This window comes from Patagioenas fasciata, chromosome 2 (genome assembly GCF_037038585.1).
Source record: "Patagioenas fasciata isolate bPatFas1 chromosome 2, bPatFas1.hap1, whole genome shotgun sequence".
Classification (NCBI taxonomy): Eukaryota; Metazoa; Chordata; class Aves; order Columbiformes; family Columbidae; genus Patagioenas; species Patagioenas fasciata.
In genome coordinates, this window is record NC_092521.1 from 118,951,465 (window position 1) to 119,095,643 (window position 144,179).

General features: G+C 41.2%; 1 protein-coding gene across 2 annotated transcripts; it reads right to left on the reverse strand.

Moving 5' to 3' along the window:
* Positions 1–50,650: 50,650 nt before the first annotated feature.
* Positions 50,651–112,899, reverse strand: SEPTIN7 (septin 7). 2 transcript variants are annotated; one of them, XM_065829950.2, is made up of 13 exons: positions 112,797–112,899; positions 78,640–78,746; positions 71,355–71,455; positions 70,631–70,765; positions 67,588–67,705; positions 65,698–65,790; positions 64,390–64,486; positions 62,216–62,267; positions 61,191–61,316; positions 57,288–57,308; positions 54,385–54,520; positions 52,238–52,377; positions 50,651–51,685 (listed from the first exon to the last, which is right to left on the reverse strand). In XM_065829950.2, exons 1-13 carry the CDS (start codon positions 112,804–112,806, stop codon positions 51,646–51,648), a joined length of 1,176 nt encoding a protein of 391 aa, XP_065686022.1. In that variant the 5' UTR covers positions 112,807–112,899; the 3' UTR covers positions 50,651–51,645. The 2 variants fall into 2 exon arrangements, with proteins under 2 accessions (XP_065686022.1, XP_065686023.1); XM_065829951.2 differs by lacking the exon at positions 57,288–57,308.
* Between the last annotated feature and the right edge of the window lie 31,280 nt (positions 112,900–144,179).

The window sequence follows — 144,179 nt, forward strand, 5'->3', positions numbered from 1 at the left end:
ATCTTTCTTCATAGCACCTCTGCTACAGCTGGAAGTGCCATTAACCTCTTTTTACAGTTGAAAAACTAGGGAATAAAATTAAATCCTTGAAATCGCAGACCCCTATCTGTCGCAGGTTTTCTCCTTGCCCCTGGAGCTACTCATCACATATGTGACATAGAGAGGATTCTGTAAAGTCAAGCCAGACAGAATAGGAAATTGGGAGAGCAATTTGTTTTAAGAAACATCATCCAGATGCTGCATTTATCCTGCATGTGTCCAAGCAAATATTTTCTTCCTTCAATACCCTCTCCTGCCAGCTCCCCAGTTTTATAAGGCATTATCCATAGGCTGGAATTTCTGTATGGACATAAAAAGGAAACATGACTGTACTGAAATGGCTTTTGGCATGGACATGTATTGCATTTGAATCATTGCTCATTATGTTTTTATTTCTGAACTGTGAAATCTTGGCCACCTGACTCTGAGATTAATATATTAACAAGATAAATCTATATACCATAAGGTTTCTCAGATAAAAAGCTTAGCTATGCCAGCATTTCCTATTATCCTTTTTATCCTTCACTATGTCAGAGCAAAATGTAGCATCTAATTCTTCAGCTAAAACCCCCATTCAATACTTAATGCTCAACAATAGGGTAATATTTATCTTAGTTTGGAGTTTAATTTTAGATTAGGTGACATACAACAAAATGGAACACAGACTGGAAAGTGGTCTCCTGCAGTGTGATAAATGACAGACTACAACTGAGTAACATAGTGGCAATTAAAAAGGGAATATACCCCTTCACCTTGGCATCCTATAACCCCATGACTAGGTAGCCAAGCAACCAAGTGAATGCCAACATCCTCAGCTATGTTTATGCAGTATGCTGCTCACAGGTAACCGTACTGCAGAGCAGGAGGGGGAGTACTCCCAATGAGGAGAACTTTCGTCTGGTTCTCTGGCAGCAGTTACTTTTATGTACCCTGCAAAGGGACCCTCTACACACCAGCCCTCCTTTTCTGTGTGATTATCCACAAAGTCATTCAACATCATGCAGTGCAGCTGAATAAGTTGGAAGACCTTGTCTTAGATGAGACATCACTCTTGATGCAATAAAGCTTTCAAGCAGCTGCTCCTCTTGCAGAGCAGGCACTGTCCCATTGGCTTTCCTGGCTTAGTGGTCCTGCATGTCCCCTTGTGCTGCTTCTGCTGCAAGAAGTCCTCTTCAGAGGTCTTCATTTGCCTGGCTTTTAAGAGGCTGCATGACCTGAGCAACATGACCTACCGAGTTACAGGAGCTGGGACTTTCACCAGTGTACTTTATAAGCCCAGCAACGCATGCAACAGTTGTTGGCACTGTCCTCTGGGACAGATGGTCTACGCTGCAGCTATGAAAGGCAGTGAGAGCTGAGAAACAGATGGATTTAAATAAATAAGTAATAATTTGTAAATGGCCACGATGATAGAGCAGGGAAAATGTTAAATCTCCTCCTAGCTTAGACTGCAGGGTGGAAAAGACATTGGGCAAAGTCCATTTCAGAAACACAAAAAGAGCCAGGACAGACCTAAATCTGAGTTTCAAATCTGTTACTAAGTTATTGTATAGTCTTAACTGTGACAGCACCTAAGTTATCACAACCAAGCACTGAAATCAGCCATAAAACAGAGCACTATAATTAATACTGTCAAAGCTATTTTTGTTCCCTTGAAGCTGTTTTTACAGACTGACATAATTGGACAACAGGTATGACAAGACTTTAGTGTGATGTTACCTTCACAGAGCTAGAGACCTTGTTGTAGGAGAGGATGAAAAACAGGGCTCTGCCAAACAACACAGCACAGAGAAGGCCTACCTAACCTGGGGAAATCAGGAGGCTGCATTTTTCTTTCTCTGAAACTAATACTAGTCCCACCAAAGCTACCTCGTTGTAAGACTCAAGAACTGTAGTGGTGTTTCATGCTGGTGATCTGCTAAAAACCAGTTCTAAACAGAAGACATGAGCAACAGGGGAGAGAAAAGAAATAAAAAGGAAAGGAAAAAGAATATATTTTTGATCTAAATAGATACCTTTTAGCAAGCTCCTGCCCTAGACAGATGGGCTTTGTTTCCACATTCCCCTGCACAATCTCACATGCAGACCTGACCATACACAGCTGCACATCTCCAGAGCACATGGGGCATTAAGTGTCAGCATAATGGAATGCATTCATCCATTTAGTTTCTCACCCAAGGAGAACGTATGTGGTAGTCCACACAGCTCATCTTCAGTGAGCCAAGCAACACCCCAGAAGAACAAGAACTTGTCTGTGCTTCATCAGTATTAGTATGTTTTAGTTGCAACTTTTTCATAGTGCTTCCCCCCTTCCAAATAGACTGGCTTCTTGTATTGCCCTCGTCATGTAAATAGTCAATCATCTTCTTCTTCATCTCACCAAATGGGCAGCTCTGGCAGAGAAACTAAGCTAGAACTCTGTGACCACACAAGGCCACAACCTCTGCTGCTTGGCCCACCAGACTCTGTCTCAGCAAAGTAGCACCTACAGAGGCAGAAGACAACCAAAACAAAATGAAATATTTACCTCCTCCTGACTCCAACCTGCTCTGTGCAGAAAACAAACGAACAAAATAAACCTTTACAAACCCCTCCCAGCTGTGCTCTCAGAGGATCTGCACAAAAGCGGCTGACACTGAGGCTTAAAAACTACATTTATTAGAGATGGCTTGTGCTGAGAAAACCTGGTGCTTAAATAAAGGCAGCAAGTAGTTAGCATCCCATATCATTAGGAGATGCTTTTCCCTAATGAGCTGGCACAGAATTGGCCTTCAGTGGGAGTTTCTCATCTTGCTGAGATAGGCTGACAAGCTTCCTCAAGCACAGGCTACTTTGTCATCCTTCCTGGGGTGTTTAGCCCTGGCTAGGAATAACAGAGGCTGCTATAATATGAATAAGAAAAAAAAAATCCCACTGTGTAGCTGACACTGGGAGAGCTCATTGCCTTGTGGCAAACAAGGTAGTAATAATCCTTCCAGTTCTGATGGGGATCACTGAACATCAGGGCTGGTAGTTGCCCTTTCCCTTCTGACAGGATAGTTAGCCCCTGGGAAGAAAATAAATTACCAAGCCAATTAACTCCTCACTAGGAGTTAAAACTCTACATTCAGCATCTCCAGCTAGATTTTTAAAGCAGCTTGGGTTAAACAGCAAGTTGTGAAGTTAGTGCTGACGGTATACAGCACCATTTCCTTAAAGCAAGCTTTTCCTCTAAAGGACTCAAAATTCCAGGCAAATAATTGTTTCCATTCTCCCTGCTTAGCCGTCCTGCTTTGGGTTGTATAGTCTGTCTGTATTTATAAATAACCCACTTTGTTTACAATTATTTTAAGTATTTTCAGGAAAGGGAAGGAAGAAAACTCTGGGAATATGGCAATTGCCTGTCTGCCCTCATTAGCCCAGTAATTATTTCACTGTAATTCAATTGTTTCTTCTACTCAGTTCAAGATAAAAAGACTGCAGCAGCAATAATAGCTCAAGAAGTTCCTTTTTTGTTTGTTTGTTTGTGCTTCTTTCTCTAAAGCTGTTCATCCCTACCCCTGCATCACTCATCCTTCTTATCCCTCTTAGTTATGGTATATAGCAGGCTTGCCACTGCACATTGAATCAGAGCTAAAAATATTAATCTTTCTTTTTTTGCAGGTTTTGATTGGTTTTAAACCCAGATTAGTTGGCATTTGCATGGTGGGCACATTGTGAAAGCTAAACAAGATTTTATTCAAGTTAGTAAAATCTGCAAACATGGTGTGACCTGTAACTGAAAAATAAGGTACTTTAATCCATGCAGAATCAAAACTGCGTCAAAGCAAATGCTTTGAATGGTACACAAGCTTTTGATGCTCTTTACTGTAGCAATGGAAGTAAGAAGCAGAAATGTAGATCCTATGTTAATAAGTTGTCCTATCAGAGGTATGAATGGCAAAAAATATTCACCGAAGTCTGGAGTTTCTGGGTGGGACCAGATTTCTTCCACTTGAGGTTTGGACTTACTGGGGGAGATGAACAGACAAGCTGGACTGCTCTACATTTTAGGTTGAACACAAGTTGCTGGCTTCATGGATTTGATACAACCAGAGGTACAAGCAGTGTCACCTCTGAGGAGGAGGGTGCAGAGCTCTTCTTCACTGTGGGTTCACTGCAATGTTTCAGCCGTCCTCTCCTGTAAACCCAAGGCTTTGGCTCGATCAGGAAAACACAGTTGTCATCCACAACAGGGTGTTTTTCTGTCACCCACAGCATTCCCCATCTCAAGAGGGTGTCATCTGCTCTCCGCTTCACTGGCAAGTTGGATCATCTCCAAAGACTGAGTGCCACCCTCCTCATTTGCTAAAGGAGTCTCCTTTTGCTGACAGATCCAAGAACAGACGTGGGTGGAAGACAGGTGACTTTATCCTGCTACTAGGAAAGGTGGTGGTGGTGTGCGTTTAAATACAGCTCCTCCTTTTTTAAAAAGCAAGCCTCAATCAATGCAATTTCCTCAGCTAGTATATGTGGACCAAACTGGTTTAGAATTGTATCTTAGCTCAGTTGTAAAGCTAAGATGAATAATCCTTCCACTACTTGATCCACAACTGCATTTCAGAGCTTAAGGAGCTTTCCTTACATGGAGCAGACTTGTATGTTCCTCCTCCTGACACTTGCCGTCCCACTTATACCTCATCAGAGCAACAGTGTGCCATGCCAGAATCTTGCTCTTTCAACCAAATGGCAGCCACTATCCTTACTCTGCTCGATGTTCAAGTCTGTGTCAATTAAGTTACCCTTTGGCAAGCTCCAGTGATCCCCGTGTGTGCCTGAGCCCACCACAACAACCAGGCACCAAAATGTAACCTGCAATGGGCGATGCACCATAGCAAATAAGAGCTTCAGGGTCTGCAAATCAGCTCCAAAATGAGGAAAATAGCTCTGGCTTCAGCCAGACGAGCTGCATGTAAGGCGCTGTGAACTTTGCTTGAGTTTCTCAAAACATCCGTGCACTTATCTTGTTCATCAGTGTGGCCCTTCTCAGAGAAGCCAGGATATTTTGGAAACTGTGCAAGAAGAGAAAACCTTCCTATCTGATCTCGCTGCTGTCTCCTGGACAGGAATGACATGCATTTTGCTGGTCCATCAAGGCTTTCTGATTTGCCAGATGGTGACTGCCTTACCTCCCCTAAATAATCCAGATGCAAAGGGGTGGAGGAAAAATAAGAAGAGGAAAATATAAGAGAAGATTAGGAGCAAAAAAAGACCAGGAGGCCTCTCCAGCTCCCAAGAGTGAATAAGAACTGGTTCATGAAAATCAGTCTCAGTGACAAATCTTCCATTAGCCTCCCTTTCCCCAGAGGCTTCTCTGGGGGGGCTATTTTTAACTCCCATCATTGTTATGAACAGGTAACCCGTGTCCTCGCAACCAGTGTTACCAGCCCCACTGAGAAGACATAGAGGAAGGGGGGATGGTGGCTTCAGCTGAGCCTGGCTTAAGCAGGCTGGGAAACCAGGAGGCACACTGAAAGGGGATGGAAATGTCTTCTTAAGAGAGTATTTGGAAACTACCAGGACTCTCTGAGGCAGCCTCAGCCCTAACTCTGTGCATCTGCGTCCAACTTCAAGGTCTGTTCCAATCAGTGCACGTATCTTATTGCTGCATTGCTTTGGGTGCAATATGAAGCTCTCCTCAGCACCACGTATTTTCTTAAGGGAAGCACTGGGCATTGGTAACATATTGCAATTGTTCTTTGACACCGTATTTCTAGAAGGGGTTAATATCCAATAGCAGAAACAAGAAAGGCTTATCTTGCAAAGGTACAAGAGGGACAAGTGCCTGCTGCCATCCTCGGCTGGAGGGAATCAGTGCTGTTCAGCTCCTTGCCTTTGGTCCTGCTTTGGCAATGGTGAAGGAAATCATTCTTCATGTTCTGAAACAGCAAATACCGAGTTAGGTTGCAGATTTTTCTTCATGCTTGGTGGCAAGCACCCAGGCCCAGCATGAAGAAGAGAAACCAGCTCCAGTGGCAGTAGCCTGTGCCTGTGAAGCAAGGAGAGCTGCTTTTCCCCATTTGTCACCAGTGACTTTCTGAATGACCTTGGCATGCAGCAGTGTGACAACCATTAAGACCTGGCTGATTGGTTTGCTACAGCAGTGTCACTTCCCAATGTACTGCAAGGAAAGCAGAGAAATCCAACATGGTGTCCTTCCGAGAGAGGGGATAACTAAAGTGCAGCCCCCTCCCCCAGCAGCAGGACTGCTGCCGATTTTCCCATGCTTGGACTGTCTCTGTTTACAATTATAAAATAGTTTGGGTTGGAAGGGACCTTCAAAGGTCATCTAGTCCAATGCCCCTACAATGAGCATCTTCAACTAGATCAGGTTGTCCAGAGCCCCGTCCAACCTGGCCTGGAATGTTTGCAGGGATGGGGTATCTATCACCTTTCTGGGGCAACCTGGGCCAGTGTTTTACCACCCTCATTGTAAAACATTTCTTCCTCATATCTAGCCTGGATCACCCCTCCTTTAGTTTAAAGCCATTACTCCTTGGCCTATTGTAACAAGCCTTGCTCAAAAGTCTGTCCCCATCTTTCTTCTGGGCCCCTTTTAAGTTCTGAAAGGCTGCAATAAGGTCTCTTGGAGCCTTCTCTTCTCCAGGCCGAACAACTCCAACTCTCTCAGCCCATCCTCGTAGGAAAGGTGTTCCATCCCTCTGATCATCTTGGTGACTTCCTCTGGACCCTCTTCAACAGAGATAAAGATATGCCCCCCGTCCTTTTTTCGGTCCTGCAAACATGCACCCTTTCTAACAGCAGCCTGTAGATCTGCAGTCTGTCCAGCAGTGTTGTAGAGCAGCAGGATTATCCTGCAGGAACAGGTGAACTTGTTCTGACCTAATTTCAGATCCCTTCAGGTAGTGATAGATTGGAAAGTTCAGCTTGGATTTGTGCATTTCTAGATGCAGAGTACAAAAAGTAAAAATGGAGAAAACAATACAGAGGAAAATGGTACTCAGCCTGTGAAGCAAACGATATAAAAATGATTATGAAATTAAGAGCCAAGAGGGGAAAGAGAAACAGTCTAATAAAACCCTAAAAATCTGTGCCTTGTGGAGAACAGGTATTGGCTCTCAGAAGGGAAAAGGAAGGTTCTTTCATCATCGGTCCTCTAACTAGAGCCTGCTCTCATCCTAGATGAATGGACCACCACGGAAACGACTTCAAAAAGCATTTTAAGCAGTTTGTAAAGCCATATGTTCCTAAATATCTACTTTCAGTACCGGAATTTTGGTGATGAAACCATGCTGTCACTGTAGATGGCTTGCTCCTTTCTTTTACATTATTTTTTTTAATCAGTCTTCCTGAGAATATTCCCCAGCAACATTTTCAGACCAAGGACAGACATGGTATGTTGTGTCAGAGCAGTGCTGGCTGCTTTCCCTCTCTCTCCAGTCACAGATGACTTCTGGGCAATTCTTCACCCTCACCAGGGGATGTAAAACTCTGTCAGGTAGGGTGTTGCTGGTGGAAGACTGAGTTATGAATAGGTGAAACCACTTGCTTAAAACCACATAGCTGGTCAGGGGCAGAACTGGATGCCAAATCTAGGGCTTTTCAAGTCCAGGTCAGTGCTTTCTGCTCTGAAATGGAACTTGCTTCAAGTAAGCCAGCAGCACACATCCCTCTACTTGGGACCCTTTGGAGGGGAATCCACGGGAAGGCAGCCCTTGCCATCTCACACCAGCCCTAGGGCTGGACAGCCCACATGGGGATGGAGAGGTACCTCAGAGCTGCTTCTCTCTCCCAAAGCCATGATCTAGCCTCTGGTGATACATTGGCATGAAGACCCTCTCAGAGAATCATAGAATCATTTTGGTTGGAAGAGACCCTTAAGACCATAAAGTCCAACCATAACCTAAATCTAGCACTAAACCATGTCCGTAAGAGCCTCATCTATGCATCTTTTAAGCACCTCCAGGGATGATGACTCCACCACTTTCCTGGGCAGCCTGTTCCAATGTTTCACAGCCCTTTCATTGAAGAAGTTTTACCCTAATATCCAATCTAACCCTCCCCTGGTGCAACTCGAGGCCATTTTCTCTTGCCCCATCACTTGCTACTTGGGAGAAGAGACCAACACCCTCCATGCTGCAACCTCCTTTCAGGTAGTTGTAGACAGCGATAAGGTCTCCCCTCAGCCTCCTTTTCTCCAGGCTAAACAGCCCCAGTTCCCTCAGCTGCTCCTCATCAGACTTGTGCTCCAGACCTCTCATCTGCTAAAGTGGAAAAGAAAAATGCCATTTTACATTCCTGGATAGTGGGAAATGCACACACTGCCAAAGTCACTTGTGTGGCACCACACCTGCTAAGTAGGCAGACAGCTTCTGTTACAGGAGATGCTCTGTGGCCGTAGCATGATCTGCTGCTCAAGACTGCAGAGTGGCTTTCGGTGAGGCTACAACCATGGGCTTTAGCAGTTCCCCAAAGCTCCTCCTCTGAGGACTGAACCTGAGGAGAAGAAACCTCCCTGTTCTGTTCAAAAATATCCATTAAATTCTAATTTAATAATTTCTTCTGAGGTAATTCAGCATTATCTGTAAACGTGGATTACTGACTTTGTGAATATTTCATGATTTCTATTAGTCATTTATATTTTTAGAAACATATGCCATAAAAATTGAAGTAATTTTGTCTCAGTTCTGCCATGTTGGAGATCTTTTTCTCCAAAATATATTTTGTTACAGCCTTGTACGTCTGATAAAAGAAATCAGGCTGAAGTTAAAAGGGAGATCTGTCTCATCTCTAACATTTCCCTGAAATATGAGTCCACCTAGGTGGATGGCAGTGTATAAAGTTTCATTAGGCAGCTAGGAAATTCTCCTCTCCAGATCACTTCCCAGAACTGATTGTCCTAAGAGCTTCCCTTTTCACCCAGTTAATTTCCCCAGGGTTTACTCTCTCCTAGATAAAAACATACCTTTCAGTTTTAAAGCCATATATTTGTGATTCTTTATATTCAAAGCTTTCTTAGTAGCCCACAGTGCTCTGATGGTTAAATGTGTCCTCCTGCAACAACCTGTAGCCTGGTGCTTGGCCCACGGGCTCCTAATGCTGGTCCAGCCCCAGGAATGGAGTAGGATCACAGGCTGCCTTTCTCCTACATGGACACAATGCCCAACAGTTCCTATGGGAAGTCCAAAAAGCCAACCTGCCCAGGGCCACAGGCTCTGAAGGCCTGTAGGGGCTGGGTGTGTGGCTTGGGCAGCTCAGCAAGGATCTGAAGTGCAGGACTAGGCTCTCTGGGGCCAGGATGAGCTGTTAGTACATCTCTCTCCAACACCTGGTCACCCAGATTTTGGTGATGATGAACTCTGAGTAAAAAAATGACCTGCAGCTGTCAGCATTTGGATCAGCTGTGGCCTTCTGCAGATAGTGAGGTTCAGAAAGTGCAAGCAGTGTTAATGACAGAGGGTGAGGGCACAGCATCCTGCTCTGCAAGCTCTGGAGTGAACTACATTTGAGCTCTCTTTAACATCCTCAATGCCAGAAATATTCACTTCACACAAAATAAAGCCCTGCATTATCTGTGGCTGGCAGCAGACAGGAAACAGGGTTTGGAATGACAGTGCCCATCACTTGCCATGACAGGAGTGGGGAGGCAGGAGAGCAAAAAAGCTGGAGCAGATGATGTTGTTGTGCAGGGCTGTGGGTTTGCTTCCTGCCTTCATGCAAACCAGACAGGTTGTTTTTATCCTGTGGATCCTGCTCATATACAATCCATCACATTTTAAAATATTTCTTTTAATGAGGAGTTATAAAATTAAACTCTGACTTTTGTTGCAGCTGGTGATTTACTAGATGGGACCTTTTAATTTATTTCTCCCTCAACCTAGAGCCATTCCTTTGTAACGAGGGTTTGGCTGCTCAGAGGTCTTTGGCATCCCAGTGCTCACAGTCATCTCAGGTATGGTGTCATGAGATCACCACAGACCTGGCCCCACTAAGTGCACACCAACTTGCCAGATTGACATCCTCACCCTCCTTCCGCTTGGCCCCAAAACATGTGTTGCTCATTTTCTTGTTAGTTCTTTGCCTCCTGAACTTTTAAGGCATGGCAGGTCACAATGGGAATGGAAAACTTGCCTTCCAAATGAGGAAAAACAAACAAAAACCAAACCAAACCCAACCCAACAACAAACAAACAAAAAAACCACCACCAACCGAAAAAAAACCCCAAACACTAACGCTGTCCTAAAATTCATCAACTGGAGATGTAAGAAAGGGCTCAGCACAGAAACACAGCAGCAGCAAACACTCTTCCTGCTCCAGAGGCAAATGGAGACTGCACGACAGTGACTCATTAAGGGGGCCATGGACACTTTTGGCAGCATGTGACTGTACGTTATCAGTACATTCTGCAAATTTCCAGCTGGCCTCTGGGCTGTAAATAATATTTTGAAGCCACCATGGTTCATACCCTGGCTGTTCAAAAGTGCTGTGCAGCCACAGGCAGACTGGAACCCATTAGGTAAGGTGTGGGTTTTTTTTTTCCTCCTTATAATTACTGACAGCTGCTGGAGGTGCACGTACTCAGATTTCCAAATAGAGAAAGCTGGGTAGCTTCCACCTCACTCCTGTTTTTCCACAGCTTGCTTTATGTCTTCCAGATCCACATTCTTATTTGAGCTTTACACAAGTTTCTAAACCCAGCTGAAAGACCCAGGAGGCCCAAGATGGAAAGTCACCACTTCTTAAGCTCAGCACATGTGAGGTGGAGGAAAACAAACCACTGCCGGTTCTTCCCCTGGAGCACTCCTGTTCCTTTGGTTTGGCACTGGCAGCCCAGTGAAAGTGTCTGGAAGGGAAAATATTTAACACAAGAACAAAAGGGAACTTTTAAAAAGTCACTGGGTTATAAATCTTTGCTGGCTTTGCTGGATTTGGCAGATTCTCTTCCTTTTTTAAACTCTTTCTGGCTTATGCTGTTTTAAAGGGAACCTGATCTACAAACCAGGAATTACAGCTGATTTTAAGACTCATGTTCAGCATATAGACCTTAACCTTGTGGCACAGCATGAAGGTATCAAAGACAGCGCAGAGATATGAGCAGGTTAAGATTTCCAGCCACACATCTCTCCCTGCTCCATGTCCAAGGACCAGACTCAGAGATGTTCCAAAAGGTGGAAAGCCCTACACCATTATGTCTTTGCAGTCCATTTTCTATGAAGTCACATCAAGTGACTTCCCAAGGCAGATATTGGTCCTGTTGTACAATTGCTGCTGCCAGGCAAGAAGCAGGGAAAGTAATTTGGCCATTTGATGTCAACACTATGGGGTAGATGCTGTGGGACCATCCCAACAGCCCTGGGTACATTTTTCAGCTCTGTCTCTGCTCTCCTTTGAATATTTTTGTAGTCACAAGAGCCAGAGGGCAAGAAAACTACTCTCGACTACTGCCTCATGCATCCATGAACAAGATTTTACAAATTTTCTTATATAGAAACTACACACAAATATCCAAATATCCAAAATGTCTAAATGCTGCTTTCCCATCAAGGAGTTACAAACTATCTGCTGGCTTCCCTGTGCTCAAATTCATACCCATAATTTGCGCCAAAAAAAATCTAGTTTCAAGCTATTGAGGTTAGCTGGTCAAAGACATAGGGTCAGTCCTTCCAGCCTCTGTCACCCAGAGTCTCTGCCAGGAGAGTTCAGTCTGATAACGGAGTTTCTCAGTGTTCTTCTTTTCATCATAGTTTCACTGGTGGCCCAAAACATTCATGTGTCAGCTTTGAACTAAAAAGGAAAACAACTGAAAGGCAGCTTCAGGGAGGAAGACACCAAATCCTCAGCTCTCTGGGAAAGTTTTGCCACTTACATTAAATGTGTTTAATTTTGTGGACAAAAATTATCTTGGTATAGCTGTGGAAGAATATTTATTCTTTATGTCTTAGAGTAGATTAGTTATGGTTTAACTTAACCCCCTTCCAAAACAACAGACTGGAAAAAAAGCAGTCTCAATTACATAACAAAATAAGCCTACATAGGTATAAAAGCATGCACATCACTTCCCTTTAAAGACAAAACCTGAGAAATGTACTGAAGTAAGTCCAGGAAGAAAGTGCAAAGCTTGTGGAATATGAATGGATGAAAAAGTTTGGATCATATAGGACTTGGGACAAAAGGACACAATAATTGTGCTTCAGGCCCAATTCATTCCTTATGTAAAGTGACAAAACTCCCCTGGAGCTGAAGCAGTAGTAGCTGCATAAACAAGAGATTTGATCCAGTGGGTCAGCTGGGTAAATTTTGACAGTAATTTTCTAGTTGCAAAAACAAATGTGTATTTCATGATTCAGCTGGCCATAAAGGCATCCCAGACCTGGTGCTGGGGCATCTTTCCCTCCTTCTCAGGCTGGTGGTGGGTTTGGTACTGCCCAAGGCTGCAGGGGGACATGTGTTAGGGGTCCTTCTCCTTAGGGCATGCTCACTTTGCCCACCTCACACTCATCTGTTGGTTTTCTTTGTTTTGTTTTTTAAAGGAAAACCAAAGATCTCTGCCATTTTTTATCCAATGTTTATTAATTCCTTGAATATTTAGTTTTAATTTTCCTTGTTGCTTTGTTTTTCATTGGGACATTTCTTTAACTCTTCAAAGATTTTGAAAAAAAAAAAAGGCAGAAAGCAGCTCATGTTATTTTTTTGTTTTTAGTTAAGCTGACAGCTTAATTAAACAGCTCACTTTCTACCCTAGTAAACCCAAATCCTTCTCTTCAACCACAGTCCACCACAGCTGTCACAGATCACTGCATTTGAGTTGATGGACTGCTCCTTCTCCCTGAACTTTGGCAACAAAAAGATTTCACCAGAAACTTTCAGCTCCTTGAAGTTACTGAAAAATTCAAGGACCAAGTCTGTGATGTGGCAAACTGCTGCTGTTACCAGGCTGAAATAGCTGAGCTTTTATTTCAGAATCTGCCTATTAGAGTATTTTGGTGTATGCTGGATGCATCCCACAACCCCAGCCCCTGTGTACTACATAGGACCCCATGTCCTGCCTAGCAGGAAGCTTTGTCCCAAGGTTATATTTTCCAGAAGCCTGTGCTAACCGTTTTTGTGCCCATGGGACCGTCCTTACTCTTACCTTTCCTTTCGGAATCCCAGAAAGATGCACGATAGGAGGGGAAAGCATTTAACTGAGCTGGAGCTGCTGTCTTGGCCCCACTGAAACCATCTGGAGCTCCTTGATCAAAATTCATTGCCTTGCCCTGCTTCAAAGGAGAAAGGATCAAAGAAACCACCTCTGTTCCCAGTTCCTACATCTGTTCAGTGACCTTAGCAAAGGCATTTCACCTTTTTACTGCCTTAATGTCCACATCTGCAAAGATAAATGATAAAGAAATGTATGGTGTATGAATGCAGAGTGCTATAGTGAACTTAAATATTGTATAAGGGATACACTAATAATATCAATAAGCAAATGAAGACTGAACAAGAAGTGCCTGTCTCTGCAGGACTGTGACATTTTGCAATGTTGTTATGCTATTTTTCTTCTCTCTGCATTTTCATCTCACAAGTGGTTGTGCTTCTAGCAGGGAAGTTTGCATCCTTCCCCCAGCCCCCACGCTCACTTTTTCCAGGGAGAAATTCCACATCTCCAACAGCAGCCTGGAGCTGCAACAGGCAGGATGCTCGTATTTCACTCTGTACTTGTGTGACCTTTGAAAATACAACCTGCCAGTGATGAGAAAACAGATAAAGGAGAAACACATTGGACTCAAAGCACAGATTTTCATAGCCCCACAACTTTTGTGGGATGCATGTGGCAGTGATCAAGCATCAAGGTGCTATCAAGACAAGTGATAAGAACAGCTGTGCCACATGCCCACAGCTGGAGAGACACCCCAACACAGACTCTAAGAGTACAGGGTACAAACACCCTTGCTGCCTTCCCCATCATGTAGGTCACCAGTCAGATCTGCCTTGATTGACAGCCCGTTATAAAAGAGGATCAGCAAGGGGTGGGGTGGCATTAGTCAGAAATTACCAAACGGGAAGAGGGAACATCCAATCACACACCAAAGTGGAGCCAGCCTGGGAACCTGGATTTACAGCTAATAACATCACCTACTATTAATTGGCTGCACAGGAGAGGATTTCACAGAGAAATCCACCACTTTCATCCGATAGCTTCTCTGCTGTGAACAGCAGCAGTGGGTAAAAATAGGAAGGAGGTGTGAGAGAGATAATTAGCACTGTTAACTTCTGCTACAGTTAATTAGGATGAGTTATGACTGCTTCATTTGTTTAAAACAAAATCTTTTAAGAAAGAAACTTAACCCAAAGCATAAGGAGGAAAACCAGACGGATAAGCAAGCCATAATCCTTCTGATGTCCTCCAAGCCATGCTCAAGGAATTGCGATAAAGAGTTATGTGGCCCAATGCATGATTCCCAGTGGTGTTATCTATTTCAGTAGAAGTTCTAATGCTTTTCAGGATCCTATCAGCTGCTTTTTTTGCAAGTGAAAAATCTTCAAGCCTTGAAAAGCCATCCTTTAATCTTGTGCTCCTTGTTTTCTCTCTTCACCTTTGGGTTTTATGAGAACTAATTTAGGAAAGTACCTGTCTGGACAGTGCTCAAGCTGCAATGAGCAGAGCTGCTTGATACTGACTGGCTATTTCATTCCAACGCTCTAGAGAAGGATGTTAAGAAATTAATACAATTTTGCTCTGGCTCAGTACAGACACATTTAACCAGAAACACTGGAGAGGTTTTAATCCAACAAGAGCATTTTCCACTTACCAAAAAAATCCAATTTCACACTACATGAAAAATTGTGGAAGAAAACTTCAAACACCTTAAGTGTTTTCACAAATTATTTTTGGGGTTTTGATTTTGAAGGGACACACTTTTAAGAAGTAAGAAATTGAGTGAAAAATTTAAATCGTCTGTAGTTATTGAATCTAGCTTTGGGTCTGATACAAAACCCAGGAAAGAGCCTACCAAATATTTGTATCCTATTATATTTTCAATTTATTGCTAGCACATTTTAGAAATGGAAAGCAAGCAATTACTACAGTTGTATTTGGCAAACAATACTTGTGAGATGTAAATTAAGAAAGCCCATTTCTGGGATCTGCATCCTTCTTATACAATTTCATAATGCAGGGGAACCATGGTTTGTGCAATGCTGGCAATGAAATATTAAGATGCACCCAGTGGCAAATTGACTCGTCTCATCTTTCAGCTTTGGCTCTGGATTAGATGCTAGCAGGAAAAGCTAATTTTGCTGTCAGGGCCAGCCTGGAGAGCAAAAGTCAGTCACTGGCAGGGGAAGAAAGCATTGCTTGGAAATCTCTTGAGCCACGTGACCCATGTAGCCCCTTTGCTACTTTTTTTCCTGGATGTTAAGTGAAGATGACAAGTTTAAAGTGGAGTAAAAGAAGCAGCCCTTCAGAGGGTCACAGAATGGTTTGGGTTGGAAGCGACCTCTGGAGATCATCTAGTCCAACCCGCCTGCTAAAGCAGGTTCACCTGGAGCGGATTGCACAGGAATGTGTTTGGGCAGGTTTTGAATGTCTCCAGAGAAGGAGACTCCGCAGCCTCTCTGGGCAGCCTATTCCAGTGCTCTGGCACCCTAGGAGTAAAGAAGTTTCTCCTCATATCCAGGTGGAACATCCTGTGCTTCAGTCCATACCTGTTGCCCCTCATCTTATTATTGGGCACCACTGAAAGGAGTCTCGTCCCATCTTCTTGACATCTACCCTTGAGATATTTATAAGGATTGGTAAAATCACCTCTCAGCCTTCTCTCCTCCAGGCTGAACAGACCCAGCTCTCTCAGTCTCTCCTCATAAGAAAGATGCTCCACATCCCTAATCAGCTTTGTAGCCCTTCACTGGACTCCCTCCAGTAATTCCTTGTTCTACTTAAACTGAGGAGCCCAGAACTGGATGCAGGACTCCACATGCGACCACACCAGGGCAAAGTAGAGGGGAGGATAACCTCCCTCAACCTGCTGGACACACTTTTCCTCATGCACCCCAGGCTTCATGCAAAGTGTCATCAAGCTACATCACCTTTTGGTGCCCAATGGTACAGACCCCATCAGTTGCCAAGGACTCGAGGGATGGCCAGAGAGCCCATGAGACACATCAGGTGAGAGCCATGAACTGCACAAGAGATGGTACAATGTAGCCCCAAATGGGGATCATGCCTGCTGCCAGCCACCCACACAGGCAGAGCAAGGCAAGCCCATCACCCGAACCCACACAACAAGACAAAAATGGTGAAATGGATCTCAAAACTGTGTGCAGATCAGTCCTGAGCTTATCCGGGGAGCAAGAGCTGCCAGGCAGCTGTGGCTCCAGGGGCTGTTCAGGCCAGAGTGACACTGATCGAAAAGACATTTGATTTAATTTTGCCTCGGTGACCCGATTACCTGGGCTGCAGCCCAGCTTTTGAGGTCTTATCAGCCTTTTTGCGCCAGGAGGGAAATCCTGACCCATGGCCAAAAAACAAAAACAGGGCAACAGATTGTTTTGGACATGTATTGAAAAGTATATATTTTAGAAATACATATTTTAGATATATAAATAAAGAGTCATAAAGCTACTGGATTAAAGAGACCGGGGGCTTTCATATTTAATTGAAGCACTTCCATATTATCTTAGTGACAAGCAGGCAGATGCTGGGTCAGGATTACCCTGTGATTTCCAGTCTAATTCCAACGTTTTACTGCTACCTTCAGCTGGTAGAGAAAAAAAGGCATCAGCCAGGCATTCTAATTCTTCTCTGCAGAAGTAGGTATAGGATCAGAACATAGGTTTGTAACAACAAAGTCCTCAATTGGAGGGTTTCTCCATAGAGAGATAAAGCCCACAAAGCAAACCCAGTTTGAATCATAGTCCACACTCTGCTGCAGATGGTACCTGTGCCCTGGTATATGCTTCTCCATCTGTGAGGGAGCCTGGCATGGGGCATCCTCTGAGCCCCAGTGCCTGCTTCAGGCACTGCTGTGAAACCATTTGGTCAAAATCAAGAATTCAAATCCCTGGGGCACATCATTTCCATAGCCCAGAAAGTGGGACGTAGCAAAAACACTTTTCCACTTCCTATAACATCTTACTCTGCACACACGTGGATTAAACTTCTCTGTGGGTTTGTGGCTCTCTGCAGATAATATTGCATATACCAGTACATTTTTATCCCTAGATAAGCTCTTGGAGGTACAAGCCATCTCCTTATTTTCCTTGCTTAGAATTCTGACAAAGTTCATACATCCTACTGTGACACATGCAATAAAAAATAAACCTTCAAATTTGAGTAGTAATTTAGTGCTGGCTTGGGAGTTTCCTTGGATCCTGTGAAAAGAACTCAAATCCCACTGAATCTGCTGTCCTTATTTACAAATGGCTATCTGCTCCAGCACAGAGCATCCCCACAATGAGGGATGGCTTCACCACCAGGGATCTCTTTGTAGAGTACATGCCCCACACTGGTATTTGAGCCCCTTGTTTCATCTTTTTCTAGTGTAACTGCTCATCAGCAAACATCAGGACATCTGAAAAGTGCATTCAGCCTAGGCTAGTGCTTCAGAGCTTTTTTTCTTTGCTTATTTTTTTCCCCCCAATGATTTTAATTTCTCTAATTTCTGGCGATACTCAAGAGAACAAGGTGTGCTGCCAGAGAACCGACTTCAGTGGGGAAGATTAAAGTACCCAGGAAATTTCCTAAATATGTCCTTCCCTCACAAAGCGTTTAATGCAATTAGAGACCTGATCTTCAGAGTGTCCAGAGATGAAGAGTTGCAAGTACTGAGTGTCCTCCAGCATGTGCCCTGTAGCGCTTCATTCATCCTGGTTCCTATGCAATTTACTTCACTTACCTATGTTACATTTCTGTCTCCTGATTTTTGTGGATCAAAATAACAGGCTTTTTAGAGAACAATGGACCTGTTGTGCTAGAGGTATAGATCAGTACTGACATGAGTGCTGACAAGTACTGATTTCAGAAGTCATTTGTTGTTAGATGATGTGCACATATATAGATGCTCGTTTTGCTCATATTATTTATAACCTCTTAAGAGACACATTTATCTGTATGTTTCTGTAGGTGTGTCTATATATAGTTCTCCGTCTACTTGGCACCCCCATTAACCTCTTAAAAAACGTATTCAGCTCTGAGGTACCAATTTCTTTATCCTCCCACCCACATCTCCTTCCTTTTCACTTCACGTACCTTATTCCCCAGTTTCATCCCCTTCATCCCTGTCTAGGCTCCCATCTATCACCTCTTGCACCCCCTTTAAACAACCCCTCAGTGATGTTGTATGTCCAAAAGCAGCTCCCTACACCTGCGGCAGAGGCGGCAGCCACAGAAGGAAGGGAAAATAAAGATATTTCCTCCTGACAGTTTGATGCAGCAGCTGACACACAACATGGGGTCTTCTCACGGGCCAGGGCAAGGGCTCTCCCACCTGGTTCAGAAACCCTAGGAAAAATACATTTTGCTACTAATTCTTCCCCTGCATGTACCAAACATATATTCTCAGAAAGGCCAACAAAGCAGACCAGACAACCACAGATTTTCCAAGCCAAGCCAAAAATACAGTTGAGCCAAATAAACCCCCAAACCCAACAACAACATAAGGAATAGCCATGTCTTCTTTCCCAATTATGACTTTAAAATGCCTTCCCTAATTTTTCATTTAAAAAAAACCCCACAGATCAACCTGCGTGGGTGAATTACAGAGAAAGAACATATCTCTTATTGGCAGGCAGCCTTTACTTCAACCATAGAATAGCTTGTGTCTCTTCTTAACATCTCCCAAAACAGTCACCAAGGGTGCAGAGAAGGGAGGCAGTGAAGTAGTTCTAGATTTGCTTTTATATGACTCACTGTTGAATTTTTTCCACCCGCATGCACCAGCAGTGGTGGGAATGTGCGGTGTCCCCTTGTGCGATCAGTTCTCTGTGAACCAGGCACCCCAACAGGCACATCCTGGGGGAAACAGGGGGTGTAGAAGGGCCTCATAGCTTCCGTCTTTGTTTCTGAAACTTGGCAAGCTTTATATATAACAGACCCTCACTGGCATAGTGCTCCTGGAGCCAGCTGTGTGCTAGGATGAAGTCCTGGCACTTGACAGTAACAGATACCAGTAAGTCTTACCAGCAGCTCACTGGGAGGACTGACATAGCTCAGCAGGGCAGGGGCAGGAAAGGTCTGCCTCTTGGTTATAAATAGCAAGTAATTCAGCACAATAGGAATGGGTTGGTGGATCAAAGCATCTCATGTCTCTGCACTATAAGTGCTTCAGAGATTTCATTTCAGATGAGGTCTGGGCTGGTCCCCTGGACTGGGTGCCCCTGCCACAAGGGCCAAGAGTTGGTCTGGGCCACCCCAGAGTGGGCTGGATTGGTTTCGTTGTGGACAAGAAAGCAGCTTCTGGTTCGGTTTCCTCCTCAGGCAGTTGGGCCACATATGCAAAAGCACTCCAGTGGCACATCCATCACTTGCATCCCAATACACAGCAGCTCTGAACAACAGGGCAAGTGGGAGATGACAAGGTGCAGCCCCAGGCTCTTGTCCTTGCACCCCTGCACTGGAAAAAATCAGAGTCAAGCACAAAGATGGGGGCCCTGGCTATGTCCTGTTGCTAATATGCAACACAGGCAGGTAACAGTGCCAGCATCTACAATTAAACTGCAGGCACACATCTGCCCTCTCCCAGCAGCTAGAACTTCAATACCCGCATCTCCCAGGTAGGGCAGGTCTCATTGGGCTTGTCCTGCAGTTCTCTGCACACCACATGCATGGGACCAGCTGAAGCATTGGTACAGAGATAGGAGTTACTACAGACCATCACATCCTTAAAATGGAAAGGTGAGAAGGAGAAAAGGCAGGCAAACTGCACGCTGTGTTACAAACCTAGGAGCTGCTATTGACTTTACCAGGGAAATGTCACAGCTCTGGACAGCCTCACACCCGAGGTGACAAATAGAAACATTCATCACAGCTTGTGGTGTTGCTTGACCTTTGGGGGAGGCTTAGGGATTTTTTTGTTCTGTTTTGTTTTATTCTTCTTCTTCTTCTTGCTTATCTGCATGGGAGGGTTTTAAATAGCTCTGAAATGCCATTAATAAAGCAGGCTGCGTTTGTCAAGGGGGTAAGTGTCCTGGAGTCAGTCGTGTTAACCAAAGGGTCAATATTCTCCTTCATGCTCTTTGTGGTCATGCTATGAAACACGTAGAGCGGAAAATAGATGCTTTGACTGGAAACAGATTTCACCAAGGAAACATTCCTCAATTTTAGCACCCGTTTGACCCAGGACAAAAGCAGCATCAACGAAGCTCCCCGCCAGCCACAGAGCAAAGCAAAGTCTGGGTGAATTCTTGTAGCAGTTTGCATAGCTGAGGCCCCAGATGGCCACCGGCATCCCTGTGCTATTAATAAGGACTATTTTGGAACAAATTATCATTTTGCAAGCAACTGATCTATTTATTAGCCTTATTATCATTACAGCCAGCTGCAAGGTGTTTTGAATCCCTCGTGCGTTACAGATGTAGCCCAACCAAGAGACACGATGATGCAAGTCAGGGTGATGAGCTGGCCTCTCTGTCCAGTTTATCACTGGGAAAGCTGATGGCCATTGTCTGCCCACTCAGGTCTTTACAATAATGACCTGCAGCAGCTATTTTTTATTGTTGGTAGCAAAGGAGACAGTGCTGCTCAAATTATCTAGGTTAGTACCCTCAGGTGTTGCTGTTTCCCTTCCCAGTGCATGGTCTGCAAACGCAGTTCGATAACTTGGAGTGACAGAGCTGCTCCCAGCTGAGGCAGGCTTCAACATACTTGTTGCTTTTTATAGATTAAGCTCTTGCAAAGTAATGTATTCTGCTTGTTGAAGAATAAAACCAAAAAAAAAAAAAAGGAAAGCATGAAGGATGATGAGGCAGCACCAGCCCAATACAGTACCCTGAGGGGATCCCTGCTTGGAAGCCATCCTAAAACTTCTACTCCTTCAACTTTCTATCACATGAAAAGGCAACAATGGGTTGAGGGTTGGTTGTTTTTTTTTTCTTTTGCTACATGCTATTGTTTTCTAATTAAATGCCTTCTACAAAGGGTCTTGTAACTAACCTGCCTCTTAGTCTTCTTCACCATCATTAGGAGTACAAAAATCTTTGGTAGGACAAAAATCAATTTTCAGACTATTTTTTCACCATCATGGGGATGACAGCTCTTTCTAGCCAAGGTAGCCAACTGCAGATGACCCCCAGTCAAGAGACCACCACCAGGAAGGTGACACTCCAGAGCACAATGCTGCCCACAGCTGGGCTGCTCCAGGCACCCTGGTTCAACATCTAGCTAGAGAAAACAAATCAGCTTCCATATATTCACACCTTCGTCTTAAAGACTGCCTACCTACAGATTTTGCAGCATCTATGAAGTCTTTTGTGGTTTTGGGGAGAAGCCAAAAGCAGACTTATAATGGAAACTCAACTGTAGCCTTTGGCATACTTTGACAGCTCTAATCCTATAATAAAACCCAAAAAACACGTGAGCCTGCAAAACAGTACGATGAATTCTCTATTCCTGTCCACAGTATTTTTAGCAAGCAGCATCATTTTTAGCCTTTGTTGTGTGGGGTTTTCTTTTTTCTTTTTTTTTCAGTATAAAGACTGTCAAAATAGAGGCATTGCTCACAGTGCAGGCAGCAGTCAGTCGATTTGGGTAGACACGTTTGACATTTCAAAACAAGAACTGTTCAGCAATCAAATTCTTGGCATGCTGAAAAATGTAAAAATGTGAAACTGTCACCTATGGCAAACATTTCTTCACTGGATGTATCACAGGACCACGATGAGGAAATAAGTAGAAGAGGAGGGAAAGAGTCAGAGTTTGTGTTTTACAGATAGCTTAAGAGAAATAAATCCTAAATCTTGAGCAAATATTTGTTTTTACATTCTGGCAAAAATGTTTGTTTCCTTAACACAGGGTGATTACAATGCAATCTGCATTTTTGTTTAAAAATACTTCTCCCACTGTCTGGGCTGCAGCGTAAACAGGATACATCGAAATGTCAGCCTGTCCACGGGGCTTTGCCCTGGCAGTCACACGCAGGGAACCAGCGCACTTGCACTCATAAATCCGACCCGCTCCCCCAGAACAGATCTCTGCTACCCTTACGGAATCATCGCTGCCTGATTTCAGTTTGCCGGGCATTGTGGAATGTGGGGATGGGTGACATGATGGGTGCAAATAGCGGGACCAAAGGCAAGGGCTGGGGGATCAGCCTGGGAGATGCACAGCCAGAGATGAGCTGTGCAGGAGGAGGTCTTCAGTGAGGAACTCAAGTCTTACTGCCCCTGTTACCATTGCTCCCCATGCCATCAGATTAAACACATCCTGGGTGTCTCCCAGCAGCTACCAGTACCTGGCTGCCCATGCAGAGTTAGCTGACTTGGGGCTGGTCTATTCCTTTGGTGACTCATCACCACAGATGTCAGGAAGAGACCAAGATGTTTGTCTTCTGCTGCTGTTCATATCAGTACCAACTTAAGAAATCACTAGTAACTGTCTTATTTGTTAATTTTTCTCCATTAAAGAAAGTATGACAGGAATCCTGGAAATGCCTCAGGCACTAGCATCATCTTTGCCAGCCTCTAGGAAACAGTTAGAACACTGGTAGTTTCTCAAAGTCAAGTAAATTAAAACTTACACGGTGAAACGCTGTTAGTGCTTGATCCGGCCCTTTCTCTTCTGCTTTCCTCCATCAAAAGTTGCACACATTAATCTTCTTAAAAGACAGCAGACGTTTCTCTTAAATCACACATATCTATTATAGTATCAATATTCAACAGACTGTCTGTGACAAGGCCACTATCCCTTAGGTGACACTGGTGTCTGGCCTGCAAGAACTAGTATTTTCCGAACCATACCCACAAGCTTCGCACAACACGCAGTGCACAGCTTCCCTGTAAGAGCTACTACAACAGGTCTTCAGTAGCAACAGATCTTCAGTAATAAAAGTGTTCTTCTCAGAAAGATCCAGTACAGCCCTGAACAAACATAATACTTGAGCACACATCTGCATTCAAGGATGCCTGTGGTCACACCAAAACCAAGAGGACTGCATGTTCAAGGCTTGTCTTTTCAGAGCCACAAAGCCTCAAATTGCAGTGGCCTCCCTACGGACAGGGAGTCCGTGTTTCCAAAGGTGCCTCATCAGATTTCCTAGAAATAAATGTTTCTTGGAGCCCATCTTGATATTAAACACAACCTGACATATTTTGACTAAGATTTTGGTCAATGAACACACTCAAGTGCTTCATCACTCCAAGACCTTATTCAATGCACAAGTTACACACAGATGAGCAAACTCCAGTTCTTTTCCCACATCCCAAAGGTTTGACAAGCATAACAATCAGTAGCTCTGGTGGGTGCAACCACTTCAAACCAAATTACTCATTATTCCACAAGCTAATGCAGGCTTTCTTAAAACTGTGATGAACAAATTTACTGTCTCCAGTGATGGTGTCCAACCAAGCTAAAATTGTAAAATGGGTTTAGGGAACCACATTTTACTCAACTGTCATCTCTTCATAACACAAGGATCCCAGAAAACCAGCTGGGGGGTTATGGAAATGCCATTTGCCAATGATAAATACCTGGGCTGTGGGAAAATATTTTTCAGCATATCATGACTATAAGAGCTAAGGATGAAGCTAATTGCTTAGAAAATTACTTCACAAAATGAAATAAAGACATTTGTTTCAACTCAGCGAGCACAGACTGCCTCTTGAGTGAATGATCTTCTATTTTGCTTGCTTCTTTCTGGTTAATGAATGACCAAATAGGCTTGTTTTTCAGTATGTAGCCAACAACTATAAACACCATGGTTCCTTGAACCAGATCTTCCTCTCAGTACTTCAGCCCAGAAATCAGCAGGGAACATAAGGCTACCGCTGATTTTCTTACAGGTGGCGACAAATCCTTTACAAATTTTATTTATCATGGAGATACTTTTGAAGACTCTTCTCTCAAAAGCTGCCTTATATTCCAGTGGCATGATTATCTGCATAACAGGTTGGTCATATTGCCTGCAGCTCAGTTCTGTATACAGAGTTGGTCTATAACATAGCATAAAATACAGCATGTATTCAAGGAGGTGAAGAGGAGCAAAAACGGTAGAGAAACATTTATAACAGCAGATTTTTAGGTGCAGGTGGAACCCAGACTGTACATGAAGACTGAGAGCCTCTTGCCTTGTCCCTTCTGGCAGGGAGTGGGAAAGAACGATGACGTACACTGAACAACCCTGCGCTGTGGGTGCAAATTTGACCACTGAAGCATTTTCCAAAGGGAGTGTGTTGTAATGTCAGACTGTGACTGGAATTACCAGGGAAACCCTCTTCTCCCAGTGGCCAATGCAATTTTGGGGCTTTTTGCTGATGATTTTAAGGTTCACACAGGTGTCCCATATAGATATAGATACCCTGACACTGATGGAAAGATTGATCTGCTCCAGTAAGCCCTGCGTGAAGGTCAAGGAAAGCCAGCTGGGATGTCTAGGATGTTTTGGGTGGGCTGGCAGGCCAGGAAGTACACTTGGGCTTCTGCTGACAGATATTGGCTGAGCTAGCAGGTGCTAGAAATGTAAGATGAGGAGGAGGCAGCAGCAGGCAGGAACAGTTGACCAGGCACAGTGTTTACTGCTTAGAAGCAAAATATGACAGGGTAGGTAGGCCAAAACACATGAAAAATCCAATCCTATTCTCTTTAGCTTTCATTGAGAGCAAAGATAAATTTTAACACAGAAAGAACCCACAACACAGTCAGGACTTGTGTGGGATTTACAAGTACAGAAGCAAGGTCATGTTTTCCCCCTCAGCCCAGCTTGGGGTATATCCTATACATGACTTTGGAGTTTTACTGTGGCAGACTTTTGGGTTGGGGCTGTCCAAATCCAAGATGTCCAAAAGAAATGTGCAGGATCTGGATGCCGGTGCAACACATGCTTCTTGAAATCTGTCCTGCCTCCCTGGCTGACAGGCAGCATCCCAGCAGCAGATGCTTGGTGCCCAAGACCATGCTGGGAGGGCACCAATGCTTGCTCATCATCCCTGCATTTGTGGCCCTCTGCCCCTGCTCCAGAAAGAGCCAGGCATTTGCTATTGCTCTTGTGCTGAGGAGATCAGGGTGTTTTTGTAGTGTAAAAACATCTCATGGTTTCAGGCAAAGGATGGGCTGCCTCACGACTTTGAACACTAGGAGCTGGCAAGGCAGTGAAGTCAAAGAAGCAGCTGGCATCTAAATCTGAGAAATCAGGCTGCTTTTTTCCCCTCTTCCCCTCCCACTCTTTCCCTGCACCAGATGTCGACTGGGACACACTGAAATGCCTGCCATCCTCCCAGCTCCCTGCCTGCTGGCTTACGGCACAGCACCCTATGAGGAAAGGCTTTTGCCAGCTTCCCAGCACTACCTGCCAGCCGATCCTTTCCAGCAGAGCCAGCCACCACACGTATGCTGAAAAGGCATCTGTGCTCTTATCTTTCCATCCTCCTTTCCACTCTTTCACTCACCTATTCGTTATATATTGCAGGGATGCTTTTCTGATCATGGATAGCAGGTCTACAAAGAGTGCATTGAAAACCTGTTGAATGAGAACCAAGGCAGGGAGGAATAGCTCCAGAGGAGCTACAGCAGGAGGGCAACATTATTCATTCCTGATTAAATAAAGCCCAGCAAAACTCAGCTTTCCTTTCAAATAGGTAGGGTATCCCCATTTCTCCTTCCTGCTCCAGACATTACATTGTTGAGTTGATTTGCTACCAAGAGAAGTGCCATGTTGAAGGACACCTTCAGACCATCCCCCTCTCGCATTAAAGTAGGCATGTTCAACAACAGCACAGGGCAACCCACTTGCCACAAAAGCCTGATATTTATTGAGGAGGTTTTGGCCCTTGGTCTTTCAGACAGAGAGGTCCTCAGCAGCAGATCCATGCAGAGCCTGTTCAGCCCCACCAGCCCTGTGGGTCCCAGAGCTGGGCTCCTGCCACACCACATGGAGATGAGCACATAAGCCCATGAGCCTCAAGCATTCCCATAACCATGGAGACAACATGTTGCTCACCACTCTAAGACTAGAAAAGACTGAATGATTTTATGATGACCAGAGATGCCCACAGTGAAAACTGTTTTAAAGGGGTGACATTTTTTCATACTACTGGGCCTTGACCTAACACTGTTTCCAGGAAGGTCAGCTGGAGTTCTATACCTGACTTGTGGGACCAGAGTCAAGCCAGTGCTTCATGCTCTTCAGACTCTTCCTTCGAGTTTAGGAACTTGCTACTCTCCTGTCTTTACAGCCCAAACATGGGGAGCTTTGCACAACATGACACTCAGAGGATGGGCTTTTATTCCCTCCCTCTAAGGCAGCAAGAAGATAAGTTAAACTGCTGAAGTCCTCCAGGACCAAAGCCTGCACTGAATCTTTGGCTTGTGAACCAGCCCAGTCCCAGTGCTGGAAATAAAAGCCAGGAAAAAGCCGAGTTTGAGGGACACTGTATATGGTCTGTGGCTGAGGAACTTCAGTTTCCTTGTCCTTTTGTCTTAAGGGAACAAACCAGACTTTGTGCACAGCTCTGAAGAGACATGGAAAGAGTGCAACCCAAGAGTGCTCCTGTTCTGCTCATGGGGAGTGCAAAAAAGTCATAAAAGACAGAGATGGGGGAAAAAGTCCATCTCTGAGCTCAACTGAGATGGGGGTTGTGCTAAAGAGCCTCTCATCTTTCTGTCTAGGTTTTCCACTTGCTCTGAATTAAGTTCAAAGTCCAGTTCCCACCTTACAGAACTACAGCACACAAATGGGAAGGCCCTTCATTGCACAACTCTTCCTTTTGAGGAGAGCAAGTCATCACATTGAAGAGTTGCTCTGACCAAGGAAGTAAGATTAAATGGGTTACAACAAATTCACCCCATCTCCACCCCTTCATGCAACATCTGCTGGAGAAGAGCAAGGAGAAGAGCAAGGAGAAAGCAGGAGAAGCAAAGGGGTGGTGAGGGCTCTGGAGGGAGGTTTGCACCAGTTACTGTGCCTGCTGCCAGCCACCTCTATTAGCTGCCACAGATACCTTCACTTTCTAAAGAGAGTAGTGATTTAAGATGCCATTTGAGGGAGTGTCTAGCATAAACACTGCAAAAAAGATCAAAGTTTCAGGGAGCGCTTCATGTTTTGAGAAAGCCTCCAGACAGCTGCTCAAATAGAAAACAGGAGTATTTTCCCTTTTCCTACTTCATCCTCACTCTTGGCTACTCAGAAAGATGTAAACTGGTTGGGAAGACACATATGTGCAGAGAGCACAGCTATCTGAAGAATACATTTCAATACCAGCAAAAAAACTCAGGCAATTCTGTTAATTAAGAAGCATCTATACCCTGCCCTGCTCTCCTGCTCCCATGACAAGCAACAGCTGCTGTAGGTTTAGAGCAGCAGCCAGCAGCAGGGCTCATCAGGCAGAGCAGAGGACGGGACATGGGAGAGATGAGTTCCATGACCCTTGAGCACCAGCCTTCCTGCCTGCTTTGGCTTCCCCAGCTGTGAAATGTGCCTCACCTCTCCTCTCCTGCAGCATCTCTGAGCTCTGCTGCTGTAAACCTGCACACAGCTACTAACTATGGAGGATAATCATAGTAACAACAATAATATAGGTGGGTCTTCCTTGCAAGAGGCTGGTACAGTCCTAACTTATTGCTCAGGCAGGGTAGCATGTGGTTTATGAAATAAGGACTCCCAAAACACAAGCTCACTAAACCTTGCAGTAACACAGGCATCTGGCTTCTCTCTAACAGCTTTTTTCAGCTTAAAAGGGCCTTCACTCCCCCATATTGTTTCCAGATCCAATATCTTGATGCTACTGATCCAGTCCTTCTGGAAGTACAAGCTACCTGAGGTGTTCCAGCTGCAGAGAATACCCTCCTACAGGCAGAGGCAGCAGCCCAGCTTTTTGGGTCTGGCCATTCTCACGCTTTTGGTTATTCCTGTCATGTGCCACCTTATGCCAGGCTGAACTTCCTCCACATGAATACTAAATAATGATCTGGCCAGTCACCAAATGGCACACTTATCTTCTGAGAAGCTCATTCATCATCTGTAGCTGACCATTGACTGCTTCAAACTAAGGGCAACAACCTCCCTGGGTTATTGCAAGACTGTCAGTTCCATTTGCTATAGGGCATCTCAAGCACAGGGATTATACAGATGAGGTGGGAAGCATGTTCCCTACAAGCCCTTGGGGCCCTGATGATGACCTGGGCAACCACCTCCATGCTCCATCTCAACCACTAATGGGGGACATGCCCCAGTATCTGGAGTCTTTGGTCCTGGAGAGCAGGGACACCATTGGCTGGCTTTTGCTGCTGTCTCTGTGGGCACCAGGCCTCCAGGTGCATCATTGCATTTGACTTTTTTTTTTCCCCTCCTCTTTCTGTCTCCTGGAGTCCAGAGACACTGAAGCAACTCTTGGGGAACCCACTCTCTCTCCTGCTCTGCTGAAGTAGCAGAATAGGCAGCACAGAACTGGCAGCTCTGCTCATGAATGGAGTTGCAATGCTCATGTAAGAACTGTCCAATTCCTCTTCCCAAGTCACAGCGTAGCTTGTTTTTGCCATGCAGTTATGCATAGGAAAATTTGAAGGACTAGATGGCAGCTTGTTTCACTGCTGCTGCCATCAAGTAAATGGTAACAATTTGCCCTCAGCAGAGCAAACCTGCTAGTCCTTGCTATTACACCCTACATGAACAAACCAGACTTAGGTTCCCCAAGAGCCCTGCCAGCACATCACTCCATATGCTGCTGCACACAGCCTGCCAGGACTACCTGTGGGGTGGTGTATGCATGTCCTTGCATGCGGCTGGAGATGCACCCCAGATGCACCCCAATTCCCTCTCTGTTCTCCTAGAGGGGTTTTCAGAATAGAAGCCTCAAAACTGGGTTTTGATTAGAATGATCCAGGGCATGATGTGAAAGAGTCAACAAATTGGACTGAATGGAGTAAACAAGATTCATCAAGGTAAAGTCAAGGCAGGAGTACGTGGGCAAAGGGCTCTGTAAGTTTCAGGATGATGAAAAGAGGAGGGAATAAAAGGAAAGCCTATAAAATGGTAAATGAGGCAACCAAGGACAAGTGAGAATGAGTAGCCCATGGCTGCTAATCCAGCCACAGTTTTCAAAGCAGGATCGTGAATCATCAACCCCATCAGGGCTGGAACAGAAACCCCAGCTTACCACATTTAAAAAAAAAAAAAGGAAAAAAAAAAGGCAAAAAAAAAAAGGTATTCTGTTTTTGGCAAAGCCAAGGGCTCCCATTTGTGGCACATGGGAGGCTGGAGATCTGAAGTCAGGTGCTTGAGGTACATGTCCATGGTAGGGAGTCTGCAGCAAGGCTGCCCACAGGTGAAAGGCTGCCTGGCTGGACTGCTCGCCTGCATGGAGAGATGCTCCAGGGGAGCGGGGCTTTCCTGGCAGTTGAGGGCTCACCAACACATCGCTGGGCAACAAGCCAGAATGAGGTTGCACTCTACACATTGGGGTTTCAGTTTTGTTAGGAAACAAAATTCCGGGACTTTTTCTAGGGGGTTTTAATAAGGTGAGTGTCCACGTTATTTCCTTCCTGCCCCAGCAAGACACAGCACAGTTTGAGCTCCCAACCAGCTAGTGGTTTGGGCTATTTTCAGAGCCCTGAGTCACGCTGGAGGCTCTGGCCCTGCCACCAGCAGTATGGGGAGCTCTATACACTCACTGATGACATCGTGGCCAGCAACACCTCCCAAACTCCTCTTTGTCAATCACAGGCATCTTGAAGCATTTCTAGAGAGCAAAAGGGCCCATGCAGCTTCCGCCATGTTTTAACACGTCCATCATGAAGCTGTGCCTCTGCTTTTGTGCCACTCCACATTGGAAACCTAAAAACACACAGGGCATAACACTGCAGACAGCACACAGCCTCAAAGAGGCACCTGTAGAAATGCTGTGACTGCGCTGCCTCATGAACCCAAATGGAGCTGAACTGCAAGCCAAGAGTATCAGCCAGCCAGGAGGGTTTTATGGACTTCAGGTTTGTTTCCCCCCTGGCCTGCACTACATGTTTAGGGTCCCCAAGTCAGACAGCAGAGCAGTTCTACCTAACATGGTGTCCATGTTTCACTCAGCTCAGGCTGCTGGGGCGGGCAGGAGATGCACATGTGCACACATATTTATACACACGAAAGCATAGGCATCTGAGAAAGGTTTCATTTCCCTGCAGTGGCTGCCAAGAGACACACTGAAGGTATTTTTGGGAAGCCCAACATCCCCTTTTCATGCAAATCAGCCAAGCAGCCCAGCAGTGCTCAGGGTAGCCAGTCTTTCACTGTTCAACCACAGAGCATCACCCCCAAATTGGGCTCTGCAGCAGGGCTGGGGTGCACAGGGGCTTCCAACCCAATAAACACATCTCTTGCCAGACAGCAAGGTGTATCACACCACCATATCTGCAGAGTTCACCACCCAACACAGCCTTCCAGCTTCAGGTGGTTCCCTCTTTTATTTTAAGATCAGAAGCCACTATCATCAGGGTTCTGGTAGTTATAGACCACAAACAAACAGGAGCCCTGCCTATGTGAGTCAAGAGGTGTTGTTGAGCTGAGGCAGCTATTTTGGGGGTAAAAGAGCAGGACTCTCACAATTCCTAAAGCTGCCTGACCTCTAAGAAGTAGTAGTAGTGCTCAACAACATCAGCAATTATTTATGCATCTATAAATAACAATCGCCCCTGTGCTAGCTAATGTTATCTCCACCTCACAGATGTTTCACCTGGTCCCTCACCCTAGGTCTCAGGAAAAGCACTATTCCAAGGATCCCTACATACCTGGAAGAATTTTTATTTCTGACCTGTAGGATGGGATAAAAGATTTATTCCACATTTCACAGCCTTCTGGGTGAGACAAGGAGGGTGACAAGACCCCAAGGAAATCAGCCTCGGAAAAGGGAGAGAGCTGCTCCCATTCCAGCTCCAGCACAAGCCTGTTTCACCCACAAGCACTCGACAGTGCTGCCTGTTGTCATCTCCAAAGCAGCTTTATTTAGAATAAAAACAACCATCACAGGGACTCTGGGGACAGGTCACTGTGCAACTATCCCCCTCCCTGGGACCACAGGGCCAGGCTCTCCATTTGCCCCACTGTTGCAGGGAGGCACAGATGCCCAGTTCTTGCTGTTGCTTGCACCCAGGGGACAGGCAGCAGCAGGAGAAACCAGGGAGATCAGCCTTCATTTTAAAGGTCAGCCCAGAAGTCAGGAGAGATTGACTTGTTCATTGACTTGTTAAGCAAACAGAGTGAAGCTAAGCTCATCTCACGACACCTGTGGGCAGCCAATACACAGGTGGAGGGTAAAGTGGAGAGGCCAGCAGCTGCTCTCTGACCCCACAGCTATTCAGATTTGGACAAATGACCCCTCCAAGGGACATGGCTGTGAATTGCTTAAACAAACACAAAGTTCAGACAACTGTAAAGAATTTGTCTCACTTGCCAAAAACAATTACAAAACACCAGTGTTTTCCAAAAAACAAGTCTGTACAGCTCGCTTGTAAGAAAGGTGGGAAGAAGCCAGAAGCTGGTGAGCAGTGGAGATGAAGAAAGACTTCAGTTCTTGCACAGACAAGACTCAGGGAGGAGGGCTGTTTTGCTATTATTGCTCCCAAGAAAAGATGCAAGGTCACCATAGTCCTGCACACATTTGCAGGGAGAGGGACAGCAGAGGTCCCCTGGGCATACTAGGTGAGGCAATATTTGATCACAGCCTCCCCAGGCAGGCTCAGGGGCAGCTTGTGTCATCACCCACTCAGTCAGGAGGTGACTCACCACAGCACGGGGGCTTTTTAAGTCACTTGCCCTCAAATCAGTAGCAACTTCCCACACAATGATTCCAAACAGCTTTGAGGAAACTGAATAACTTGGCCAGCACCTCCCATCAAAACAAGTCTACATGCCCTTGTCCCCTAGTGAGCAAGGCACATGAGAATTGCCTACCACAGCGGTGAGCTTTGCCATTGCAACATTTGAATAAAAGACCGGCTACTACTCCCTTTTCTCTCCTGGAAGGCTGGGCAAGAGGGTAGGTTTTTACTCTGTGCAATACCAGAAGCATCTGGTCATCGTTGCTATTCTAGAAGCCGCTAAAAACATGAGCCAAAACCAGAGTCTAAGAGCTGTATGCAAGCCTAGTGAATGAAAACCTCAATAGCAGAGAGGACACAGCCATCAACACCAACATAACTTCTTGTCTCCAAAGGCTCAAACTGGTAAGAGGATCTGCTGAGCTGAACACTGCAGGAATACCCTGTGATTTACACAAGTGTTGTGTAATTCATGACATGAAAGTGCAGCCATGGTTTCCCCAGTCTGTCCAGAGATGAGAGACAAGGAGCAGAGACAAAAGCACTGATACAGATGACTTTCACCCCAAAATCCCATATGGGACCCCTCACCCACCCTTTGCCATTCAAACCACTATGGTGGAAACTGTTCTTGTGCTGGTTTACTGCAGGATGAAATAAAGAAAGAAAGAAGTCTCCAGGGAACAGAAAGCCACTGCGAGTTTGCACAGCCACATGAACCAGCTGGGACAGGGCACCAGAGCAGATGAACCGCTGCCTTCCCATGTTCAGCCACACAGAAATATGCATCCAAGTATGCAGCTTCTCACACACCCCTCGCTCAGGAGGGCTGCCAAACCCTCTTCAAACGCTCCTCCAGCCACATTGCGTTCCTACCAGGGGTTTGACACATTTAGAAACCTCCCATCCATCCATACCCAAAGGTTGTTTTCTGAACAATTATGTTCAGTCCCTCCTGCAGGCAGAAGATAGTTAAGCTTTACACCTGTCTGAAATGGATTCCCAGCAAGCCACAAAGTATCTCACCACACCTTCCCTCCATTCCTCCCCTCCTGAGGGCTGCCCAGACAAACCCTTTTTCTCCCCGTGGGCCAGGCATGGAGCTGCATGCCAACTGCCCACAGCAGGAGGATTTAAAACCTCAGACCTTGCTGCTTCATTTTACCACCAAGCCCCATAACTTGCTTGTGTTTTGGTTTCCATTGCAGGGATAACAAACCTCAGGCACATTTAGGAGGTAAAACAGGCTGCATGAGGAGTTTTAGCACGACAGATTAGATCTCAAATTTTTCATAAAGAAGAATTTAAAGCAGGAACATAAGCATCTAAAATTTTACAGTTTAGTCTATAGGGAATAAACATGAAAAGCAACATTTTTGGTTTAAAATTTCCCTTTACCCCCACACGCCCACTTGCTGCAGCATGACTTACCTGCCATCCCCATTCTCAGATGCTGAAATACCTCTTCTGATATCCCCAGTACAACAGCATTCTGAGTAGACTGAAAACTTACCCACCACACTAAAACAATCTCCAACCTGGGAGAGGGCCTTCAGGTCCCTATATAACCTGACCTCACAACTGGTAGCTGTTGAGGATTAAGTCCCAAAAAGTGAGAAGTACTTCACAATTACCACCTCAGAAAGGTGCTGGGAGGGAATGCCCTCAGCCAGAAAGCAGCAGGGGAGCACCCTGGCCCTAGAGGGATTGGATCAGGGGCAGGTCCAGGGCAGCCAGAGGTGCATATCCAGAGCAACTTTATTCCCTTTGGGGTGGCCCTGCTGAGAGGTTCGTGCCCTCTGGGTCTAAGGAGTGCTGTTGGAGGGGGAAGGCAAGGCTTACCATGGCCAACCGGTGAATGAAAAGCAGGAACATCATCTTGCTGTGGAACAGAGAGTGGGACATTACCTGGCATGCTCCTTGCCAGCTCTCACATCTGAAGGCTTTGCAGAGCCCTGGCCCCTCTCAGATCAGGAAAGGTGATGTACAAGGCTTGGGAATGCCATTCCTTTCCTGCTGCTGAGCAGGTGGGCTAATTAAACAGACCATGCCATTGAATGGTAAAGAAGATGCATGATCTGGAGCAGCATGATGGCTTCCCAGCTGGGCCAGAAGTGTTGGAAAATTGTGATTGCTTTTCCATTTGAGCCTGGAGAAAGCATCCTCACTGAGCATCCGCTGCCACCACCAGTGACTGAGGGCCAGCACACAGGCAGCTCCTGCAGCCAGCGCTCGCTTTGGCTCGCTGTCTCTCATGGACAGGTGGGGATGGAGATTTGGGAGCAATTAAAATGTCAGGGGGATGATTTGAACTCTTAGCAAGGTCTGATTTGTGGAAAGCTGTAATCAGCCTCACTGAGGATTAAGCCCTTAAGTGAGGGCACCCAAAAGGCAAAAGCAACCCACACCATTAACCACACCAGATCTCCTCATCCCATGCCTTCCCATGGCCAGGCAAGGGCTTGTTCATTGCTTTTAATCTGCCTGCAGGTCATGCTGACCGAAGCCATAACATCACCAAGACGGAAGTCAACAGAAACATGGAGGAAGAAGAAGAAATTCCTGTAAACACCACTGGCTGCTGCTAAAATTAGATGGGAAAGGTGCCGTTTCTGAATTTTACTGTTCCTTCCTGTGATTTCCCATCCACCAGGCTCATGCTGGTGCTGTGAAAGCAGCTCCCTGGGATGGACAGCTTCCTGCAGCAGCTGTTCCCAGCAAGCTGACATTGCATGGCATGTAGATAGATGTTTTTAAAGTTATTTGGCTTCCCCTGTCCTTGCATATTAGCCAAGATAACATGGGCACGTGCTGCCAAGAGACCTCACATCTAAGTACAGAGGAGGGTCAGGGGGCTATCTCCCTCCTGCCCTGTTATGGCTATCTCAGTCACCTTGGCTGGGAGAAGAGACCTTTGTCCCTGCGTGGGAAGCAGCCAGCTTGGCTCACAAGGAGGTGGTGGAGCTGGGAGAGCAGCAGCACTGCTGGGAGCTGAGCACTCTGCAGCAGCCCTGGCTGCAGCCCCATCTGGCCAAAATGGAGCTGCACACCTGCTGTGTAAGGGTCAGTGATAGGGGGAGGCCCTGGTATTCCACTCAAAGGCAGGTGACCCAAGTTGTGTCATGCTTTGCTTGATGGTTATCTGTTGAATGGATTACAAAGGCAGTTTTCACAGGCTGATGCCTCCCTAAGGCAGTAACTCGAAATCCAGAGCTGCCAAGGACAGGGTGTTCATCCTGTTGTTCCCTTGGCTGCTGCCCTCCCCAGCTGAGGAAGGGGCCAAGCTCCTTTTCCAGGAGTTAATGAGGAGCTTACAACTAGTTAATTTGCCTCCCAATGCTTCTTGTTGCTTCGTGCTCCTTGGTGGGCCTCAGGAAGCGACCACAGAAGATGCACCAGCATCAGTGGGGGAGAGTTCAACAACCACTGCTGGTTTCGGGCAGCACTGGTGAGATACACCACCTCTTGCTGCTGGCCAAGCCACTGAGGTCTGAGCACAACCCAACTACTTCAGAGGTTATTTGGCCAAGCAACTACCAAATCCGTTTGCATTTATAGTGGGGAGGAACACGGCCGCTGCAGGGCTCGGAGCAGCTGAAGGAAGCGTTTGCAGGAAGCCAGAGTTAAGCAAAGCCAAGGCCACACTGGGGTTTCTGCTCTTTTTATAGGACTCATCCTACCCTATGCAGATTCCTGGTGTCCTCACCAGGTCCAACCCATAGCTTGAAGGCAGTTGCCCCCAGCCAGGCTCCTGCCAGCCCCCTGTGCAGGCATGTGTGGGGGGAGCTGAGGAGCTGAGTCTGCAGGATGGCTGGTTTGCTTGTCACAGCCCCAGTAATTAATCAGGGTCAGATCACACAAGCCTTTCTCACTGCTCTCACCCACTGTTTATTTCAGAGGCTGGCTTTTCTTCTCCTGCCATCTTCGTTTTAGTATTGTTAGAAAGTAGTTATGACCAAAATTAAAATGGATGGATGAAGTTTGTGGTTTACAAAAGGCTATCTGTACAACAGGAAAGAAACTCCACAGCTCTCTTGGTTTCCTTTGTAAAAGACCAAACTTTTACTCTGGGTTTGCCTGTAATAGGTGTAACATCGCTCATTTTTCCTCATTTTAGGCAAGAATCCAGAGATGTGCAACCTCTGCATTTGCTGAGCATCTTTCCTCCCAGGCAGGGCAAACTCCCCATCACTCCCAGGCGTTTCCTGGGGTGTCTCAAACTGATGTGCTGCTCTCAGGAAAGTGAAAAGCACCAGCAACTCTGGGACGGTAGAAACTCCCCCACCTCCCCACCCTACAGGGAAAAAATAGAGCAGCTTTTTCCCTGCTAGATTATTTCCTTGGAAGTTTCCTTTTGTTATATGCATGGGACGAGTCTGTTCAGACCATTTCTGACCATCAAAACACCCTTTCTCATATAAAGCATTGGTGTCCGAGACCAGTGGAGGCTGGTCCAGCCCTGCCTTTGCTCTGCTCCTGGCCATCCTCGTGATTCCAGGGAACGGAGCCTCGCTTTCAGGGCACCCTTTTTGCTCACACAGACTTTCTGTCAGGAAGAAAGCTGGAAATAGGCACATTTTCCCACACAGGTTCTGGCACGCAGCCCTGGGGCAGCACTGCTTTCTCCGCCCAGCCCTAAGCCAATGCGGACATTTGGGTGCAAAGCCAGGAGGAAGACTAATTGCTGACAGTATCACCGAGAATCCCAACTGCACAAAACCATCATTCCATTTTTAGCACCTTTCATACAGGAACCTCACAAGCGTGTGACCGAGAAGGTGCTTTTGCCTTCCTCCCTTGCTGTTCCAGGTGGGACAGCTGGTGCCTCTGCAGTGTGAGCTGGCCACCAGTGGCCACTGTGAGCCAGGAACAGGAGCCGGCCCACCGCTGGGATTGCCGATTTCCGGTTCCTGATGCCTAGGGAGCCCACAGCTGACCCAACCATGGTGTTTCTCAGGGAGACTTAGTCTTTGGGGTCACTTCCACAGCTGGGTGCTTGAAATCCGCCCCCACCCAGTGGTTCTGTAAGCAACAGCAAAGAAAATTAGGAGGGAAGATTACGAGGAAAAGCTGAAGGAGCTGGGTCTCTTTAGCTTGGAGAAGAGGAGACTGAGGGGTGACCTTATTGATGTTTATAAATATGTAAAGGGTGAGTGTCACAAGGATGGAACCAGGCTGTTCTTGGTGACAACCAATGATAAGACAAGGGGCAATGGGTACAAACTGGAACACAGGAGGTTCCATTTAAATTTGAAGAAACAACTTCTCAGTGAGGGTGACAGAGCACTGGAACAGGCTGCCCAGGGAGGTTGTGGAGTCTCCTTCTCTGGAGACATTCAAAACCTGTCTGGACACCTTCCTGTGTAACCTCATCTGGGTGTTCCTGCTCCGGCAGGGGGATTGGACTGGATGATCTTTTGAGGTCCCTTCCAATCCCTAACATTCTGTGATTCTGTGACAGCAAATACAGATTGAGGACAAAAATAATGCAAAATCATGGTGGTTTTTTGGTGGAATGTTTTTCTTTGTTTGTAATTTTTTTGTTTTGGTTTGATTTGATTTTTTTTTTTTTTTGAGATAAACCATGTGTGGAGGCTGGCCACAACTATTCTGCTATGCAGAGCCCTTTCCCATGCACGCCCAAGCCCCTAAGCCCAGATTCAGACTCTTGAGGACTCACCCAGATGCAGAGCTGGCCAAAAACCAGCAAGTGTGACACAGGAAGATGGACTTCCAGCAGCATTCAGCACCTAAAACCCTGCCTCACCATCCCCATGCCACTGCTCTCCATTGTGTGTCAGAGAAAACCAAGCCTTGAGGGGGCTACTGGGGGACTGAACCCTGCCTGACAGCTGCTGGCACCTTCACGTGCTTTTCCATCCTTCAAGTCAGTTTTCATGCAGAAAAATCTCTGTGGGCATCCCTGGCATGCTGGCATCAATATTCAGGGGTGAGGAGGGTTTTGCATGCCTGGAAGCGGCAAGCGGGCACGTCTGGATGCTAGCACAGCGTCCAATGACAATCCATGACCAGGGTTGGCCAAGCCTTTGATGAAAACCACACAGAGCATTTTCATCCGCCAGCATTTTTGGACCTGGGAAACCTGGTCTGAAGTAAAATGGTGCGGTGAATCAGAAAATGAAGCAATTGAAACAGAAGTGTCCCATGGTCTAGGCTGGGGGTGTCCCATGGTCTGGGGATCTTCCCTGCAGAGTTGGGAGCCACAGGTTATGAATATGTATAGGCATTCCTAAAACTTTCATGAATATGTAACACTTTACTGCATTTAACCAAGCTCACATCTACTGTAAACACACACACGACTTGGGCGGAGCTATCCCCTGTGTGTCCAGCGCCGTAAATACATACCTCCTTTACAATCTCAAGGGTTGTAAGGTCATTTCCTTGCTTTATTGAGACTAGGACTGGGCCAAGGCAATGGGTCACTCTTTCCGCCTGAGAAAATGAAATAAATTGCAGTTGGGTAGGAGCCAAGAGAGCAAGCAAAATCTTTAGCTTTTCAGTCAACAGGTGATTTTGCATGTGACAGAGACTTAATATCCATTTGGTTCAGCTCAGAGTCAGAGCAGACATCTGAAGGTCTGGAGCAACCTGAAAGTCACTGACATTTCTGCCCCTTCGGTGCCAGTGACATTTCCCCTGAGCTTGGGCTGATCCTGGATACAGACTGGGGAGAGAAGGTAGATAGTGCTTTATGCACAGCTAATTAATCAATATCTTGCCACCTGCAAGTAGTCTGGGTCTGAAGGTCTGCCTGCACACCTGCTCCTCAGTGGGTGACCCATAACTCATCAAATTTCTTGGCATGTATCAAAATAAATCCAAGGTGCATGAAATCCCTTGGGGTTCCAATGAGCTCAAACTCTTGTTTGACAAAGTGATGGTCACCTGAGGAAAAGGATGCAACCTCCTGACTCTCTTTTGGACAAAGCCAAATGCTGGCAAGGCTGTGGTAGAAACAAAGGAGCTCGGTGTGTGGGCAACAACAACTTTTGCTGGAGAGCAAAGACTTTTTCAGCCTCCTTGATATATTCATAAGGATATGTCTATTTTTAAGACAACAACAAGAGCCACTCAAAGCACTTGGCTTGAACCAGCAGGGAGTTAATATCCCTGACAGAAATCCCTCAATGAAAACTCAGCATGCTGTCCCTTCACAGTGTGCAGCAAATCGGCTCAGCAAGCTGAAAACCAAGTCATGTGCCCATCCTCTGGTGCTCAGCAGGGGCCAGAGCACAGCTGACACCACAGGTGGGATGCTGCTGGTTGAAAATTTGGGCACAGCTGCCCTTTGCAGACACAATTGGCACTGTGGTGCCTGGGAACAAGGTGCTCTGCAGGAGCCCGAAGCTGAGGTGGATGCTCCTGCCTGCAGTGGCTGCTGCAGGATGCCAGGAAAGTGTCAAGAGTAGTGTGGCCAGCAGGTCTAGGGAAGTGATTGCCCCGTTGTACACAGAGCTGCTGAGGCCCCACCTCAAATACTGTGTTCAGTGTTGGACCCCTCACTACAAGAAAGACATTGAAGTGCTGGAGAGAGTTCAGAGGAGGGTGATGAAGCTGGTGAGGGATCTGGAGAACAAGCCTGATAAGTAACAGCTGAGGGAGCTGGGGCTGCTTAGCCAGGAGAAAAGGAGGCTGAGGGGAGACCTTATCACTGTCTACAACTACCTGAAAGGAGGTTGTAGCCTGGAGGGTGTTGGTCTTTTCTCCCAAGTAGCAAGTGATAGAACAAGAGGAAAAGCCCTCAAGTTGTGCCGGGGAGGTTTAGATCAGGAAAAATTAAGAAAAAGTGTATTCACAGAAAGGGTTGTCAGGCTTTGGAACAGGCTGCCCAGGGCAGGGAAGTGGTTGAGTCACCACCCTTGGAGGTGTTTAAAAGACCTGTACATTAGGTTCTCATGGACATGGTTAAGTGCCAGAGTTAGGTTATGGTTGGACTCAATGATCTTGAGGGTCTCTTCCAACCAAAATGATTGTACAGTTATATGAAATGCAGCAGGGATGGCAGGCACCAGCCCCCAGATCCTGAATTAGGTCAGTGGATTTGTAACATCTGGCACTGCAGCTGCCTTTCCACAGGGATTAGGTGCAAGCGCCACTCGGACACTCTGACATAAAAACCCCAAGAAGCAGCTTGTGGATGCTCGTCTGAACATCTGTGCTCTCCCTGCAGCCAAGGGGTTGTGGGGCTGCTCCAGGGGCCTGGAGAGGAGAGAGCCTGTGGTCATCCCTCCCACATGCCTCTCCTGGCCATGGCCTCAGCCTCCCCAAAGGGCATTACTCTCCCTGGGGGTGGCTGCTGGGTCAGTCACCTGAAAGGCCCTGCAGTGGCGTGGGAGTAATCTCAGCAGAGAATGCAAGCAAACCTCCCCCAGGAAACCAGGAGAAACTGCCAGTAATGAGGCAATTATCTGAAATGGCTGAGAGCTACCCTAGGAGCTCAGGAAACCCAGCTCAGTCACGGGATGAGGTCATGGCCAGTGGGGACACCAGCTGCAAAGGCACATTCCTATTCACTGTGCAAAACCAGGCCCAGCTTTTTTATCCCATATATAAGCAAACAGTATCTCTGCATAAACTCACATCAATCATAGAGTGGTTTGGGTTGGCAGGGACTTTGAAGATCATCCAGTTCCAACTCCCTTGCCATGGACAGGGACACCTTCCACTAGACCAGGCTGCTCAAAGCCTTCTCCAACCTGGCCTTGAATACTCCCAGGGATGGGGCACCCACAGCTGCTCTGAGCAACTTGTTCCAGTGCCTCACCACCCTCATGGAGAAGAATTTCTTCCTTATATCTCCTCTAAATCTACTCTCATTCAGTTTTAAGCCATTACCCCCTCATCCTATCACTACATGTTCTGGTGAAAAATCCTTCTCCAGCTTTCTTTTAAGTCCCCTTTAGGTACGTGAAGGCTGCTATAAGGTCTCCCCAGAGCCTTCTATTTTCCACACTGAACAACCCCAACTCTCTCAGCCTGTCTTCATAGGAGAGATGTTCCAGCCCTCTAATCAACCTGTGGCCTCCTCTGGACCCTCTCCAGCAGGTCCATGTCCCTCTTATAAAGACATGTAGAACAACTTGCTGTTTTGGAGACATCAGTTTCAATTAGCACTTCAAGCAGCATTAAAATCCTTGTTTCTGAGTCACAAGATACCTTTCTAAGGCAACTTCATTTTCTGTGTGTTTTTTATTTCTTTTAAGTGCACACAGAGGCAGCAGCCACACTGTCAGTTGGTCCCTTCTTGTCATGTTGTGATGCTCACACCAGTCTGGGGTGCTCCATATAGGTATGGATTTCAGAACAGTATAGTTCAGGGTTTTGCCTTTTCCACTGCTACTGGAGCCTCCCAAAGACACAGAATAATTCAGGTGGGAAGAGATGGTAGGGAGGTCTCTGGTCCAACCTCCTGCTCAAAGCTCAGGACAGAGTGCTCAGGGCTGTAATCAGCTGGGCTGTAAAACCTCCAGGGATGGAGCTCGCAGAGTCCTGGGTACCTGCACAGCCACCCTGGGGTCTTCTTGGAACTCGCTGTGGCTCACTCACATCCAGCATGTACTGGGGAGGACGCAGTATCCACACATGGTCTAACGAGTGTCAAGTAGAAGGAGATAACCCCTCCGCTTGACCTATGGGCCATGCTCCAGACTTAAGGTGGGATGCTGCTGGTGTCCATCGCTGCCAGGGCATAGTGAGGGCTCAAGCTCGGTTCCTGTCCCACCAGCCCCAGGCCTTTCCCACAGAGCTGCTCCCTGGCCAGTCCCTCCCCAGTATCACTGTCAGGGGTTAATCCTTCCCATTTGCAGCACTTGGTGCTTGTCCTTGATGAATTGCATAAGGATCCTTCCAGCATTTTTTTGACACCAGGTGTGCCATCAGCCTTTCTCTACTCACTGGGGCCTTGCCTGGTCTCCAGGCCCTTCCAAAGGTGAGAGACAGCAGTTTTGCAAAGACAGTAGCCAGTCTTCTCTGCATCCCTGGGCACAGATGCAGCCCAGGCACTCAGGTGGACATGCATGGATCACGTTCTCTGCCATAAGCCCAGGCTTGATCCAGCTCCTCCAGATTCCCACCAAATGGGACCATCACATCTAGCCAAGACTATGAATTTCAAATGCTGATGCAGGAAGAGCATGTGGAAGAGGAACTGAAATCATCGAGTAGGAAGGAGCAGGTGTTAAGCTCAAGCCTTTTCTGGCCATGGGAAATTAAATTTCTAAGTAAACGGGACTGTTTGTTCGCATGCTTTCTCCATGCAACTACATGTCCGTAGCTTCATGTGGATGGGGATTGTCCTTGTAGATGGAAAGACCAGAAGACATGTAAACCTGGTATTTAGAAAAAACAACATTAACGGTAAGAGCAGATTTTAAAAGAATATGAGGCTAATGAAAAAAACTGATCATAGAGTAATATGAATCACATGACAGAATGATGACCGTGACAAGAGCAGAAGAAGAAATAGAAAACGGAAGCCTATTGCCAATGCCCATGATGAACCCCACTACTTATAATCACTTCGTGACTTAATAAACTGGCCTCCTCACCCATATCAAATGAAACTCCCCAGGCTTTCAGGCATCCACTGTTGACCATCTGTCTTTACGGACAGAATTTTTTTAGTATCTTTTAAATCAGTGTCACGTGTGCCTATTGCACTACTTCCAGGAATTTCTGGGCTGGCATTTACTGTCTGTACAGCTACAGAGATGATCTTCTGTTTTACCAAAATCTTGTGATCTGACTTAATTTTCTGGCTGCTTCTTTCTCCACAATAGGCTCCCTTATTTTGTTAGTTCCTCTACGTTTTAAACAATGTGTCCTTACCTCTGGCCCTCAGCGTTATCCGCCAATGACCTAAACAAGATAACTTTGCAGAATGTATTTTTTACTGAATATTTTTCTCCTTTGTTTTTTTAGAGCTCAACCTCATGATGCAGATTTTGGACCCTTCTATGCAGCAGCTCATCTGCTTCACCATAACCAGCTACTCACAGATCTGAAATCTGGAAGTGCCAGACAGAATTGCACCATGGTCAGAAGGGGATTTTTTTGGGGGCTTTGGGTTTTTGTTTGTTTTTTTCAAAATCACTGCATTTTTGGACATCACCAGCTACCTCATGCCTAATACCATGACCATTTTGGTTTTGCGAGCCAGAGGCATGGAAGAGCTGGACAGTAGAGACTGAGTATGTCTCAGAAGAACAACAGATGTGAGGTGAAGGCAGCACATAAAATAATTTAACTAACATTCTCTTTGATTAATTAGAAATAATACCATTAAACCACTCTATCTGGACCCTGAGCCCTTCATCTGTATCCTCATGTGCCAGGAGTGCTATAATTTTAGACTTCTTCAAGTAGCTCCCATTTAAAAATTAGCTTTAGCCTTCTCCCTTTTGGGATTAGTCCCAAATATCATTCCCCATCCCACCAGCCTGCAGCTGAGCAGTGCAGTGGATGGACCACACAGAAACAAACACTTAGGTGACTCAATGGGTTTAGAGCAGCTTTTCTAGACACTGAGGTTAAAAGATGCTGGAGTTATCAGCTGTGGACTAGCTGTGAGTTTGTGGTCTCAAGGATGGCAGTAAAGCTGAAGAGCTATACCTGGTGGAGCCAGTGTATCTCAGGTCTAATTGCTGTGATATCAACGGGGAGCCAGGACATTTCAAGGCAAAGCTTGAATTGATATTTAAAGTGGTTTGCTTGTGACTCACTAAGGCCCACACAAGACTTCAGGAGGATGCTGAGATTTAGTGGTAGGAGCCAGAAAGAAGAACAGTAGCAGCAACATCCTGTAAAACAGAAACTCGATGCACCATTAAAGGCAATATGAGCACCAACACTGAGTCACACTTCTAAAATTCATGCAGCACGAATACCCAGCTTGCAATCCAATGCATCCCAAATGCATGGGACCACAGCTTTGCTTTGCCCCATCTCAGCACCAGGACACCCCTCTCTGCAGCCCAGAGACTGTCTCAGCTGTGGCAGGTGAGCAATCCCTGCGTCCGTCGGCTGTAGAAAGCAAACAGAGAGCCAAAGTGCAAGAGGAACAGCCATGAACATGAAGGCTGAACACTGCTCACCCAGTATGGGAATTCCCCACTGGCTTTGCCTCATTATCTCCTTGCTCACCAGAGCAACAAAAACCTCAGTACAAGGAGCTCTTGTATGGTGGGAAAGGGAGGTGAGGTGAATGGCAGGAGGGAATGGTGGAGAGGTGGAGGAGAAGGGCAGGAGAGCGTGGGAGGGGGCATGAGGCCATGGGGGGTCAGGGCTAGGGGCAGACCCGTGGGGTCTTTTCCCACAGTTGCTGTAGGGGCAGAAGGAGAGGCCAGTGCTGGGGGAGCAGGGTGCGGCCATGGGGAAGGCAGGCAGGAGACTGGGGAAACTAAGGCAGGAGGAAGAGGAGGATAGTTCTGGAAGTGAGCTGTCACTAAGCTGACATGCAGGGACATGCTGGGAACAGGAAAGTGGAGATGTTTTTCTAAATTGCCCCTTTGAGAAACCATTAAAACACATACCCATGCACACCCCTGTATTCAAGGAAAGCTTTTTTTCCTGCACCTTTCCCAAACCTACTAAAGCCACCACATAGGGAAAGCATGTGTCAGTACACGTGGAGGCATTCCTGCACACACACACACCACCAGCTCTCTTCAGGCTCTGCTCACTGAAAGACACTGGGGAACAAAACACCTTCCCTAAACAGGAACCACAGGTCTAAACTCAAGGTGTTTCCCTACTGTGATTCTGAAGATTTTTATCTGAGGCACTGGCAAGGTGCTCCTGAGAAAGACAGAGGCTGCAAACAGAGCCTGAAGTTTCTCCTGCTCCCAGAGGAGGAAAATTAAACCTTTGTGAACCCCTCAGTCGAATTTCATAAAGCAGAGAATGTTGCCACCTACTGCTTAAATATGGGTAGATATCAGTTTTCTTGGAGTTTGGGTCATTTCTGCCTTTTAAACTGTTTTCTAACAGCTGGAGTTTTTTTCTGTTTGTAACTCAGCTGCCAGCGACTCTTCTTCCATTGTACCGCTGATGAACACAGTGGACCACAAAACACCCCCCTCTCTGCAGTTTCTTCACTGTAAACAGGTTTGCAAATGAGGCGGACGACCACAGCAAGCAAACATCACCTGCAAAGCCTTCAGAGGAGCCTGGGTAGGTGCTCAGCTGCCACTTCTTCCCTGGTGCCTCTTAGTACAATGTGCAAATCTTTGAGGATGGTGAGGGTCATGGTGGCCAAATCCTGGGCACCCAAAAGCAAAATCGAGACAAGAGAGATTTTTAAAATAATTTTTAAAGAACTGTAAAAAGTGCATAACCTGAACACACTAGGAACAGGTGTCAAACTGCTGCCCTTATTTGTGATTCAAAGAATTCAAAGGATTAGAGCACACACACTTCGTACAGGACTAAATAAAAAGGGCCACGTTTCTGCAAGAGAGCAGCTTGGCAGGCAGAGGGAAGCAAAGCAAAACCAGCCAGGGTTGCTCTGCAGGCAGGGCTGATGAAGCCTCAACACTGGATTGCTTTTCCCCCTGGTGAAATGCCTCTGGGGTAAGATCTATTAATCACAACCATCTGGAAAAGTCTCAGCTGCAGATGCAGTCATGATACTGCAGAGGGGATGGCAGGACAGAGCTGGGGTCAGGGCTGAGCAGCCAGGCCAGCGCTGTGGACAGGAAGAGACAGCACATGGTGACAATGCCACATCCCTCAGTGGGGCCAGGGGAGAAACCCCACTGGAGTTTGGTGCAATGTCCTGGGGGGCACGGAGCTGTGAAGTCTTGGGAATCGCACAGATTCAGTCTGAATTCACCTGGTTACCTTTTGTGGGGTCTCCAGACAGGATGAAATTATGCTGCTACTTCTTTTCTTAGTGTTTTGGGAGTTGACTCAGCTCCATGCAGGGTCTAAAATCACCAAAGCAGCGGCAAGAAGGAGCTCATGCCACACCAGGTGGCAGGACATTCAGCCACCAAAACTGGCCAAACCCATTTCATCCATTTTGCCAAGACTCATACCCCTGCCTCCATCCCCTGCCAGAAACATATTTTTGCTTCTGTAGAGAGACCAGAATTTGTTTTCCAAATAGTAAACTGAAAAAGATTACAATTTAGGTGACTTTCCCAAGTTTCTAGAGGTCTTTGTTGGCCAAGTGAAAGCCCAAAGGCTTTCAGCACGATTCTAAAACTTGGCACATTCAAAGTAATTCCTTCCCCTTAGTGAGGAACCAGTGGTGTGCTGGGGTTCTCATACTGCTCCAGTTAATCTCTGCTAAAGCCCACAGACCTGGGCAGCTCTTGCTGGGAAGAAGAGGACAGTATATTGTTTCTGAATTTAACAACCTCTCCTCAGGCATCAGTGAAGTTCAAATCAACAAAGATTTAAAAATTTCATCACACTTGCCTTGTGAGAACTGTATGGATGAACCAAGTCTGGGGAGAAGCGACTGAGCAGCTTCCAAAGGAGAAGAAAAAATTATCCTCAATGTATCTAAATGAGAAGCTCTTGTGAGCAGGAAAGGGATTCCTCTTGCCTCTCAGTAACCTTGATAAACTACAAAAATCTGCCTTGGCCATTGTGACATGACTGCTTTTTCCATTTCCTTTCATTGCCATCCACGAAGATGATTGCTAGCAGATTAAGGATGGGGGGTGGGTCAGAGAAGCCGGGGAATAATATTCTCTTAACAAAGCAAAACCACAAGTTTTATCTCCACTTATGCAGTCTAGCTGTCCCAGGCCAAGCTGAAAGATGATCACCTTCATTTAAAAATTGCTCTGGCTGCACAAAATAAGTATCTTGGCTGCCTTTGAGACCCCTCCGGATGACAGCACAGAGATGATGTATTACAGAAAGAGAACCAGAGCTGCCTTCCCAGGCATGAAGGGAATGGATAAAGGTTTGTACTTTTTCCTTTTTTGTCGGTCAGCAGTTTCTTCTCATGATATTGCTTGAAATATCTGTTTCCTCAGTCATCTGCTTTTTAAAAGCTCATTAGAAGAAAACAGGATACAGCACATGGGATTATTCACACCTGCAGCAGCACTGCCTGGCGTCCCTGTCCACTTGCAGGTCCCACAGAGCAGCTGCTGGATCCGCACCCACAGTCACAGGTGTCCTCCTGCATCCCCTCCTGCTCACATGGGGATGCCCCAGGCAGCTGTGGATACCTGATGGATGGGGCAAGCTCACTGATCTCACAGCTGTATATATCCCTGGTGACAACAGGAAGGGGAAAACCCTCATTTACTGTGCTTCCTTGCTGCTGTCAGTAGCCAGAGATGGCCAATAACAAAAGATGATGGAAATAATGCTTTGTTCCAGCATCAGCAGGTGGTTAGATCCAGGTGTGGGCGAGGAATTGCATTTGCACCCTCTGAAGAAGACCTCTGCCATTTTCACTAGGAGATAGCACCCATTTCTCAAGATGAACATTTGCAACTACTCCGAAGCAACAGCTGAGGGGTTCCTGGGAGAAGTAACCATGTGGCAACTGGAAGGCAGGGGTGGCTAAAACCGCAACACAGTGCAAAGCTTCCAATGTGCTCCATTCCTGAAGGTGCTGGTACAGGCAGCTCGTTTCAGGAAGACTTGACACAGCAGATTCTGGTGTCGGGGCAGGCAAATCATGATGGGTGGCAATCAAACTCACCAGCCCACCGGCACAACAGGATACACAAGATGGGATCAAGTGGACATGGGCTGCAGAGAACGGAATAGTTGGCTTTGCTGAGCTTTCAACAGTGTCAGGTCAGGAAATGGAGATACTGGCAGTGGACAAATATAAACTGCATTGAGAGAGGCTTGTAAACTTTAAGGTTAAGCTGGCAGGAAACCCAAGAAGCACACATGAAAGCATCCTCAGCAAGTGGCCCTCAGGGAAAAGCTAATCCTCACCCTGGGCACGTAAGTCGGCCTGTCCCAGCTGCCCACAGACAAATGAGGCTTGACAATGCTGCACAAGTAAGATGAACCCTTAATACACTGGTCTGCTCGACAAGTTCAGCTACACCTTCTGCTTATTTCTAAAGCATGAACTGGTAATCCAGCCCAGTTCTTGACTTCCATGTTGTTTTATTTGTATCAAAACCTTTAAAAGCATTAATATTTTAAGCCATTTTTATTTAAATCAGACTGAGAGGTTCCTTGAATCAATTAAGGCAAAACCAATCCTCAAACAATTAAGAATCTCTTCTTTATGCTCACCCTGGAAACTATGAAGCAGGAAATGTAGATTGCCTCACTCCCTGGGGTGCCAAATTGAGGAATGGTTTTGGTATAGCTTGAGCATCCTGACCACAAGGAGAACTCTGGTGATACAAAGGTCACCTGAACTCAAGGGGTCCAACATGTGGCCTTATGAGGATGCAGAAAGAGCATCAGCTGGTCACCAACTACCAAATGGGAAAACCAGAGTTAAACCAGAAAGAACTACACCAGTACTTTATCAAAACTTAGCCCTTCCTATTTCATACTGGGAACAGCAATATTACCATCCAGATACTCAGGATGCCGAACCTGAACTGTGGCCAGTCAAGATAAGCAACCCAGTATGGGACTGTATTTTACATCTGTTTGCAGTCTTTATTCTCTTTTTCATAAATATAGATGCATTTTCGTATTTCTCTCTATATAAACATGAATATACCCACAATCCCATATAAGTGTACAGGCTGGTGCTGTTTGCAGGTCCATGCTTGACAGCACCAGGATCATTTCCCCTTCCTCACTACCTCTTTCACAGAACACACTCTAAGCTGATCCGAGATCTTCACTCTAAAACAGGAGCAGCAAAACCTCCAGCCTCATGACTGCCTGAAGACTAAACTGTATTATTCTAACAACTGCTGTTATAGAAACATGCAGCAGATGTACAGAACTGCTCTTTTAATACCTCTTCCTTTGTGCCTCAGCAGAACAGTAACATTTCTCAGCACACACACTGTAAGGGAAACAAGAGGCAAGTCCAGTGCTTTCCAGTGACATCTGGATGCAACAGGTTTCTGACCCAACCACCATCTACACCACAAAACCTCTGCCACACGGTCTTTGAGCTGTGAGACAAATACAGGGAAATTTAAGTACCTATTTATTAGGAAGCAAAATAAATCTTGTCACACTTAAATTATTATTTATTCAGTGGAAGAAAGAAAAAATCCTTGGCTGTATCACAGTACTTCTTTAGGTTACAGACTTCTTAGTTGCTACACAGGTACTATATCACAAGCTGCACAAGTTCACACCTCCTAGTCTCATTTTTTACTTTTTAATTTTTTTTTATTTTTACTATCACCCCCCTTCCCCACTATGGAGTCCAGAAAGTCTGAAAAAGAATTCTATTTTTTGGCAAACTCGTACTCTTCTGGTGCAGCCCATAAAAAGCCGAAGCACTGAGGAAAGAAGTTAAGAGGTGACAGAAGTTTTCCCAAAGGGACAATGCTGCATTTCAGAAAAGAACTCAGACCACTTGACTTCTATATGCTCTAAATTCAAATACAAGTGCTGTGTTATAGAATACATATGATTCCTCACACAAGATCTAACAAGAGCTCATACTAATCTCTGATTATCCTGGGGGTGTGTGTGGGAGGATAGAGAATAGGAATGGGGAAAAAGAAGACCAGCATGATCAAAACAAGTTTCCTGATAAATGAGATCTCTGTTTCAGAGCAAATGGGGACACTGAAGCACTATTGTACCCACAGACAGTATCTCCTGAGTTTTGAGAAGTCCTAAAGGCAGTTCAGAATCTGCAGCTTCTGTCCTAGATGGGAACTCTTGCCTGTTCTTTACATTATTCAGTTTATTGAACTGAAACGGGAAGGGCAGAGGGGCAGATGCAGGCAGTGTCCAGTCTCCATAACACATTAAAAGATCAGATTTCACAATTCTGTTTACTTGAAAGGGAAAGCTATGCCCCCTTACTGATAACCACTGAAAAGAGATAGGCAGTATATCTGAAATGAGTTAGAAGGAGGCCATTATATAGACTACTGAAAATGTCCTCACTTCTTTGGGAAGCCAGCTGAATAAATGGTATTTCTGGTAAGTGTAACTTACGTAAAAGAAAAGCGAAGAGCAAGGGAGTGATAGCAGGGGTTACACAAGGGACACCTGCAAAAAATTAGACATGCTTCATTGTTGCACAGGCAAAGACAAACATAAAAAGCCCCCATTAACTTTTTAGCAACTTAAGGGCTGTATTTTTAAAGATCAAGTTCCCAGCTATTACATTTATTAGAACTCGTGCAACTAATTAAAAAAAAAAAAAGACGAAACAAACCCCTCCACCCTTGTCGATGACCCACACAGAAGCCCCCAAGGAGGCTGCAAATGTGTTGTCACACCAGAACCTCCCGAGACACAGAGAAAACCAAAGCCGGAGCGAGCAGAACGCAGCCCAGGGCCGCGGACACTTGGTGCCCTCTCCTGGGCAATTCAGACCCTGCTCTTGCCAAGCCAGAGCACAGACACTGAAAACTTCATTTTCTGTAGTAACCGTTCCACAGTACAGAGCATTTTCTATACCTTGAACTCGCTCCTCGGGCAAATCAAAGACACGGGTCAATCGAATCTGGACGGAAGAGAGAAAGTTCAAACACCTCCCAGAGAAGCACTCGGCTGTTTCAACTCCTTCAAAATTTCTGACGCGGCAGCGTGTTACATCACAACATTGTTTATTATGTGACTTTTTACAATACAAACAAAAAAATACAGAAATGCAGTATATGAATACAGCTAAATGCAAAATGGTGATGTTTTTCTTGAGGCCATATTCCCATTTCTAGTAAAATCAAGAAAGACTGCACACAGGTAGAAACAGGTTGGAAGTTAACTCCACAATTTTGCCTAGAAATGACCTATAAATGCGTTTTCCTGCTACTTACCATAAAATGTAAAAAGGGAGTTAAAGGAAAAGCTTTACTCACTGGTTCCTACCATATGAAAGAAGCTATATTCTATTTAGGAGGGCCAATATATGGAAAAATATCTAAATTAAATGTTATTACAAAAAATGAAGCAGTAATGAGATCCTCCTGGCTAAAGAAGTTACTAAATGAGAATAGCATATATTTAAAGAATCCAAAACATAAAAGGGTTGTTATAAAAAGCTTAGGTGCACTGTAAGCCTACAACTTTTGTTTTTCCATGTGTACTTTTAAACAATGGAAGTGTCAAAAATAGGGTCAACTGTGTTAGACTAAATTACATTATTGTATATGCTGCACTGAATGGAATTCTTGTATTATAATAATAGAGAAGCATTGTTTGCATCATATTATGGCAATTTATCCTTACTAAAAACCGTCTAGAGTCCTTGCATTTTTTAACATCCTGTAAACTGTCAAACCACCAGAACATGATTGTACAACAGTAAAATGTTTCCTTTTGCATTAAAATGACATCTGTTTATAAAAAAAAAAAAAAAAAGAAAAAAAAGGTACTCAGAGCTGTTTTATTTTTCCAAGTACACAACACCCTAGACAATTCAAGGCATCTCATTCTCCATCAAAATTAACAAAAATTCGTCATGCTGTTAAATCCATTACTATGGATACAACTGGTGCAAAATTGGTCGAACGGATCCAACAAACACTGATGTCCAGGCTGGCATATTGGCAACTAATACATAACTGGTGGTCAAAATGATGTATTTAAAATATCTTCCCTTTCTTCTTATTCTTTTCCAAGGTTCTAAAATGATATTAAAAAAAAAAATTGGTTAAATAATGCATACATGTTCTGGTTTAAAAAGAAAAAAATCAGTAATATACATCTTTTATAAAAAGCATTTTACAAAGCTTTACTGGTTGCAATACAATGCACAGAACTTATTATGTGCATAGTACTTGTGCTGCATGAAGTCAAGCAACACATTTATCACTAGATTTCCCATTTCAAAGACCAGGAGAATTAAACACTTTCATTCTCAAGGTTTTAATTCTTCTTCTTTCAGAAGTCTGATGCAACCTAGCTTTCAAATACAAACCATTTTTCTACATGGATCTAGTTATGTATGGATACAATGTTTCTGCAGGTTAAAATCTGCTTTAGAAGCCAATAATCTTCTCAGTATTTCTGATATATACTTATTTACAACTAAACGCAGTTCAAGATTATTCTTGGCTTTGAAGTGACACTCCCTTGGTGGTCAATCACCACTGATCATTATTACCACAGACACTGCCTTTTAGCAGAAAGCTGCAAAACGTTGACAGTGAACTGCAGGACTAGACTCCAATTTACCTGGAGGAATTCTGTTGTTCCAAAATACGTTGTTGAGCTTCCCAGTTCGCTTTCTCTTCCTCAAACTGGCGACGCTTTTCCTCTAATTCTTTATGTTGTGCCTCCAAATTCTTTTTCATCTGCTCGTGGCGTCGTTGCAGCTGGAGAAAAAGTTATGAACAGAGTCAAGTAAGCGCAGAAAACAGAGCAACTTTTGGAGCTGTAGTAATAAACATCGGCAACTGATGCAAGAAAATTCAGTACTATATTTTCTTTACAGAGAAAAGTAACTCTTAAGACCAAAAACTACAAGGTTATAAATATTGCCCATTAGAGAAACAAAGAGGGTATTAACTGTAAAATGAGCATATGGGATTAACAGAAATCTCCCCAAACGCTTCCCAAGTTAGAAATAGGAGTTGTAAGCAGCTACACATGGCAAACAAAAGGAAATTCAAGAATACTTTGGTATGTGATGCAAATGTTAAGCAAACTGCAGAGTATTTGAGTGTCAGTAATGCATAAATTTGCATCATCTTTGACTTTGTGTGGGGAAAAACAAAATAACAAACATTGATTTCATCCTATACTATTAAGTATAGTAAGGTTCTATTTAGGAAAACATTAAGTGGATTAACTTATTCAATAATTATTATTATTATTATTATTATTGAACTGTGTATACTGCCAGAACAGTATAACAAGTCTGTCCTGCAAGTTGATGGGTCAGACTGACAATCAAATGTGTTGTACATGAGAATGGTGACACTGTCAGGAAAACTGATTCCTTTTGTGCGGTGTAGCATGTTTTTGAATTGAATTAAATAAGCCTCCCTCTTTTCTTACTCTCTTCTAAGTCCCTGTCTTACACAAACCCTTTAAAACATATTTCCTTTCACAACTTTTTTTTTTCTTTTTAGTACTTTATGTTCAGCACTGTCTATTGCCTACTCTTCTACATTTAGAGAAATAAAACAGAAGTTTACAGTCATGAATGGTGAAGAAAAAAGAATGAATTCCATGAATGTTTAAAAAGTGATAACACAGGATGCACTCAGTCAAAAAGTCATGAGGAAGTACATGAAAAATAAAAATTCTGTTTGCTTTTCATACATCAAGAAGAGTGTGGAGGCCAGAAGTGTAAGCTGTTTCAAAAAGAGCGGAGACAGAACTGAGGAAGGATAAATCCAGTGAATTACTAAACACCTTGATCGAGATAAAACACCTAGCTTTAAAATCCTCGAATTGCTGACTGGTGCATCTTAGCATTTATATCCTTATCTATTCACTTCTCCAAAAGAAAAAACATAATCTAGATTGATATATATATATTTTTTTTTCCTCTGATCCACTAATGCCTTGGCTCCTTACAATGCCTGGGCTGCCAAGCATTTCAACTGTTCTGCCAAGTTTCCTCACATTGCCTCAAATTTGGAGCCAAATTTTTTAGAGGAACTTGTGACAGCTTTAACTTCTCTATTATGCCCCCTGTGAGAAGCTGCCTTCTCCAAACTTAATTTTCTGCTTAAATGTAATTTTACAATAGTCTCTTAAAAAAGATCACTTCCAAAGCTGCCTGAAGCCCACAAAAAGCAGTTTTACTGTGAGGACTTCACCTGGAGATGACAGAATTGGAGTTAAATATCCATATAATTTACCCCTGTTCAAATGAGACCAAAACACTGGCAACGATATATCCCTGATTTGCTCTTAGTCTAGTGATTCTCATGTAGGTGATTTCTTACAAACATCATGTCAAATTCCTGAAATGCTTTTGCGATATATAAAGCAAATTATCATTACTACATTAGCTTATGTAAAGCATGAAAATCACAAGAACCTTTTCAAGCACGTGGAAGAAAACAGGCATAAAACATTCCAAAGAAGTGACAGAAATGAGGATGAGTGAGAAAATTAAGGGGTATTTTAACATACTATGAGAACAAAAAGAGAATGCATGTCAACATGCAAATTATTTTAAGTTTGGACTTCTACAATTTCAGCAAAGAAAACAAACTGAGAAAGAATATCTGAGTTGTCTTTAACCATGAAACTCAACTATGGAATCAATTCCTAGTCAGAGGTGATGTTGCAAAGTCTTGGCAAACAGAACCACCTCTACACTTGTTCAGCCTCAAGCACATTGGGGTTTAAGACATTTCGATTACCTCAGCTTCAGAGTCCTTCAGTTTCTGAACTTTTTCTTTGACTTTCATCTCGAACACCTGTTCCATTTCCATTTCCATTTTTTTCATTTTGGCTACATGCTCCCTCCTTTCCTCCTCCATCTGTGCCAACGGGCTCCTGCCATAAATCCAGAAGAAGCAGTTAGCTAACAAGAACTTTTTTCCTGTCTATTACATTAGGGCATCTGTAAAAAACAAGACAAAAATGCTGAAGTATTAAGATAAATAACATTGCTGTATGCACTGCTAGCTTAAACTCAATTGGCATTATTAAACTAACTGTTCAGCTAAACTTTCCTCAAAGACATTTCATACAAAATCTTTTCCTTCCCCACAATTGATTTAAATTACATTTTAGTTAACAGAAACTCTTGACTTTCTATCTTTAGTAGAACCTGGTCATGGGAAGAGAGGAAATCAAAGTTACAACAAAAAATACTGCATATTCCAAGTGATCTTCAGGCGTCTGTTCTTTCCCATTCAAATATATACCAAAAATTAACAGACATAATAAGTTTAAGAGTGTTGCAGACAACAGTTCCATTTCCTCTCTAAATCTTCATTGTTCCAAGTGAGCCCAAGATTAAATTAACACTACAGCTGTGTTGAACGCTGTGGTCATACTCTTGAAGAGACAGCAACTTTGTAAAAAAGGTTTGGGCAACCAAACATTATTATTTCATGAAAGTGTTAATGGGAATATTTTCCTTTAGAAAGCTACTAATAAACTTAGTGTATAAAAATAACATACATTGGTTTTAACTTTTCTATACACTCTATAGTAATTACTTTCCTGGATTCTTCTGAATGTCTAAAACTGTATAAGCCTGCTATCCATGCTATGGTGAGACAGGCTTTAAAACGCAAGTTTCACATTCGTTATCCAATAAAACAGGATGATTTTGATCTAACCATGATTGCTACATACAGTCCTGTAGGACTTTTCTGCTGTTCAGCAAAGGGCAATGAAAACAAATCACTGGCCTCTTGTGTGAGTTTTGAGTATGTACAGCTTAAAATGACAAAGCTTTGACTATTGCGTTGGTAAAGATGAAGAACTGGATGTATTTGGAACTGTTACAACCAACCAGCAGAGGATATCTACTGTAACATCTGCAAAAGCCACTCAGACCTGCAAATTGTAAAATAGATGTGTCAGGTCTAAGCCATATTTTTTGATAGGCAAAACTGTTTTTGTTTCCACTTCTTGGCAAAAACAACCAGACAAAAAGAAAAACGCTATTCTGATTCAAATAATGCAAAAAAAGCATTCTAAAATGAGAAAAGAATTGACTAACTTTCAGTGATGACTGAAACATAATTAGCAACATCTATTTTGATTCAGAATTTGCCACGTCTCCTTAGAGGAGCAAAGATTATATATCAAACATAGTTAAGATCTGGTTTGACTATTAAGGGCTCATTTCCTCCTTCCTACTTGCCCATTTTCACCAACAAACAATACAGTGAAAGTAATTAATGCGATATGAACGTTTGTCTCAAATACCAGTATTTCAAAGGTGGCAATTGGTGCAGGGTGAGGAAGAAGAAAATGCCATTTCTGTTTAAAACATAAAAATTAAATTGAATCTGAACTAATAGGTGCAAAGCTTGGATTGGTAAGTAAAATGCTGTATAATAAACACAACTGAAAATGATCCTTAGTCTAATGTTTACTTTGGGCCTTCAAAAGGCCAACTGCTAGCAACTTTTGTCAAGGAAAATAAAATGGTTAAACACAGGTGAAATACAATAAAACACAAAAGTAAGAAGGAAAATGAAAGAAGAGATGAGTAACAGTACTTGTGGACGCTAACCAGCTGTCACGACTATTTTCTTGTTGGTACCTATTAGAAGCATAAAGTTCTCAAATGTATCTGCTCTTCAAAAATTAACCTAAGAAGCAGATCTGAATACTGAGGAATCATTGCTGCAGTTTCTACAGACTTGAAAAGGGAACAGAACCATCCTGCTACTGACAACATGATAATCTAATGGGGATGTCATGCAAGCTCTGTTTGAGCAACTGGTAAAAATCAGTCTGCACAGAAAATGTAATAAACTAACAAGTGAGCATGTACAGCTAAGAGCTTTACAACTTAGGTCACAACTGGTTTTGTTAGGTCTTAAGCATGTGACATGGGAAAACACACATCATCCTACATTTCAGGATGAAACTATACAAGGGACTTAAACAACAAAAGAGCTGAAAGAAAAAACAAGCAGCAAACAAACAACAACAAAACCCACAAAACAAACACCAACAAAAACAGACCACAAAGCAAACAAAAACCCCACAAACCACCAAACAAAGACATAAAACATTTAAGTGATTTAACAAGACGTATGTTAAAACAGCCCTCTAAATTAATCTGCAAAAGTTAAAAATTATTCTAGATATGCACAAAGTGGAACCTCTGCAAGCCAGTAATAAGATACAACCATGGCCAGGAAAGATTAAATAACTAATTCCCCAGTCCTATGAAAAGCGGTAAATTTACAGATAAAAAAGAAAACTCCACTGATTCTTTATAAGGATCTATATGAAGAGGATGGAGCTACGGACAGAAATTGCGGGAATGTCAAAATTTATGCACTTCCGCTCACTGTTGAAATTGGACCAAATTTGTCTTAAGGCTTAGCCAAAAAATTTCTAAAGAGGATGGGTTTTTAAAGAGATTTTGTCACTCAAAGTATTTATAGTTTCTTAAGGTTTACATTAGCACAACTTTAGAACGAAAAAGAACTGCCAGGGAGAAAAACAATGCCAAGAGCGGGATAACAGGAAATTGGTTTAAATTTGAAACATTAAACAACGAAATCTTTTTTGTGTTTATAAAATTTTTGTCTTTAAGTTTTTTGGAAAAATTTAAATGACCACTTACATGCCTTCAACTGTGTCAAATCTAAAAAACAAAAAATACAGAAGCTTAGCTTAGCATGCTTAAATAAAACCACAAAACCAAAAGCAATAATTAAAAAAGTAAATTCATTATTAATAGATTCCTAAAGCTAATTATGTGCTTCCCCAAAAGCAAGTTTTTCACAGTACAAGGAAAGACTGTTAGTTAAAGCTTATTATTTACTTCAAATTCATTTAGTAAATTACTACACCATGTAAATATTAATGTAGGTTTGATGTGCAGATACTTCCAGGAATAATTTCCCTAGAACACACATGCTTTTAAAGTGGTTTTAAATCTTGTAGTGACATGAAGAATCACTTGCTCTAGACTGTTTTTTGGAAACCAATGCAGTACCGAGGCTTCTCTGTTCATTTAAAAATTGTCACCTAGAAGAGGACATGATATTAAAACCTCATGAATGCTCCTGTGCTGCAAAAAGAGCACTTGACTTGCATGGCCAGCAGAGGTCTCACCGGGGCTGGGCTGGGCTCAGAAGAAGGTTTGGCTGCAAGGTCACCTTCCCAGAGCCTGGGGCTTAACCCCAACATACCTTGTGTTAGCGCTTCACTAGCGCTACAGGATGGGGAAAAAAACGTCTGAAAACAAGATTCGGCTATTAAGCCTCACCATCTAGTAAGATGGGCTTAATAACATTAAAACTATTTCACAGAATTCACTAAGAATATAGAGAAAAGGAGTTAGAAGTAGTCTAAGCTAAGCTGTTAGAAGGACCTCTACACATTGTCTATTTTGTTACCCTGTTTGACAGGTTATTGAACAGATCAGTAGATGGATAAGGCTCAACCTTACACTGTACAATACGACTTCCAACAAAATAAGATTTTAAGTTTAAACTCGCTGAAGATATCGGCTTCATGCAGGAAACTGAAAAGATTTCTCAAATGAAAAATTTTAAATTTCACAGCAAATGTCAATTTTCACGCATGTCATGTAGTACACATGTGAAATTACAATTACCACATAGTTTGAAGACACAAGTTATCCATGTATGTGAAGATTACCCTTGACATTTTATGTTATTTTTTTAATGGATGGAATGAGGTTGAAAATTTGAAGAAATCAGACACCAAACCTCAAACACAACAAATCTACATAACCATGGAAAATACACGCTTTGGATTGCTCTTAGCTCGATGAGTTACTTGTAGAACAGAGTTTCACCAAATCAAAGGAGACAAATCAGAGAAAAAATGATCAATTGGAGAAACTGTGTCAATAAATCTGCACAGTACTATCAAAACTTGTAGCACATACTTGGATTTGTTTTCACGTTTGCATTTTTGTTCGAAGAAATATGTTCACAGTTGCATGAAAAAACAAAGATCTGCTAAGATCGTAAAAATACAGCTGTTTTAAAAGCACAAAAGGTCAATCCAGCTCCAACAGCTGCCAGCAGGAGATACTTTTGGAAAAGCGCAGGAACCACTGCATGTACATCTCTTTTTTACATGTACCCTTCCAGCTTCCAAAAGAACAGCGGTGAAAGAATCAGATTTCCAGAGGACAGGTCAAATATTGCTCCATGTTGAGACACAGACACTTCTTTCAAAAGGCAAGCAGGCAAGTGTTAGAATTCCTCAGGGGGCGCACAGATAAGCTGTTAATATCTGTTCTTCTCTCTTTCAACTCATTTCCAGCAAGGCACATGGTTATTAGGAAAATTCCATCTATGCTGCTTCAACGATGCCAGATTCAAAAGTACAAAACCACACTGAAGCCAAAAAGCCTGTTAAGGCTTTAAAAAAAAATGCTGCAAATCAACATGTAGATAAGGTAACAAGTATAACATCAGCTGCTTAATAACCAGTATATGCACTCAGGAATTTTGTTTATCTATTTATTAAGCCACCCTGTGTTTGGAGGAACAAGCTGTAAGGAAAGGTTCAAACTACTTATTACTAGATTGCAATAGATTTTGCCGTCTTTCAGATGGCTCAATCAAACAAACTGTAATAACCTATTTCTTCTCTTGAAAAAAGAAAAAATAAAACCTGCTCGCTAAGAGCACCAGTTGCGTTTATTCACTTCTGAGGTGCAGTACTGCAGTGTTCTGAGTGACAGATTTCTTATGGAGAAAATCGTTCCAAAAGGCATCTTTACCTAGAAATATTCAGGTGGGACAGCAGAATGACCTGAGATGGCAGGAGATTTAAAAATCAGCATGTTTCAGAAAGAGTAATCCCAGACCCTCTTAGCATAAATAAATTCTAGCTAAAAAGGAAACCCCAGCCATGCTGCCTGGGGAAGGTGGGGAGGGGGCCGAATGAACAACACAAAACCGGTTTTTAAACTTTCTGGTAGATGCATTGATACAAAAACGTACCCTGTTATGTTTTTAATTTGGGAATAAATAAAAAAAAAAAATCACTGTGTTATTCTTTTTAATAAGAACGCAGAATAACTTATCCTTACTTCCATTAGCCAACAGACTAAGTCTGTAGATGCAGACCAGCACAAATCTGAGCAGGCACAAGAAGTGGTGAAACTGTAATCACTAAAATTAAGACTTTTCTAAATCTAAGGAAAACATACTAAGATTTGGAAAGGGATAACAGTATTAAACAACAACAACAAAATCCAAACAACTTCCTCTGATATGCAAAATTGCAATGAAAAAGTTTCACCTTTCAGTACAGTAACAGCAAATAATAGTACAGTAAAAAGTGTAGTAATAGCAACTTAGAAGTCCTGGAGGAAATGCAGAATTTTCTATTCTGCTCTACTATTTATACACTATTGCCTCAGCAAAGAGGACATTGGTTCAAGTTCTTGCACTCAAGCACATTTTCTTCTCTGATGTGGCCACCTGCACCCTTTTCTTCCCTAACGTGCAAACTACCTCACAGGCCCCTCACCCCATTTTTTCCACACTGATTACCTCGTTTAGTAACTTTATTTCTCAAAACTCCTCCTCTCTCTACCAACACCACCGTACTGTTATGAGGACAAGTGTAGCTTGAGAAATATTTCTAACCTACTTGCATTCAGAAGCCTTGAGATGCAAGTCAGGGATAATGTGATGGCAAGAAACATGGCAGTGAGAAAAATCAATCACTGTGTTATGGACACACACATTTGAAGATCTCAGCAGTAAAAATACTTAAATTCAAGAGTGTAGATGTTCTCAAGTAGCATTACAAAACGAAAAATACAGTAGAGCCTGTTTTTAAATCTTCCATCTGTTTCATCAGACTGGCAAACAACTTGCTGTCAGAGGCAAATAAAATGACATGCTAGGGTTAAAAAACACCCAGCAACAACAAAACTCAAACCCCTGCATTGCAACCCTCCTCTCACAAAAGACAGATGTTGCAATAATTTCCCTCACATGATAAGCAACCCTAGAAGTAGCCAGGGCAGCATTTCAAAGATGACAGTAGCACATCTGGATTTTCAACGTTTCTAAACAAATATTAACCCGTTCTTCTCAAAAACATCCCTGTCACTGAGTATTAAGCACTCATACCAAAAGAGCCAGTAATTCCAAAAGCAGTATACATAGCAAAATAGAAACCTCAATGAAGAAAAACTTTGCAATAAATACCAGAGAAATACAACTTATGAACAGAAATAGTAAATGTAAGGATTCTCTTCAGAACTGCAACTAATACCCAGTTATTTAACGTGTTCACATAAACTAGTGCAAAACTTAACAAAAGAGGAAAAAAAAATCGTAAGGCAGAAACATACAGTGTTCAGATCAGAACACAGTGAAAAGGCAATCGATCGGAGCATAAACAAGAACAAAACCACCATCTCCCAAAAAACCCCCCAAACCCACCACACATACACAAAACCAACCAAAGAAAACACCACAGAGCAAAAAGATTACAGTGCAATACAACCTTAACAAGAACTTACTTTGTTAGCTGCCCTTTATTTTTGTTGTTGTCAACGCCATTGTATGTAACAGCTGCCAGTTTTCTGCTTCTGTAGTTCTCATAATGTACATTGTTAGTGACATCCTTCAGGTCCTGCATATGAGTTCTGTCAATAAGTGTAATTTATCAGCTTAGCGCACAAATACAAAATACTATCTGAAAAATCAGTCCCTGTTCATTTTGTAAACTGACTTTAATTATACCCCTCCATTCATGTTCCATTGCTCACAATGTTGTCATTCTTCCATTTAAATGAGAGCTGGCAAGATAGCGCACACACAGAAATAGCAGATTATTTTGCAATGAACTATCTCAAGTTTGCAGTATTGCAAACATTAACTTACAGGACCAATCCTCAGAAAATTTTGAGTTCTGTGGATAAACTTGCAAGTATTTGCAGAACAGATACGAAAAGTGTGCATTACAACTGTAGCAGGTGTGCCATGTCCGGCAAGAAACAATAAATAAGCCAAAACCACCTCTTTTCTATCTTTCAAGTCTGCAAAAGCTAAATGGAAAGTTCAAGACTAAGGCATTAGCTTCCTTTAACAATTTTCCACCACTGGCTTGGAGAAAAGCAAAGCTTAATAACCAAGGGTTGTTACAGCAGTTCAGTAAGTGACATCTGCTGTGAGTATAGGACTCAGACTGCTGTGCTTCGTTGTATTAAGCGCTTGTTTTATACAACTGCAGCACTGAAATTTTTTTAAAAACGCCTACAACTAAGTACATACACATCAGCACTGACAACTTGGGTTCCTACGGTTTATCACAATTTTTAAGAACAAGCAATCTGAAAGTAAAGAGAACTACATAAAAAAATCATTACCCCACCACTTGCTAAGTACGTGGTTAAATGAGATCATAAAGTGTAAGATAGTATTTACAATTAAAAATATGAGTATTAATATGAACACACTAGCTCAAATCCTTTTTTCCCCAATATGTGACTTGGTAATCTCCCAGGCATACTAGAAAGCCAGATGTTACCTGTAAGTTACTTACCTTATCAACATGTTCCTCAGAATTGTGAAGTCACAGTGTTCACCGTTTTCAACTATAGAAAGAAGTAAATTTTTGTTGAGATGCTAACAAAAGTAAGTGCCTTACACAGAGGCAAAGCTTTGAGATGTCACCCATCTCCTACGTTCATTCCAACACCAGATTACTTCCAGCCTTTCCTTACTCAAACAGTATGTGCATTAACAGTAGGAAAGTATTAACAGTATATCAATATATCTTACCAGCAAAGTTCCTGTGCTCCCCTAAGACATGCTGGCAAACTGTACTCTGAGTCAATACAGCAGAATAAACTACCACAACAGAAACACAGTTTTGCCAGTTTAACTAAATTTATGATCCTTTGGAAGCCCTTCCAGCACAGCTGCATGAGGATCAGACACCAAGTGATGAGCTCAGCCTAGAACCAGCTATATCCAAAACCCTCACAAGACAGAATTAACACAATATATTGCTCCCTGCCCCACCAGATTAGTTCCAAAAATCTTCACTTTAATTTTAATGTGGATTTAGTTCTTCACTAACCAAGCAAAGGAAGGTCCCACATTTAATTTGATGCACTTGCCTACAGACCAAAAGAGAGGGTTAGCAGCTGTCATTAGATGCCACCTATTCCAGCTGTGCCTCTCACCCCATCACTGTAGAGGAGGCTGATGCTGTGGGTGGCTTTTTCCTGACAGATAATGAAATGGCACTGGAGAAAAATGCACACCCCAGACCGCTCTGGCATGCGGACAGAGAAGGCGACACACAAAGCTCTTCGCACACATAAAACCACAAAGCAGATTCCAGTGTGTTCCTGAAGTAGAGATGGACACTTTCACAGGAAGAAGGAAGAAAAGCAAAATGAAGGAATTAAAAGGACTCACAGAAGTTCAGTGAATCCTACAAAGAAAAATATGAAGCACACAGCCTCTTCTATATGCACTCCTGTGTTATTTTACTCTATGGTTTCACACAAACTGGTAAGTTCCACTCAGTACATGAAGCCATATTCCCAAAAAAGCATCGACTCCGAGTATTCTGTCCGTAGCTGACAGACTCAAGGCCACTTAAAGAGGTTCCTTTTTAGACAGGCTGTAGTTCTCCCCCTTCAAAAAGTTGTACAATCACGTGAGTGTGAAACATTCTAAAAGTTTTGTTTTAAAATAAAGCAGCACCATTTTGTCCATTTCCAAGTGCTAACACAAGAGCCTTAAAATAAAGTTTGATCCTCTCTGGTGCAGCTGGTTTTTACTTTCTGCCCAACCTCATTTCCTGCCAGACAGGCACTTCAAAGTGCTACAGCATTTCTCTTTAAAGTATTTGTCCATACTCTGCTTGCTGGTAGGGTTTTTTCTGGTCTGTTTTACACTGCATCAAATTTATAGTCGATTGCCTTCGGAAGGCAGAAATAACAAGAAAAAAATTCTCTTCATTCAATACATGCACACTACAAGGAAAAAGTTCAATCACAATGGAAAAACATTTGAATAGTGATTGTTTCGCTATACAGTACAGTGCGAGCCATGCTATGTGCCATTTGAACAGCATTAAAGCACAATGTTTGCCATAATATCATGCAATTGTCTTTATGTCTCTATAATAGCATGAAGTAAGTTTTAAATAAATTAAAAAGAAACAAAAACAAAAACCACAAAAAACCTCACCACAAAAGAAGCCACTATCAGAAGTATTCAATTCATTATCAGTTAACCCAGTTTCCTTCCCATTGCTATACCCCAGCAATTAAGATTCAGATATTTTGGGGGAAAAAGTTTCTTCCAGAAACTTTAAACTGAATTTATGCTAGTCAAGCTGACCAAATTAACATTTATAATGTTAACACTTTAGAAAGAAGAATTTAAGAAACAAAGGTTCTATATGAACAAAATTACAAGAAGAATGCTAGCAAACAGTTGTAAATCTAAGCCTCATCATCAATTCTAGTAAGTTACTACAGGTTTTACAATTCCTCAGTGAGGCTTCAACAGGAATCTGCTTGCAAAGTTTATTGTTACTGAACCTTTACCTTGTTCCAACACTGTCAGAACAACAAAATGGCATATTCAATAGATCTCCAGGCCAAAGCACATTCAAAATCAAGCATTTCAAACAATTCAAATACCAACTAGTGTCTGGTTAGTTTTAAATGGACAAAAATAATGGGAAAGCCTTACCTTCTGCAACACCCCATGGGTACTGCCTTCCTCTCACTCTCTTGCCATTGACTTCAATGATTGTATTACTACCTACCACAGCAAGAGGTAAACGGTCCTGCAAGATAAAGTGTCACTTTAAGAATAAAAATTTCTACTGCCAAATGATACTGAAAGTATGCCCATAAACTTGATGTATAAACTCGATGTAAGCTACTTAGTGCTATAACACTGCAAAATGCAGCTTATCCAAAGTGCAAGAATAGTTATGTTTACTGACCTCTGTCTAGTTTAATGGCATGTATATACAGGCACCCCTTTTAAATTCCTTACACTGTTGTATTCTGTAAATTTAGTTAAGAAACAGACATCACTGTTACTTAGTAAGCTAAGCAGCAGGCAAACCACTTCCTATTTAACTGATTGCACAGTAATTATTTATCAATTCATATTCCCACTGGCTACAGGACTGTTACTTTGACTGGATTTTGTACTCAGTTTTCAAAGGATTGCAAGTAACTACATCAATTTTTTGTTTTCAGCTGAACCAAAAATCCACCCAGTGTAACAAGCAACAAAAGAGCCCAGAGTAGCTTCAGGTAGCTGAAAGGAATAGTGTACTAAGTATTCTGGACTCTCGTCCTTGCTTTTATTCTGCTCTTCTCCTTTAGGCTCAGTCCCAGAGTATCTTCTGTTTGTGCTATTTGTGTGTGTCCACCCTAGGCAATTCCCACAGTAAGAAAAAGAAATTGAAAAGCTCTTACAGGCTCTTAAAGCTACTGAACCAACAGAAGCAATGCTGAAGGAGCATATACAACATAAAACAACAAACCAAAAACATGAGTAAACAAAGAAAAAGCCTTTCAATTGCCTGACAGCCCTTTGGATTTTCTTTAGTCATTTGTCTCCATTAAGGGTTCAGTATATCAATTAGTCAGACAGCTTTTAGCTGTAACACACAGACTCTGTGCCACTGCACACCTCTGTCTGAAAGACAACCTTTGCCTCCTTCAAGGATCAGAATCAAACAAAATGTGGTAGGTGGATAAAAGTCAAATAGGGGTGGAATAAAAAGGAAGTGATCTTTTAATAGTTTATTAAATAAGCACGTGATCTAGTGCTCTCATTCTGAATTTTAGCCATTAAAGTACTCAAGTCATCTGAGAGTGTCACCCATTGCCCCTGCTGAGGAACAGTGACTCTCGAAACAGTTTTACATCTGATTTTTATCTTCTAAACATATTGGTGGGCTCTTCATTAATGACAAAAAACTTTTCACTCTCTACCCTCCCCACCCAGTAGGTAATTTTTCAAAGGAAAATTATTTACCTTTATCTTTTTAACAATCTTATTTTCTTCTTCATCATCCGTTTCTGGAAATTCATATATTTTAATTTTGTGTTCTTGGATTTCTTTCATTATCTAAAACCAAAAACATGTTATTTGTTGGAGGAATTCATACTTTGTAATAAATCTCCTTCCTGCTGCCATCAGATTGTCCCTCCTTTTGTTTCATATGCAGAATTCTTGCATAGCAAGGTGACCAAGCTCCATCATAAAACTTGCACATCTTTAATGCCATCAGGTGACCACAAGGGATTATGAGCACGACCACCTCTCCCTAGCCAGGAGAAGACCGGATCAGAGCCAGAGCCTCACAGCTGACAGAATATTGTCCATCAACACAAGGCAGCAAAAATGAACATCAGTTTTCTATAACAGGGCAAACAGAGATTTACACTAATGGGAATTCTAACTGCACATGCAAAAACTAATACAAGACAGCTTAAATTCTCAGATCAGTCACACAACTGAGTCTCTCAAAAAAAACATTTGAATAGATAACTGCAGGCATACTTCAGCCCTTGGAGTTCCCACAATAGCTACTGCTGTCACTCCTTTTCTTTTCTGTTTCTAGCTCACCTGAGCAGCCGTTGCTTGAAGCAGGATCACCTGCCTACTTTAATAGAGCTTGTGACTGGCAGACTGACACTACTGGTTAGTTGTGTTGAAAAATATTTGCAAGCACTAATGAAAATTTAAGAATAACTGACAGCGTAATAAAAAACAAGACTGTACTGTTTTGGTGCTTGACTTGTCTGAAGGGTATTTTTAAATACATGCCGATTAGTTTTCCGGAATTTTAGAATGGAAAAGCATTAGACCATTTAGCTGACGAGCTACGCTGCAGAGCCCTGGGGAATATTTTTGGTTCCTGGGTTTGCAGTCTTACAAGAATGTAAGTTTCCAATTCATGCAAAGACTTATTTTCAACATTTGATTTGGGAACATCTCCCCTATTTAATATCAACTTATTGATAAAGCTGCTTATATTTTAAGAAATATTCTGTGTTCTACTGTTTTTCCCCCTTTACATCAAGAAAACCCCATGAAATGCAACCAAAACAGACTTCAGGTCTATAGCACCTTGCTTAAGTTTCTCCAAGGCAGAAAATGTCCTTTAACTTTTATTGTTAAATAAAGAGCTTTGCATATAGCATCTCTTACTGCCAACTTCTTTTCAGAACCTGTGTTCTTCTAAAGTAGGACTGAACACAGTTCAAAAAACAAATTTCATGCCTTGTCTTGTTATCTTTCGGGTCTTCCTTATCCTCTTTACACAATACAGCATGTAGTTGAAATAAAACATAAACCACTTGGAGACACTAGTACCCAATTTATTCTACAAATACAAAGCAATTGTATCACTTGTATCAATGTTAAAATTATCTCACCATCTTTAAAATGCATTACCACAGCCCACGACCAAACAACAGGTATACTGATTCTCATCTAATACCTGAGGCATCTTCAATAAATATAGCACATCAACATGAAAGTCAATACCACAATACAATCAATAATACTGTAATACTGTTAAATACCTTTTTTTTTGTTTGTTTTTTAAACACACAACTTCTGTTAGGCACCTAAATCTTGAAAGCTCCCTTCCTTCCTTACTGATTTTTATCTCAGCAGTGAATTATTTCACTTGCCAAGAATCATGCTACACTTGAAAACTCTTCCCCTGAGGACAGAAACAAGATTATTTCACCAAGAAATATAATTAAATCTAAAGATATAAATTACTTAGCTTTGCTGTCTCAAGTTGTTGCTTCAGGGTTTAAACTTTGCATGTAAGAAGTTAAATCTCACCACTTCCATAGGGATCAACTTACTAAATTACCCCATGTTGTAAATATCAATCTTTCAACTCACCTGTTTCTTAAACTGTTGGCATTCCTCAGGTGTAAGTGTGTCTGCTTTGGCAATAAGTGGAATGATATTCACTTTTTCATGCAGGCGCTTCATAAACTCTATATCCAAAGGCTTAAGTCTGAAAGACAGCATTAGAGCTTTGCAATTTATAGTCATTAAACAAGAATGTACAAATGACTTGAGATTTGTCCTGACAACTACTCTTAATGATTTATGGGTGGTAGATGCTTGAATGAAATTCAAAAGGCTACCTGCAACTGCTGTGGGAAATCCCCTAGTTTGTATAATACCAGAAAAATAAGTTGTAAATGAATATCACTAGCAGTCATGAGACTTCTGCTAGCTGAAATTACACTATTTAATCAAGTGTTAAGAACTCTCCTATGAAGATAGTAAAGCTCATGTCATTTGCTGGAAGCCAGTTCCATTTAAAACCTGACTGGTAAGAGTTTACAGATGTGATTCCGTTCAAATCTGTTCAAATACACAGTTTCAGTTTCTGAAACTCATGTTTATTTGTATGCTTCTTCCTGAGAGTGCTCTGTGAGGTCTTTTTTATACATTACATTGCTAAGACAGTAAACTCTGTGGCCTGGGTACAAATGAAGTAGAAATATCCCATCTCTAAATCACTATGGATAACAAAAAGACCATTGTGAAAGTGGATGACAATGACATGAAAACTAAAACACACACCATATGGGTATATAAAACCATTGATGTGGATCAAAGTGGTCAATATTTCCTGCTTGCTAAAGTATAGCCACAGAGGTTTTGATGCATTCATGCTTCAGAATTACAGCAAGTTTACTCAGGCTTAAAGGATTTAGCAAGATTATTTCTCATATAAAATAAATTAGAATTAGGAACATTAAAACCAGATTCATTTGGTACTCAAATTTAGCTGCTTCTCCAAAACATATATAAAAGAATAAAGAAAACATTATAGAACACATACTTCACTTTAACATTTTCCATCTGCCACTGAACTTCTCAGCTTCTCAACATGTTTCCATTAAATAGCTAACAAGAATGCACATCTAGATTAAGCACACTGGTCTGGCTATCCATTCGCCTGCACATGCCTTCCCTCTCCTTGCTTCAAAAAGCTACTCCAGGGCAACACAGTTTGAAGGGCAGTTGCCAAAGCAGAATAGTTCAGAACAACAACAGTGCTCACCCCAAGGGCTGGAGTTTACAGTCAAGACTTAAGCAGGAGCCTTTACATAAAGATCCCAGAACTGCAGAAAGAGTCTACAATACATTATGACCCCATTCACCCACCTGGGAGGCTCCTCACACCCCTTCACTCTCTCTCTCTACCCCCACACAAACTAAGCCATCAGCTCAGATGTTTGTGGGGATACCAGCTAAAAATAGTGGGATGTGTTAGATACTAGAATCATTTAGGTTGGAAAAGACCTCTACGACCATGAACCTAACACTGCCAAGTCCACCACTAAACTATGTCCCTAAGAACCTTATCTACACGTCTTTTAAACACCTCCACGGATGCTGACTTCACCACTTCCCTGGGCAGCCTGTTCTAATGCTTGATAAGCCTTTCAGTGTATAAACTTTACTAATATCCCATCTAAACCTCCCTTGGCACAACTTGCAGCCATTTCCTCCAGTCCTGTTCATGACAATTTCAAGTATTTACTCCAGTAACTGAGAGCCATTATGCAAATCTAGCTCAACTTTACACTTTTCTCCACGAACAACATGAAATACCTGTACAAGGAACACACTTTTCCAGCTTTTAGCCTCACAAATTTACATGACCAAAAGTTAATTTATGTGAAGCTTTACCTCTGTTTTTCCTTATGAACAATTAGTACCTCTCACTGGTTTAGCAAGTTTTAACAGATAACAGGGAAGTGTGGGGTGTGAAGGGAAGACAAACGCGTTTTGCAGAATCTGCGAGTTAGCTCAGAAAAGATTCACTAACACAAGAAATGGACCCTTTTCCCTTTATTTAAATGACATTTTGATTTTCCACACTAGTAAAACAGTATATGCCAAAGAGTCAAGTGTTTTCATTTAAAATTAAAATGCATGTTCAGCAAAACTGACATTACAAACATGCATGTTGAACAACAACAAAATGTTCTGTTAAGGCAAGTCTACAGAAAAAAAAACACTTCTCCATCTCCCAGTATTTCTTTCCAAATTTGAGAAGTCTGTCTAGTTCAAAATTATGAGAAACATTCCAATGCTAGCTAGAGAAGCTGAGTGTAATAAGTGGACATTTTTCTCTGCCTGAGGAATATTCCTCAGAATTCCTTCATTATTACCTTCAACAAGTTCTACTACTTTTGTCTCATACAATACAAGACACTGCTTATCATCTTCTGGTTTTGAAGGTATAAGTTAGGAGTCTGACAAATTTAATCAGTTATAATACAATGATAAAATGCTCAGGAACCAATTCCAGATATAGTCTCAGTATTTAGTACACCTTGAAAATGCAGTTCTCTCTCCCTACCACTAGATAGAAGTCTGATCAAGTTAAAAACTAAGCAGGGGTGGAACACTGCATAATAATTGGAAAAAAATCCAGAATATGTGTACTGGAATTGTCACTAGACAAAGGATTACAGCTCAAGCAAATTAAAACATGCTTGTAAGGATGCACAGAACTTCCCATCTTCAATTTATCATTGAAATTAGAAGAACGGAGGAAGAGCAGAAGGAAAAAATCCTGTTGCTGGAAGCATGAACCAGTTTCTCCTTCTAAACAGGAGTGTGAACAAAAGACAGATGACAAACACGTGTGAACACTTGTGTATTTTTAATTGTTCCAACACTATTTTTATTGTATGTAATTAATGTACAATCATGTTTTCTACTGTTCTAACTTATTTCTTGTCTGGCTTGTTGACGTCTGACAAGCTCAAGTAAGCTCATCTTGAAATTAAGCATGGTCCGTAGGCCATTAGAAAATCCTATTTGAAGCTTTACATAACCAAGAAAGACAAACTTGAATATTTATCAGAGATAAGAGACAGAAAAAGGAAATGTAAAATACACTCATACGAACCCATGTCCTGAAGGAGCAATGAAGTATAAACAACACTGCACTCTGTTATCTGGCATCTGACGTCTGTTCACTCGAGACTCTGCATTCAGGTAGTCCTCAAATTTACTGTCAATGTAGTCGATAACTGGCTGCCAACTGCAGAGGTTACATGAATAAAAACCTGTAAGTTATATCATTGATGTAAAAAAAGTCTGTCTTTGCTAAGAAATAGATGTACACTACTTCCCCATGGCTTGTTTTTTTTTTTTTATAATTAAGAGCATATAGCACATTTTAAGTGACCAGCTCCTCAACATAAAACCAAGTAACACAGCTCTGAAGATACAATCTGTGAGTTCACTGAAAAACCCTTTAAAACACAACTACCTTCATTGTAATAGCATTAAATAGAACACTTAAGAAGAGCAGCCAAAGGAATACGCTTTACTGGTCACATCTTGTGACAGCAATGAAGTCAGTTCTGCATGTTGCATGTGTGAACAAAGAGCCAAGTGCTCCATTTGCTTTAAAGGGAAAAGCTGACAGCAATTCAATTGAATTACAAAGATACTTGGAACTGCAATAGTTAAAGTTTTCAGCTAACTGAAAAGTTTAGAAGTGTTAATATTTTAACTGAAGATCAAAGTTTGCATTAAAAAAGATCACAAGGTATTATATCTCAACACACACACACACAAAATACAATTCAGAATTATTGTGGGAGAACATACAAAGAATGTCTTACCAATTACTATTATCCACAGCATCTCCAAATCCTGGTGTGTCAACTATTGTAAGTAGTAACTGAACACCACCCTCTTTGATTAAAACTTTTGACTGCTCAACCTGTAAAATTGATAAGGTAAGATTACATTTTCAGCAACTCAATCACCCATCTTAAACACTGGGAAAAGCATTCAATGAATAAAACATCTGACCAAGAATTGCTAACTTTACTGCTTCAGAGGCATACTGAGTCTGCCTTTTGCTTCTAAAATCCCGATAATTTTATAATAATAATTTCCAAAAGGAAAAAGTGTCATAATTTAAATAAAGTCTGTGATAAAATAACTCTGCTAAGTATATAGGATATTAAAAAAACCCAAAAAACTGAGATATCCAGACAGTCTGATAAATCAGGCATTACACTTGAACTTGGGTCACTTCAAAGAAAATTAGGCTTTACAGAACTAATCATCCCAAGCACCTTGGATACTACACTTCTAGTCCTGTTAAGGCGCTTTAAATAATACATTTATTCTTCAGCTAATACAATGCTTTGGAAAGGAATCAGAGAGCAAGTGATGGTTTCCTGTTGAAGGTAACACAATCCAGCTGCAATCTGCTGAGCCAGACCTCACGTGACCGTAATGGATTGGGCTCCTACGAGCTCAGAGCAGTGATGGAAACCTGGCTCGGGAGGCAGCTGCACCAGCACCAGGCATGATGCAAGGGCTGGGCGTGGGAACGCGTCCCTCCCGCTGTGACCACCCATCCGCAGCGCAGCCCAGTCAGCATGTCAGACAGATTGAGCACGTCCTGACGCTGAAAATTTAGGCTAAAGAGCAAATGGACTGTCGCCCCCTTCTTCCTACTAGTATCTCAGTTATTGATGATGCCCATGTCAGGGGTACCTGCCTGAGAAAGTCCTGGGCACCACTGACCCATCAGCCAGTCTGATCCACGACAGTAAGAAATGACAAACTCATGTTAGCATGTTGGCTCCTTCAAATTGCTCAAACATTTAAGCGTGGTTTGTTGTTTTTTGGTTTATGTTTTTTTTTCCCCTGATATTAAGGCAATTTCTATTAAAATACTAGTTAACACCCTTTGCTGGATAGATGATTCAAGAAGTCAGCCCTGTGAGCCATTCAGAGTAACACACAAGTTGGAAGACAATGATGCCACTTTACTGCTCATGGCTTAACCTTTCTTAAGCCTCATGAACCCTAACTGGGGAAAGAAAATAAAGTTATATTTAACTAGGTTTACAACTGCATGCACATTCAGTAATGAACTTTCAGAGAGGGTAGAAACTATGATAATAAATCCTATCTGCATGGTCTCTTGGCCAGCTCAAGATTTGAGAGAGATCATATCAATGCTGCTTAAGTGCTTGCACATCCCTAGTTACACATGTGAAACAGACGCACAGCCACACCTGAACATTCCTGCAAACACTTTGAAATCACTGGTTATGTGATGCAATGTAAGTCTACAAGATAAATTACCACTCTGCAGAAAGTCAAAATACATACCTCTTGCACAAGAAAAACATTTGATTCTGATTCACAAAAGAATACATAGGAACACAGAAAACAGTAACTAACTGCAAAGAAAGCTCTATATTACACTTCTGAGTATGCAGGATGCTATTTTTATCTACTTATCAGTATGGAGCCTATCTGAGCCAGATCCATCTCTTTAGCTACTAGGACTCAAACAATTAACTCAACTACACTATGGCTGTCTACAGCATGCAGTTGTCATGTGCTGGTTCCTCAACCAACAGATCATAAAACCCAAACCCTGCCAGTAAGGCAGCTTCACAAAACAAGAGTCCTCAACACTGGGCTACCTGGATGCCAGTCACAGCAGAAGCCAGGTTTGGGTGGACTTCAAGGCCAGCCAACTCAATCACCTACTTGAGAAGAATGCTGGGTTAACCCTTGCTGGATACCCACCAAAGCTGCTCTATTACTCCTCTCCTCAGCTGGGTAGGGGAGAGAAAAATAAAACAAAAAGCTCGCAGGTCAAGATAAGGACAGGGAGAGATCCCTCACCAGTTACTGTCATGGGCAAAACAGACTTGACTCAGGGAAAAAAATTAATCTGTTACCACTCAAATCAGAGTAGGGTAATGAGAAATAAACTGAATCTTAAAAACAGCTTCTCCCCACCCCTCCCTTCTTTTCAGGCTTAACTTTACTCCCAGTTTCTCTACCTCCTCTATCCAGCAGTGCAGGAGGATGGGGAATGTGGTCAGTTCATCATACATTGTCTCTGCCACTCCTTCCTCCACAGAGAAGGACTCCTTACACCCTTCCCTTGCTCCAGCCTGGGGTCCCTCCTCCAGGAGACAGTCCTCCATGAACTTCTCCAACCTGAGTCCTTCCCACAGGCTGTAGTTCTTCACTAACTGCTCAGTGTGGGTCCCTTTTGTGAGGTGCAGTCCTTCAGGAACAGACTGTTCCAGTGTGGGTCCCCCACAAGGTTACAAGTCCTGCCAGCAAACCTTCTCCACCCTGGGCTCCTCTTTTCATGGGTTCACAGGTCCTGCCAGAAGCCAACTCTAGCGCTGGCTTCCCACAGGGTCACAGTCTCCTTTGGGCATTGCCTTGCTCCAGCATGGGGTCCTGCATAGGCTGGAGGTGGATCTCCGCCCCACCGTGGACCTCCACAGGCTGCAAGGGGACAGCCAGCCTCACCATGGTCTGCACCACGGTCTGCAGGGGAAGCTCTGCTCCAGCACCTGGAGCACCTCCTGCCCCCCTTCTTCACTGACCTTGGAACTGTTTCTCTCACATATTCTCACTCCTCTCTTCCAACTGCAGTTGTGTAGATATTTCCTCCCATTCTCAACTATGTTATCCCAGAGGTGCTACCACCATCACTGATGAACTCAGCCTTGGCCAGCAGCAGATCCAACTTGGAGCCAGACAGCACTGGCTCTGTCAGACATGGGGGAAGCTCCTAGCAGCTTTTCTCACAGAAACCGCCCCTGTAGTCCCCCCACTACCAAAACCTTGCCATACAAACCCAATGCAAGCAGGCCTTACTGCAAAGTTAGGAAGTTTAAAACAAAAACAAACAAACAAAGCCTAAAAACCCAAAAAACAAAAACAAAACCAACACATCCACCAGCCTAGGACACCACCAAGTTACCCCTTCACTAACTGTACAACTCCCATCCTTCCAAAAGTGTCCAGTCCAAAGCCATGAGAACGTAGGAATACATGCAGTGCTTTAAAAACTTAGTTTAATTGTGGTGAATGTATTTTCCCCCTTTAAGAGTTCTATGGAGAAATTTTCCTGCACACCACCAGTGCCAGAACTCAAGAGAGTAATCCCCAGCCACACAGTCAACTCAGCCAAGAGTTTACTACTCACAAGCTTCAGCACACAGGAGATTAACTTCTGATTCCTTGCATTCTTTTTTGCTATCTTGCACACAACAGCCACAGAACCCTCCTATAACCAAGGTCTCTTGGAAGTATAAGAAACCCATAACGCATCCAAAGTACTAGAAATGATAATGTTACTGTACTCTTGCCAAGTGCTACAAGGTATCAGCTTTATTCTCCAGCACAAAAATTCCTATCAAGAACATTTAAATTATTAAGCACTCACAGTGGAATGCTTTTACAAAAGAAGCAATTAATAAAACATTATCTTGAACCTGTGTTTATAACAAAGGAAAAGGAAGGTCAGAAGATCCTCAAGAAATGCCACGCCAAACATTTTTCCTGATTCTGTATGCTTGTAGAATGTGTGGCTGAATTTACACAGTCACCTTCTAACAAATGGCCTGTGGTAACTGATGCAGACGGTTCTAACACCTTACTGGGTGGTAAGGATTCAAGTTTATTCTTAACTTTTCATAAAGTCATGTAGGTATCTTGCTATCAGGTCAGGGTTTTCAAAAACCTACAGAATAAAAAACATTAGTTGATCAAACTAAATGTCCTGTGCTCCTGTCGTGGGAAATCAGATCATATCCACTATATATTGTAAGCTGTAGAGACAGTAGTTGAAAAAACTGCCATAAAGCCTCTGTAAAGCTGCATTTTTCTAACTTAAGTGGATGTGTCCATACATGGTCAAAGGCACAGAAAGCAGCAACATCTGGAACAGATCCAGAAGAATCCCTGTAAACTAGTGTCATTCACAGTTAAGCATCCAACTGCATCCTATCATCTGATTTACAAGTATTCCCAATGGATTCACGGAAAGCATTAGTTCAAGTCTTGGAATTTAAAGCTTTTGATTAAAAGTCTCCTCCAAACAGCCATTTTCCCATGCACTCCAGTCAGCTGGGTCACACGGGGCTCCTTGGCAGTCACTGCGCTGCATTCATGTAGTGATGCTTGTCACAGCTTGACTACTTGTAAAGGATTAAACAAGCCCTTACCAAACCCCATTTAAGAGAGTCAAATAATGACCAGAGAAAACAGATTTCATACCCATCTTTTTTTCTGAGGAAGTTTCCTTTCAATTCATCTGACATCAAGTCACTATGACCTGTTTTTCTGCGTTTTCCATTAAATTAATACAAAGGACCTGCCCCACAAAACTTCAAACTGCAATTGTTTTCAAGCCCAAACCACAGTTTGTATTAATCTATGTGAGACTCTCATATGCAATTCCTGACCAATAGGTCATTCCCACGATATAAAAGTAGGCAATTACTACCACCAAGATTTTAGGATGCTCAGGGTGATCCGTCTCATTTCTACTCTGCAAAACTCTTGACAAACTCTTGACATCCTCAACTTAGAAAAGTTTACTCTGGCAAAAAGCACAAACTCCATGGATCCAAACAGCTGCTCCAACTGTTAATTCTTCAATTTCATATTTGACTGGAATCACCTCTGCATCAAATGCATAGTTTCTAGCACACATCATTTTCAAGGTTGTAGGGAAAAATAGTTTTATTCTCAGACACTGACACAGAAATAAGACAGTTTCAGTTTCCTTTTTAAAGTGCTACACTTATCATTCATCACAAAAGTAACTGAAATCAAAGCAATGGTGCACTGCAAGTATACTAAAAAAGAAAAAACAAAACAAACAACAAAAAACACACTAAACACAAACAAAAACCCTTATTAGATAAAGTATGCAATAGTTTCTAAGGGGGAAGGTGGTCTTAAAATATATTTAATTTCAATCATATTATTTCCTAAGTCATGACAGACTCCAATTTGCTTCTGAAAATAGTTTTGGCTAGCTTTTGCTCTTGGTCACCCTCAGGCTTTAGTCGGTATGGTGGAATTAAGGAAAAAAGCAACAGCTTTTCAGCCAGGGCACTGATCAAGCGCTTCCCCTGCCCTTAAAGTTTACATGCCTTAAAAATAAATATTTAAGTGAAGCTTCCTGAAAAGTTTGGAGGTTTTTCTTCAACCAGTAAATCAATAAAAATCAAACCATCTCTGATGAACTCAAATGGTCAGGATGAACAGACCATCTAACCTTGCCACCTAACAGATGGAAGTACTTAACTCAGATTCCAAAAGCTACACCACACGCACAGAGTTTTTATTTCATTTTTCTTACACTGATTTACCTTTAGCCAGAGTGGGAAGGAGTTATCTTTGAAAGATGTCTTGATGTGTGTTTGTGGTTTTCATTGGTTGGGTTTTTTTAGGGTTTTTTGTGTGTGTTTTGGTTTGGTTTTTGTTTGTTTGTTAGCTTCTGTGTAAAGTTTACATATGATTTCTCCCAATTTAAAAAGAGATCTTCTAATGACAGGGGATCCAACCCATCATTATTTAAATTGTAATTCAATGAAAACAGCCTGAATTGGTTTAGTTTCAGGTAAACCAGTGTGTAATTAACAGTAATGAAATCACGCTAAGTCTCTCTTTGAATAAAAATGAGGCCACCCTTCTACTTAGTTTTCTAACACTCACTGATTAATAAGTACAGTATACCAGACCTTAACTATTTGCACACCTTTTCCATCCGACTTCACATGTCTTTGAAATAGGTACATAAATTCAACCCTTTCAATTCAAATAACAGGCTAATGCCCCACTAACAATCTTTAAAGTCTACTTTGTCAGAGTGACTATGGTTTTACATTCAGCTGATAAAATACCCTAATAGACATGACCAAAGTTTAGAGGAATTTAAATACATTGTTAATCAAACTCTGCATGTTAAAAAGCTTTCTTTCAAATTAAAAGAAATATATATATTTATCCTGCAATAAATGCATTTTGTATTGGTATTAAAAGACTTTGACGTTGAGCTAACTGACAAGCAATGTCGTTTAACCTTCTTAGTACAAGCATAATTAACTTTTTCCTGGTCCCCCGTTAATTATTCAGTGTTCTGAGAGTAGATTAGAAAAACCCTTACCCAAAACCTCTAACAAAAACAAATCAAAACTGCCACAAAACACTAAGGACAGTGGATCATAGCATTGGAGCACAGTTGTTTGACCCCATTGAATAAAATAAAGCATCCAATTTTACAGCTTCTGCTTGGCACCTTGGATAATCCTCCTAACTCTGCACAAGGCTAAATCACTTTATGATGACTCCATACTTGCACAGTCACTTCAGCCATAGCTGAAGTGGTCTGAAGACTCTCATATTTTGTAATACAAAAAGCATGCTCCTTTTCTTGAGAGAAAATGTCATTTATCAGTAGAAAATTATAACACAAACCAAATGGATCAAGTTCAGTTTTTCAGTCTGACTAAATATTTCAGTTGTATCAGGGACTTGCAGAAACATCTTCTCTGCCTATGTAAGTCTAGTGTTTAAAGTCAGGCAGGTTCACCCTGGTCCCAGACACGTTTCAGAATAACAGACAATAGGTGTGTGGGGGGGGGAGAGGCAGAAATAGTACCACAAAGGATACAGGGTGCAGAAGACTGTTGGATACTTTCACACATTATGTCCTTGCACTTACATCAAATCCTCTAATATCCAGCGTCTCAAACCCTGCTACAGAGGGTTTAGTACACATCTACTGTTTCTGAAGATATACTCAATACTTTAATTGATAAAAAAAACATTCTATTTCTGAGCAGGACTGCACCTATGTGATGTTTCCAAAGTATATGTAGCACACAAAGTACTTCACTTCAGGGTTCCCACACTTCAACAGGCTACAAGCTCCATAACCTGGAAGTTCTGTGTAGCTAAGCTATCCTGAAAGACATACTGAATATTTCTTAGTGGCTCAAATCCTGGCTAAATTTATTTGAAATACAGGTGCTTATGTGACAACGGTATCCCCTTACGTTACTAAATTGTAAGTTACGTGCTTCAAGTTGCAGTTTTTTTACCCAGACATACCTGTACAGTCTTTTTAATTCTGTGAGAAGGACCTGGATACTCTGGGGAATACAATTCTGTTAAGAATAATGAGTTGATTAATGTTGATTTTCCCAGTCCAGATTCACCTAGAAGAAAACAGAACAGTTTCAGTAAAACCAGGGGTATCACACAGAGTATAAACATTTAGATCTATATTTCATTACTCTTGAAACACACTTCCTGAAAACACTTACTGTACTCTCAGCCTTTAAGAATCTATAATCTTTTCCAACTTCAAGGAAAACCTTGCAAATGAAAGTGTCACTGCTGGATTCTATAGACATTCATTTTTCTGATCACATTAAGTACTGAACACACTTAGCACTTCTCCATCACTACCATTACAAGACACAAAGATCAGATTGCCCCATGTTGAAGTTTATAAACAGTGTGTCTTCCTAGTATTACTTCCTATCATGATGCCAAAGCAGACTAAACCCATCCCCTTTATTTCAAGTATTATTTGAAGCTCTTCTTGTGGGGGGGGGGGGGGGGGGGAACAAAAACCAACAAAATGCAGTTCTAGAACTATGTGGTTTGCCTGGGAATTTTATTGTTCATTGGGCAGGGAAAGGGGTTGCATTTTGTTTGTTTGGGTTTATTTTGGTAATTTGTTCACAAGCAACAATAAGTCAGCCCTGCTTAAGCATCTGGAGACACCACTGCCATGGCAATCTGAGCAAATACAGTTACAATTCCCATAGCAAAAATTACCCCTATTGCCAGCTCTACAGAGACAGGAGCAAGAATTTCAGATAAACTGCTTATTACAGTATTTTAAAAGGCAAGTATTTTCCTTACTTTTCTATTGTAAAGAAACTACTTCAAGTTAACATATCACACTATGAAAAAAGTATACCAAAGTGATACTTTCTATTTAAGTTTTCATATGCAGTGCTGTTAGTACATTGACTTAAACAGGAACAGTCACATAGAAATTCACTCTTAAACTAATGAATTTGGGTGCAAAGTACTGGTGACATACTTTTACCAGGTGAAGAGAATGAGCTGCTCTGCCCCCATGCTTTGAAAAAAACAAAAACCAAAAACTAACCCACTAATCCTCCCCATGCCTAAACAAACACTGGTTGATTTAAAGACCAAAACTCAGAAAGCTTCACAACTTGTCTTGAGGTGCATGTCCTGGATTAATGCAAATAATCGAGAGTTACAACACGCAGTCATTAGGAACCTCAGCAGACAAGACCTTGTCTCCACTCTAATAGCCAGCTCGATTTCATACACAAGCTGGCTTACGCACATCAGCCGTCTCGGTTACAGCGGTGTAGCTCAAAGTCTCTGCAGCACCGAGCGGCGCAATCTGATTAGCGACACCGTAAATGGATTAGCAGCTGATAAAACATTGCAACCAGAGCTCCTGCAGGCTGCCTACGCTATTAGTAGCACTCATTCTCCAAAGCCCGGCCTGCCCAACAGATGAGCTGCCCCATGTTGCAGGCGGAGGGGCTGTGGCAGCCAAGGAACAAGGAGATTGATATTCCCATCATAACCTCCAGACAGCAGTGCTAGGAATGCAAACCCCAACACAACAGTTGTGTGTGAACCAGAAGGGACAGGCTCGCTGACAAGCGTTTCGTCACTACCACTGCAGATTTTGCCTTTTTCTGCAGTCAGATGCATCAGACATTTCAGAACTAGGTGGTAAATACAGTGCCTAAAAGCGCCTGGTTGTAAGGGACTCGTGTTCTACTCTGCACTTGAAACACCTTTAGAGCTGAGCCAGCTGCAGATGAGAGGCTTCCCTACCAAATTTGCAACAGAAAGGCCATAGCTTCTGAAAAGCACAGCTTGCCAACCTCATAGCTGCAGCTGGTTTAAAGCTTAACCTACTCCATCACCTCGCAACTCTGCTCAACATGCACATATCATTCCAGTTAACTGAAGACTTTTCTATCCACCCTAATGAACCCCTCAAGAGGAGGGCCCAGATTTTGCAATGTGCAATTTATATCCTTTCAGTGAACCTAACTTTTTTTTACCGTAATCTTGCAAAAGGCTCTCTACTGCACTAATGAAAAATTATTTCTGTATCAGATTCTACTTCTATGTACAAAAGGGGTCGTTGCTGCTTCTCCCTTTCACTAGGCTTATTGCTGGTCTTAATATGCTGCAGAATTTGAAGTGGAAAACACTATAAAACAACCACTTCTCCCAAAAATCACAGTGCTTGTCAAGTTGCCACTGAAATGCAACATATGGAAATAAGATTTTCAGCTTTGACAGAATGTGATGGAAAACCAGAAGGTCTGCCCAGATGATTCCTGCAGCTGTGGTAGCTCCTGAACTGCTGAAGCATTAAGCACTGATAGATTTTAGGTTTGTTTCCTGCCCCTCACCCCCTTACAGCAGCAAGGATCGGAAACCAGTTTTGAGCTGAAATTAGTGAAAAGACAAGAATACTAAGGATATCTGTGCACCACCTTGTTCGCAAAGGTGCCCAGCCTCCTAGGTACTCACACCCACGCTAACTTTAATGAGCCAGTGCAGACTGTAACAACTAAACTGCTTAACTGCTACCAGTAATTGAGGTCTTAGATGTAAAGGTGTGCATCAATACACCTATCCTCAATGTGGTTGTCTTAGACCATGTAACAGTCAACACCTATGACGGTAGTGAAAGGGTATAATATAAAATAAAACAACTACACTGAAACTGTAGGTAAAACCATCACTGGAACATTCGATCCTGCACACTATGGGGAGTCAGGCTGCTTCCACCGTAGTCAAACAGGAACTTCTCTACAGGGGAAGCAGAATTAGAGAAATCAAGTGTATTTGAACAATTCCAGTAGCATTTTTGGACAGATTACAATATTCTGATCTTTGCTAGAAATACGGTAAGGAAAAAAAAAACCAAACCACACCACCAAAAATAACCCAAGGACCAAACAAAACCCTCTGTTCTTCCCACAAAGAACCCTGCTCAACCCATATTCATCTGAAAGTATTCCCTACTGGAAAGGCTGGGAAGGCAGCTTCCAAGGATGCAGTGAGCTATGAATACAACAAACACACAAGAGAACAAGGAAAACAAGTGACATTTATTTTTCCTTAACATGAAAAGAGACACATCCAAAACAGAATTCTTCTTCCCACTCTCAGTACGCATGTCTGATGAGATTTAGTCCTTTCACCATTACATGAAGTGGCATAAAATGGAATGGAATAGAACCATTCCAGCAGTAATAACCTCCAGTCACTCAATGCATCATGATGCCGCTGCCTAATTTACAGTGAGGGATTTTTAGAAATACCCTGTGTCTCCTGTTTTCAGCATGAAATGTTTTGTTTCAAAAAAGCAAAGAAAAAAATATTTTGACTTTGCAGGGTAATCCTAAATCCAAGACTTAAATTATTTTTTTGTATCCACCTACTGCTTTTACCTTGCCCTCACTTTCCCACTACATGTTTCATATACACTTCATGGTCTTCCGAATACATATATGGTTCTTTTTCTTCAATATTTTGTGTCTCATGTTTATAGGAAATTAGTGGTTTAAAATGTCAAAATTTTCTCCAGCTATTTTTCTTCTATGGTCACATTTAAATACATGGAGCTGAACACTCTCCTTGGTAGAAATAAGCATGTAATTACTAACATACTCCTGTCAGTCTTGCAAATGACAGAATCTCGTCAGCCCTTACAGGACCAGAAGTTCCAACTTTTCTCAAGTCTATGAATATCTAAACAGCTGTACAAATGTTGTAGCTTTTCTTATTCACTTGGGTTAACAACTACCCATTGACAATTAGCATCTCTATACAGATGTACCACGTTACATCACTTAAAATTAACCTTGGATAGCAAAATTTCTTCTTCTATGAACAAAACAACGATCAAGTACATCCTTTTTTTTCTCATTACACAGCTGTAATGAGAGGGAAAAAAACCACTAAAAAGCACTAAAAAAAAAAAAAAAAAAAAAGAGAAACAACCAACCAAAACCAAACACACATCAGGAAAAAAAATACAAAACACCAACACCCCAATACACTCAGCTTTTATATCTCAAACACATTTTTCGGGGTCAGAAGAGACCACTGAAAACCACTGGAATGATTTGCAAACCATGGTAAATAATTCTGTGTATGTATCTGCTTTAATATTAACAATTAAAAGACTGAAACAATGAAGAGCAATCCATGGGAGTCAGGGGAAAGCAGCATTCCAGAGATGAAAAATAAAATAAGTAACTCAGTTTGTTCTCAACTGAAATACATAAGTCTTTCACCTTCACTTCCAAATCACTCCCTGTCAATGAATCAGAAATCCTCATCTGTGATAACCAGTTAGAGAATCTACCCAAGTTACAAGTGTTGAATACATGGGGTTTTTTTTCAGTTCGACTTCTATCCATCAGCTCTTGTTACAACTTTATTACTACAAAAACTTGAACTGTGAGGATCTCCTCCCTATGATAATAAAAGTGAATTGTTAAATCATAATGATGCTGCTTTTCTCTCTGTTCACTGTAGCAGCACGTTGAAAATGTGGCATATTGCCAACCTCCTCCAACTTTTCAGCCTCCGCCATTCCTATTCAAATACTTACAGCAGAAATGCAGAAGCAGTTCGGTGCAACTCCGTTTCCAGCTTTTTATGTAACTCCTATTGGAGGCTGCTATTTTCTCATTCATGTATTACATTTCCTGACAATGCACCACACTACATCTTCTAGCTACCACATCACTCTGAAAATCCAGGATCATTTTTCTGCTGTGATTTCCTTGTATTCTTAGAATCTTGTTTTCTAAAAATCAAAGCCTTGAACTTAAAAGCATGGTTTACTTTCTTAGATTTGCAACCTCACGTGAGAGCTTATGAAACACATCAAGTGATCAAGATCACTACCCAATAGTGAACATCCTCAGTGTGCTCTCTTGATGTTTTATTTCCTACCTTTTCATTAAGTAGGAACGAAATTCCTCTTGCAGAAATCACCAGAAGTTTCTCTAGTCTTTGCTAACAATTACTTGGCCACCTACCAGTCAAACAGTATTTCATGCTCATGCCCCGTGACAATCAATTGCACCACTGGGAATGTGATGGTAAGTGCGACCTGTACTCAGGAATTTCAAGTTGCTTTCCCAAGCCCCAGGTGGGACTACAAGACTGCCAAGGAATAACCCACCTGCAAGGAAAACACTTTTGGTGATCACAGCATTGTAAACCAACACTTCAGTTAAATTGCTTAGTGTATTGTCACCAAGAAGAGGACTCAGTCTCTATAGCTTCACCTATTAAATTAAAATGGTAGGAACTGCGGATTCAGAAAGTGCACTAAGTGCTAACAGCTCCAGTGGGTGAGAGAAGGTAACTCATCCCAGTGGGGCTTGTAGCTTATTAGAGACAAGACACCAACACCTTATTTTCCCACAGTAAATGAGTTTTCTACAAATCACTTTTTTTTTTCCCCAAAGCTTCCACTGCAACCAACGTAAAAGCCTGCATTTGGAGTTACTTGATATAAACAGTCAAACACAAGCTGTAGATGCTTTACCACTTTATCAGAATGAAGACATCCAAAAATATGTTTCTTCTCTGATGTGAGGGAGCAGAGATTTTTTTGTGCATTTGATAGCCCCCAAAAGTTATTACAAAGATATAAAATTCAACAAAAAAAAAAAATCCTGTACTTCTCCACCACTTACATACACAGAATGTTTACATCAAAGCACATTTTATTTTTAGCAGGTGAGCCATTTTTTCCATAGATTTTTTTCCAATTTTCTAAATTCTAATTATTGTGACGGCTTTTGCTTAAAATACAATCACATCAGTTTGAAGCTGGTGACTCAAAAAGGGGTAAAAGGCTTGTCAGAAGACATAAAAATAATGCATTTAATCTTCTTTTATCCTTGTCCAATTCACAGTTTATGTGCACGACAACACCTTCAGCTTTGATGGCACTATCACAGAGTTTTTTGCTTTTATACAGAAGGGAAGCTACACGAATAATCAAGGAGCCTGAACTACACCAAATGGTATGATGGAACTGTCCTCTCACTGAGGGGGAACGATGCTCTGCCACGTGATTATACATGACCACAAAAATGGAGACTACAAGATGCTTTTAATTTTAATTCTGATTTTAGAAGCTTTCGTAAAGGCTAGTTCCTGCCTTCAGCACTCTACAAAATACAAACCAACATTTCAATAAACATATAAGAATACTCAAATGAAACCCATCAGGAGGAGGAGTAGGAGCAGCACCATGCTACACAGCTGTTCCCACATATCTACAGCTCCAGGTGGGACAGTGTCATGTGAAATCTTGCAAAAAGTTCAACTTTGTATGTTATTGACATTTATAAAAAGAAAAAAAGACAAAGCTGCACAACTTAAATTTGGAGCATAAATTATGGAAGGAACATCTGTTAGAACCACAAAGCTGATTCTAGAAAAACAGAGTGACAGGGAAGTCTACCAGCCATGAAGTCACTTTTGCCCATCAGCAGATGCATCAACAGCAACAAAATTTCATCATTCAGGACACAATAAGACAATTTCATCAGCTTTCTTAGAGCAAAATTTAAATTTGAAGTGCAATAACTGAAGACAGACTCTTAGTATATCATTCTTGTCACAGATGTCATTTAAACAACTCAGAAAAGCCATTAAAAGCAGGGAAGAGAAGTACTTCAGAAGAATATTGTAACAAATTCTAGGTAGTATTTTCCAAGTAATATTATTTCCCCTCAAAGCAGAGGTAGTTCTAGCTGTCTACAGCTGACAGATTAACATGGCCATGAAACAATGTCTTAACTCCACAGGTGAGATTTTGGCTGCTGCCAAGAGAAATGGCCCCCAACTCCCAACCCACCACTTGGGCTAGAATTCATAATGCGGTATGATCAGTTAAGAAGTGATCCAGCAAACCAGCGCACAAGGAGCTTGAGAATGGGAAAATGAGGGAAAATAGACACCAGACAGATGAGGAAGTCAAATCCACAGGTTTCCAATAAGAGGGAAAGGTAAATGCAAAAAATTGCATTTAAAACCAGACTTCTCTGCAGGAAAACAACTACCAACAACTCACAAGAATTTGTGGCACTTCACAAAGAAAGTCACATTTACTTTAATTATGTATACAGAGTTTACTCTAGATAAACAGCATATCTGCAAAGCAGCCATTTAAAACAGGAGATCTTACTTAATCCAACATGAGGCAAAGCAAGCAAGTTGCCAGCATTTAAAAAAAAAAAGCTCTAGTCTAGTAAAACCAAGGAATGGAAATCACAACTCTCTCCTCGTTTTTACTTCTCCACCATGTCTGCAGATGAAAAACTACCCCACAGCATTAGTCCACCAATATCTAGTACCAACAACAGCTGAAATGTGACAACCTGCGATTCAGCATCCAAGCTTGCATGGAATTACAGGTATGCAATTAGCGGCTGCAGCCCAGGCTTGCCAAAGCTTACCTCACTTTGTTTTCTGCACTAGTTAAAAGCAAACTCCTATATCTGATCAAGCTGTAGTCATACTGTAATGCAGCTTCAGAGACATTACAAGCAACAAGAAGTTGTCAAAACTGACCTACATAGAAAATCTGAATGCACAAGCTATCCGTGAAAGAACTGGGTTAAGGGATTCAATGGGAAATGACAGAAGCTGCAGAGCTCCAGGACAACAAATCTCCTGTGGTTAAACCCCATAACCAGCATGGACCTTGCATTTTTACAGGCTTTAAGGAAGACAAAACTTTTGAAAAGCTTTCCCAAGTGAAGAAAAAAACCCAAACGTACTGCTTCAAAATGAAAAAGGAACAAACACTGTTGTGAAAGATGCTAAAGGAGGGTGCTCCTAAGAAAAAATGTGAGACCACCACTGCTTGGTCTGTAAGATTTATCTGTCCAGAGAAAACTGCAGAGCTGGACCTGCTCTCTGGATAAAAAGTGACAAATACAATTGATTAAATTCCCCAATTACCTTAATTAAAATAAAGTTAAAATAAAGAGAAAGAAGATATGAACATGAAATTCGTTACCTACATGTTACTACTGACAACGAATTGTACGTGTTTTCTAGTAGATATTTTTTAACATTTTGCTGACTCGCAATTGAAAGGTATATTAACCAACAGATCACAGATTATTAGTCACAGTAAGATCTTTCATTACTTGGGCAGAAATAAAACCCACACAGCTATCTACATGCTGATGAGAAAACAAAAGTGTGATTGGGTTTCCTTAATCTTTAAGACTAAAATACTTGGTACAGATACAGGGTCAACACCTTAAAGACAGTGCAGCTTGCACTACTCATATTATACTTAAGAACAAGTAGTATTGTAACTACTCAACCAAAAGGAGAGAAATGTGAAGGACATTAAGCAGGATATTAGCCAAAAACAAACCAACCAACCAACCAACAACAAACCAACAACTGATACGCCTAAGGCATTAATATCACAGAAAATTTCTGAAGTACAAAAAAGAAAATTATTTTTGTAGATGGAAACTAATGAGTCTCTACATAACTCTACGGAGAGCACCTAGATTGACTTACTCAACACTGCATGACCTCTTCCCTTGAAAATTTATGCATTAACTCAATAAAACCTACTGGCAGTGAGTGTTGAACACTCTCAAAATATCCCAGGTGGGACATTCTGCTATTAAACCAGTGCACAAAAATTTGTGAGAGGACTGAACTTAGAAGATTTCAAGCACTAGTCAAAATTTCTTTCAACACCTTATACCTTGCCCCTTGATGCCTTCTCTCCATAATGTCTTTGGAAGCACTTGTTATTGCAGGCAGCACAAAGGAAACTTTGTTAGGACGAGACACTTCACTGGCAAAAGTGGCAAGAGAAACAGGTTTCTTGACAGAATCCTGCAGATTTAACTTGCTGATATTATTTTGGGCCAATAAGGAATGAAAAGCTAGGCCAACGCCATCTGCAAGTTCGCATAATTCTGCTGTTCAATATTTGGTCTAGCGTTAGTCAAACAAGGAGCAAAAGGGTCATGAGATGTGCTCTACTGGATACGCTGCTGCCACTTCTTGGCAACTTTGGCAAAATACACAAATTTGATACCTCAATTACATGAGGGCGGTTACATGCTTTTTTTTTCCATGAGACCCATTTTTAAGATTACAGTAGAATCTGTATTTTATCTCTAACAAAGGCTGACATAGGTTGGAATTATCTTGTGTTGCCAAGACTACCTACTTTTTAAGGTGGTGAGAAGAACCGTTCTGCTCAAGTGCTAAGCCACTGCTTCCAAATTGCTGCCACCAGTATTTAGTTTTCTAGCAGTTACTTAGTGGGAAACTGAGCTGCATTTGTAGCCAACAACAGAAGCATATATTTACAAAGCTGAAAGGAAAATTGATAGGTCTGATGATTAGGTGAAATCCTAAGACCTGTTCAGTGAGCTTGCTGTATCGCAGCAGATGAATGTGAAGGACAGACATGGGAGGTGGACCAGGGCTCCTTCTGGAGCTCCTGCCAGCTCGGGAGGACACAGCTCGGAGCCAAGAATGCAGGACCAGGTAAGTCACAGGCTTGTCCTTTACAGAAGGTGAGGGTGATACAACAATAACTACAGGCAAAAGAAGTAAAAAAAAAAAAAAAAATTCTTGAAATATTTTCTCAAATAAATTCTTGAATCATTCAGCTAAATGCAATGTGAAAAAAAAATACTGACTTGGTAAGTTAGTAAAAATCTGACATCCTCTTTTTTCTCTCAACATCTGCTGAGTGGTCAGCTATTCATTTCTGCTATGCCTGGCACTGATGTAGCAGAAAAGTAGTGAATAAATACTTGTCAATAGTCAGTTTCCTCCAAATTAGCAGCTCTGCATATATTCTGCATTTTTGTCAGCAGTGTATGCCTCCAAGACCTACAAAAATAAAGAAATCTTACAATTTCTCCTCCAGTACAGTGTAACAGTATCCCTTTAAATCAGTCTCTTTAATACAAAATGTCACAAAAATCTCACCTCATCTCCTACCTCAATATTTATGCTCCTCTAAGGCTCTGGTTCACTTCGAATTTTAAAGCTACTTCCTTTTGTAGTGTTAGGAGCACATAAAATATTCTAGTCATTTCTACATTCCACACATTAGAATAAGAGGATTCCACCTTTGCAGTACTATGGATTTTCATTTTATCTGAACTTCAAAATCTGAATTGAAAGAGTCTCATGTTACTCTCCCACAGCAAAAAGTGCTTCCCACTCCTCACGTTCCATCTCAAAGAACTTGAGTAGTTGTCAGACTCCTATGCAAGTTTGTGTTGAAAGTGGTACATAGACTTGTTCATACTGAAATAATAATTCTACTACTAAGACTACAAAAAATATGAAAAGCTTCAGTAATGCATGGATATCCAAATAGGATACATCTAATAAATTGTAAATTAAAAAATACATGTTAAACATACATGAAATCTCCCAATTTAATAATCATTTTCATTGGAAAAATACATACAAATGAAATTTTCATGCCCCACAAATGTTTCATTTGAAACACACATCCTAAACAATTGATTTAAAGCCAAGACTGTATGTTTGCTAAATGATGTGTCATTTCCAAAACTTTAAGTTGTTCTTTTAAGCCAAGGAACAGACTTTCCTTCATCCCAGACCACACCGGGCAGCTGCAACAACCAGGGCTTCAAAGCAGCGTCAACTCAAAAAGCATCTTGTCAAAGTATATAGAGTTATGTGTCCATTAACATCAGCTGATCTGACGCATGACTTCAGCTGAGCGGTGTCATACCTTGTGCTCTTCTCTGAGCTCTCAAAAATTACAGACACATACAGCATCCGCAAACAACTTTTAAACATAGAAATATTTTTCATTCAGATCCTACAAAACTGACTTGTGCACAGCTTCATTTATTACTCTTTGTATGAAGGCACCCAGAGGATAAGCTGCTCCTCCAACTATAGAAGTCTTGAGGAATTTTAAGGTAAGGTATCTCGGACATAAACATATTAATAGATGCTTCATTATAAACATCAAAATATAGCCAATAATAACAATGTGGAAGATTTTTAGCCAAAAGCAAGCATTATTTTAGTGCAACCAAGGCTAATTTTGACAAGTGGCTGAAACAAATGTCTAATCACTGTCATATCAACGAGTACTGCCACCAAAAAAAAAAAAAGAAATCCCAGCCTCCATGCCACCCCCTCTTTATGCTGACACAAGGTTTTTCTTTTGCCACGCCACAAACGCACTGCAGACTAACCTTCCTTGCAGCTTCAGAAAACGGTCCAGCTGGATTTGCACACTAATCCAATTTGGGCCAAGCGCTATTAGTTCTTTCAGCGGCAGCACAGGCTTACGCCAGGTTAAAATCTGAACTTCAGTCTAGAGAAACAGCTGCTATTGCTGGACCACAGTTTTTCCTAATTAAACCAGAACAACACTTCATAAATGCCACTGAAGCCAGTATGCCTCTTCAAGTACTTAAAAATGATGGAGAATAATTTCCACACTCATATTTACACAAGTGACACCCTCTACATCAACCAAACCTTCCCATTCAAGTATCTTCAAAAGATTGCCTGCTATATTAAGAAACAGTATGAAAAGGGAATTCCAGAAACCATAAAAAACAGAAGAATCATTTAAAAAAAACTCCACAGAAAAACTCAAAAAGAGGTTGACCACATATGAAATGCACAGTTTAATGTTCTCCCCATCACTTTGTTCTGTTGTTCATTAAAGCAAGAAAACCCTTCAAGACGGTTTTCCCCCTTTCCACCCAGCAACAAAAAGTACTCAAGTCTCATTTTCCTAAAAGTCACCATTAACCTGGTTTGGGAAAACAGCTGCACCAGCACACAATATTGAAATGAAAATACTCATTGAAATTTTACAGTTTTTAACTATTTGCAATTATCAGAAAGCTAGGAAAAAAACCCTTTCAAATAAATAAGTCTAATACTGACTCCAGTGCCACACTAAAAAAGTGGTTTTCTGTACAGTGTTTTATCCATTAACATCTGTAACACTAATCATCCTTGCCATGTTCCGATGGGAAACCTCTCAAAGGAACCAGTGATCTTGGAGACAGCAGCTCTAGTTATTTTCCAGTGGTAACTTTAAGCTGGTCACAGCTGGTAACTCTAAGCCCTACCAACAATAAAATGATCTAAGTAGGACTAGAAAAAGATGGTTTGCCACATCAGATTGATCAGTGGAAAAAGAACCATGTCAAAGAAATTCACTAGTATTGAGAAAAAAAAATATATAAAAAGAAAAGAAGCCAGATGAGGTAAAGAACTGCAAAACAGAGTCATGGCTAAGGCAGCAACTGCCAAGGAATCTGCACTGATTATAATATTTTTGAAAAGTAAGATGGAAATCTGGATTCTTCCTAGCTGTTTCCAAATGCTATGGCTAAAATAGGTCATTGTTAAGAGGGAGGCTTTTACAGCTTCAGTAACATCAGTTATTGTCCAAACTTACTATGATGATAAAAACAGAGCAAGTTTTTTTGGACTCGGATATCCAGAGTGTATTGGGAACTTGGTTCTCAAAAGCAAAGGGAAAGACAACAGGCAAGTCAAGATCACAAAAACGAAGGCCTAAATGAAGCGGCCTAAAAAACAGGGAATGACAAGGAAGAAGCCATTGCATTCAGTAGTTACACTGCACTGTAAGGTTGAGACTGATCAGAAGGAAAACCAGCATGCAAGCAGAGGACAAAAATCAACAGAAAACCTGGGGTCAGGATGAAAGGAATCGAGAGAAGATAAAGTTGGGAAGTCTTCAAAAAGGACAAAGAAGTTGGAATAAAATTGAAAAATAAACTGCTAGCTGTATCTGAAAATAATAGCTATACACAGGCAGCCCCAAATTACAATGGTTTTGAACAAAACTTCTCAACAGTGAAGTACTTAAGCCATGCAGCCTGGCCAGAGAGAAAGCAAGGAAGAGTGTCTCAAACTGAGTATCAAACGAGGAGAGCAGTATTAGTCACCCCAGCACCCAATTATGCTGGAGTGAAATTGTCCTACAGAAAAAAAAGAAAAAAATCAATCAGAAAGCTGTGGAAAATGGTTTTAGGCAAGATCCAGACTTCAGCAAAAACCTCTGCTGCACTGAGCTGTGTTACAGTGTACATCAATAAGCCCTCTGCTCTCCCAAGAATATTCCTTCCAAAAATAAACTTACCATAAACAACCACAACAAACTTCCTCTTTACAGTACGCGTTTCAGGTTAACTACTTTTTACAGGTTGATCTAAACTCATCTATACTGTAAAATAAAGATTAAGGCTATCACTACCACCTCTCTGCAACATCATCTTTCCTTCCAAATTTCTATGAAGTTTATTTTTTTTTTTTCCCCCTCTTTCTACTCATCTCTAGTAATGCTTCATTTGAATTATAGGCTTAAATTGCTCCAGAGATATTTCAGGTACTGAAATGACCAACAGATTTATTCATTATTGGACATAACTTGCTACTTTTACCACTAGAATTATGTTCCGCAACATCCTCCACTCCCTCAACTGGAGAAGCAGCACTGCAATCTCTGTCAGGACACTGTACTTTCTTTCAACTATACAGGTAAGTTCAAAAATAAAAATAAAATTAAAACAAAATGAAATTAAAAAAAAAAAACAAACACCACCCTTTTCTATGAGCTAACTTACTAATTACTGGAAAAGGAGCATCCTCCTGACCCTAGTGCCCCCTGCAAAAAAAAAAAGAAGATGCATACTCTTGTCTCAGGTTTAAGGTCCTCCCCTTTCCCCATCATGACCATCAGCTGTGGGGTTTTTTTTTCTGCTGCTTACAGCAATCCTGAAGGACTTGACATAAAATTAGCGTATTTCTGGGTCAAAATTTTTCCTCAAACATACCAAGCTATGATGCTGAAAGGAGTCATTTAATGCATATTCAAGAAAGATTTAAGTTGAAACCAGACACTCCTGAAGTGCTTATACCAGGCCTACTGAAGGTATTTCAGCAAAAAGCATAGGCCAAGCTTGGTTTTGTGGGTTTTTTTGTTTGTTTGTGGGCTGTTTGTCAGGTCTTTTGGTTTGTTTGGAGGTGGGGCCTTTCAAATTAAAAAACATGGGGGGGTGGGGGTGGGGGGGGGTGGTGTTCATTGCAATTTTAAAAAGGACTAGCTATCATGAGTGAGGGAGACCAGATAAAAGGACCTGGATGGCTTCTCCTAGTCCCAAAGAATACTTTTTTTTTAAAAATAATTATTTATTTAATTAAACGTAAATAGCCCATAAAGACCTACAGTAAAATCTTCAAAGTGATCAGACAACAGTAATGTCTGCAGCACAGAAAGAAATATAAAGGTCATTTTCAGCTATAGTGTCTCTGACAGCAGATACAAGATACTCTTCAGCATTCAATTTGCTATTTTAAACCAGGTCAGATTTACTCAAAGCTACATTGATTTCACAACATTTGTACAGAAGCATTGAAAAAAAAAAAAAAAAAATTGGTCACATCCTTATTACCGACCAGATTTTAAAGATATTTCTTCGGTTTCTTTTTTGCAGTTGTGACTGATTTCCTGATCTTCAAGATCATTACACCTATCGGCTTTTATTCAGCAAATGTTTGGAAGCCCCTGAAGTCTACTACAGACATAATATATGTACATTCCTGTCCCTTCTACGTGCTTAATTGACCATTTTAAAATGTCACAAATGGTAACCATTTGGGGGGGGAAAGGGTAGAAACCAATAAAAAACCACCATCCACAGAGGAAACAGAACTATCTGCTAATTTCCTGTGCCCACCGCAGATCCTCAAGTGCTACCTGTCCAAGCTAAACACCTCAACATTTATTAATTCAGACAAACAAGCTTGAAGCTTTTAGTGCTGAAAAGTTTGCAACAGTTGACAAAGTAATACACTGGTAAAAAGTGGTCAGAACTACTCTGGCTGATGAAAGTTGACTTGGAATGTTAAAGTTATATCTTATAGCCTGCACTTTCAATACCTCATGTGCTTTTATGTATTCTCAAAGATTTTCACATACAAAAAAACCCAGACCTGTAAAACTTGCTACGAGGCACCTTGTTTCTTTTTCTCCTTTTATAGATACCCGTATGACTTCACAGAAAATATTAACTACTTCCTACATAAAAGAAAAGCCAAATGCTGCAAAATTTACATTAGAAGTTGTACTACAGGAACTAAGACTTGACTACACCTAAGGACACATTTACACTTTTAATGGAACAACAGCTATGTTCAGAAGAATTGTCTTAATTTGTAAACAGTTAATGTAGGCTTAATTGCAAGTATATAGTTACAAAAATATTTATAAATCTTATGTATAATTCTCATACAAGTTGTTCCACAACTGGCGGAACCAAGTTACGTTTTCTAGGTACCAGTGCCTGTCACTTCCCACCAGATAGTTACTGCAGGTTCTGCTTTCAGCCCTCTGGCCTCTCTCTGTCTTCCTGAAAAGCAACTTCAGCACAAGCCTCAAGGCAAACAGACTGAGTGCTAATTAGCTAATGGACCCTATTAGATGTAATCCTGGACAGAATATTCTGATGTAGTAGTTCTTCCCAAAGAAATCGAGTTCACATGCTGCCAGACTGCTCCATGATGTGAACGAAAGCCCACTAAATGGGAACAACTGAGAGATTGACTTCAAAAATTGAATGAAGATCGGAGCTAAAACTCCCATGTAGATGCAACCACCTAGCACATCGTTTTGCCTGACACAAGCGAGACTTAGTAGCCAGTAGTAAAACTTGTGCTAACTAATCAGCCAGCTAACACCAACTGTAGAATAGATAAAGCTTGTTTATGTTGTCCCCCAGGGAGAGAAAGTTGAACAATCCTATAAAAATCTTGCAAAAACAATGTCTATATAATTACATGACATTTCTAGTCTTCGGCATCTTTTGAAATTCTTCAAGAGGTCCCAGTGTCACCTAGTGAGGTGGTGGAGTGAAAGACATCTGACGACAGGCAGCATGATTGCAGTGTCTACCACCCATAAGGAAGAACAAGTGTCCTGGTGCCAGACAAAAGGTACTGGGAAAAAACAGCACTGATACTTTACATAGACATCAACAATCCTGAGTTAGGCTATAAATGCACTAATTTTAAAATCTGAAAGCAGAATACTTCCCCAGTCTCAATGGGCTCTTACGCATGATCACCGCTGGCCTTAGTTATCTAAAAGCTTTTTTCCTAGACAAGCTATCTAATTATAGGGGTACAATTTATATTCAATCCAGAAGAGAAACTATCCTTCCTTCTCCCCTTTCCCTTAAAACTTAAGGGTCTGCCTTCTGACAAGCAGGGATGGGAGTGAAGTAGTAAGCTTTTATTCAACCAAGAGAGGAACACACCCAAAACAGTTTTTTCCTTATATTGTATTTCATATACATCTCTATTAATGCTTTTGGACTTCAGTTTCCTTACACAGAGCCTTGTTGTTGGTCTGTTTACTCCTTTTCCCTTCAAGTCCAGCAGCATTGTTTCTACAGCAGAGCAGCACTTACTAGCCCTCATCCCCTCAGACTACCTAGAGCCCTCATTGAGTCAAGAGGCACTTTCACCAATCCCATCACAATATGGTGGTGTTTGCCAACCACAGCAGCAGGATTCATGAAGAATAGAGGAGATGTTACTCCTTCCAGAGACACAGCTGAAAATTATTATGGTGTTGGTGCCTTGGCAGTGGAATATAGTTATTACGAGCAAGCACTATCAAAAAGGGACAAGAAAACAGTTCTCTTGACCTTCTGTTTGGGAATTGCACCCAAGAAAACACACCTGCAATAGCCTATGTAAAACCACGCAACTTTTGCAACCGTACTCCTGCACTCAGAGATTTCATAACCCACTGAATACATTTTATTTACCATTCTAACATTAGTTCATTGACCCAGGTAGCAACAAGCTGCAGAATATGGTTAGGCTATTTTGAGTAGTATCTTGGCAAGTGTATATGAATGTCTTACAAGAAAATGAATTTAGCACCTTTGGATCATAGAGGAGGAAACTTAATGCAAATTCTGTCCTTGCAGTTCTGAAAATAAAGTATGGATAGCAAACACTCCTACCTGAAATGTGTTGTTATGCACCAGATCTCATATGACTTCATAAAAACATACCTGAGAACCTACAAGCCTTATATAAAACTAAATAAATCAGTATTACTGAAAAACAAAACCAAAAAAACCCACACCACTGCAGCTTTAAAGTTACCCTTATCTTTTTTCACTTGTTTCCTTCCAAAAGCACTATTGGACCCAAAGCATACATAGAATACCTCAGTACATTTCACTGAGTAGGATCAACACTAAACAACTACTGCATTTCATGTATCCTCAAACAAAAAGTGCCAAGGAAAACATGCATGTAACAAGACAGAAAGCCATATTAATTCATCCTGTTCATAGTCCTAGCATACACAAGCAGTGCTTAGTTTTGAAATATGGCCAATGCTAACTACTAATTAATTAGGCTTAGAACTGAAATATTAAGAAGCCTGTTCTGAAAGGCAAGCGAGTTTTGACAAGCTTGAGTAATTAAATTATCAACATAGTACAAGTCATAGTCACTATGCATAAACTCAGCTTTCAAAAACAGCACTACAGAACAACTTATATACATAAAAAATGGTAAAATTTTACAACATTTTAGCAAAACTTTTACTTCATTGGGAACTTTTTTCTTGCATATAAAGTTTTCAAAGTTTTCTTTGCTACTTCGCAAGATTCTTCAAAAAATAAAAACCACACACACAAACCCACAAACAGCCAAAACACAGAACCATAATTTCCACATCTAGATTTTGTTTCTGAAAAAAATATGAAGTTGATACTCCTATACTGCAGGTCTCTATAATTAGTTTAGAGTGCAATTAAATATCTCAAAATAGTTGAAGGCAGGCAAGAGGTTTAGAATAACTTCTCTGTATTCTTTTGTATTCTTTACAGCCATCGTGGACTCTGAAAGGAAAACCAGTATCCTCTGTCATTCTGGATGCAGCTGATTTATTATGATGTATAGTTTGAGCTGGAGACTTGAGATTAAAGTTTTATTCCAAACAGCCTTCTTTGAAGCCAGTAAACTGACACAGCTTCTCAACAAGCTATAAGGCAAAAAGCCAGAGAACCCTTCAGAATGGCAGCAGTCAACAGATCCATAACATGATTCAGACTATGAAAAAATGGACCACTGCATCTGTGCAAGAACTAATTCTGCACTTAACCTTTGTTAGACATGAATCATGTAAGTCAGAAGTTACCCAGAGGATTACCAAATGTACTCAGTGATATTTTGACAACAGAAAGGGCAGGACCAAAATACATTTAAGCCTTCAAGAGGAAACACCCAATGAGCTCACATAAAACAAAAATGGCAAAAAAGCTTCTGATGAAAGAGATATGAAGAAGAATATATGCTTACAAAAATGGCTTATGATACAATATGACCAATTCCAAAAGCTTAAGTGGAACATCACCAATCACATTCATTCTGAACGGTGTGTATGCACAATATCCCAGGCATGGTACCCACCAGACTCGGCCCAACAAGCCTACCCTAACAGACCTGCTTTGCAGCAAACTTCATTTAAGGGGCAATCTATTTATCGCAAGCTTTTTGGGAAACACTATATATCACCTCTGCCTTATTGAACTGCATGATTCTGATGTGTCCTCTTATCCTCATTTGCAAGGGCTTCAGTCACTTCAAAGAAAGATCACAAGAAGGTCTGATATCCAGCAGGTTTGAGATCAGAGAAAACCTTGTGGGTAGCGAGGTATCATCTGACCACCTCTAGTATCACATTGCAAGAGGCTGAACAGAAATTCACCTTTGTTAGCAGACCTGACCAAGGAAACTTCTCTATGAACCACACTTCTCTGCTATCCCTGCCTACCTTATCACTGGGAAGCCACACAGTTTCTGCTTCTTCAGCATCACCCAGTGATAATTCTGAATTGTGGGATTCATATCGAGAATGCAGCACACAGCAGGAATATCTGTCTCAGTCACATTTTTCCACCTTTTTGTCCATGGTAATTCAATAACCAATTATTTTTGTAAATCAAAATTTGCATCTCAAGACTACAAGCAACATAAGAAGCTTCTTTTGTTTTCTGTTTTCACCTTCCTTTTCAGTACTTTCCCACCTTCACACCCAGCATATCACTTTCTTCAGTAATAGCTTCAAGAACCAGAGCTTTTGCTTGCTTCTAGAAGCAGACAGCTCTGAAACTATACATATGTTTTGACATTTGCAGTCACTCTGTTATAACATGTGGAAAGAGCTTAAGATGTTTCTGAACAATAAGTAACAAAAAGCCTTCTGGAAACGGTCCAAAGTACATCAACAAAAAGGCTGCAGCCAGAAACATCAGAAACAAGATCTCTACAATTTACTGGACCTGAATTGATGCTAAATATACTCAACAGTTCTGCTATGACACAGCAGCTTGAGCAAAACAAGTAAAAAGGCATCTAAGATATGGCCCTTGATCTTCCATTCTCAGAAATACTAATATAATCAAGCCACAATTAAAAGTCACATGTGATCATCTACAGAAACAAAATTAGTCTCTTTAGTTATCTTAGCCTTCTTAGCTGAAAAATAAAAGTTCATTCAGTTGCTCATTTCTCCTGTTTGTGGTGTGTTTGTTTGTTTTAAAATTGGCACCTCATCTAAAAGCTTCTCACTGTATCAAGAAAACCCAGCTGAGTTTTTTTAATCCTTTTGCTCTATTATGTAACAAAATCTATCATAAAACTTCAGGTAAAGAGGTTTCATATAAAAAGCCAAAAATGGGGAGGGGAGAGAAGAAATCGTACACAGCAAACTGAGACTGCAGTCTATTACAAGTAAGAGAAGCTGCGTATTTATGACTCTTCATAATAAATGGGTAACATTTACTGAGATGTTCATGTCACTCAAGACAATACTGTCAGTACTAGTATATGCACCAGAAATATGTTACCTGAAAAAAGAGGTGTTTTTAAAAGATAGATACTTCACACAGAAAATGCTCAGGAGAGGAAATACACAGCAATTACTACCAACCTAAATTTGGAATATACACCCACCTCTCTAAAAAATACCACTACCCACAATACTCCTAACTGTGTCAATCTTCTATCTTTTTCTATAGAGTTAAAAGTGCTGGGGGCTCTCAAATCCTTATCCAATAAGACTGAAGCCTCAATCTTCATCTACAGCACATTGACAGTGGGTGTAGTTACAACAGTGTGTCTACCTGACAATAACAGCCAGTTTTTAAGACGCTTTTTCTAGAAGTACTGATTCTTCTAGTACACCTGCAAATGTCGCGTTCTCAGTAGCTGGACAATTAGCAAGCAGCTTTCTTCTCCTTATTAAGAGCCTATGAAAAACAACAAAAGGCCAAAACAAAAACAAAACAAAACAAATCCCAACACTTCAATGATTGGACAGGGAAGGTGGTTTTGGAGAATTAAAAGTATTACCGCCACAGATATGAATGAAAATGCAAATTAAGCCTTTAACAAGTTACCTGTGGAGAGAGAATGACTTCTCAAGGGGGAACATTCCATAAAGCACAAATATGAACAGTGCATGGAACGAGTTACAAAATGCCTCCCCAAAACCACAAAATGCAGTCAGTCAAGATTCATCTTTACTGAGGCTTGGGCCCTAAACTTAGTGCTTATTTTTGCACTCCACAAGTCAAGGTTTGTCTAACCTTAGAAAGATATATCTAAATTAGAAAACTTAGAAGCATGTAAACACAAACAAAACATCTTTAGTGAAGCGTGGCTGTTGAGCTTTTTATTTAAATTTATTTATTATTATTTCATTGTAATAAACGATTTAAATATTAATCACATTTAACATTCATGAAATTGATTTTACTTTTTTTTAAGCTGACAGCAGCTGCCAGTTAAGAGGACTGGCAAATAAACAATGTTGACAAACACAACCTTAACTGAATAAGCAGAAAAAATTTCTCTGCATCTGCCATCAGCTTATCTTGCTAATAAGAGAGAAGCCTTTCTTGTCCTGCTTTCCAATGGCACAAAAAATGATGCAATAACACATCAGTTTTTAAATGTTAAGTGAATAAGATAATCAACTACAGGTTTATTCATTAATTGTAAGATCTTTAACAGTTTCTGAAAAAAGACATACCAAAGGTCTTCACATTCTACATATTCAAATTAGTGTCATTCAAATAAGTACTGTCATTATATGCAATTTAATCAAATGCTAGTTTCTATCTGAGGCAACCCTATGTAATCTTTGGTTAAAAACCTACTTTTAAACGAAATATTCACAGTATCTGGTTAATGAGAAACTGGAAATGGCCTAACTTCAGCTGATTAGCAAATGCAAAGCATGTCAAGAGAGAAATTTAGCCACAGAAAAATTCTAAGGGTTATTAGATTCACAAAGATTTCAGAATCCTTTAAAAGTATCAGTGTCTTCCATCTTCCTGAAATCTACTTCTGGTTGAAACGGTATAAAAGCATTTTTGTAGTTCAGTCTTTTTTGAGGCAAAATGAAACCATCTAAATGGTAAAATGAGAAAACTGAATGGTAAAGACTCCTATGCAGCATCTCATCCATCCGATGAATCTCTATATTATAATGTTGTCTGTCTCTGAAAACACTTAGACTTTCAAGTTAACATGACAAACCGATTTGACAGAAATATTTGTCAAGTAATTTTAATAACCACACTGGAGAGTCTATGTGTCATCAGAAGTTCAGGAATGCAACAGATGCCAGACCACTGTATACATTAATCGATCCAGTAAGACATGCGCACATGCTGGATCAAATATGCTCTACCATATCTATAGTATGAAAGAATGACTCTGCAGTGAACATCAACATGATGATCCTGCTGGATTCGACCCTTGGCTTTCCAAACAGTGGTGTACAGCAATAAAATAACCTATAGAACAATGAACTGACGTGGTACACATCTCCAGATTTTGCTTTTTCCTTGCCTTTCTCCACTTAAAACCTATGTTGCTTCCCCAGACACTATGTAGCTATAAGTAACATACAAAAGACCTTTCAGAAAACTCCAGTATCAAGTGTGACCCCAAGTATAAGGAAAAAAAATCTGGCCTGAAGCACAACTGTTCTTTCAGCATGAACATAAAGTCAGACAATTGCTCACTAACATTTTAAAATAATTCAATAACCCTTTTCAATGAAAGGCTATGTACAGAGTTTAAAACCTTTTGTCTAAATATTCCATACCAGCACCTCATAAATTGTCTTCAACTGTGACTTCAGAATGGGACCTAGAGTATTTTTTCTAACCCAAGATCCTCCTGCTGACAGAGGACAAAAGCACGTCCTCATGAAAAAGCACACGAAAGCATCTCAAACAGGGGCTGGATCACACAACTTTGAGAGATCCCATCCAGCCTGAACTATTACATGATTCTGTAAAAAGCCATGCAAGTAAGCAGTGATATTTCCTTGAAATACAAGCTTTCAGAGATTAATGGTATCTTTACAGATACCAGCTTTCTCCAAATTATTACCGTGTCATGATTTTGGATACTGTCATATATGCTGATTCTCTTTCTGATTTCCTGTATTTTCTGCTTATCCTGCTGTCTCTATCCTTGCCCAAAAAGCCAATTACTTCTAAGAAATTAAGTTTCCCACACAAACAAAACAAACAACAAAACAACAAATACAGATGGAAGACTTGAGAAGATTGCCAAAACTGAGAGACAAGATATATATATAGATATACAGATAGATACATAGAGAGAGATACATACACACACTGCTTAAAAGTCTGTCTGTTGATTACTTTAAATAGTTAATATTTTGAACTTAAAGGTCTCAACTCCTTTCTATTTAGACAGGTGTATAAAAACATTTTTGCAGTTAGTTATAGAACCAATGCTTTTGTTGTCACTTAAAGCAGAAGCTGCTTTTTTAGTAGAATCTCCAACAGTCCAAGTACCTGCAAAGTTCATAAAATACTTTCTCTGAGACAGTTTTGTTTTATTCAGTTATCTGGGTACTTTCCATTTGACACAAATTGATCCAAGCAGATAAATTCACCGTTTAATAAAAATTTGGACACTGCCCTCTGTTCAAACCACAGTCTAACAGTGCATAAAAATCATATTCTTTTACTTATTGAATAGACTGAAATGGCTGTGATAATTCAAGCCAAATTGTTCCAATTCAAGGAAAACCTGAAGCTAAAATCTGGCCCAATCATCCAAGACTCAACTAATTTCTTTGCATTCAGTCACTAAGAATGACTGATCATACTGACCTCACTATTGAACAGGTCAACAGCAACAGGAAAAAGGACCAATATGTACAAATCAGGAACTGTATTATAGAAACACAGTACTTCCTCAGAAGAAAAGTATATGGACTTAGTTTTCCAGCCAAGAGACCGTGTTAGTCTATTAAGTGAATTCATAATAACGTGCATTATTGGATTAAGCTCTACCTGCATTGTATCAGATACAGGTATTGATTTTGAAAATCACTGATAGAAGATATTTCCCTGCAGTGGTAACTGGTTCAGTTTTTTAACCCCAGTTACTCAGGAAAGACTAGGACATGAAATATACCCTTGAAATAACCATTCAAACAAAAATTTTACATACTATAAACACCCCAGACCATAAAATAAAAATGGAAAAATTCCAGCACAATTTTACAGACCAAGTGAACATCGAATGCTATTTTTATTGATACAGAAATCTACATACAGAAGGTGATTTGGTGTAGCTGTCAAGATGAGGCTCCCTGAGGAGCCAGGGTTTGACTCCTGTTAATCAGTGGGCCACAAATGGCAGCGCTGTGGAACATACCTGAGGTGTGGGACAAGAGGCTTCACTCATCCTGCTCAGGCCAACCCCTGCCTGTCCCCTCAAAGAGGTTTCAGAGTACATGGAAACAAGGTGGTCAGGATTTTGTTCAACACTCTTTCTACATCAGAAGACTCATACTGCAAGGTTACCTTTGGCATTTGCAGAGCAAGGGGTGCCATTTACTAAACATCCACAAAGAGATGATATAACTCCTTTTCATTACTTCAGTTCTGCTGCTGGGAGCACAGTAGAACTGTTAGCCACAAACCTGTGCAATCATCTCAAAGGTGTCAACATTCTCTGAGTTCTTTGCCTGAAGTCTAGAGATACAAGATTAGAATTCTGGTGGCCAAAATGTTCTAAGTTCAAGAAGGGAAATCCCCCTAAAAATAATTACAATTAAACTTGTACACTATGTTGCTAGCCTCTCCACAAGTCATTAAGGAAAACGCCATCACACATTATCCAAGAAAACTGATGTTCAGAGTCAAGCTTGTCGTCAGGTCCTTTAAAGAGCCCCTGTTATTTACTTGTGCCATGAAGACAATGGTATTTTCACTTCAGGGTCCTACATTAATTGCTCAAAGGTCTCTTCGACAAGACTGCGCCACTTGCTATCTAAAGCGTTTCCCAGGGGTGAAGAAAAAGAAAACAAACCAAATCCTCCTCATGGATGGTAGATGTAAATAGCTATTAAGGAAAACAGTGAAGCAAAAATAACCGGAAACTGACAATAAACTTTCTCATACCTTAAAGCAAGGAGGAACAGATGGTAAAAGAGACTTGCTTACTTTCAATACAAACAAAAAAGTTGACTCTCAGAAAATCTACCGCTCCCTTTTAACTCTGCAGCGTGGGACAGAAACTTTAACAATACCTCCTCATGAGAAAAACCTAGTAGATGTGAAAGCAAATTAATAGATCACAGTTTAATACAAATACGAAGTAAATGTTTTACGGATTTACATCATAGGGTTTGAGGAGGCAGGTATAAATGAAAGCTCAACTAGCTCTTTACCAGAATGTTGTATCACAGGTGAACCATTCAGATCTTTCATGAGACAGCTTCAGAATATTCCTGAGATTACCTCATTTGTAACAAAAATCAGAAAGAAAAATCCAACTACATTTGGTGCAACAGTTCAAAATCCTTTAATTTAGCAAACTGTTGGGTCTGAGTGGCAACAACCAGGGCCCTGATAATGAGCATTTCCATCACAGGAGATCAACATAACCTTTTGCTAGATCACAGGCAAGCAATGTTTAAGATCACAAAATACAGGTTTTAAATGAGAATAGATCAAGGGTAGCAAGTTCTATAACACTGGAACAAACTGAAGATCAACACCAGTTGCTTCTAGAACACTCAGTTCCTACCATGCTTTTGAATACAAAGCAAAATATTTCTGTCTTGAAAGACAGAAGAGGTGAGCAATGTGGATCAAGGCAGTAATAACAATCGATGTGTGTGTGCAATGAACTCCCTTTGTTGCTCCATGCAATTTGAGCTTACCAAGTGCCACCAACTGCTTAGCTGACAATTATATTTTTCAACAGTGGTTTGTTTCACAGTTCTTCATTTTAACACAATGTTCATTGGACTGTACTTCCAAGTGCTCCACAGACATCCCACAACTGCTTTCTGACCACTGAATTACTATTTTTTAATTGACATAGCAATAGAAAATGGACCCAAGATTAGCCCATAAATTCAAAACGTAACATATCATGACTTCAGAATGCAAAATTGCTACTTTAAAAAGCATTGCTGTCTGCACTTAGAGATGTTATCTGGAATGCTTCAGATTCTGATCTATTGAAATCAGCAAGCTGTCACCTTACATAAAGCAGCACCACTACACACTCAACCCAGGCAGCAAAACACCAGTCAGATGCTGTTAGAACTGATGCTTGTTGCCCCTATCCATCCCTCGTTTATATGCATTCTTCCATTGTATCACTTCTCATTCTGTAGAAGGCCAAGAGTTTTAACTCCCTTAAATCACAGACCATTTTTGCCCTTCTGCAAGGGCATCTGCCCCATGATAAAGCACTTGTTTAACCTTGATAGCAGAAGATTCATGAACAGAAGTATCAGAATGATGCACTTTGCATTAGCTTTGAAACACTTACAGTTTCACTTATGTCAGTAGAATTTCTGGCTCAAAGCCTCATCGATGACAGAAGTCAAAACTTCAGCAACACAAAGCCAGAACTGCTTGTGAAATTAGGAAATTGGGACCCTCCAAAAAACTTCAAGCTGGATAGAGGGAAGGAACTACATTGACTGGCATTATCACACACTTAATACAGCTTATATCAACACTTGACAGAAACTTCGCACCATTCCAAGACAGAGTGTTAAAGTTCTTACATTTGTGCTCTTGGTATGTGTAACAAAAATACCTACAGTGAAAAACTGGGATGGAAATAAAGGCTGAGAAGAACTCAAATACAAATCTAATCTGTGAAATAGCCAGCTTCAGCAGCCTTTCTCACCTCCAACCACTGATAAATCTAAATATTCCACCTTAAGTGGAATTATATGATGGTAAATGACTGGAAAAAAAAACAGACTACAACTACAAAAGAAGTAAACTCCACAAGGCTTAAATAAAAGGCAGTGAAGATGACACCTACACAACGCAGAGCACAGTATCTCATTAGATGTTTTTCATTAAATTCCCTGAATTCATCTATTAGAGACTCAGTTTTAAATACAGATAGAAGTAAAATAAATAATACCATTTGTTATGAGACTGACAAGGAAATTATATGTGAAATAGGAAAAAATGTTTCCAATAGAATCATTGCTTATTTAAAGAAATAAAAGCCTACTAGGTTACAGGCACACTTTTGCCAAAATACGGGTTCACACCCACACACTTAGGTAGAAGTCTCTTCCCTCAAAAACCTTTGCCAGAGAACAAAGAATTTTAAAAGATAAATTAGGGTCTGACCTAAATGCTACCACACAAAAATCAGTTCAGAACAACCACCAAAGCTTTACAAAGCCTTTCCTTATTTTTTTTCAAAGCAATATATTAAAATAATAATACTTGGTACTTATGATTAGTTGTCAGAAATCAAGGTTCATATGATAGCAAACATCCGGTAAGATACACCATACTGAAGTCAGCTTTCATATAATCTACTCAAGAAGCTTTGCATCCATATGGTTAATAAAGAAAATAAAAACCCCAAAGTTCTTTAAAATTTGTCCAGTAAGCTCTATAATTTCAATTAACGTTGTAGTTGCAAACAATGACAAATTAAGAATTGAAAAGCAGTAATTTTAAATACCAGCTTCAGTTCTGGCCATTAGAGTCTTCAAGCATCCTTCAGTACAAGTCTAAGCTATTGCACAGCGAGGAATATATTTTAAATGAGCTTAACAAAAATTAATATAATTTTTTTTTCATATTGAATGATTAAAAACTATTATACCAGGAGCAACTTGTGAGAGTATTTGGAGAGCTGTGGTTTCTAAATAAGCTCAAACAGGCAGCTTAACTGACTTTCCCCAACATTAAGTTTCAACAAAAGATTCTCTTCCTTCATCAGTTTTGAGACTTTGTGCAGGTTTCTTTCCCCAACACTAGAAAAAAGCACAGGAAAATACCATAAAATGGGCAAGACGAGCAAGCCTGTTGCAAACTGTATTTCACTACATCACAAAAGAGAAAAAAGTAACAAAACAAAACCCGCCACACAATACCAATACAACCAAAGACACATGAGAAAAGATTTTCTAATTGAAGCCAAGTAGTCACATCAATCTACACTTCAAGCTCTCACCTGAAAGTAACTTGGTGAAAAATCACACATGGCAGGCCAGTAAACTGACTGTTAGATTACTGACCTTCCACATCTTGAAGAGATATTAACTTCTTTTCCACAGAAAGATCTTCAAAGTTCATCTAATCTGACTTCCCAATAAACCTTTATCAAGTTTCTTCCACAAAAAGGAGTGATGTGCTATTGCTGAGGCATTATTCCATCAATAGAGGTTACTCCAGAGGAATGTGTCATCTCCAGGAATACCCTGGCTCCAATCCGAGTTTCACCGGTTTTCTACTTCTTTCACTTTTATCTCCGCCAATTCTGCTGAAATCAACATATTTTGCTTCGACAGCCCCATCAGGTACATGTAAGTATTAAGCTATCGGTTTTGGTACTCAGACATCATCACTGAAACAGATATCCACAGAACCAGTACATGAAAGGCAGTATCTTTTTTTTTAAGGTTACAAAATTCTTCAAAGAACTTTTCTTATTCCTGTATTTCACTGAAACCTCATAATCTTGTCAACAGAACACCTGCAACTTGAAATACTGGGGGGAAAAAAGGGGGTCATGGTTTTTGTTTGGTTTGTGGTTGGTTTTTCGTTGGTTGGGTTTTGTGTGTGTGTGTTTGGTTTGCTTTGTATTTTTGTTTTATAGGTGTGTGTGGAGGGAGGGCTTGTTTGTTTTCTTGGGTTTTTGTGGGTTTGTTTGTTTGTTTGTTTTGTTTGTTTGTTTGGTTTATTGTTTTTTTGTTTGTTTGGGTATGTTTTGGTTTGGGAGGTTTTTTGTTCGTTTTTGTCTGCATGTGCATTTGGGTAGTTTTTGGGCTGTGTGTGTGTTTTGTTGTTTGTCTGGGTTTTCTAATTTTGTTTATTTTGGTTTGTTGTTTTTTTTTTTGTTTTTTTTTTTTTTAATCTAGTTTCCTAAAGGAGCCATATCTCCTACACAACAGTTGAACTCAGACTACTACTTTTCCTTACAGAAAGAATAGCCTGGGAGCTGAGACACGTGTAAAATAATGGCAAACTTAGGCAACAAATACTCAGCAAGGACACTTCACTGCTTCTAAGAAGCCAAATATGAAGGTCACGAAGGCCAAACACACTCAGATACTGTGGTAGTGGAGACGCTACAGAAACGTTAAGAGAATTTCAAATCACAGGTGGTCAACAAGAACCTGAAACATCCCAAAAGGCTTTCTACTAAACCATACTGCCCATCCACAGGATATTTTTCTCATAATTATTCTTCCTCTCCTGCCATATGTTTAATTACTTTGTTCCTGGCTTTAAAATCAAGGGTAGGATATCAGACAGGCAAAGCACAAGTAGCTGTGAGCATCTGAGGCCCTTAGCGTCACTGTTTGGCTTGATAAATAAACTGCCCCAGAAAGTGAACACATGAAAGGTGTAATTCTAATCAAAACATGCTCCACCACCGGAAAATACCAGTATTAAACCAGTCCAAGTTTTCGTCAGTGAACAATAAAAGCTTTTTAAAGTCTGATTGCGCTTTTCCTTTAACATAACTTCAAGTCTTAGAAACTACAGCCCTTTCCATTCCATGCCAAAAAGCCATGTTTAAACCAAAACATTTGAGTGTGCATATAATTACAAATGAAATGCTATGACAAAACTGCATGACATTTTCCTTAAAGTTGTAATCTACAGGTGATCTACAACACTAAAGTGACAATTAGAAAACAAAACAGACAATTTACTACAGGAGAGGTTTCAAAACAGCTTTCAGAGTGAAAGCTATTGAACATTTGTTTGAGAAATAGGAACTGTGTAGAAAGGTCCTCTGGAAAGTCACTTGACTGTAAGTGTTCTGCACTTCACAAATCAGATGATTTAAAAAAAATAATAATTAAGAGTCCAACCTCTAATAAGTCTATGACACCTGAACACCTTAAAGTATATAGCTCTAGGAAAAGCCAGCCCAAATACTTGTTCTTAAGTACATAAAGCCTATAGGAAAAAAGAATTTTTTAAAACCATGACTTTGCATCTACTTGAGTGTTGGTTCAAATCATAATCATAATTACCAGCGTAATTTTAATGTAAGAACAACAAAAGAGGGATTTCCTGATTCAATGTTTAGAAAAAAAGACACACTGAACAGCAACTCTGTCTGTTCCACACCTCATTACATTAAAACAAAAACACACACCCACTACTTAAGCAAGCATAATTATTTTAATAAACAGACATAACTACTTCACAATTAAGATTTTCTTTAACTGTGAGCTATTAACTATGGTAGTATTACTTCTGGAAGTTTTCTTAAGCATCTTACTTGAGCATGTACTTTCTTAAAAAAAAAAAAAAACAAACAACAAATTATACAGCAAACAAACAGACACTACGCTTTGGATTTCAAATAGACTAAATATTTAAGTCGGGATTTTAAGTGCTTCAACAATTATCTTATTCCTGAAGAGATTACGCAAGATAATGAAGGAAGCATCTTACTGAGGCAAACTTGACATCATTCCACTGGTGAGCTTTAATATTTCAGATGTAGAATTACTTGCTTTAAACCACTATTTCAATGTCATCTTTTGAAAGCATCAAGGATGAAGCTCAGTTTAATGTATACTTCTGCTTACTTTGTGTTATCTTCAGAGGAGGCACATGTCAGTTTTTATTCTACAAAACCAAGTCATTTCAGAAGTAGTGTGATTTAAACTACTGATTAGTCTTTTAGAATGGGACTAATATGAAATGCATTGTCTCATGAAGATTCTAAAGACAAATCCATGTCCAGTCACAACTGATCAGTAAGAAAAACAAAGGGCTATCTCAGTTTTCAGTTTCTTAAGAAAAATTCAGAAACACTACCAAAGGAAACAATACAACCTAGAGAAAACATTAAATTCAGTTAATGACATAGACGTGTTGATATGTTTATTATGGCTAAATATTACAGAGTAACCACAGTTCCTATTAACTGTTCAATGATTCTTAAAACATTAAATATAAAAAGGATACTTCAACATCAACTTTTTATATTTACATATGTGCAGTCCATAAACACTTCACCCTTCAGTTACATTTAATGTAAACACCAGAACACCTCAAAATCTGTAACTGTATTTACAGGAAAGACTTTACAAGCATTATAAGCGTCTCATAAAGTAATCTTACTGAGTCCTGACTCAAAAGGATGTTACAGGACATGTGGCTGAAATGGAGCCACTTCCAAAGTAATGCCCCCAACCAACTTAGACCAGGTCGGCTAAGGAGCACCCATGTCCTAAACCTGCTCCAGAAACCATGCTCCAAGGTTATTCAACAACTACTCAGCCTCATGCACACACAAATTTAAAAGCCCTCTCTCCAGCTTCGCTGACACAACAGAAGTGCGGGACACAAGGTGGTTTCACCACATGCTACTATGGGCAAGCTCATGATCTCCAGGGCAATGACAGTAACTCAGCAGCCTGGGGAACATCAATCTGAGGGAGTACATTCATGCTTTATGCACAGAAAAGATTCTGTAAAACTGATCTCTCTGCAAGAGTTCTTACTGGAAACTGTATCAGATCTGCTGGATGTTGTACTTACTATTTTCTCAGCAGCAAATACATTGTTAAACTGAGAACTGAACTGTTTCTACAACAGTCAGAACAGCTGTACAAACATATTGGCATGTCCCTCCAAAACACTGGTCCTGTAACTTTTGAATACTACACATTTCAAGACAAAGAAGCCAGACATCACACTATGCACATCTATTAAGTTTAAGTGAAGATTCCAGACTAAATGGACAACTGGAAAATAGTTGCTATACAAAAGCAGTAGCTGCAATATCAAGCCTTACAAACTTCTGAAAACAGCTGCACACAGAGACTGCAGATTCCTAAACATAATTTGCTTCCTTCCTTATATCTGTTTAGCAACCACAAATATTGGCTTTCACATTTTTCATTTCGGAACAAACAGGTAGCATGCTAACACTGAAGAACCTATGAGTAAAGCAGCGCCAGCAGAATAGTCATTGTGCGATCTACAGCAAAAGGCAGCCACGTGTGCATGGTTCTTGGTAGTAGAAAGAGCAAGCCAATATTTTAAATTATCTCCAAGAGACGATATATAAAGTATTCTTATTCAGCCAGCACTGATCATATACAGATTAGCACTACATTCTAAAACTTTAAAGTTCTAGTAAATAGATTATCGGTAATTCCCTTTACTATTACAGAATGGCATCATAAGGCCAGCTAAAGACTCCAAACCAAGTCATAGTATGTTCAAAGGATGTACACAGCAATAGATAGTTACAATTCTAAGAATCTAATTGCACATTATGACACAATGTTTACCAGCAAAAGTAATCAATAATACACAAGCTATTTCAACTTTGTATTTGAAAGAGATGTATTTTTGAGGACATCGTATTACCAGACAGATCACTTTGAAGTCCCAGAACAAAAAAATTTCTCCCCCCTGCCCCTCCCCAGATGTTTAGAGTACTAAGAGATCAGCTTTCAGTTTGTTTAAACACTTTCGAACATCTGATTTCTATACTCAGGGGCTGGAAGGAGAGAACTAGATGCATTTTTAATTTAAAAAACTACTGCCAGTTCCACCAGTAAACTTTCAGACAATGGCACAAATTCATATGCAAATAAATGAAGTCTTCGGAGTAAGTACAAAAAAAATTAAAACTAGTAACAAGTTTTTCTGATCAACATTTCACTTTCAATCTAGTTTTGGACCAACTTTTATTCTCAGTGGCCCCAATTTTCTACAGTTCCCCTAAAAGTAACTGCATTAGGCCATACTACAGGCAAATATAAGAGCACTAAGGTAATTTTACATATTTTCTCCAGTTCAAATACATCACTACATCTACTCGTTGAGCTTTAAGTGACTTGCTTTCTGTGAGAATGAAACTTGGAAGTACAAATTATACCCCATCCTGGAATACTTTATGAAGACAGTTCCTTTTTCCTGTAGACAGCAGAAAACTAAATTTTCTGGAAGACTAAGCAGTTTTGTACCAAATAATGTATTATGTACTTGGATGCTAGATAACAAAGGAACACATAATCGAGTTCCAAAGGAAAAAAGCAACTCTCCTACTTCAAAATTCTAACTCAATTTGTAATTAAAAGAAAATTATAAGTGACCTACAAGGAGTTTTCACCAATTTGACCTTGATTTCTAACTGTCAATAGTACTATAACATGCTACATGCACATAATGACTGTACAAGTTATCCATTGTATTGATTACAAAACATCAAAGCATTATCAAGCTATCCAAATTACAAAAGATAAAGGTAGACATCAACAAAGAGATGACTGGCTATTATAAAACACTTTCATCATCACTATTATTATAGCTATTAGCATGTTAAAACTGAGTCACATATCCAGTATATATGTATCAGTCACACACAAATGTACCCAACCTTAACAATGGTCTACTATCATACAAGTGTTTAAAACAGGAAGAAAAAAGGAAGGACAGATGACAATCTGGGTCATCACTGAAGCCTAATGAACTGTTCTGCATGGCATTGTTCATCTATACTAACTATAGTTTCCCATTCTCTGTAGCCCATAGGGAACACACTGTTTACATTTGGTTTTCTTTGCAACCATACAAACTAGAAAGGTTTGTTTAAATTAAAGCTTTGATTTTGCAACAAAGTTTTGTGGCCACAGGACTGCAAAATATACAGGATTCTGTTGCACAAGGAAAAGATTCCAACTTTACTTTTGGACCCCAGTTTGCTATGTTGTACTCACAATCGTAAAAGCATTTCTATTTTTTTATTCAAATGAAAATCCAAGTTCAAATCACTTCTATTACGTCATACTTGCAAGTCACATTCTAGACTAGATCCATAACAAACTTTTTTCTTAGCCTGTATGAACTATACAGTTCTCATTCCTTATTCGTCTCCTCCTCATCTACTTGGACATTGGACAAAACGTTGGTGGGCTTTTTTGGTTTGGTTTCTGGCTTCTTTGTTGTTTTGGGTTGTTTGGTTTTGTTTGTTTTTTTGGTTGGTTGGTTTGGTTGGTTTGTTTGGGGGGGGTGAGATTTGTTTGGTTAGTTGTTTTTTGTTTTGTTGGTTTTGTTGATTTTGTTTGTTTGTTTGTTCAGTTGGTTGGGGTTGGTTTGTTTTCTGTTTTTATGGGTGGTTTTTGTGGGTCTTTTTTTAGTTTTGTTTGTTTTAAACACCAGAAATTTAACAGTGTAGAACACGGGTGTCAAACTCATTTTTACTAAGGGCCACATCAGCCTGGAAGTTGCCTTTAAAGAGCAAATTGTAATTTTAGGACTGTATAACTGTAACTACTCCAACATTTATACAGTCCTAAAATTACATTCGGTACTTTGAAGGCAACCGCCAGGCTGACGTGGCCCGCGGTGAAAAAGAGTTTGGCACTCCTGGTGTTGAGTAAGAAGATCCACATTTTGTCACAAGATCATGAAAAACATATTTACATCACCATCATAGATTTTAAGAACTGTGTCAATACACTTTCACTGATAAACACTCAAACTTACCTACTACCATGAGAGTGAATTCAAATCCTCTCTTCACAGACTTCCGGTAAACTTGATTTGGAAGATTTGCAAACCCCACATATCCTTCAAGGTTCTTCTGTTGCTAAAGGAAGAGATATTAGAGGGAAAAAAAAAGTTAAAATAAAGGTATGTAACTACTTAACTTTGTTTGTATGCTTTATTAGTTATTAAAATGCTCACTTCATTTTCACATTTACAGAAAGGTGCTATCTACCCAACCTCAACAACCTAAGCTGTCTACATCAAAGAGTGCAATGAATTGCAACAATAAGTAGGAAAAATTGATTTTTTTATTTTTTTAAATGGGATAGCCAAAGGATTGGTACAGAAAGTTAGCTACGCTGACATTATTTTGAGCAAATACAATTACCACATTATTTATGACAGTGCAAGAACAAGAGTGTACAAGAACAAACAGATTAAAATATAGTCAAGTTTGTTCCAATGCCCATTTGAAACACAGGCAAGTAGCAACTGCGTACCTTTCCTATTATTCCTAAGAGTCACAGTGGTACCGACTCAATATTAGGGGAACTAAGTTGACACCCTCTCCTTCAAAGTAATACAACTGAAGGATTTTTTTTTCCAATTCTTTCATGGTAAATCTAGATCTACACTAAGGCAGCATGCATTGCAACAAACCCTTCAGAAAGGGAAAACTTCAGTCACTTGGTACTTTGAAAAATTTATTAAAAATATTGCCTACTACGAAAAGAGATGAGAATTCTGGATGTTCACCATTACTCCTTCTCACCACAGTAATGAAAATATCGAAAGTGCTTAAAACAGCTCTCCCTCTCTGTACTAGACCCTGCGATCCTCCAGCGATCAGCCATGATACTTTTAAACCATTCTTCTAGTAGAAACATAGAAATGTGTTTGTTGTCACAGCAGAGCTCAGGATCTTTTTATAAGATGAGACAACTTAGTTCTTTTACAGAGAATCTGAAAATATTTTTTGAGACAACTGTCTAAATGCAACACAAGGTTTCATTTCTCATGAGGAATGACTTCAGCCTTCAGAACTACAGGCTTTACACGCATACAAAGTTGAGAGGATGTGGTCTGATACTACTTCCGTTTCAGAGCTTAAAAGAGTCAGACACATCCACAGAGCTGAAGTGCTGTCTACAAGCTTAAACTCCCGTCCCTAAGATTATCTTCAAGAGGACAGAGGAATTACAAAAAGACTTCAGAAAAAGATCTGGTCTACTACAGGCACTACTGCCTCAGAACTTCTCTGTATGGGATAGAGTACAGTTTATTTACATTTGATATTTGGCTCCCTTATACTTATTTGGATGTTTTTCTAAATACTGAATTGACAGAATACATTTTTACAGTAACAACACCTAGAGTTAAAAAACAATTCTTAAAATTTTTAAAAGTAAAGCAAACATTCCTCTCAAAAATATAAAAAATACTATCCCTTTTAAAACTTAAAATGCCAGAAGAACTAGCTTCTTTGCAATCCAACAGCACTAGTCAATGAACTGACACTCTGCTTGAAGTCACATAACTTACTTCTCCATTTGTCAAACAATTTTTCTCACGTAATGCCACACCCCTACAAAGATACACTGGTGCCAACATCAAATTTAAATAAATCTGAAAAATCCAAACTTAGCAGGATTACTTTGAAACAACCAAAAATTATTACCAGTTCTCATTTAGTCACAATACACTGTATCAATTATCTTTCAAGTTTAAAAAAAGGCAGCATCTTTGAACTCATTAACTCATAGAAAATAAGAGAGTAACATCTAAGGACAGCCAGCTTAAACTAGGTGTTATGGCTTCAAGTTCAAATACACACAATACAACAAATGTTATTACTTCTCTAAATATAAGAATATTTGCATTATGTCATCAAGAAACTATTTTTTCAGATGCTTTTGTTTCAATTCAGCCCTAGGTGCAGAAATAGTCTCATCTAAAAGGTCTCAAAAGTTAAAAAAAAATCAGCTGGGAATTTAAAAGTCAAAATATTGTTTTACTTTTCCAAACCACTACTACAACTACATGTGAGGAATACAATTTAACACATTCCAAAACTCCGAGCAGGAGCCAATGCTCCAAAGGTATTACATGAAGAGTACTCTTTAAGACATTAAAGAGCTTATTAACAGTGCAGGTCCTTAATTACTATTAAGAATATGCAACTGCCATTCATCTTACCAGATGTAAAATATCTAACCACAGTCTGACACTCCTTATAGTTCTACTTGTCAGCCACCTGCATCTTTCAATGTCTACATACCTTTTAATGTATGTCACGCTTACCAGAAACAGCTCACCTCCTCATTCAATCTAGGTAAGAGTTCTTTTGCTTAAAAGAATGGGTTTAAATAGAATTCTTGGTTTAAATTCATTTTCTTTCTCTTCCCTTCCTCTTCACATAGAGATGCACATTTAGGACAGCTTTACTACTAAGAACTTTCAGAATGCTCAGTATGAAATGCTAAAGAAGAATAAATGGCAACTTTCAGGTTGTTTTCTCTGTTAAGTGGGTCTATAGCATTTACATCCACAATTTTAGATAATGAAATATTAACGTTAAACCAGAAAGATTTATGAAGTGTTACACTTGGCATAAATGCTGTATTTAATGTAAGCATTTATATTCCACAAGTCAAATGCCAGATTCACATCTGTGGTACACCAATACCAACTAAAACTGAAGCTTTCAACGTACCTATTTTAAAAGGTTGCATTGTTTCATAATGTGCTACTTTTAAACAGACTGAAGCAAACTAGGAATTGAGGTTACTTAAATTCCTGCAACAGCTTTTAAAAGAAGTTTCTTTTTTTTTTTTTTTTTTGTTGTTGAAGCACTGACTTCCACTATATTGATCACTGTGCCAGGTGAGATCTCATGTTTCTAATACTTACAATAGCTTCCCCTTAATTTCTATCCTTTCCTGATTTTCAACCAGCTGCTACCTGAGCTCAGTTTCAGTCTACATATTAAACCCCTAATGCTTCTTTTATTTCCACAATAGCTGCAATACATCTTTATCAGAGTAATACTTACAGCTACTTTGTAAACAACACATTTCCATCATTTCCAGGGTTGAAGGTATCGATAGAATACATCCAAAATAGTCCAGTAAAACGATGAATTCGGACCATCACAGCGACAAGACCACACAAGTGCAGCAGCATTCCAGACAAAGGAACAGGGGTGGTGTGAGGAGAGAAAGAAAAGGAGAAAAAAAGTTAATTACATTTGACTAAAGTTACCCACAATACTTTTAATCTAGTATGCTTAGCATACAGTGTTTTATGAAACCTTCATCAGTTTGCTTTATACATACAACAGCTTCATTTCACAGTAATACACTATATGACCTCCACACTATTTAATGATCAATACAGGTAGATAGTCAATTGTTCTTTTTATTCTAGTTATTCAGCATGTTTTTTGTTTACCATATGCTATCTGAACCTGTAATAGGTTCAAGGGCATTTATTTTCTTCACAGGTGCTCACCAGAACATGTAATCTTATTTCACCAAGCTACTCCACAGTATTTTTACTTTAGAGTGGAAAAGATACAAAGATCAAAGCCATCATCATTGCAAATGTCTCTCAGGATTTTGTATTTGTATGGCACTTCATACATTCAGTGAGCAGTGTCAATTCACTTGACTTGCAATACTCTGCATTAGAGTATTGCTGCAAATTTGGGCATAACTTTTCTTCTTTATTTTCTGGCTTTTCAGCAATTAGGGTGCACAAGTTAAGCATCTGTTGAGCATCATCTGACTTTGGATTACTAGTGACCTATGTTAGTTCTCCAACATGACACTTAAAATACTTTAACCACAAACTCATATCAAAAAGACCTTTTCTGTTTCTGTTTTTCACTCAACATCTTCCTGTGCTTGAGTATTTCAAGACACCAACACACACACACACAAAATCTCAATACCAAATCATAAGCCAGTAGTCAATGATGCTTCTAAGCCCTAACTTCCAATTTTTTATATCAATCCCATTCTCACAGAGGTTCAGAACCTATTTTTTGAAAATTTACACTGTGATGGAGACTACAATTCAAAGTAGCACTGAAGTCCACTTCTCTTTTACTAACTAATAGAACTTCTGTTCTTACAGTCCCCTGATATTCTGCGTGTGTCCAGAGCCATAACCATTCAGCATGTTGGGTACATTGCAGCTGCACTCTTCAAGAGGACAAAAAAAGCAAAGCACTGCCAATCAGTTCCAGTCACTCTCTGTGCCTTGCAGAAAGGTGATACAAGACATTTCATGAAGCTTTAACGAGGACAGATGCATATGCAGCAGAATTACAGCAAGCTGCAGAAACTGGAATACAACTAATACTGAAAATCCTATGGCAGTATGAATGGCCAAATGTTTTGACATCAACCACCTTAAGCACTATATTACTATCATTTATCACATTGCACATCACCGCTTTCAACTTAGAAACAAGGTAGTGTTGTCAAGCAGAGAGAACTTCTCCATCAGTTCACCAAGCACACAGTAGGCCCTGGTTCTCTAGGTAAAAATAGCATTATATTAAACAGCATGCTTTTAAAGTCATCATCCTGCAAGAACCACCACATGGATCAGGCCAAAGTTCCTGCCTTCAACAGTGCCCAAAACCATACATCTAAGTTAGCACAAACAACTGAGTAAACAGACAGCAGTATTTCTCTAAACACTTGTAGGCACCAAAATCTGCCTCTCAGGTATTTCATAAGACGGGGGAATTTTTCCACTCAAATAGCACTTGATTGATTCCTCTTCCATGCACTTGTATGTTCATCTTAGCATCGCACAAACAGAGCATCCACAAAAGTCCCTGTACCAAGGGCTCCCTCTGATTTCCTGTACATTGTTAAAGGGAGGATTTTATCATTTCAAAATCACCACCTGTTAGCTTCATTGCTCCACAATACTGTGTTGGAAAAGAGCCTTAATAAACTAGTATAATCCACTGAAGAGAAGTCGTTTCATGCCTCTGATCACCTCTGCTGCTCTGCCATAACACTTCTAGCTCTGTAGCCTTCCAGAGAGATCAGGGTGAGAGCTACATACAGTATCCAAGATGCAAAACAAGTCCGAGATCCACAGTCTGATCATGTAGCATTTTGTTCTCTGTTCCTATCTTACTGATTCCCAACATGCCACTTGGTTTTTTTGACTACTCCTGAGTACTGAGCTGATGATACTGTGAACTGTACACAGGCACAAGACTTTGTTCCTGAGCTTTAACAGATGTTTGCAGCTTATCACTGAGCGCATGAAAGCAATCCGCGTATATATTGCTTTACATTCACCTAGGCTGCATTTCAGCTATCACTTTATATAAAGTCTTCCAACATTTTAAAGTCTTTGTAGTTGTCCATCATTTCTGCTCTAACTTAGCAGGAATGAAGGCAAGCTATTTAAGCAATTATAATTTTGGCCTTAGCTGACTTTTGATGCGTCCACTCTGTGCGTTCAATGTTACTTTAATTTAGGCTTCCCTCAAGCAAAATGTCAAAGCCCACATTAGGCAGCTGCAGAGATAGTGGTTTTAGATCCATCATCTGAATTGATGGACTAATAGCCAGAAGCAGGCTACTGCAACTACGCAAATGAGCAAAAAGACAGAAAGGAGGCACCACTGGTGGCTTTCCAAGGAGTTTTCAGGAAAAATGCTGTCAATCAGAAAGGCTTTTCCTTGTTTTCTATCAAGTCTACTATGTTTGTTATTGCCCAGACACCACAATTGACATTTCCCCTTTATTCCGTGCTGTATTCAGAAACAACAACTCAAAATTCATTCTTCAGGTAATACCATCTGGGGCAAAAGGTGACAGTCTCTGGCATAAGGTCCATTGCCTGACAAAACACCATACTTTAACCCTCTCAGCAAGAGGGGATGCAAATCCAAGGTGAGGCAAAGCCATTTTTTATCTCTGCTACTCAGAATTTGAGTGCTGAGCTCACACTCTACAAGGCTAAGTGCAACTCCTGTGCACTGGTAGTAATCATCAGACTGCTAAGTGATGTTATGAAAACTCTTCAAGGACTTATGACTTAGCCAAACTAGCAGCAAATACTAATGAGGACAGCTGGAGAGAAAAAAGAAAAAACAGAAAAGCAGTCTGACATCACAGGAGTCACTGAACTTCCAAATTAAAGTTCATTTTGGAGTTTCTCAATCAAACTTATTCTACCAGAAGGACACACAATACATTTTTTCCCCAGTGTCCTAGGACATTATTTTTAAAACCTCCAGAAGCATCACAGGAAACCTAAGAATTGTTGAAATCTGACCACAACTATAAGAAACATAAAAGTCTTAGAAAGGGCACAGACACCCATTGCACTAGGCATCTTTTCAGAATATTTAGCTAATTTTTCATACTCTTTAGCCACAGTATTTCTACCATTATGCTACAAGTAAGATCAGTTTGACAGTTTGTAGTTTGACACAGAAAGATTAGTCTATAAAACACTGTGTACTTGTATTTCCTCCAAAGCACCTGACACAGTCACTTTTTATTTTCTTCTTTCTACCAGTGCTAGCTCTTTGAAGTCTCCACATAAGTAACTAGAAGTCTCCAAAACCTGCAAGAAGACAAAAGGATCTACCTTACCATCATCTTCAAAATCCCTAAAAACTTTCTACAGTTTAACAAAATCAGCATTTTTTTTCCAATTTTCAATACAGAAGCAATACATAAAAGATCCAGCTAATACATATCCCCATCTTGACCTGTCACATTCCAGAGGCAGACAGCAACTGCACATCTTGCAACTGACAGGTTTTGTTACCAAATTTTTAAAATAGGAAGTTTAGGTAGCAGTATTTAGTGTAGCAATGCTTCTATAAGCCCTGAGCACTCGTTAACACAATAGATTAACATATCCACATTAAAGAAAAACAAAACCTGAATTTTAAAAGTATGGAAATAACAATACAAAAGGAGGAAACTCATCAGCTCTAGCTGTGAAGTTAAACTTACACTGAACTTATGCTGAACATCTACAAACACATTTCTCCTTCCAATATTTAAAGTAAAACATCTTTCAAGTCAATAACATCTGCTATAATCTGCATGGTAGAAGTCTACTACTGATGGAAAGGAAATCAGCACTTTTATTTCCTCAAACAGGCATCAATTGCAGGCAGTACCTGTTAAATGCTTCTTTTACAGCAAGACAACTTGGCTTCCAAGAGTGAACCTAGGGTCTTGGCCTACATCATAAAAAATTAAAACGATCCTCAAAAAGGAGCCCACAAAATATTTTTTTTATGTGCAACCATGATTAAGAAATACTTTTCAGTCTCCAGGAGCAAGCTGATTAAGTCAATAACGGATAACTTTGCTGATCCAGTGAATGCCCTTTCAATACCACTGTTCCTCAAAAATCTCACCACGCATAGTGAGTTAGTATAGGCGAAGAGTGGGTTTTAAACTCTCTTTTCCTATGCCAGACACTATTATCTGTTTTATTAACAGATACTATAGAAACACGTGTGATGTCCAAGAGCAAAAGGATTCTGCACTGTTGAAAGATCAGAAACAGCAGACAGCACAGTCCATCTGACGAGTTACAGGCAGAAAGAAGGCAGAAAACTCTGAACAAAAACGAAGTGGATGTAGCAGGCACACTACTAAACCTTATATATTTGGAAAAAAAAAAAAAACAAGGCAACCTTCAGAGCCAGTATAGAGTACACAAGGGCACGCCTGAGCAAACTGTGCAGACCACGGCAGCTATAGGGAACACAGTCAGTGCTGCACTTCTTACAGTGGCCAAAGAAGTGCAAAAAAGTAGACAACTAAGGGAAAATGAAGGCAGTTAACTATTTAGAAAAAACCAAAACCAATTATAGATAGAAGAGGGAGAGAGAAGGGGAAAAAAAAACCAAACACACACCACCAAAACCACCACACCAAACAAAACCAAAAGCACAAACAAACCGCATCAGGCTGCCCAACTGCTAAAGCAAGCCCGTATAACTACAGCACAAAATATTAGATGACTCTACAATACATTCAGGCCAGCCAGACATATGGACAGTTTTTATGTAACAGTTCAGCCTTCATTAGAATTAGCTAGACAACAAATTCCTTGAAGAAAAAGTAAACCTTTTAAATTGTATTTAAAGTGTACAAAAAGTACAATAATACATTTTTAAAGCTTCTGGTTCTTTTCGTGCATTTTCCCCTTTATTCTGGCTTTTTAAAAAGCCTTGCAGAAAGCAGCATGCAAACAACCATCACGTAACAACTTGCGTCTAACTGAAATAACCAACTCAAAATCAAATTTGACAGTAAAGTAACCAATTATCTTCCACTCCATAAAGCAGAGGTCAAAATGACTACAGTAAGAAATGGCACAGGAGACAGGAAAGCTTACAGAAAGAGGTCACCAAAATGGGAAACAGGGAACTCGTGTCAGAAACAGCAGCAGGTCAAGCACCAACTACACATCACTTGTGTCGATCACCACTTTTAACCTTCCTTCCTAACTCTTCCTCCTCAGATTTGCTATCCATGAATGTTTATTGTAATACAAATGCTGAGCCAAGGGTTGAAGATGAAAGATGCAAAGGAAAAATGTTCTGATAAACACTATGAAAGACTCCTGCATGCAAAACCTCCAAGGAAAATAAAAACTCAAAACAACAACCACCACCACCACCCACACACAAACACCACAACACACTAACAACAAACAAAATAAAAAGGTATATCCACCCCATTCCACATTTAGCACATCTCTTGTCTGTTTAGTTTGTTCAAGTTTCCCAAAGAGATGTAAATAAAAGGTTTTTAAAATATTTTTAAAATACATATATTTAAAAGGAAATTAAAAAAAAAAAAAAGGCTGGTGAGAACTTCCAGGCAGTTTTATCTCACACTACTTTCACCTCCTGTGAAATCAACTAAACCATGGGTTTGGAAAGAGCAGTTTTCAAAAACACAAATTTTCCATAAAGTAGGTTAGTGCCTCAATCTGGAGACCATTTCAAGAGTCTTACTTCACACTGGAAACACAGTAGAAAGAAGCAACAAAGCATAACAGGTATTAAGAAACACATTAAAGTATCATGCTGTAATGTATCACTTAGTTTCTTTGACATTTCCTTTCAATTTAAGTTACTGCTCAGCATTTTTCAGTTCCTTCAGGTTCACCTCAACATCGCATTTTCCTTCAAAATTTGCATACAGGTTGGTCAGTTAACACAAAACTTCAGGAGGTGGTGATAATTTATGGTTTACAGGTTTAGAGGTATTAAAAAACAAAACAAACAAAAGGAGAAAAAAAATACAAACACGCAAAACAACAACTAAATACACATTAAAAAAACCTAATTTGCTCCCTCTCCCACCCTGAATTTGTAGGTGAAGCAACTGCACCTTACACCTGCGCAAGCACAGGAGTGAAATCTTGGGAAGGAAGAGGGATTCCTGCAATGCCACTGGCAGTATTCCAACCCAGGGACTCAGAAAGAGGCACTGGCAGGTGTGCGCTCTGCGCTGCCTTCTGTTCTACGCCTTGAAATACTGACGGCAGTGAAGTCCCCAGCAGTCTGTCCCATCCTCCTCACCAAGCAGCCATAAGGATGGCAATACAAGAAACCGTACTGTTAAATTTCTAGCCTCAAGGGCAACTATCAGATGTAGCAAAATTTCTTGAACATGTAGGTGCAGAAATGCTAATGAGAGGTGAATCATTCGCGGAGAAATAGCCAACGTATGTTCAACATACTCTAAGTGTTGCCCTTAAAATCATGAGAGAAATTACAGTATTTCATCTCTGGTGGTTCTGTTAACAGGAAGAATTCTCATTTAAAGTAACTGGGGTGAAGGGCTCTTACCACACCATTCTATATGGTGGAGGCAACTCATTCCCAATGGAAGCCATCTGTACATACTGTTTTTCTGTATATTCTGTTATTTTCCTATAGTAGTTTCTACGCTGAACACCTCAAGCTCTGACTTCTAGAAGCCTTCAGGAGTCCTGCAGTTTTCACCAAGACAGACATTTGGAGTTAAATTTTTCTAAGAGATACATCGCTGTCACTTGTCTGCGAGAGCAAAAAAATACAATAAAACTTAACAAACTAGCACCCCAGAATACTGAAACCCGAGTGCTTCTGAAAGCACCAATCCTTCTGTCTCAGACAAGCAATTTTTCTGGAAAAATTAAAATATATCCTGAAAGTCATTGTTAACAAGCTGTTATCAACTAGTCATTTAAAACACATTTTTACGAAAAAAAAAAAAAAATCATAGTGGTAGTTGGAAGTTACTGTATTTTTATATGACTTGAAGCAGGTTACATATTTTTCCACAGTATTTATTTGCCCCCACAACAGACTATTTTAATGACACAAAAAGACAGAAGTTACAGTTTTAATTATAAACTGAATTTTCAAGACAGTCTGAAATCACGTGTATTTTTATGTTTCAATATTTCTACTACAAGGTTCAAACACAACCAAGAGAGGTGCTTAAGGATATTATTAAGTTACTAATACTTAAGAGGATTTTATGTTTTAAGTATTTCCACACTGTCTCAGGAGTTCTGTTCTTAAAATATAAAGAACTCTAATGAGACCAAGGGAAAAAAAAAAAAAGAGATGCAGGTGCTATTTTAAAGAATTATGCCAACTAATAAAAATCTCTCCATGTGTTAAACTTAGATGTTTGGAAACACAGCTGGCTGGCTGTATTGTTTTTAATTGTCTTTATTTTTAAGCTAGAGAGATGCCACAAAAAGATAGTTCCCATTATAATTACTGTATAAGGAAGACAGTAAGTAAAACTTAAGATTGTTTCCCTGCGGGTTGCAGTGGCAACCGATACAAAAGAATGGTCCATACTGATAATATAATGTATCATCCATGTTTAATATTAAAGACTATTACAATATAACTGGTGTTATTACCACTCATCTGTAGGATAAGTTGGCAGTTAGAAAACTCAAGTTTTTATTTTATTTATTCCATGTCAAGGAATTAATTTTTAACTTGGCATCAACTGCATACGTTTTTCAAAGAGGAAGGCAACCCACTTGAGAGCATCCAGAACACCAGCGCTCTAATTGCCTTGGGTGACAAAACTAACAACTATGAGGACTGAAGCCACAGCTTGAAAGCAAACCACCCTGGTGATGAACAGCACCAAATCTGCTCATTTCTCAGCTTCCCAAGTACTGTTGTTTTTGGCATTCGTAACAAAGCTGGCTGTGAAGAGCAGGCGCTAAGTGGTCCAACGTGCACACCAGCAGAGCAGCCATCCTGCATGATCAGCCACGCAAAATTTCCAAGCAGGAGTTAACTCCTCTCCATACCTGCCAGCCACACAAGGGTACTTGATGGTTGAGATTTGCAAGTGGAAACACAATTCAAAAGAACAAGAAATCCAGAATAATTTTTGCTACTCACAGCAACAAAGACTTAAATATACCTTTAGCTAAGGGGATATTGGCTGTCTTGCAAGCATATTGCTAGGCAAGAAGCCAGAGACACAAAGCAAGGGCCAAGTGAAATTCATTTAGTGACCAGGTTAGAGGTCGTCCATTGAGCATATATTTGGAGAAGCTGTGTCTTAATCACTTTCAAAGTCTTCTCCAAAATCAATGCTTGCGTATGTCTGGACAAGCAAGATGTCAATGTCCCTTCATTACTAAGGTATTAACACTCAAAGTAACTTCACTTGGTCTCCATAAAACACTTAGTACTATATAACCTTGAGATCACCTGCTGAAAATTTCAGCTATTTAAGGATTCAGACACAACAAATCTTAAAGACCTTTTACAGAGGCTCTGTTAAACACACAAAAAGGAGCAAACACCAACCAGCTCAAAAATAACTTGCTAATTAAATTTGAAACTGCTGATAAGGAAAAACTCCCCTGCTGAAATTCCCAGCTTTCCTTGCAATTTTTTATAGAACGGGGGCTCATTACCCCTACTTTCTTCTCCTTTCAATCACCTAGTCTTTAGCATTGTCTTGAATTTGTAACATTAAGACATTTTTCTTTCAACTGATTAAAACGGAGACTCCTTTTATTCATAATCCACAACCATGTCCTCTAGTTTTTCCCCCAGTCTCTTCAAGGTCTTATGCCCCAGTGCTTGAGGCTGTTGCTTACAAACCACAGGTTCTTTCCACTGCTCTGAAAACTTACAGGTTTCCAGATGCCCACAGAATCACAAATAAGAGCACTGAAGGTCAATATTTGGCACAGCTAAACAGCAGGAGATAACCCTAAGCTTCAGTAACTAATACTGCAGCAGTCTGCAGACTATTCTCCTCTCTAAGTTCTCACTCAACTAAGTGCTAAAAATATAAAGAGCACAGAAGGCAACAACAGGACGGCTCCCCTTTACCCAGCAGCAAGTGATTACTCAGACCTTGATTTCGTACCATCTGGCAAAGCCTCCCAAGAGGAAACTAACTTAATCTCGAATCTCTTGGTTTGTTAGTACACCTTTACTAACCACAATTAGGAAGAATTTGTTTCCAGAAGCAGGGGTGGAGGGAAGAAATAAGATGGGTTTCTTGGCTGCCTTCTACTTGGGAAACTCTCACTGTCCCAAACTTGAAACTGTTCAATTACATTTAAGCCAGCATCTGGAACTCAGATTTTGAGTCATGTACTCCAAGTTTAGCATTCTTGTTTTAAAAAGCTACAAAGAGTATTGGTAAGATTGCACAGCCAGAAATGTCTTTGCTGTCAGAAAGCTGCCAGAAAAATTACATTTCTCCAGCAACAGCTTTTCATGCTCCACAACTGCCATTTTTTTTTTTTGACAAGTCAGCTAAAGCTGGTATCTCAACTTACTTAAGATATCATCACAGTTAGGAGCTGGTGTGGACCACAAGACCCTCTGCACTGCCAGATTTCTGCAGCCATCATTAGTCAGGGCTTTAGTTTTGCACATCACTCAAGAAAGCCCTAATGCTAATATTAGTATTACCATGAACACCTCTGGTAATGATGCAACAGCAGATAAAAAAAGCAACTCACCTCACCCATTCAGTTCTCAAGGAGTAAATGATAGTGGCTGAAACAAGGGCCATTAAACTTTGCCCAGTTGTTTATCTTGAGCTAAGTCACCACCAGCTCAGCACTGAGGGGAGAACACTACCTTCTCAACCACCAGCATTCATTCCTCCAGCAGAATGGGGCTTTCCTCTTTGCCTATCTTAACCACTGGTAGGGTGGAAATAAGCAAGTTGTGCAACTAGATCAACTACCATGTATCTTTTCTGCCTTGGGCACACCTACTACAATCTTCAGCCTAAGTTAAAGATTCATTGTTAGGGTAGGAAGAGCAAATCAAACTTTCTTGTTTTTGCAGAAGTGCCATGTTACGCCAGTCTAAAACAGGCACTAAACCAGGACTGCACACACCTGTCTACTGCTAAAATGGTTTGCTGAAGCTCCATCTCTTACCTAAACCACAACTGATGTTTTATTTTTCATGGCAACACTTCCATGATCCCATAATATGAAAGCTTCAGGGAGCTCAACTCAAAGAAAAATAATCTTGAGAAAGAAAAAACAGGCAGCTCCTGCAAGCTGAGCTCCATAAACTGACTCACTGTCAGGTCAAAGAGGCACTGCTGCAAGGATGGTGAGAGTAGCAGAGTTGCCTCATTTCAAGCAGCTGGCAAACAGATTCACCCAAAAACTGTACCATCTGGGGTAAGCTTAGGCTTCCCTCACATCCCAGTTCTATTAACTATACAGCCAAAGAACAACCCAGATTAGCTCACATATCCAGCTGAAAACTGCTCTACCCTAAGGTTAACTTCTTGTTACATCAGCAAGCTCATCTAATCATTCCAATGTATAAACACTAGAAGTAACACAACAGAGAAAAAAACACACCATCAAGACAGTATTTTTCAGCTGCAGTGCAGCTACCAGCAAAAGCTATGAAATTGCATGATAGGCTTCTTAAGAAAGAACAAAGAGGCTAGCAGAGGACACTGTTTGAAAATTCTGCTGGGCACACTAAAACTTCCTGCAAACTGTGAAAGAATTACACGTAAGATTCAAACTCCCCAATCGGCCAACACTGACAAAGGTTTGATTAAAGTTTCATGTTGACACTAACTTAAGCATTCTTGGCAATTTTGACCACCTCAGTAGGTCAAATTTCATTTTAAGTTCAACTTGGATCATAGTCTTTTAATGTATGAGATATAAAAATAGGTAATCTTTCATACACTATTCTTCCATTAATCTGCCTACCCACAATACAGCAACTACTGGCACCAGAACCAACATTCATGACATCTTGCATTTTTTTCAGCATCAACTGCAATAACCTGCAATGCTTTTTTCAGACACATGTCACAACAGAAATTCTGCCATCAATGACTCCTGCAGCCTTTCTGAAAGGTCTCTTTGTAATAACGCTACTGTAGGACAGACTGATTTCTACATATAATAAGGCTATTTTTATGGGAATTTTATAAACTGCTACTTTGTAGTTTAACACTCACCAACGCTGAGGATGCCTTATATATCTAGTTTGCATTTCTCTTTTTCTGGCCACTGTTCCTGTCATGTTTTACCCCAAAGCACTGGAAAAAGCTTAGTATGTGATATTATCTCCTTTGAGAACACGCTTCTAAGAGCACTGTCACCCCTTGGTCTTTTTTGTGGTCAAATGAAAGATGAGTCTAAAGTAATTATTTTTTTACTATTTCTTCAGGTCTCGCATCTTTTGTATGATGCAATCTTTCCATTTAAAAAGCTCTGTTTTAAAAATGCTGATATCAAAACTAGGTGCTGTATCTTAATATCAATCTCTCTGAAGCTACAACGGGTCAAAGGAGGGAGAAATGCTCCCTGAGGTTTTAATCAATCCTCTCCCTGCTTGTAAGTCCTAACATCTTTATTGTTCAGGTTAAGAAAATACAACCAAACAAAAAGCAAACAACCATTACGTGTAAAAGAGGAAAGAAACAAATAAATTTGAAAGACCTACATCTTGAGACATGATCTTCAATGTTGACCAAAAAAAAATTATAAATCTTCTGTGCTACTAAGAAATCATCCAGTTCTATTTTAGTTGCTTAAGTGCTTCTGAGTGTAACACCCATAGTGTTATTGTTCTGTAATACTACTTCCAAAATTATTTGCAAATGCATTCCAAACTACCATTGCATGAAATGACAGAAATCTGGCATGAAAACGGCCACACAAAGAGCTATTTGAAGATGCGATACAGAGCTAGAACCACTGAGGAATGGACTCCCTGTAGGTGGCTTTAAAAAGTGCTGCTGGGCAGCACATCTCTCTGTGCAAAGGCACTGAAATCAGTGTGCGACCAGCGGATTTCTGTAAGGCACACTTAGAAGCGTGGAACAGCGCTGATGCACAAAACGCAAAAGTAAGATGAAGTGGCTTTTGCAGGAAGGAAGTCCAGGATGCAAATCAGAACAAGGTATGGCCAGGCATGTTTTACATACCTCTAGCCCAAGCTCTGACAAAAAGAAAGTGGATACATATTATCTTCTGAAGTGCTTATGAGTCTGCTGGTTACTTTTCAATTTTTTAATGTAACACAAAGAACCTTGTAACTTACAGTAGCTTCGCAGCCATGCTCATGCAACGCAGCAAATACCTGGTTTTGCAGGGCAGCTGCACTAAACTAAAGCAGAAGGCAAAACTACAAGTTATGTAAGTAAATACTGATTTGATGCTTTCCCATTAAAAAAAAAAAACAAAAAAAAAAAAAACAAAAACACAAACCTACACAAATAGAGAAGAATCACAGAATGTTAGGGATTGGAAGGGACCTCAAAGATCATCCAGTCCAATACCCCTGCTGGAGCAGGAACACCTAGATGAGGTTACACAGGAAGGCATCCAGGCAGGTCTTAAATGTCTCCAGAGTACAAGACTCCACAACCTCCCTGGGCAGCCTGTTCCAGTGCTCTGTCACCCTCACCATGAAGAAGTTTCTTCTCAAATTTAAGTGGAATCTCTTGTGTTTCAGTTTGAACCCATTGCCCCTTGTCCTATCATTGGATGTCACTGAGAAGAACCTCGCTCCATCCTCATGACACTCACCCTTTATATATCTGTAAACATTAATGAGGTCACCCCTCAGTCTCCCCTTCTCCAAGCTTAAGAGACTCAGCTCCCTCAGCCTTTCCTCATAAGGGAGATGCTCCATTCCCTTAATCATCTTTGTTGCCGTACGCTGGACCCTCTCCAGCAGTTCCCTGTCCTTCTGGAACTGAGGGGCCCAGAACTGGACACAATATGCCAGGTGTGGTCTCACCAGGGCAGAGTAGAGGGGAAGGAGAACCTCTCTCGACCTACTAACCATCCCCTTTCTAATACACCCCAGGATGCCATTGGCCTTCCTGGCCACAAGGGCACAGTGCTGGCTCATGGTCATCCTGTTGTCCACCAGGATACACAGGTCCCTTTCCCCTACGCTGCTCTCTAATAGGTCATTCCCCAACTTATACTGGCACCTGGGGTTGTTCCTACCCAGATGCAATACTCTACACTTTCCTTTGTTATATTTCATTACATTTTTCCCCGCCCAACTCTCCAGCCTGTCCAGGTCTTGCTGGATGGCGGCTACCTGATGACATTACAGACCTGTCACGACACTACCATTAAACCAGGGTTGGAAAAAAAAAAATTCAAATTTGACTCACCCCTGACATATGTGAAACTCACCCTGGCAAGGTGAACAGGAAGTCATTGGCTTCTGTAAGCCAAGTTTCTGGTCCTTGCAGTTGAGAAATGTCCTTGCCTCACCTATGCCACCATCCCCACCTCTCTAAGACATCTATTCTATAAACATCAGTTCAAGGCATTCAAAACCCTCCCAGGGAATAGTTTGTGTCCGCCTACAGTTTAACACTACCCCAAATTTGAATTACTAATTTAAACGAGACTTAACTAAACTACTTAAATGGTGACTAAATGCCATTCTAATTACAGAGAACACATTGCAATTAACCAGCTTATTTCAGGAGTTAGAGCACCAACTTACAGAAAACAGAACATCACTCATACATACACATCTCTGGTCTAGACAGGATAAGTGAATAGTCTGGCAATAAATTAAAACTAAAAATGTATGTCACACTACAGTTCTGAGTAGAAATCTCTCTCCTACACCTTCTGCAAGGCAAATTTTCTTCAATGACTTGGTGTTTAAAGTGAGGTTTTGAATCTGTAGCCAATGTGTTTTATAACTATTTGTTGTCTTAATGGATATTTTAAGATACCACCACAGTAGCACTGGGTTAAGCTACTAGAACTGAAGAAACCAAAGTACAAGAAGTATGAGCCTGACCGATTGAAGAGAGAAATGAAAGTACCACTAAGTTGCCAGCCAGTTAAAAAAAGAAAGGAGATCTACTGTGCAGGTTCAAATATTTTTGTGCAAAAAGAAAGCAAAATCTATTGTATTTTAACTTACAAAGAAGTCAAATCTCATCCTTTATTTCTGCATAAGATAAACAACTGAGTATTCATCCCTATATACACAAACATACATTTGTTTGTCACACTGAGTATACATCAGAAGCATCATTTTAACTAAGACTAACCGCTTGTCCTTGTGGGTAAACTGAAGGAAACGCTGTGAGTTATTATCAGCACAGACTGATACACACAGTCCTGGGTGCATTTGCCTTCAATTTCAGAATGACTAAGTAGCAGCCCGTTCTCCCACAGTAGCAAATGCAGAACAGGTGATGTGCTTGTATTTCAATTCAGGTTTCACTACAGGCAAGTCAGTAATTGGCCTTTACAGTAATGACTTTTTGAAACCTGCTCTCCCAAGTAAAATTCCTATTTATTGTTTTTTATTATTGACATGTCAACTGAAAAAACAAACAAACGAAAAAAAACCCCAAAAACAAAACACCAAACCAAAACAAAAACACACAGTCACCTGATGCCAGAACAAAGTAATGCCCTTCCATTCACAAATCACCAGGTAAAGATGATAGTAATCTCACCAAGCACACAAGACACAAACGTTACAAACTAAGCAGGTATTAAACGAATGATGTTAAAAACTATACAAAAATACATCTTCCTCAATGTTTTAATGGGCAAGAACTTTAAAAATATATGTAGAATTATCAAGGAGAAACGCTTTACAATAATACTAGTTTGATATCTCAGCGGAAGTTCTAGTCAGAAATTGAGTTATCACTTTGCACCAAAAAGCTACTACTACAAAAAAACCTCTTGCATAAGAAGGTATATTCTACCTTCTCGCTGAGATAGAGCAGTGGCCCATCTAACTTCCAAGGGAGCTGAGCCTGCATATTCATATGAGCTGACTTTTTTTGGTTCCAATAGTAATATTGATAAGTATTTCCACATATGGAAGCATTTATTTCACTGAACAAAACCTAAAGCCACTGTCAGTCAGAGAGAGATTCTTATGGCCAAGAAAAAACAAACCGGTGAATGGGCACTTCTGACAGCCTTCTGTTCACTGATTTTTCATCTGCAGGAGGCGGCACACAAACTGCACGCAGAAGATTCTTGAATGTTGTTTTTCACAGAACTATGTTGGTACGTAACTGGTACAGCATGAAGTCAGCAACTTCACGCTAAAATCAGTTTAGCTGCTTTTCTTCAAGTTGCCCGTTAAAAATCTCTGTATATAGCCACGCCTTTTCCTAGTCACCCTCACGAAATACGAAGCAACCCTCCAATTTATTTTGCAGGGCTGGTTGGCAGAACGAGAAGATCACACAGGAACGGCCCATAAAGCATTCCATACAGATTTCCGGGGGAGCTGTTAGTAAATTATAATTTTTAGGGTTTGTTTGGGTTGGTTGGTTGGTTTGTTTCTCGTTTTGTTTCGAAAACGGCCGGCCGAAGCCCTAGCTGTCCGAGGGGCTGGCCGGGTCGGCAGGGCTGCGCGGGCGGGTGCGGAGCGGACGCCCCGCGGAGGCGGCCAGCAAATGAAATCCAGACCCGAGCGACATAAAGCCCTCCAAAAAAAGGCCTTAAGAAAATAATAAATTCAAAAGGCTCCAGAGGCGGGTAGGCGGCTGGCGGGCAAACACGCCGCGGTGCCTTCGGCCCTCTCCCGCTGCCACACACGCACCCACCCGCGCACAGGCGCCCCCTTCCTCCTCCTCCCCCCGGCGCCGTGATTTCGGTCCCACCCGCTCCTCTCCCGCATATTTGAAGGCTGCTTTAATTCCTGCAGCAAATTCCACCCTCCCAAATTTGGGCGCAAAAGGAGAAAAGAGGAGGAGGGACAGAGATGGGGGGGGAAGGAGGGGAAGGGGAGAAAAGCGAGGGAGAAGAAATATCTCCGGCATTCTCGTCGCCTGGCTCCTCGGCTCGGCGCAGGCATTCTACAATTTCGGCGAGGCAGGAAGTGACTACGGAGGGGGGGGTGGGGGAAGGCGGCGGCGGGGGGGCTGCAGCCGCATCTGAGGAGGAGGAAGGCGGGGGGCAGCGAGAGGAACGGGGGGCCCCGCGGCGGGGCCGCCGCTCGGCAGCCGGTCCCCACCACCGGGATGGAAGGTCTCGGCGGTGCCCGCTGTCCCGTCCCCCCCCCACCCCGCTCGCTCCTCCCAGCCCACCCATCATGGAGACCCCGCGGCTGCAGCCTCCCTCCCGCCTCGGACTGTCACGGCCCTCCCGCGCCTCGGCCCCGGGTTGGAGACTCACCCATGGCGCTGGCCGGCGGCGGTGCTGTCGCTGCCGCTGCTGACGCTAGGCTCCGGCTGGCTGCCGCTCCGTCCCTCCCGCCCTCCCTTCAGCCGCGGCGGCAGGAGCAGCAGCGAGCGGGCCGCCCCCTCCTCCCTGCGCGCCTCCCGACAGCCAACCCGGCGGCCGCCGCGGCGATTCTCAAACGCCCCCCACGCCGATTCCGCCGAGGGGCCACGGCCCTTCCGCACAGCGCCTACGCGCGCCCGCTCTGGCGGCCAGACGGACTTAGCGGCTCGGCTCGGCTCCGCTCCCCTCGCCGCCGCCTAGCTGCTCCTCCTTCTCCCTCGCCGCCTCCGCCCCGCTCCTCACACGCTGTCTCGCTCCTTGCCCGCCTCCCCGAGCACGCAGCGGGCGGCTTCCGGCTCGGCCCCTCCGCTCGGCGTGAGGCTCCGCCACGATCCCCACGTCCCTGCCCCCGCCCCGCTCGCAGCCCGGGAGCTGACTGTTACTTCCTCCCGCTCCGTGTCAGAGAAAAAAGGGACCGCTCGGCGGCCATTTTGAAACCGGGCACGCTCCGGAGCGCGAAAGCCCCACGGCGGCCGCGGGGCTTTGCCCGATACAAAGATGTCCGCCGGCTGTGACAGACCGGGCGAGGTGGTTACAACGCCCACTCCGTTCTGTGAGGCGATTCTTGGAGCGTCGCTAGTCCGTACAGGCCTTGCGGTTCCCAGTGAGCGCTGCGGCGCCTTACGCTCCCTCCGCCCGCCCGCTCACGCTGTTGGCGTGCGGAAGGCCGGCAGGAAAGCGGGGAGCCCAGCGGCAGCCCCTGGGCTGTCTTTAGGCCGGGGGTTGCTGGGGCGAGGGCCAGCCAGCCGCCTTTAGCTCCGGGCGGGGGGGATGCAGCACCGGGGCGGGTGGTCAGGGCGTCCCTTTTGCTCCTACGCCCGGTTGAGAGGGTTTCACCCGCCGCGGCTCCGGCGTGCCCGCCCCTGAATGAGGCGCTTGGGTTCCATTCATAACCTCATTCATAGAGCCGCCGCCCAGGCGGCCCGGAGCCGCTCCCCGCCGCGGCTGCGGGCCTCGGCGGCCAAGACGCCGGGCTGCGCCCGCTGAGGCGCGGGGGACCGGGCCCTTCTGCCCGCGGGCACCGGGGGCTTTGGGGCCGGCCCTCCCTGCAGCTGTGGGCTCTGCCGGGCGGTGAAGGTGCTGCCGGGCTGGTCGTTTCCTTCACAGTCAGGCCCGCACATGGGCGCGAAGCCGGGCCTTTCTTGCCATCAGCGAGTGATAATGTGGTGCCCACGTCCCCCAGAATGAATGAGAACTCGTTTAAACACAAAATAAAATACAACTTGAACGCAGCTGTTGGCAGGCACCCAGGAGGCTAAGGAGGTGCTGGTACACTCTGGGAGTTAGGCAGACAAGTCCTACCACTTGGGCTGGTCCAGCACGTCCATGAGACCCTGAATTGGCTCCTCTGAAATGGTACAAGTCACGGTGAACATCTGCTGCAATAAATAAGTGACACTGGAAAAAAGATGGACTCCAAGAGAAGCAGAAAAAATGACTTTTGCCTTTCCTATTCCAATACAGTTCTTAATGTTATATTTCCTTTTTGAGTTTGGGACAGATATCTTTGGAGTCTTTTTAAACTCTGGGATATTTTATGCCCAAACTGAAATACTGGAGACCTGTATTTATGATGTGTGATTTGAAACCTAGCATGCTTTAATTTGTGTTAAGGATTTCTGGGCATGGCCCATTCCTTGCCTTTTCTTTCACGCAAACCGCAGTAGACTTCTCTAGTAGGGAAAGATATTTGGCAAAAAGGGAAAAATACATAAACTTATTGTTCCTACGATGTAATTTGTTTCTGCGGTTATTAAGAGTACATTTTAAGAGCATGCTTTGGTACTAGAAGGATTAAAATAACAATTTTCATTTCAGCAGCAAAAGGGAAACTTTCAATAATGCAGGATTTCTGTCTCTAGAGTCATAACAAGGCAGACAGGAACAACTGTGAAGACACTAAGATTGTCCTTGCTTATCACCAATTTCCATCCAGTTCTTTCTTGTCTAATGTCTGACTTTCGTTTTTTGGGCACATTTGATAAACAAATCTTTTCTGCGACAACAAGGAAAACTCATCATCTTTTCAGAAAGGTATGCGGCACTGCACAATGTGGTTCAGTACTGTTTAGGAACTGGAAGTGTTACAATATACTGTGGTTCTTGGATGCCCAGGGGAAAGAGATTTTTATTATCGTTGGTCACAGGACTGCCAAATGTTATCTCATAAATCCTTGTCTTTCACAATGGATGAGGTAAGAAATAACCTTTTTTTCATTCTATTTGGTTTAGGTGGTAATGTCCATGGCAATGAGATATAGCTATATTGCATTTGTGGTTATTTAAATACCAAAAAGAGACATTTTACACCACAGAAGTTCTTCACTGAATACAAAATATGGTCTCTGCAGCTGTCCCATAAAAATACATTGTGGGAAAACAAACAATACTTATAATACTTATTTTCTGTCTTGTAGTAAGGGCTTCAAATTGCTCAAAAACATTTTTCTTAGTTTTCAGATATGCAATGTTGAGAAAATAGTGTGCAACTGCTGGGGATAGCTTTAAAAAGGGAATGGTGCTTTTAAAGTAATTTTCTTTTAAGCAAGACATTACTTTGTGGGTCGATCACTGGAAAAACAAAAGTGAGCTTGCACCTTTGAAATCTACTGTTAAACTGGCACAAGTTTAATGAGGAAACAATGCAAGCCAGTGGGTTTTATTTGAGGTTAATGTCCCATTTTTCTGTGTTGTGAATAGTTCAAGGGGGACACGTCTCTTTTCATACGGTAATTTACAGGGTTAGGAAGATTTTGCAAAATTGTTTTCATTTTGAGAAGAAGTAAAGCAAATGCAAATGGGTCCCTGAGGCTGGAAGAATACTGTGTTCTGTGTGCAATATAATAAATCCAAACTTTTCCATTCCTGTAGTGATCTGCTGTTCTTCCTTCAAAAGGAAAAGACTTCACTAAATCTGTCACTAAACTTTAAAAGACTGAACTCAGCAAGTAAATGTCAAGACTCTTTGGTTTCTATTTACTTGATTCTTTTGAAAGAAGATTCAATTTTGTGACTGCTTTTTCTGAAATTAATAAATAGCTTTGCAAACCTCAATGTGAAACTCTTACCTGCCATAAGTCAGAACCCATCAGTGTCCTTCTTGTCCTCAGATACAGAAACAAAACCCACTCACCTTATTTGCAAAACCTGCTGACTAGGGTTGCTGTCAAGTTGGTTCCCAACCAGCCTAGCCTGTTTCAGTGTCTTCTTGCCAGTGAGACATAGGAAGACTATTTTATTTGTTGTGTTTAGTTTTTTTTTTTTTTAATGCAAGCAGGTGTGACTCATTAGGTGAATATGCACATAGCTATTAGCTCCAGCATGGGATGTGGTGGAATTACTGTGCTTATACCCTGTTGATGTGCTCCTGCATGGCAATGCCAACACCTCCTGGGTTTGTAGGACACATGATGCATCTCCAGACCAAGTTGCACTTGCTCAGTTGGTACAACATAGGCGCCATCCTTTTGAGCTGCAGTGCAAGTATAACAGATCTTTGCATGCCAAGCAATCCCTTGCCAAAACAACCAGTTTCATTATACCAACTGGGTGAAGTCCTAAACTCCCACTCTATTAAGCAATCCAGCTCTTGCCAGATAGGAGGCTGAGGATGCTCAACACAAAATAATAAGCACAGTATCTTCCTTCCTACTCACCCTTAAATCTCAGCTTTGCAGTAATGCTACCAGCATCTTGACCACTCTTTGACCTCTGCTTGTCATGCTGACAAGAAATGTTTCCCACCCTTGTACTTTGTTGCCTCTTTGACATCTGTTGCCCTTTACATTGGATGATCTTTTTGTAAATGCTGCCATTTTGCAGTATTTTTCTTGTGTTCGCTAGCAAAAGAAACAGCCCAAGACAATGATAATACAAATGCTAACAATAGTATGAGACATCTGGTGTCACACCTAATTGGGTCCTGATGTCTTGTCCATCAACTCGTTCCTATTTTGAAACATAACAAATCAGTAGGGCCACCTGAATAAAGGTTTCCAGAATCAGGCCTGTATTTATGGCACTTTTGTGTATTCAGAGGAAGGCTGTCATGAAACAGAAAACCCTTGCAAACTCACAAGCAGCACAGTAACCAACTGTCCTAACTATCGTTGCTGCCATCATGGCTGTTGTCTTTGTCTGCCACCTACAAAATTATTCTACAAATATGCAGATGACACAACATAAAATGTACACCTCTTTGCCCCCTTTTAAGGCTGCCATTTGCTCTTTAAAAAAATGTTCTGCAACAACAAGAAAGAGCTATATTCATCAGCAAATGCTTATAAAATGCTGTAAAAGTTATGAACACAGGCTTCTATTGAACAATTGCTATGGGAAAAATACAGCATCTCTTGTTTTGTAGTGTGTTTACTGTATCGTCCTGGTATACGTCCATTACTTCAATTATCTGAAGAAAGAGGCTTTGATAGATTACGGCCCAATGATGTGATCCTTGTGAGAGGCACACACATGCACTTATTGTTTAAGGTAGAAAATGGTTGCTTTGTGCAGTTATAGTTGTGTGGCAGGGAATATAGATAAGTAGAAGCAGGAAGGCAGCCTAACCCTTAGTCATGTACTCATACCAACAACAATTACTTCCTCAAGTGAGGTGAGATACAGCCTTTGCGGTAGTTTCCTTCATTCGTGTGAGGGACCTGTGGCTTGGGAAACATAGCGGACTTCCAGTAATGTTAAACTATTTGAAAAATGCACCATCTTAATACATTGTTTGTACAACATTCGCAGACGCAAGCCGGTGAGCTGACAGATTGAAAGACCCATTTGCTACACCAGGGAGTCAGAGCCTTGAGCAAACGCCCCGTTGCCTTTCCACCCCTCTGCTTCCAGGCAGCAGCAGCAGCTGCTGGGGTGACCGGGAGCAAAGCGATGGTGTGCGGTGTGCGTCCTGTAATTCCAGTCCTCCATTTGTTTATTTGTTAATAAGTAAACCCCACTGGGGTTGGGCAAGTCTCGGTAAATCCTTAAGAGGCCTTTTTTATACGCCGATGTGTAATCATTAATACCCAGTGCTGCAGCCAAACATACACCAATGAACCGTTGTGTCTCAGCAGAGTCCCACAGGCATGAAGGGTTTGCTCATAATGCCACCGCTGCGAGAGCAAGGCCTTGGGATAGTCGGGCTTACTGCCTATTTGCATTAGCGAGTGCTTGTTAGTGTAGCATAAGGTACTGCTTGTCATACTTTGCATATTACATTAGGGAAAAAAATACGAGGCATTTAATGCAATGTGGCATTTTATTACATTTTTTAAAATGTAAGGAAGGGTGTTAGGTCCTCCAAAAGAGAAATAATTTTTCTTAAAATGAATTAATGAGTTTAAAATGTAAATGCTAGATAGATTGCTTTTTGTTTGTTTTTTATTCCAGAAATACAATATTGTAGAATAAATAATAGTAAAATATCACAGAATGAAAACAGATTAATTCTGTATGTACACCAATTAGCTCTTTGGTCTCTTTACTTATCGGAACATGGTTTCTACAAAAAGTAAAGTCAATGACAGGTTGTGATAGGAAAGAAGTACTGTGTACCCTGTGCCACTGTGGTCCCAGCAGTCCAACTTTGTATTTTCCAGTTGCCCTCTTTCAATTGAAGGACATCTACATCATGCTAGGAACAGTGAATTTGGCTTTGTCCTTGCAAACACTAAAGCAATAGTAAGCCTGGTACTTGATGTTAGACTTGAGGTAACTGTGCCACATCAAGACCTTGGGTACAAATGTTGAATGACTGAGGCAAAGTGTTGCAGATTGTGCTACTTGTTGGCATTTTAATCACTCGGTCACTTTGCTCCATTTCCCGTACTTGTGAAAATGCGACTCTGGCTTCTGGTACGGTTACTGGGCTACCTGCAGCCTGGAGTCCTCTCCAAACTCATCCCCAAGTGATGAGTATCTGTCTCCCTTTGTGGTGCAAGTTAGACCAGCCTAGACCCTCGGTAGGTGGGTCCTGAGTCCACTGCTGCACTTACTGGTCTGACCTGCACATGACTGGGCTTCCAGATCCACCCTTTGAGGCTGCACCTGGCACTTAAATGAATCCATAAAGCAAAATGAATTGCTAATTGTGACCATAAGGAGCACAGTATTTCACAGAGAGGAGGACTTGAAGCCCCACACCTGTTTAATCCACATGTAACTTGCTCAAGGTAGCCAGACTGTCCTTCCTGTCTTTTTCTATCAGCAGCTTTGTATGAACAAAATTACTGGTGCCTCAGCACGAGGACACACACCCTGCACTTCCTGAAGGTCACTTTTCAGATATTCAGTTGCACTTTTCAATTTCAGATATTCCATAGGCTTTTGATCTTTAGGTTCCAGCTTAAAAATGGCTGTTGAACCCTTGGGCTAGAATCAATGAATATAATCTTTACAGTTCACTGCTTGGCTGTGTCTCCTGCTTTTATCAGAGGATGGTTTATTTGTACCTGTCTTTTGGGCTTCGGTGATAGTTCATCTAGCAGCAGCCATTAAACTGAACACACCTATGCATGTAGCTCTAGTTAATCCAATAGAACCACTTACTTGTCCCTTGCAACAAAAGGTGATATGAAACACTTATTCATATGTAAAAAAAACAAACCCTGTGGTTTTTTTAAAGCCATGTATGAGGATTGGTGTCTGTTTACATGTGGAACAGACTGAAGCCTCCTGCCACTGATGACAATGGGAATTTTGCAATTGATTATATACTCTCCTACAAGTTAAATCTATCTATTATCAGGAAAAAATAAGTCTCAAAACTATATGTTCTGAGAAAACCATGACAGCTAACATATAAATGTAACAGTATAGAAATACTCAAAACACATTATAGTTCAATCTAGTTAGTTAAATTCTAGGTGCAAAATGTGGAAAATACTGAAACTTTACTCAGATTGCTTCTTCATATTTGTATTCTGAATTGCATCATGCTGAACTGCTTTTTTACATAAGGAGAACAGTACTTGGTGATTTTGCTACGATGACTGGGCAATACTAGAAACAGAGCACAGTTCTGAAAGAATCTGTTATGTGTACATTTGGGATTCATAATGGAAGATAATGGTCTTTTTGATGATGAATCCAGTATATAAGCCAAGAATATTTCAAGAGCTTATTTCAAAGTAGATCCATTAGCATAACCCTAGACATATCCTTGGTCTTCTAGATAAGAAAAGTTCTTGTATTGCTGTAATAACAGAAGGTTAGAGTGTTAGAGAGTTTTTGGAGAAATTAAGTGCTTGTTACAAAGCCAAACTTCAGGCTCAGTTCTTCCAGTGTATACATTTTAATGCAACATACATAATCTGTGTTAGTGTGGAAAAATCAGTGTTTTGGCTCTTTGCATAATATCATAGATGTGTTTTATGAAACAACAGTTTTTTCCCACTTCTGGATCATGGGTCATTAAATGTCCTTGGACTAACTATCAGAGTGGACTCTTCCTATCCAGGATGTTTCTAAGCTTCTTGCCAACATGTCTTCTTCCTTTTTTTTTTTTTTTTCCTTTCCCTAGCATTCTAATGTAATGCCCAGTGTTCTGTAAAAACCATGGTTCAAAGCTGTGGCTGAATATTTGTGAAGCATGTACTGTTTGGTTATACATTGATAACCCTTTTTGATGGTTAATCTTGTGCCCTACAGAGTGCATGAGAACACCTCTGTTATATAATATGCTAAATAAACCGTTATTTTTTTAATATCTGGAATGCCTAGTTGCATGACTTCCTGTTTTATGAATTCACAAGCATTTGTAGTGCCCATGCCCGTTTTCAGATATTACTCATCTTCACCAAAGACACTGCAATAGAAATTGCGTATTGGACATGACAGCTAAAGACTAATTGCTGTGCATTCTTTATTTCCTTGAAATATCTAACTGAACAATTGAATGTTACTTCCTACAGCTGTGTTGGAAGCAAATATTTGCCTATGTTATCCTTCTTTAAAAAGTGTTTTGACTACTTCTATTGCAAAAAGAATCATAGTATTGTTCTACCAGTAGCATATTATTACGTAGCTCATACAGTTACTGCTGTGGTGACCAGCTGGTCCAAAAATTCACTGTATTTAATCTCAGTTTGCGAGCCAGTGATCTCCCATTTTATATCAATTTATTTCTTGGTGTTTTTCAAGTTTATTGTATTTATCTCAGCCATTTAAAATGTCTGCAAATATTCCCATGGTAATGGAATTCACTTGGCAGCAATATATAGTTATATGAATCATAACTAGGCAGTAAATAAATGGTTTAAGGCATAACTAACTACCAAATGGAAGCTGATATGTTTGGTAACAGCAGAAGGTGTTTATTGTGAATATACGTCAACACCATTAATATTCTTCCTTGGTAAACCCTAGTTCCCAAAACAGTTGGTTTTGGCACGTGTGAGAATTTGATCCTGATGTTCTGGGGGGTGTCCCCCAAAAGAAACCCTTTCCCTGTGGATGGATGGATCACTCCGCAACTCTGCTGTAGGTGAGTCCAGAGAGCAAAGGCAGCTGTTGTAATTCTATATGAAAGATTTTGGGATCATTAAATTTTCATGATCATGCATCTGTTAGTGCTATGGGTTGTCCATAGGAGATAAATGGAGAAGGTTCTTAGCTTGAGGCCATGCTTTTGACAGAAAGGAGGCTAAAACAGCATTTATGTACCTTCAAAATATCTACTGTATGTACATGTAACTTCCAATGAATAAACAAGTCACTGGTTTTTTTAATGGCATGTAATGGAATTAGATGGCTGAATACTTGCAGAGGATTTTTTGTGAGAGAACGGCATTCAATTTTCTTGGGCTACAGTTGGCAAAGAAGCCTTTTTCAGAGTATTCATAATTGCCACAGCTATGAAAAAAGTGTCCATTCAACTCAATGTCTTAGACAGACCCATTAGCTACTGATGTCTTGTTGGATAAATGTACACAGTCGCAAAAGTGACACAAGTTTTTAATGCAGGACGTCTTAATCCATTGTGATAGCTACATGGCTTCTCCTTCAAACACAGAGGGAAGACTGTGCAGTCAAGGGTATTTTAATTCCATATCTAAAGTTCAGCAAATGGAAGAGAGAGCATTGAAAGACTTAAATAAACCACAATGTGATAAATCATAACAAAGTACAAAATCAAAACATTCAGTTTATTTAGAGAATGTTCTCAAAGAATGGAATACATCAGTCTTGAACCAAAGCATACATTTATCCAGACTGCTGTTAATTCACAGTTTATTTATAAAAAGATTCCATTTTTGATAACATCTGTGTCTGGCAAGGTGCCTAACCTCTGGGGCACAATGGGGAGAAATTATTAAGCTAGCATCCTCCTTCCTCTTTATCTACAAGCAAAGAAGCTGGAAGGAATCACAGTGTTATTCTGCTGACTGAATTCAGGCAGCAGCACCAGGTGGGTCTCAATAAGTTCCACTCATCAGAGAAAAGACAGAGCTCCTCTAAAATGGAGACAATGGGAAATCTTGGCAGGAGGTTCTCAGAATGGCCAGCCAAAAGCAAGCAATGTAAAAGACCATAGACCTGTTGTGATAGTCAACACTTGGAGGAAACAAAACAAAAGCAGTCACGCAAAGTGATGAAATTAAATCAGAAATTACCTTATATGTTTTGTGTCAGTTTGTGATAAAAACTCCAGCTGTTTACAGGCAGCACAAAACCCATGGTTATTATAATTCTGCTTTTCCCTCTGATTACTTGACTGGGAAAAGACTGAAACATAATTTCTGTTTGTGCAAACTTTTGAAAGAGCAGTGAGTGCTTATGAATAGTGCGCCTATAGGGTAAGTACTGATCTGGACTGAAACAAAGTTCTTAAAATACATTTTTGTGTACAGGAATTCCATTTGCTGTACATCACCAACGAATTTAGTATGGCTGAAAAAATAAATCTGATTGGCCACAAAATGTTTTTCTCTAATAGTTACGACCTAAAAAATATTTTTGATATTGGAAAAAATAACATAATGGTCATTTTGTCTGATGGATTTTACCACTTCCTGCCTGATTGTTGAGGAATTCAGAATGCTTTTTGGCCAACAAGAAGTATGTCTACACTGGGGAATTTCTCGCTCTCTTTTTCAGGAAACACAGCTACATTAGTGCTATTGATGCAGGCTTTCTCGCCACCATTTATCTAATGCTGTCTGGCCTCCATCGCTTTTCTAGATCCCTCTTATCTGCTCCACAGCGGGCCCCTATCCTGCAATTAATTCCACTTGGTAGAGAGGTTGGCAGCTCTGGCCGTGGGGTCCCAGCCATTACAGAAGTCTGTATGTCAACACAAAGGAGGTAGCAGTACCTGAGCTAGCAAATACCAAGCCAGCAGCTTTCTCGCACTTGCTTGGAGATCAGACTGAACTCATTGAGGTACAGTTACACAAAGTGACTGTTCCCCCTTCAGCGTGTGAGACTTTGGGGCAGGGACCATATGCTGCCAGGGCATTTGGGTCCCCACCCTTGCTGGGGCAAGTAATTAGAAAAAGAAGATGAGACCTGGCAGACCTACTTCCCCACCTACCTGCTGCTGTCTTCTCTCAGCATGGGCTGAGGAGGTATTTCACTATTCTGGAGTTTGCCTGTCTGTCCTTTTCTTCCCCGCCCTCAGGGTTTGTTTTGTTCTAAAAGAAGCTTTATTTTTCTAAAACACAACACATTTATTAATAAATAACACATTAGCAAACAGAAGGGTGTTTTTAAGACTTTTCTCATCAGCAAACTGGCTTTCACTGGGCATTACACATGCTCCTGGTAAATAAATTAGGAGATAAAGAGCATTAAACTCATAAAACAATTGCTGCATTTTGCTGACGGTTGGCATCCCTGCGATACAGCTGCTTCTCCCAGCCTCCTGGGTGCAGAGAAAGGGACAATAGTGAGCTATGCAGTGTGACTGACATCTCTTCTACCCTGCCAACCTCAAGGCACACACATCTATTTACCCATACTCACCATCAGATCAGAGCAATTTCTATGAGTTTGGTATCATCTTAAAAGACTTCCTGTCACCCAACCACGAGCCAACGGATGGTCAATGCAGGAGGTCACACAGGAGGGTCTTAATGAACTCTTTCGGCCATGCAATCCGTCACTGATTAGACAATCTCCCTGTATTTGTTAGAACATATCTTCTTTCTTAGCGACTAGCCTAACAGGTGCAGCTCTGCCTGTAAGCTGCCCAAAGCAACCAGCTGTGCTTGCAATGAAACATTGCAATCTGCAATCTTCAGAGGAGAGGAGTCCTCACTGAAGGCTGTAAGTAAAAGGAGAAGAATGTAGTGGCTTTGGGCTTTTTGCCCAAGCAGATAAACCTTGACTGCTGTTGCGCTTTTGCTTTCTTATGAAGCCCCAAGTGCTGTTTTTGATTGGAGAAGAAAGGAGTCCTCTTGCTGTGACCCCATTCCAACCTGGAGGAACCAAAGGCCAGCAGAGCCAGGGCTGAACCCGCAGCATTGCTCCTGTCCGTGTGCAATCCCCCACGCTGTCATCCATATGTGGCCACTGATTGCTTCAGCCCAGTTATGTGTGTTTCCTTCTCCACTGCTGATTTATGATGGCTTT

Excerpts from the sequence above, each read along its gene's own strand:
- SEPTIN7 (XM_065829950.2), bottom strand. Across the intron at positions 70,766-71,354 it reads GCTGTGGATAATAGTAATTG|TTGGCAGCCAGTTATCGACT; the intron begins GTAAGACATTCT and ends TAACCTCTGCAG. Across the intron at positions 65,791-67,587 it reads GCCAACAGTTTAAGAAACAG|ATAATGAAAGAAATCCAAGA; the intron begins GTGAGTTGAAAG and ends TTTTGGTTTTAG.